Below are 144179 nucleotides of genomic sequence, written 5' to 3'. Positions count from 1 at the left end.
AGGTAAAAATAAGATATTTCTTTGTGCATCCCAAATCAGAATGAGGCCCAATGTATTTAAATAACCCTGACTTTAACTTAAAGGTCAAAGGAAAATGAGTAATGAACTAATTCTTAAACAATGCAAAATTCAGAAATGTTTCTGGTGTGCAATGTATGTGGCTGTTATCCTTCTTGTGCCATTAGAGTTCATAAATACAATGTAAAGGAAATGTCCTTTCATCTAATATTAACAATCAGAATCTGAAAAAAAGACCATTGACCTTACCATGAACAGAATTCGAATGAGTAATAATTTCCTCCTATTTTAAAAAAGCTTTCAATAAATTTATTGTTTTTTAGTTTTCATAGGGCTTGGCTGGTGTGCTGGGAACACTGCTATTTGCTTATCAAGCTTCTGCCCATATATATTCCGAGTTAATGAAAAGCACTCTCGCCTGGTGCTGGCTGTGATAGGGCTGTGCTCATACATGCACTGTTGAAGGGTGGGTGGAATATTCTGTATTTTCTCATGCACTATATTTCATTGTGGATTTTTTCTGTGTGGGTGAGGGGGGAAGTGGATTATAAAATTAGGACTTTATTTTAGTTGCAATGTAATTGCTTCAGCCTCCCTTAGATGTTTTGAATAACTTTGGAAGTAACAATGCACAAAAGCTCAGGAAGCAATATCTGAAGCAAGGCTTTACCCAGCCTAGTCAAAGTACTTTGTCCACAGTTTACAGAGCTGGGTGCATAACATTAGGTACCCAGGCTTTGAATCCACAGAGTACCTCCTTGCACACCCACAGGCCCCTTGCCTTAGTTCTGGCATCAGTTGAACGAAGATAAATCTGGAGGACTGAACACTTAGCAAAAGAGCATTCCCAGACTGTCCCAGACTGTCTGGTGTGGTCTTCTTATATACTCATGTGTCTGGGTCTGGCCACTGGTGCTGTCATGGTTGTGCCCTGGAGTGGTCTCCTCTAGCCGTTCCTGGAGTGATTCTACAGGTGAGCAGGAAATGCCCATGTAAATGGTTTTGGCCTAGCTCACAAATGTACTGCAGCCAAACGAACAGGATTTTTCTCATAGTGAGAGGAAAGCATGGCCTCTAATTTATGTCTTTCCTTCTAGGAAATGATTTCAAGGGCAGAAATTGCATATCCTTGGGCATAAAACAAATCTAAGGCTGTTCTTTCCGGTGCTGTGGGCAAGTCACTGCCTATCCCAGGGACTGAGTTTTGTTCTGGTTTAACCTTATTACTTCAGTCACCGGATTGCTGTGGAGAGACTCTGCATAACTTGTGAATTGAGGTTATTTTCATGAAATTGCTGCATCACTGAATGTTGTGGTTGAGCCTGTTGTAGTCTGGAAGAATCCTTGAAACACTTTCACTCTTCCTTCCTATATCTCTCTGAAACGCTACACAGCAAAGAAAAGTTGTTATTCTGGGTTCTGGTTGAACACCAGAGTTTCTGAGGATGAATCTGGCCTGGGATCTGAATCTCTGCAGTCTGAAGAAAAAGAGAGTACCCTCAGATGGGCAAACAAAGAAACCAGGATGTTCTCATCTTAAACTGGGACACAAGAGAAAAACAGAAAGGAATCCTTTTATAGCAAAGGATTTACTTTCACAACTGAGGATTAGAGAAACTGACTGCATAGGATGGAGAAATTAGATCCCCTGATCTGCACGAGAAGCTAAGAGCTGCAATGAGGGCACTCTCAGAAAATGCTAACCAAAGTCTACCGACTGCTCATGAGTGGTGAACTTGGGCAAGGAGTTCTGTACTGCTCTTTCACCATTTTGTGTAGATCTGTGCATTTCTTGTACTGGTGAAAGTGAAGAACAGTTACTTCTAGCATCCTTCGCAAAGTCTGAAGCATTCTGCACGTTAGTGTTTCTCTGTGAAGGAGTAAGCTGTAACCCACAACACCTGCAAAGTTGGAGGTAGGGAACTGTGTAATCAAGCAACTGGGGGTCTATGAAGTTGTCCACACAGGGAACAGGACAGCTCAACTGTGAAGGCCCATTTCTAGGAAGGGGAGGCAGTCAAAATGTGCAAGTATGAAAGAGGCACCCAGAAAAAAAATAGCTTGGGAACTAGCAGACTCAGCTAATGTGTTGAAACCCCAAAACAGTAGTCTATTCTGAAGGGCTGTGGGACTTTATAAGGGTTGTATGGTGTAACTCCGATGAACTTGGTCCTTTAAACTCATAACTTTAACATGAAAGACAGCCTGTGCAAAAGCTAGGTTTCACACATGGGAAGCCTAAGCTAAAACCAGACCTATTTATTTGTACTGTAGCGGCACCTAAGGGCAGCCAAGAGCCTCAGTCTGTATGTGATAGGTATAGGTACCTGCCTAAGCTAAAAAATCCCTGCCTGAGAGACAGGCAGATGGAAGAAAAAAAGAGGTGGTGACAAAGGGTGGCTGAGCTGAGCAAAGTGCCGTATAGGAAGTGGAAATCTAAGTTTATTGCACTTATTTTAGAAATTAGACTTTCTTCTGCCTCACACTTTCTGCACTCATACTCCTGTCCAACAGCTGCCCATTGGTACCAAACCACTTTTGTCTGTTTTACAGAGCATATGAATCAGATGTTGCTTGGGAACTATCACAGAAGAGAAGCATTTTCCTGTGGCAAAATGATTAACTGGGTTATTCAGTCCTTCAGCGTATGTGACAAGCCAGCATCTCCTCTGGTGTGATCCAAAATTGCCAGTGAAGCAGGGGATATTTACTGTATGCATTGAAAAGATGTTAGAGAGTCAACTCTTTTCTGACATATGAGAAACATTCAACTGGACAATAAAACAGTTCCCCCCCTGCCCATCTTCTACTGCTGTCCCCTTTTCTTTCTACTAGGGGTATGTGAGCTGGGACTAGATTTGATGTCATCGATGCAGTTTCCCTGAAACCCAGTTGAATGACTGATTAGCACCAGCCAAGGATCTGGGCCACTGGCTTTCAGGGGAGCCTTCTTGTCTCAGAGCTATTGTTAACGTTTCCTGTTTATAGCAGTTCAGCACAAAGCCTTACAGGTCCTGTCCACATTACAAAACAGCCAGAGGAGCCGAACCAGTTTTTAATAAAGGTTTCTTGCCAGCTTTTGCATGTTTCCCATATCAGTACAAGAACTGAAACACGCACATTGTGCACAGATCCCCTCTTTCCAGCTATTTAAGTGCAAGTTTGACCACTTCATGGAATGATTTTAAAGTAACCCTACCTTTCTGGATATGGTTTTTGCCATGGAGAATATTATCTCCTAGGACTTATCTATTTCTCTTGCTAAAGGCAGAGGTAAGACAATGGGTAGATATCTAATCAATACATCAAGTAAAGAAATCCAGAGGTAGGAAAGATGCATGTGTGTCTCAAAGGACAGAACCACATCCAGGAGCAGAGTCAGACACAAACCTGAAAAAGGGAAGGAGCCAGCCAAAGCCAGAGAAGTGAGAGGGACACAATACAGGGAGCAGGGCTCTGATGGGCAAGCAGAGTTTGATCATTTAATTAGTGAATTAATGATGCCTCATGGCCCACAAGCTCCTAGGGCCACTGCTCCTTCCCTCTCCCTGTTGCTATTACACAGACATTCTGAAAAGTACAAATGATACCTGGGTGCTGGGCTCCCACTGATTACTGAATCGGAGCTCCCTGCTCTCCCACTGCCTTTAAATGGTGCTATATGTCATCTGGGCCTTAAAATATATGCAATCTAAGCCCTGGTTCCAGCTCACCATGAAAGTTGTTCTGGCCAATGGGCCAAAATCAAAAAAACAAGAACAACCATAAATTAGGGCTGGACAGTTCAGTAGTGCTAGTGGGGATAGGTTTCTACGACGTGGCATGAACTGCACGACAGCTCCCCTTAACCTCTTGGCAAAACTGCACCGTGTCCTGGCTATTGAGCTGCATGAACTGAGCGAGGTGTATGGGGATGTGAATTGCCTGGTCTGTGTATCTCTCTAGCTATAACACCGAACCTGTGACATGGACATGAACATGGACATAGGCAGAGAGTACCTGGACTGAATAAGATATAACAGAAGTCTCTGAACCGTGAGTTACACAAAAAGGGTGAACAGATCCTGCTTGTTCGCTGGCTCTTCCAATCCAAGAACTAGGGATGTCAAATGACGTTCACAGGGAAAGGCTCCAAACAAATGAAAGGCGACAGATCTTTGAGTGTGTAGATAGGCTGTGGAACTTCTTGATGTGGGGTGTTGTGGGTGTGAAAGTCTTAAATGGGTGCAAGATGAAGGTGCACAAGGTCATGCAGGACAAGATCCATTGAAGATTACTGCATACGTAAAAACTATCCCAATTTAGAATACCCTTGAACTGTGAGTGGCTGGGGGCTGAGATACCCAGGGGATATCATATTTACTTGATACATTTCTGTAGTCATCCCTAAGCATTCATTGTTGGTCAGTTTTGGAAACAGTATACTGAACTACACGGACCATGGATCTGTTCCAGGATGGCCATTCTTATGTTTAAGTGCAATTAAATGTTATTACACAACAAAGAAAGATCAGTGGCTCCAGTCTGATGTTAGAAAGCTGCAACCTTTCCAAACACTCTCAAACTCCAGGCAACATCAGCAAAGACAAACTTAGGGAAACTGTAGGTAATTCATTTTAACTTTGTCTTCCAGATGACCAAATAACCAAGGATGCCACAGTACTTTCTCTTAGCATTTGACTTAAAAGTGTATGGAGATTGTCATGGTTTGGTATGATTTGCTTTGTATTTTCTAGCCTCTATTCTTTGGATAGTTAATGTACAGCTAATACATGCAGAGGAGAAGCTCTGCTTTTGGTATAAATCCAGTTTCTGAAAGGGAAGATGCAAGACCACGAGATATCACCCTCTACGCAGTCCCAGAAAACTCTTTCATTGGCTTGTAATAGAGCCATCTACTGACCCACAACTATTACTGCATTGATTTTGACTGTTTCTTATGAGAATTCTTTCAGCCAAGCTCCATCCTGACTATGCTAGTGATCAAAATAAGGGTTCAATATCAAAAGCTGGCTTTTAATAGCAAAATGCCTGTAAGCAACACAGTCATCGGAATGGAAGCAGAGATAATTCCTTGGCCTGGAACAGAAGGTTGGTTTTCATGGAGGCCAGATAGTGTGATAGCTCTGAACACTAAATGAAGAGCACAGCCACGAGAATGGTGTTATTTGATGAGAGCTCGAAGCAGATGGGCAGTGTGGTTAATTAAAGGACGAGGGATAATGTTTCCTAAACTAAAAAAAAAGGAAAGTAGTTGGAAAACATTTTAAGAAACCAAAATCTGCATGTATGAGTTCTCTTGGAAGAGAAGAATCGAGATAGTAGATCTTTTTATATATATATACATATATATTTATACATATATAAAGAAATCCAGATTTCTTTAAAGAACTATTGACATATACTCCCAAATGAGGTAAGTACTTTTAAAATGGATTGTGATAAGCTCCTGCTGGTGACTGGGTGGCAAAGTTACCAACAGTGGCAGGGAAATGGAATAAGTAACCTAGGAGGCCCTTATTATTCCTATGTGCCTAATCTCCATTAACTTGAGGAAAGCTGATCTAGATTACGCCAACTACAGATCTGGTCCAGGAAATTTGTTAGCCCAGAGATCTTTAGAGGATGTTGAAATTCTTCTGTTTAGACTCTGCAGAAAGAGACAAACAGCGCATTTGATCTGGAATCTTTATGGATGCTATTGAGCATTTACACTGCAGTGGTCCTCACGGGTTTCGACTCCTCCGGATTCCGAGGTGCTCAGTGTTGTACTAACATCTCTCTTGTTTGTTACCACTGTTACAGTGTTTCTCAGTCAGATAAAAGGTACAAGCAGAGGTGGAGAGAAGGTTTCTTAAGGGAGCTTCTTTGATGTCATATTTTTATATGCATAACCTACGATTCAGATAACCCATATCTATCTATCTAAAGTGCCATATCTTGAAAAAGAATTTTCCCTCAGATACTTCTCGACTGACTCACTCTTGTGGGCTGTGGCTCACAAATTCCCCAAGTCGTGGTGGAAACTACCTGCTGAAGGAGTCTGGGGTGGGGAACAGGACAGACATAAGCAAAGCTGGGATTACTGGAGTGAAGCAGAAGTTCATGTGAGAATCAGAGGCTTGTGCAATGTGAGGGAGAGGGCTCTAAATTAAACTTCCTTTTATAGTATCCACTATTTAATCCTCACTGTTCCTAAAATCACAGAGTTTTCAGCAGCTAAAACACAGATTATACATGTGAAGATGTGGTAGATTAAAGCAAAGCAAATCAGGCAGCCAGAAATATCAGAGACTTAGTCTATCCATCTGTAAGAAGATGATAATATCTATCCAGTTATGAAGAGGGCTAAAAGTGAATCTTCACCGTTCCACAGAGTCGTTGGCAATGGTTGGGGTGAACTGAATTATACTGACTAACGAAGGGCTCCTTTTGAACAAAACCATTACAAAGAGCATTTAAGAGATCTAAAGGCTAACAATAGCTTAATGGAGTTGTTAGAAGAAATGAAAAGGAAATTGAAGTATGAGGAATGCAAACAATTTTATATGAAATAAAAAATCCTCTTACATCCATTCTTCTTACCCATCTTGGCAGTTAACATGTCAATTATATATTCATGTATAGACAGTCCAACATTTTTAAATGAACACAGAAAAGATTTTATAAGCAAAATTTCATTTTATCAGATCTTTAAAGGACCATGGATAAATGAAGACAATTTGTGATTAAAATGGGAGTTTTGTTATAAGGACTGAAATGTTAGAATTTCTAACTGGAATTCTGTCTGCATTGAAACTTATTGGGGTTTTGCATTTCACTTCTGTGAATTCCAGCCTATGTGCCTAACTAGACTGTCCAACTTAGGCCTTCTAGTGACCTAAAATTTGGAGACTGAGAACTGAGAACTGTGCACACAATATTAATTTGATCTTTGAAATCTAAGTTTTAACAGGTCTTGGAAGAACAATCCATGATAAGCTATACAGTAATATGAGGGTTAATTGAAAATTAGGTAAGTTTTACTTGGCCTAATCTATTGTGAAGTGTTTTATAATGTGCTAATTCATGGGAATTATATGACATTTCTTACCACATTCTCTGTCTCATTAAACCATGGGTTTAACTGTACATCACCGAGCTCTTGGAGAAAATTTATCTTATGCAACACAAAACAAATCTCTTTTCATGATGTCAGCTGCAGCTGCAATAGATAGCAAAGCCATTTGCAGGGTATATTGTCTTGCACCCTTCTTTAGTCTCTAGGGCCAATACTGAAACATGGCATATCTACGCAGAGGAAATAAATTGCAAGGAGTGTAAAGAGCCTTTCCACAAGACACAGAGAAATCAGAACATCCCAACAGTTCTGTCTGCCAAGCCTCTGTGTTGAACTTTGTCACACAGGAGTAAGTACAAAGAATTTTAAAAGCTGCTTTATATATATTTTTTCCCCTAAATGAGTGAATGGAGATGTAGAAAGGATAATCTTCATTTTTAATCCAAAAGACCAATTACTGAAGGAGATTTCTAATAGTGTTTTATGTTCTGGGCTGTTCTAACCTTACTGTCTTCTACAAGTTTTCGCCACTTTGGTTGGAGCAAACTGACTTATCATTCCATATCTCAGAGCAAGAACCTTGAGCAAAGAGATAGAAGATCTATCACTGTGCGGCTCCTCCTGATGTAAACATGAAACAAATATCTGATTCCTCAGTAGTCCTCATTTTGGCTGCTGCCCAGAAGGTGTTGTTCTTTTTAGAGTTTATGACAGATGCTAGGTTGACCGATGGAAGCAATCATACAGTCTGTAGTAAAATCATGAAATGTATTTTGTGTGCACATTGTAAGTAGAGAAGGGTCAAGTGGTCTCCCTGTAATGGGAATGTTGGCAAGCTCGGCCTGTTGCAAGAATGGGAACAATGTGGCATACAGCACCTCACGTCACTCATTTCAGCTGGTAGATCAACTGTGCAATCAACTGAGGCTTTTCGCAGCTCAAAACACCTATGTGCACACAAACACACACCAGCTACAGCTATATTGTATACAGACACAAGTACCTATATTAATGGAAAAATATTCCTCATTGTAAAGACCAGCTCAACACACTCTTACAAGGCGTAAGGAGGGATTACTCAGTCCTATGAGTGACAGAGGAGCATGGACAGCACTCATGCAGATTTCTTCCAATCTTGATATCTATTAAACTAAAAGAAGCAGAGTCCTGCAAACATTGACAAAGCTAGATGAGGCTATCTCTAAAATCTGCTGTCACCACCAGTCAGGGAAGATGGAGTGGCAGTATCCACAGACATCGAGTGAAGTGAACATTTACTGGGATTTTCATTCATACAGTGTCCTTTTGCAAGGAACAGGAAAATCTCTCTAAATATTTTTTCCTATGGAACTGCATTATCACTTATATTTCTTTTCTCTTGGCTCTGTATAAGCCACATCCAGCAAGTCATGTAAATATTTATTTATCTTGAAGCATGTGAGTAGTATAACTGAAGTGAATGAGATTACTCACATGCTTAGAGTTAAACATGTGCCTTGCTGGACCAGAGCCACAGAGCTCAGCAACTTTGTTGGACTGAGCCATGAATATGGGCTGCATAAAGATTCATATTCTCTGTCCAGATATTGCAATAATGGATCCTTTCTGTAATGAAAATATCTAGTTGCCAACGTCTCTGTATTATTTAACCTTGTGATTGAGTTTTATGCCCTGTTATTCATGGTGTTAAGACCCGATTATCTCTTAACACGCGTAATACAATACACCTCAAGACAAAAGGTAATAAAAAAAATGTTAAAGAGTACTTTCACTGTATTCTTAACCTCTTTGGTCTCTCTCTCACAGCCTTAGCAAATGAGTGACAGTCGCTGAACTCAAAATAATGAGAGAGCACTTTATTCACTTGTTACTGGAGATAAGCTTAAGGTTGTCAGAGACAGCAGGGAACTGTTCTCCACAGTTTAGAAGTGTTCTTATCCAGACTCAGCGTTAATGATAAAAAGACCTAATAGACTGACAAGTCCTTTAAGTGCGGAGCATAAACCATCCTACACAGATATTTTTGGAAAATCTCCTGGAAGTTTTGAAATATCCTTTCAAGACATGTTCTTTTTTTCAATCAGCTTGTAGGAAGACATCAAATTTTTTAACTTGTAAAAAAACTGTTTTCACACTAGAGCATTTTAACAAAGAGCAATAGATATCCCTCTTAAAAATATACCTCCATACATAGAATAAGAAACATTAAGCCAGAAAGTAATATCACTATTGATCATAAACAAACAGAAAAGATGAGTCACTCAACACAGTGAAAATGTATTCTCTGCATGATACCACTTTACTTAGACTGACCCATCTGTTACCAGCATTTCCTTTTAAGCACTTATATTATTAGGCAGTGTTAGTGATGTGAATGAATCTTAGTTGTATTCATTCAGGGAATTTAAACTCTTGAGCAGGAATATCAAGCAACAAATATTAAGCAGTGCTCACATATGAAACAGATAGTTATTATACTCCTTTGCATGATATCTTACTGTGATTTATGTAGACTGTACTGCAGGACAGACTTGGCAGGTCTACGTTTACCATGGAACTGGTGAAGGGGATTTTATCCCTTGCTTATTGCCTGGTAACCCTGCTTGAGTGAGGTGCACAAACCCTCAGCTGTATGGAACTATGAAACTACAGTCAATGAAACTATGTAGGTTCTCCACTGAGCAACTAGATTAAGCCCTTCCTAGAGACTGCTTATGTTTCAGTGATTAATTATTCTTTTTTTGACAAAACAGTTTACTCCACTTGATGTAAGGTTACTAAATGCTTCAGTCAATCCAAATTTCTCAAGAAAATTTGCATACCTAAAAGCATGTAAGGTCAAGTGAAGAGCAAAAATCTCAGAAAAAATATTGAAATCAGCACATTCCTCGGAAAAATGGAAATGGAGGATAACCATCTGTTGTACTCAAAGTATGCAGTAATTAATATGAGAAATGGTACTCAGTATAACCACCTCTTTGTTAATGCTGAGCTGAGTCCTACCATGAAGAAACCACCTGTGGCTCAGGAAGTTCCTGAGCTGTAGACAGCTGGAAAGTAAGAGAATCTCCAGGGAAGGGTCACTACCTGCTTGCCCTGCTTTACACCCTTTCCTAACCATTGTCTATTGACTACCATTGGAGGAGCACACCAGGCAAAATAGAGCTCTCACTGGATATGGCAAGACTCTGTTAACGTTAATTAAAATAACCACAGCAAAAATAATCTGTAGGGTGATGTCCTGTAAGGGCCAAGAAGCAAGGAAAAAAAGCTGTAAGTACCCAAATGGATTTGTTTCAGTGAATCCAGCAGGAGTGAACTACAGAAATCTACCTTGGAAAATTAGCGTTTCTGCCTCCCCTTCAGTGGCCACAGCAAAATTGGTCAGTAAAATGTGACTGTTCATATCTATACTGCTGCTGCTGGATACATACTCTACATACTCTGCAATAGTATGGGCCATTGGTGGTATCCATAAGGAAACATACGTTTAGTATCACTCAGTAGGTTCCCTCTACCACAGTCTGTTTCCTTAAGGTCTGGGAAGCTTCCAGTAGACTGAAGTCACAGGAAAGCAGCATGTTACCCTGTGTAGCCATTACTCAGTGTGTATATCCTTCAGGTCAATCAGGAATATAGTAACGCCTGGTGGTTCTAGCTCAGGAACATTGCAGAGAAAAGTACTTTGTGGAATATCTTCAGCTTTGTGTTTGCTGGCCCATTCTCATGGCCAAAGCATAATCCAAGGATCACACATTTTGGTCGTATCTGTCATGACCTATACTGCAGTGGATGAGAAGGTGAGGGAAGAGAAAGCAGATTAGCAGGTAAAGAACTTGAGATAAGAGTTGGAAGAGAGCATGGGGCTGTTGTGGAGGGAAGGACATTAATTGGAATACCTGCTAGGGCATAGAGGATGCTTGGTTGTAAAGTCAGGGTAAGTAGCAGATGGAGAAGAGGGTTTGGAGCTGTGGACGTTCTGAATTCCTCTCCTCTCCATATGTGATGGGATGCACAAGAACCTGTACCTCTTACATGTAACCCAGAAGAACTGAGGTGTGTGGAGCAGTACTGATGTCTTAGAGCTAGATTCATGCCTATGGGATGTCACCTATGAAGTTCCTATGAAAAAGTGCCCCTCACACCCAGACTGTGGGATAACACATGCAAGCATATGAGTCCAGTAAGTGAGAATCAAATCCCTTCTCCTTCTTCAGGCCAGCCAAACTTTAATTTCATCAAGAACCTGGCCTAAACTCAGTATTGACCTGCTTCAAACAAACCTTCCCAAATCATCTCCCTTCCCTCCCTGAGCGGATGGTCTCTATGAGACATTGCTTTCCCTTGAACTTCTGGACACCCTGGAGAGCCCTGCCATGTATGCCCCCATATTATGGGCCATCCCCATGCAACCAGACACCCCAGTGTGGGCATCTGTAAGAACACGATACAGAAATCACAACAGTAATTTGAGGCCTGCTTGACCTTTTAAAGCTCCTGTGTACCTCTCACATCCCCTATACCACAGAAACCCCTCTGCCAGCAACAACAACTCATCCATCCATTAGCAATACTCATACACTGACTCAGGCACTGGAGCAATCAAAAGCCGGGGGAAGTGGCGGGGAAACTGTGGTACAGGAAAAGAACCAAACCCACAGCAATCTCTGAAATTGTCAAGAGCAGATCTTGGTTATGGTGCCTGTGGTGGCTTGTGCCAAGGTGCCAGGAGGTGTTGCCTACGCTGTTCACTTACATATGGCACTGGTTGACACCTTCAGCTGTGTGACTCACAGCCCCCCTGCATCCGGGTGGGAGCAAGAAGCCGAGTGCCATGTAGCACAGTCTGGAAAGGAGCTCCTGGGCAAATCAAACTGCTAGTGCCATCCTGAACAATACTGCTGTGAAGAACAGTGATTAAATCTCAGCAATTTCAGGGACTATTCTAATTGCAGAGAGAGATCTACGTTCAGCAGAAAATATGTTACAAAAGACGCTGGCTTTTTTGCAAATCATTTTTCCCCTTTCCCTTAACTCCACTTACCAAAATCGGAATGAGAACTGCCCAGGGTGGGAGATCAGGATGGAATCCTCTCATGTTGTTTAAACCATCTAAATTTAGGCCTTGGGTCTTCCAGATTCCTTCTATAGCCGGTGGAGAGGCAGAGACCTGCTGCAGGCGATCTGTCCTGTCCTACGGTGGTACGGACCGGCCTTTGGTGGCACTGACCTGCCTCTGTCTGCCTCAGCGCAGCACGGGAGACCTCCAGGCCTCGAGGGCCAGCGCCGGCCAGGGGACCCCCGCCTGCCGCCTGACTGCCAGCGGCTGCTCACAGGGGTCCCGGCGGCGCAGTTTTCCTGCAGCTCTGGTGCTTTGGAGAAAGGCCTCTGCATGTGACTGAAGAGAGAAACCGCTCCTGCTGCTGGCAGCTGGGCCAGGATCCAGCCATGGATTTAACCTGCTCTGCTTTCACCCTATCGCGTTTCTCAAAGCAGCCTTAGGCTCTTTGGAGGAAAACCGAAGTCTCCCTCATCAAAACGCACTCTCTGGCCTCCTGCCGCCTTCAGACCTGTCGCACCAGCCAGCGCCCGGGGCCTGCGGTCACAAATCCCCGCCGCTGTTGGGGACGCCGGCTCGGGTGGCTCCCCAGAGCGTGGTTTGACACCGCAGGTTGCCGCGGGCTCCTGACACCCCCGGGCGAGCGAAGGGCCAAGCCGGGGGGAGGCCGCGCTGTCAGCCCGGGGACCCCTGTGGGCCGCCATGTCGCTGCCGTGGCAGGGCCAGAAAAGCCCAGCTGAGGCCCCACGGGCCCTGCCGCCATCCCATGCTCGCTTCCTCATGGACACGCCAGCCAGCAGCCCTTCACAGTGGTCCAGCTCTCAGCAGGTAACAGACACCAGTGCTATTGCTTCTCCTTCGCATGAAACAGCACAAAATGGAGCCTGGAGGCTTCTGGACTTCAGTTAATCAAGGTTGCTCTCTGCTGGACTCCCCGCGGGGACATTGGCATCTCACCATATATCACTCCAGGGCTGCCTGCACTGCTTGGAGGGCTTTGGTACTGTGGGTGCCACATTATTTGCCCGTTTCCAGGGGGAAGCATCCTTCGGAGGACAAGCTGCAGGATTCGGGGGTCTCTCCTTGCCCTGGTTGCAGCTTGGCCCTCCTGCCTCACACACGGGAGAACCTGCGTATAGGGGCTGGCCGAAAGTCTCCACCGCCTGTTTTCCACATGGTCTGGCACTCACAACGCTTTCCTGGAAAACAGGAGCTGCAGTTTCAACCTTCTCTATGGGCAGAAAAGCATGGCTGTGATCTGAGCACACCTTTACCTGGTGGCCGGTGGAGTCCAGGGCCGCAGGCGGTTCCCGAATCCCCGGCCGGCCGGTGTGGGCGGGCAGTGGGTGCCTGATGCCCTGGCAGTGGCAGCTCTGGGCATGTGCTTATAAGGATCTGTAAAGTCAAAATGAGAGGCACACGGTGGGTTCAGGTGCCTTCAGGGCTAGGCGGCTGCTTCACCGGGTGTTTGTTTTTCACAAAAATTCTGCCTAAGTGCTCATTTAGACATTGAAGCGTTGTTCTGTGTTTGCCCCTGGTGACAAGGGCAGGAAGGGCTGTGGGAGTGAGGAGAAGTAAGGTTAGCATGCAGGGATGGTGGGAAAGCAGGAGTAAAGGCTTGGCCCATGCTCGGGGGAGCGAGAAATGCTAAGCACATTCAAACTGAGCCCTGGCTGTGAATTCGGAGCAAATACTAACAAATACTGTAGCTTCTCTCCTGCAGACCTATAGCAATGCTCATTTGACAACTGTTGTGAGGCCCAGGAGCTCCAGGGTACCATTTGGTGAGAGGTCCCAGATGCCTCTGAACATTTCCTACTGGGTGGCCTCTCACTGGAGAACTTCACCACACCCAGCCTTTTCCTGGCCTGTAGGCTGCTGTGAGCTCTTTAACATCACAGTCCTCCCATGATTTTTGCATGGGGAGAATACATGTTCCCCCATCGCTTCCCTTTGCCCTCAGCAGAGCTGTCAGTAGTGTGGTGTGTGACAGGATTAATTTCTAGTATCCTGGGTCTCAGGGGATTAGTGCTACTCACTTTGCATGTCCCACAAAGCTCTGCTGGGGATAGACACTCTTCACACAGACTTTGCTGCAGTGCTGAGTAAAAATCAGTCATTTATGGGTTTTCTTTCAGAAATGTGTTACTGAGAGACAATTCTCTTATTCTCAGTGTTCCTTTTGATGGAATGGATGATGCAGCATTTAACCCTGAGGAGTGCCAGAGCACTTTGTAAGAAGAAAAGAATATTATAAATATAAGCAAGGAGTATTAAAACTGGATGCTGTGATGGTGGAGCCATCTAGGCTTTAGTGTAATACAGGCTATGACAATATCGAGCAATCACTGCATAGACAACTGAGCAGTTAATAAGCTGGCTGACAACATTGCTGCACATAGTAACAGGCACTGATGCCAACCTGCCTTGCAAAATGCTTGCAAATGCAAAATAGAAAGGTCTGTTTTTTTAACTTGTGGCACAGTTGTGCTTAGCTTAAAATGAACCTTCTAGCTTCTTCTGAGGTGTGCGATTAGAAGCATATGTACCAGAACTGCTTCCTTGGCAGCCCCTCTCCGTTCTGAACAATTAACAGAGAAAACAGGACAGAAAATCAGTATCTTTGAGTACTAACAGGCTGAAACATGTACTTCAAGTGAAAATGTTTGCAGTTTTTCTTTCACATGTCATGCAGCCTCATGTAAGAGCGCAAAGGAAAGGATCAGCAGTGCAAAAATATTCATTCAAGGCACAGCAAGCAGCCATTTGTGTTATCTCCACTATCACAACCAAAGGTAATGCAGTCAAATAATGAGATGGTCTGCTGCAAACCAGCTAACTCAGGAACTGCATATTTTTTAAGTTGATGCTAGAGTCAGGAAGTGAGTTTGCTTTATTCTGCCCCTTGTTCCTAGATTTCTGCCTGTGGATACTGCAGATATTTTGTTATTATTTGTCTTTTCTGTGTTTGGACTATTATTTGGAATATTCCAGTCTGCAGTAGTATTGTTCCATGTATTGTTCCTCTGCTCTTTTTGCATGTATTAGCACGTCTGCCTGGGAGATCTGCACTCCCAGCTGTGATGCCAGGGAAGAGTCAGAACTTGTTACACTGGTTGGATATACAATCTAGCATACACTCGGATTTTTTTTTACTACTTGCATAAGCCCGCCTCCTGCCTCGGGAGATACTTGCAACGCTGTAAACGGACAGACGATGGCACTCCAGCATCGCCTTTCCTCTGCTTCTGCTGCCATGGACATGAAGTTTCAGAGCCAGACCATTCTCAGTTCTGAACTTCTCTTTTCCAGTGTTTTTCTCCAGTGCCATTTCGCACCCATTCACTCTTGAATCAACATTGTGCTCCTCTCTGTCTTTGGTGTTTATTCCCTGCATTGTTTACAGATAGCAGTCCTATTCCTTTCATTGTGTCAGACTTTGCAAGACAAATGCTTAGAGTCTCTCCTTAAAAGACAGACTTTCTTTTCCTTTGACCACTGCACCTTTCCCTGTGCAGTTAATCTGTCTTCAACAGGGCTTGTTGTATACCACATGGATGATGTTTTATGTACCTGACTTTGTACAATAGTAAATATCTTTCTTGACACAACCTAAGACCACATTTTGCTTTTACTCAGCTACATCACATTGGCAGCATATGATCATCCCATAATCACCTTATATGCATAGGTCTTTCTCTGCTTCAGTCAATTCTGGCAGATGAGTTCCCAGCTGATAGCAGAAGTTTTTGTCATTAGTTCCTTACTGCAAGACTCGGAATGCTGTACCACTGAATTTCATTTCATTGCTATCACTCCAGTCCTCAAGGTCACCCAGTTCTTCTGGAACAGCACCCCCCATTCTTGTCTGGATGGGCAATGCCTCCCAACTTTGGGTCATCATTAGATGTCATTAATACATTCCTGATATTTTTTTCAAGTCATTCATGAAAACTTTAATCATTTCGTTGATAAGACAAATCTCCGTTAACAACTGCTTCCTTACATGGTATTTCCCACTTTAACATCAGCCATTGCCCCATCCCTTCAGCCAACTCCTTATCCACCATACCATTTAGAGTCTCTTGTGCCACCTTCTCAAATGAAGTGAAGTCCAAAGAAAGGAGACCTGCCCCCCCACACACACTTTTGACTAGGTCAGTGTCAAGTGAATTGGACAGGACCTACGCTATACACTATATATCCAAACTGCATTTTATTCTATTTATGATTTGCCCCTGTGGTTTTAGTTATCCATTTCTCTGAAATCTCAGAAGGAGCATTTAAAGGAAGGCCCTGGGTCAGGGTTTCTCCAGGGCTGTAGCACTGGAGAATGAAACCAATGAGTGGAACTGCCCCCATGCTGTTCCTGGCAGTGGGAAATGGGCAAACTCCATTATTGCCCAGCATAGAGGAGAGCACACACTGGTCCCCTAAGATGGCCCTCAATCATACCATTAGATTTTTCTGATTTATTTGGAGCTCCCTAAGACAGTAGCTGGAAAACCAGCAGCTCTCCTCCTCTACTTTGGTGCACCTGCAACTTCTCAGCTGCCACAAGGCTGCATGACTCTCCCACCTCTCAGGGCTGGGAGCAGAAGCCTTGGCTGCAGGGAGGTAATTAATACCTGCTGGATGCCCTACAGAGTAACAAGGCTGATGCCAGTGTAAAAGTGACCAGGAAACCATTCCCAGTCCAGGAAACCATTTTGATTTCTGTACAATGTCTCCTGTTAGCACAGTCACCCTTCAGGTACTGCAAGCCTGAGCTCTGAAGGGCCTTGCCAGGGAAATGATGGTGAAGCAGTCGACTAACCCTTCTCTCCCAGCTCCTTCTCTCTGGGAAAGCCAGTGCTCTCTGGAGAACTAGGGAATACAGCAACCACTACTGTAAATGGCCCTACGAAGCCCTCACTGGCAGGGAAATCTCTTTGCTCCTGTACAGCAACTAATAATTGAAGCTTTGGGAGTGATTACAATATTGCACACTGATATTATTCAAGTCCTTCTTTGATCACAAAGAAGGGGAAAGTGAGGCATGGTGACTTGCTCAAGGTCATCAAGCAAAGGCAAAAATCCAAGCTTCAGCTTAAGGCAATGGTCCGTATAGAACGGGTGGGTACAGCATGCTTCCTTCTCCTTCACCTTCTCATTGCAGTGTGAGACCACCCAAGGGCTGCACCACTAAGCATGGTGGTTGGCTGTAGTTGAGTTACTCCAGCTGACACCTGGACTACTGTAACCAAATGTACACACAGCCTAGCATATTATAGGTGTGCAATGAAATAAGTTAGCTTAAACTACCTTTGAATTGTTGCTGGTGTTTTAGACCATGTGCTTGAATCCACCTGACAAGTCTGCATTGGGGTTTTCTAGACAGTAGGGAGCACACTTCCTTTATTTTTCAGAAGCTCTGCTGGATATATCCAATAAAATCCTCTGCATTTCAAAGGAAGCTGTAAATGAAACGTTTGTGATGTGGTTGTTCCAGATAGTCAGGGAACTCACTATGTGAAAAAACTATAGCTGCACTTCTAGTGCTGACTGACTTGTGCGGATATGTGGCAAACTCTGTACCGTGACTCATGGATATGATTCTGATCCCCATGTTCTAGGGCCACCATTTAATTGCATATTGCACAGTTTTAAATCTCTATTGGATTTAATTTTCAGAATATGTAGAAAGTTCTAGCCTAATGTACTTATGATTCAAATATATGCAGTTAATTGATGTTTCCTGTGGCTTCCAGATGGTCTAAAAGGAACATTTTATATCACCCTGATTACTAGCAGAAGAAAGAGATTTAGGAAGGAAATGGAGCACTTCAACCTGAGACAAGTATTTTCAGTAAAGCTTAGGAGTAGACAGGGAGGTCACAGAGCCAAGAAGGGGACTGTCTGGGTCTCCTGCTCTGTCATTTGTTCAGTATGTCATTCTTGCCTTGGTCCCGTTCTTTAAAGCTTTTTAGTACATGGAGAGACCGAGCCAGTTTTAACCATTTTATGTGTTTTTTACTATTTTATATGTTTTCTACCTGATAGAAGAGAAAAACAACAAATTGCTGCAATGATCAAACTGTTTACATGGACATGGACAATATGGATAAGTTGGCAGCTGTCTCTCCACAATGGAAAGAGATTTGGTGGGGCTGACACTGATCCCACTGTTAGTGCCACAGAGGAACCAAGAGTCTGGTCCATGCGTCTTGAAAGTGGTGTGGTCAGGAGGAAATGCAAGACCTGCTCAGGAGCATCTCTGATGTCCAGAAGTTGTGTCCGCTTTTGCTGACATGGGTAGTAGTTTGCTAAGGCCGCTTTGGGAGAGGGGTCCTTCCACAGACTTAGTGTCTCCAGGGTGCGTCTGGCTATGCTGTACTTTCAGGACATTGCAGTAGGCACTGGTAGGTAGATGTATGTGGTGGGAGTTAAAGGGTATCCTTCTTAGCCATCAATGCCCCTGCAGCTGCCCCTAATGTGTTTTAGGATCAGGGAATTTTACTTTACAGTCCTTGTGCCCTCCTTCCTACTGTACATGGCAGGCAATAGATCTAGCTTTGAATCATGTAGGCAATAGCCATGGCTAGTGGAGGAGCTCTCTGCTAAGCAAACTTTTTCTTCACTTCATCACTCCAAAGAATGAAATTGTTGGTGCCACAGGGAGCCCTCGATGGGCAGGCACCGCCCAACCAGCACCTTGTCCCACTTATATCCTGCCTGAAGCACTTTCCTCATCTTGTCTGCTAAGCACTTCCTTCTTCCTGCCTCTTCCCAGCCGGTCTGTGAGCTCATCTGCAGACTCTGTGGCCTCAAGCAGAAAGACGAATCACAGGTCACCTCTTCCCCTTCTCCTCAGAGCCTGGTTGATTCCTTAGAGCCAGCACAAAATGAGAACAGATCCACTGGATCTGATGCACATATCCTACACAGGCCTTGTCTGGCATGGCCAGCTAGAGGACACTCTCCCAGTAACTTCCTTTTCTCCAGCCTTTGACAACCTTGCCCAGATAAGCTTTATGAGAGGCAGGAACTTGGAAAGACCTTCCCTTTCAGGATAACTTTATGTTTTGTCCTCTTTTTCTTCAAACTAACTCTTTTCTGTGACTTTTCCTCTTTCTTTCATCACTGGCAGTTTGTACCCACTCCCATTTCTAAACTGGTGTCAGACATATTTCAGGGCCTGCTTTAAAGTGCACATGGTTCCCTGGAAAGGTTCCCATGACCATGTTCAGAAGTGAACTGAGAAGCTAACTCTGGAATTTAGGCCTTCAAGTTCCAACCCAAATCCTGAAAACCCCTTCTTCCTTCACTCCAGAGGTTAATTAGGCCTGTTTTCCAAAGCCACCATTGTTTTTGCCATTAACATTTCCAAGGTGCGCAAACCTCATTCATACAATATACCCAGGAGCATCTCAGTCTTGACAAGACTCAGCAGGATGCTGTTTGCTCCAAATCTAGTTGTTGTGTTTTTAAAATGAGGTGATGTCAATTGCTCTCCCTTAATACACCTGCTTAATGAGCAAGTAACCAGAACGTGCCTGACTTTTTAAGCAATGAAATGATTGAATTTAGCTCTGCATGTATACAGCAGGTTTGACACAACTTACTTCTCTGGGCAATCTTCAGAGAAGAGATGCTGTCAGTCCGGTTTGTAGTCACTCCTGAAAACACAATAAAGAGAAAAATTTAAATATTCTCAGAAATTTATTTTAAAATTCATTGACATGAATATTTGCCCTGGAAGTACTTGTTTACCTAGCTGAGGAACAGAAATAGCACTACCCAAACTTTGTTCCCTATTGCAATCAAGCAGTTCAGTTTAAATCTTGAACCGTGGGCGTTAGGTAACCTCACTATGCACCCACTTTTAAAAGGTAAGAACATGTTTGGGAAACAGGGTCATGAAGTGTAATTCAAGTAACAAACCCACACAAATGACAGCTGGATCACAGGCCCCCTAAGACGGAGAGAGGCTCAGTTCTTCCCCAGACAAATGATTTGCTGCATGTTTCAGGCTGCACTGTGCACAATGAATCACACAGCTTCTATACTCATACTGTACCCTGGGTCACCCAGTGGGGAGTCCTTCACTGCAGCCATTCAAGGCAAATTGCTATAAAAAACCTTACTAATAATACTTCTCAGCTCCACTGCAACTTTGTCTGCAAGCACTGTGCAGATATCCAGCCACAAGAATGCCTTGAGAAAAAGAAAACCATTCACTCAGTTAAGGATAAATAAACTTTGGACCAAGACAGTTTTCTCAGTTCTGGTATGTCTTTGCTTGCTATCAAAGCACCTTCAGTTTTTTTGTTTTTTTTTAATGCTATGGCCTAATAAGATTCTTTGGAAAAAACACAACAATGTAATCAATGGGCAAGGAAATCCTGTTTCTCCAAGGCATTCCTTATCTTGGCTGGAGTATTTTTTGTAAGGCTTTAAACAGGGAAATGCATCCACTCTCTGAAGCTCATGAACATTTATGTATTTCCTTGATGATGCAAGAGAAGTTAACACCTAAAAGCAGAGGCGTTTTTGCTGTGTTACCCTTCAGGGCTCTGATTGTCTCCTGATATTTCAATTAATTCTGTTAGTAGGGACAGGATCAAATTGGTGTTAGAAAGTGTATCAGGTCAGAGCAAAGGTGTGCCATCTCCCCAGATCTGTTATTAAACCAGTCCTTCATCAGCAGCCTGTTTATTCTGCTTTCATTCTCACTTTTGACCGGAGACCTGCAGGAAACCAGGGTGAAGCCTCCTAACTTGCAATATTGCAGTAAGTTGTATGTGCCCCTTTACTCCTGCCTGACGCAGGGGGAGTTCCTAAGCTGGGCTCCATCAAGATGTTTCTAATTGAATTGATTTGTAAGAGGAAGGCACCTTTTTCACTGAAGCCTTTGGCCTCAGTCTCTTTTGCTGCTTGCTTTCAGTTCTCCCAGTCCCCTTGCTCTGGGAGAGAGGCAGAGTGCCAGGGTCAAGAGCTGCCTACATGTTGTCCTGCCCCTGCTGCCCTGCAGCTCCCTGACCCATGGAAGTACCCAGTAAGCAGAGGGAGAGCAGGGACAGTGTCCTCTGGCTCACCACTCAGAGAGAGAGGAGGAATCTCCCTGACACAGCAGCTAAGGAGGAGAAGGAAGAGGTGACTTTTTTCTCCTTGAGTTTTAGCGCACTGGATGAGATGCCTTTTCTGGGAACAATCAGCCCAGCTGGGCAGAACAGGGAAAAGGAGCCTTGTGTTTTCCCTCGGTGTCACTGAACCTCACCCAGCATGGGATTTTTCACTGGTACTGTCAGGAAAATTGTCTTGTAGAGCATCTTGCAGCGCATTCCCTTTGTTTGTACCCACACGCCTCTTCTACCAATGTAAATCTGTAGTTACTGCATTGACTTCAAAGGAATGGCACACTGGATTGAGACAGCAGGTTTACCAGAGAGCAGAATCAGGCCCCCAGGGTCCAAATGAGTTTCAGGATGAGTCAGGTCTGTGCGCATTTAAAAGCTACATCACAAAGGCTGGGCCAGATTATCTGCTTTTCGGCTCCAAGGAAATGGGGAACAGCTTTATTCTGTTGGGCTGACAAAACCCCTCAGCATGAAGCTCACCACAGAGAGCGAGAAGAAGGTAACACCAGCTATTATGGCAATCCCCAAAATAGAGTTTGTGGGGAGGGCATGTGGCCAGACCCCGCAGAGCCCTGCCTGTGCTAGGCTGAGTGCCGCAGCCGGTTGCTGTAGCCCAGAATAGAGCAGAAGCACTGGGGCTGCTTCAGAGCTGGCTTGGGAGGGAGAAAAGCATGCCTTCACTGCTGTCACCCAGCGATGCCCCAGGGAAAAGGGGAGACAATGGGGGTCTGCCTCTCTATGTGCTAGGCAGTTGGACCACAATGCTTGGAGAGTCTGGTGGAGACTAAACCGACCAAAGTCTGTGAAACAGGAGGCAAGGGGGTCACCTCAAATTTGGAAGCTTGCTCTGATTCATTTTTATAACAAAGCATTAATTTTACTAGATACCAACAGCCTTCCTCGTAAGTCTGCTGTTCCCCCCCACACCAAACTGGACTCTTCACTAAGCAGCAGGGGGACACAAGCTGTGGGCTTGTGTTAGAAAAACATTTGTACTTCTCACCTTCAGACCCTTCACAGGTAGGGGGTATCACTAAGTCATTCAGTTGAGCCATGCCTAGTTTGCCTCCTCGGGTTAATAGCACTTTGCCTGCTCTTTGGAGTTTTGTGACAATAAAAGCACTAAGGGAAAAGGAGAGGTCCCAGACTGCCTAGGTTAGCATATAGCATACTATGGGTTATCTTGAAGAGGCCTATTAGGCTTTTCCTGGCTCTGCACTGCCTGTGCATTTAGCTTTTTTTAGAGTAAGGTTGCTTTATCTGTGAGACTGTTTTAACATTGTTTAAGCTAATTCAATGTTATTCAATGTTACCATGTTAATTTTTCTGCTTGTTCCTTTCTAGTGCAGGAATATGGTGTGACACCGATTCTCTGCATATACACCATTTTTCAAAAACAAATTATTATGGACTTTCTCAGAAGTCGTTCCTCTCTATCACATGTAGTATCCCAGTGAACTGTAGCTCTGATTATAGAATCCTACTGTTTGGTAACTTTTCCAAAGAAGTTCTCTCTGGCTTGAAATGTGTGTGCACTTGGCATAGGTCCAAAGAAGACAACCCCAACTCTGTTGGTTTAGCTACCTTCTTCTCCTCAACTTGTACAAGCAGATTCCAGCTGGAATTGGAATTCTTGCATAACTCAACAACAGCTGCTGCCAGCATCTTGTCCCACTGCCCTTCATGGAGACCATGTTCCTACCTTGCTGCATGGAGACAAGTGTGGCCTCTCCAGTGGGCTGTTGGTAGAGGGAAGGGCAAGAACTTCCACTTCTGTGACTATGGATTCTGGAAGTAGGAGCTGATACATGATGAGGAAAAGAACTGGGAAGGGAACACAGGAATGGTTTGGGATGATGTCCATCTCTTTCTGTCAGTTGGTTGGGTTTCTTTCACTGTTGTTACTTGAGCTGCTCCTGTAACTGAAAGAAGCACCAGCAATGGCATGTGTTTCTTAAGAAATGTAAGCTAACTGGAGTTTTTAAGTCAGCAGCAGCTCACTTTTATTATAGCTAGACACAGTGGGCACCGAACTGACTTTCCGACTGTGCAAGATGGTTCCAGGGTTTATTAGTCTGGATATCAAGCACTGAAACATGGCTGAGGCTAGAAGTTTTTGGTTTTTTTCATTCCAGTTTAAATGAGTTAAGGCTGAGGCAACATCATTTTCATTTAATTCTACTTATTAGTCTTCTAGATTTTCTTTAATTAAAGCCAGATCCTGATGCTATTACTTCTGTTGAATTGACCTAAAGTCAGAGGGACAACCTAGGGAGCAGAGAATGACACAGCTTGAATCTGGCCCGTAGATTATGAATTCCTGGGGGTTGAGAGTCTCATATCATTTGCCTGTGAAGTGCCATGGTGCTGTATAAACAATAAATAAATATAATTTTTCATCTTCCTTTTTAATTTTTTATTGTCTTGCTGACTTGGATAAAGCAACCTTTTCCAGTGTTGTAAGAGCAATAATATTCCAGACTCTCTAGGAGTTATACAGACAACATTATGCACCTGATTTAGCTAATTAACAAAGGAGAAGCCACGTTGTGCATGCAGTGTTTGCTTCCCACTGGCTTCTTACATGCTGTGCCTATCAAAAGAGAACAGCAAACATGTGTAGAGAAATGAAGGAAGCCTCTTTGATTGTGTGGACTTTCTAATAAGTGGCACTTTGCATTTTGTAGATCAAGGTCTGGAAATAACACTGCCAGTAATTATGCACATGTGGCATGTCACCTTGATGCACTGGTATGGAATTGAAGGGGAGAACAAATTTACATAACTAATCACTGACAAACAAGATAAAGTGATTGCTACTAGCAAGTTAACTTTTCTCTACAATTACCACCCTGTGCTCTCTGAGATACCCTACCTAGTATCTCTACAAAGAACAAGGGGGGCCTGCTGTGCTTCAGATATCACCACACTACTTTCTTCATGGCAAATCATTGAATATTCTGTTAATTTACTTTTCATCCTTGGCTGTGAAACTAAGAATCATCCCATGGGAAGAAGCAAAGAGACCAAGGCTCTTTCCCTCTGGCATATGTGTGGGTGGAGATTACGCACAAATATAAATTTCAAAAGTTGGTGGAGAGTCTTAAAAACTAACTTGTTCAGAACACAACACATGGCAACCCAAAATACCAGGTGATCACAGAATCTACATGACTTTTAAATCAGGGATTTGGATGATTTCATTATTTTCAGGTTCCAAGGGGACACATTCTCATGCTTTCCTGTGCAGCTACTAAGCCTGGAAACACTGTCTTAAGCTCTGAGATTTTCCAGTTAGTAACTGAGATTCCTGCTACTGAGGTGTTGGCATTAAATACTGTGAATCTTGTCATTAAACCAGGCATGCCTAGCAGGGCTCTTTGTCAGCTGAAGGGCTCATGTCTTTGGCAAATGTATACTTTGTGATGAGAAGAAAGAGATAAAAGGTGCCGTGTCTAGAAAAGGACATGATATGTGGGACTCCTTAGATCACGGATGGGATTGTTGAGCTCTGTGCTGGTTTTCCATAGATAATGACTTCCTTGTGCTCCTCCTCATACTGCTTTGTATACCTAGCTTTTCACATTTGCACTATGGAGGGTAATGTTTTTTGCCTGCCAACCAGCTTCTTCATTTAAAATGATTCTACTTAGCTTTTGGTATGGTTACTCTCCTTGATTTGAGGGTTGGGAGCCAGAAGTGACTATTCAGCAGACCTAGAGCTTACAAAAGTTTAGTCTGAAGTCACTGACGCCCTCTTCTCAGCTTCACAGAAGGATCAATGAAGCTGTTATCCAAGTACAGCAAACGTGTATCCCACACACATACACACACAGAAAGCAGGGGAAAGTTTTATTCAGTAATGTTCAGGAGTTCAGGATACAACTGAAAACAATGCAAGCTGCTGTCCAAGTCACTTGGCTTCATGGCAAAATCTGAGAGGCACATCTGGTTCAAAGACAGGGAAGGCAAGTGAACCCACGGACTATAACAGATAATTGTAAAAGCAAAAGTAGAGAGAAAGAATAACTAGTGGGGATGTAGAAAAGGTCCTCCTAACCACTTGCAACCACAGAGAGAAAGCAGAGGATATGGCTAGGGCAGCACAGTCCCACTGTGTCTTCTTTTAGTAACATTAGGGCCTGAAAGAGCTCATTTGCCAGGCCTCCTTAGGCACTATTGCCAAGAAGGTGGCTGATGCCTCACTAGTCTTTCCAAAAGTGGGAATTAGCAGAAGCTCTGAAGGAAAATAACCCTGTCTTCTTCCACCTGTCCACACAAACTCTCATTCCTCAGATTTAAAATTATGGTAGCATTGCTTTTAATCAAGCCAAGAATGCAGTTCTACGCAAATACTACACTGGAGAAATTCCAACTGGAGAAACAGCCCTTGCCAGAAAGAGACAAGCATCTGGAAACAGGAGCCATGGAAGGAGCACATCTATGTTCCTTCAGCTGTGATGGTCCCAAGAATCCCTGCTGTAGCATCGCTTCCCAGGCACTGCTGCCATTTCTTCTCAAGCTGCCAAAAGACATCTTTTACAAAATGGGTCTGTCAGAGAAGCCTGGCTCATCTTGCCTTCATATCTGCTCAGACACTTGTTCTTCTCCAAGCTGCAATCATGTTGTTTGGAGTGTGCAAAAAAGTGCCAGAGTAAAAGGCATTACTCTACGATGAGCTAGGAAGTCTGTCTTGTCCTGTATGCAGCAATGTCAGATACTGATTGCAAGAACTTTTCCATGCTTGAGGTGACCTTCCGTGCTGCATGAGAGGCAACCTGCCCAGGGAGCACGGTGGGCCCCCCTTTGAAAGGTTAACTAGAAAAGATGTTGAGACAGTAATGGGAGGCCCCAGCATACTCATATGTAATCCCACAGGGTTAAAGGTTTTCTGTGCTGGTATCTACCATAGGCAAAAGGGCAATTCCCACTGGCACATTTACAACTCCTCAGTTTCAGCACATGCCTCAGAGATGAAGTTCCTCTTTTAACTTGCCCAGCACTGCTGAAAGGAGAGAGATGAGTGTACAGTCTGAAGCAGGCAGGGTTTTGGCAGACCACCAGGGTCATGTAGGTGAGCCTGAGGTGCAGTATTACTCTTGGACATATGTAGCCCTTCTCTGGGGGTCAAAACAAAGGTGCAGTCACTGGGCAATGTCTTTGCTAAGACTAACTCCAGCCTTGCGGTGCTGAAGGAACCATCTAAGAATCCCAGTTTGCCTGGAGATGACTGGAGCTCTGCTGGAGTGTGTGTGGAGAGACTGAGAAGGCTCCAGGGTAGATGAGAGAAGCTGGAGGCCTCTCGTGACCATCTGGCCCTGTTTGTGTCCTAGGGCTCAGAAGGCAATTCGAGTCAGGGAGTGTGTTCTAGCATTTAGAGATGGTGTCCTGATTCTGTCCTGTGTGGTTGAACTGGAGGCAAAGGGGATCCAGCAGCTCATATCCAGATGGTGACTGCAAAGCAGGAGATACTAGGCTGGTTGAAATATCTTAGCCCAGAAGAGGAGCAGAACGGTAAAGTGTTTTCTAATGCTAGGCAGTTCCCCCCACACATGCACACACAGAAAGCAGGGGAAAGTTTTATTCAGTAATGTCAGGATCAGGTTGTGTATGGCGAGAACTGCAAGCACTAACGTAACTGGAGGTTTTCTGAGAGCTGGACTTTGCCTGGACTAGACACAGTGGGTGAAAGAGACAGTGAAAATGAAGAGCTGTCACTGGGATAGCTGTGGTCTTCAGCAAACGTGTAAACCAGGAATGCCCTTTTCAGACATGGGGGAATTCCGGAGAGGCAAGGAAAGATCATTAACTTTTGATATGTCCTGTGGATCACTGTTGTGGGAAGAAGCTATATTTGTCTGTAGTAATAAAGAGGTGACAGGTTTATATCAGGTTTACGTCAGGAAAAATACTGTCTTTATCATAGAGGGAAGAACAAGAATAGAGCCTAAGTAGAAGACATACACTGAGCGTGATTCAAGTGATTCCCTCTGGGAACGACCCCACCCATCCTGGCTTCTCTCATGAGCCACTGCTCAAAGCGGAAAAGAGGGCAGCAACAGAACAGAACAGAAAGTCAGTATGGCATCTGTCTTGCATATATGCTTATGTTTAGCTTTCTGATCTTCTGTGATTTTTTCAGGCACAAAATGACTAAATTTCAACAAGTTCAAATCATGCCTCAGATCATCCTATACAGCAAGTTGTTTACCCACTATATTACAGGCAAGCAATTTCAATATTGACAGATTGGCTAAAGCCCAAATTTGATATGCTGCTATTAGCATATTTTTACTGTTTCTGTGCTTACAAAAGAACCAGAATGTTCCCTGGCAGTCAAGGCTAATAAGCATGCAAATCATGATCTGTGCTTATAGGCACGCTCTTTTGGTACATGAATCAGTATGCCAATTTGGCACTCCCCTTTCTGATCCGAGATAAACAGAGCTGCAGGGATTAGGATGACATATAATTTCTCCTGCAAACCATCTGGGTTTTGAAACATGCACAATTCTGTTTAATCCCCCTTGCTTTGCACAGTGGATATACCAGAGGAGATGCTACCTGCTGAAGGGCTAATCCAGAGGTCTCTGTGCCAGAATACATGAACCCGCAAGGCTTTCTACTCTTTTAAGGTCACTGCTAAGCTTAAATCCTGAAGAGCTAAGAAATTACTTTGTATCTAATGATTTTGGGGACTGAAAGGAGATATTTAGTACTCAGAGATATATATGAATCAAGAGCATTTGAAACAAGACCTTAGCTCAAGCAGTGATCTTGGGTAAAGTGCATATTATACAGCTCACATGTTTCCTGTCTGTGTGCTCTCTTCAGTCACGACTGTCTCATTATGATGTATTGCACTTCTTTAGTAACTCAGATCTCCTGAGTATCGCCTCCAGGTCCTTCTTGTACTGCTGGGCACTGCCACATGGACCTTATGTGGTTGAAGCATTGCTTTCTCATACAAGGGAAATGGCATCCTTCAGTGTCCGTTTTGTGCGCGGGACCAGTACTCCCCTCCTTCACAAGGATTCTGTGAGGGTGGACATCTTAAAACCTGCAAGGTATTTAGACATTACAGCAGTGGAGGTCACTGGAGTGCATAAACAGACAAAATTATATTGGAGGATACTAAAGAAGATCAAAAGGGAAACTTAAGACTCCTTTCATGTTGCAGGCATTTCTTTCTCTCAGCCCCAGCCAGTCCCTCACGTCTCACTATCCCTTTGTTATCTGCACCCGACTTCTCTCTACTTCCAGTGATAGCTGCTGTTTAAGGCCCAAGGTATAACTCTTTTATCTCAACTAACACTCCTTTGAGAGCATCAGCAAAAGGGCTGGTAAGTGTCATCCGTACTGAATGTAAAAGGGATTCTCTCCTGTGTTGGAATATCAATGTATTTGATCTTGAGTCAGGCCACGTAGTGGATGATTTGGGAGCTTATTTTTGTGCAGTTACTGATAATTCCTTTTATAATTCTTGCTATTGTCTTCTCACTTGGAGAGACTGAATGTGCAGCTTGCTTTCTGTTGCCCATTCTTGCCTAGGGAAATGAAAATGAGCTTACTTTATTCTTTTCCCTGCCCTTCTCAGGTTAGATGCAAGCCTTCCTGGCCACCTTTGCAACCCCTCTGAATTCACTGGTAAAACTTACTATATAGAACATCCTGGATATAACATGATAATATATGAAGAAAAGCAAAAATAACCAATGCACAGGAAGCCCTGAAGTTGCCTGCACCCTAAGAAAATGCCAGCTCAGATGATACATCTTTAAAAGCTAGATATTCTCAGCTGTGAGGGTCCTGATGAAAATCTGGCAGGAGCATATATGACATCAGCACCATGTGGGACCTAACAGGACCTAATTGGCATGATTCATTCCATTGCTGGAGGTCTAATCTGGGATTTAGATGTCCTGATCTTAATTTTTTGCTTTGTGACAGATGTAGTGGGGCTAATCATTTAATGTTTCTGGGCCTCATTTTCCTTCTCTAAAATGGGTCTGTTTTGTACTTGCTTTGAGAACAGATACATTAAAAACAGTGAAGCACTGAGATATGACTTGAGGCAAAAAAGGTACCTTATGCTGAAAAATTTTTTAAAGGAAAAATAAAAACTCTTGAAATATGTGAAGGTAGAGTTCTCAGCAAAGAAATAAAAGAGAAGGTGAAATCAAATAAAAAAACAAAAGGGGAACTGAGGGAAAGACAAAACATGTAAGACTGCCCACTGCTGCAGAAAAATTCTGTAAGAATGAATTCCAGTCATGGAATCGTGGGTTAATATTCAGATCTGTCTAATGTCTCTTCTTCAGTCACAGTACTAATAAATGGCATTAAAAAGGACTTTTTCTGCTCACTGTGCTTCTAATGAACATACACAGGAAAACTTACAGCAGACTTCTCTGAACCTTCTCAAGGCAAAACAATCGTGTCTCAGCTGGTCTCAGTATGTTAAGACTTGTTAGAAGGTGGTCAGTGGTGTGGAGCCCAAGTATGTCCTTGCCTGTGTGTCAACTGCACTGAAAAAGCTTGCAAAGAACAGCCTTCAGAGCAGCCCTAAGCTGGGAGGCTTTTGCATTCGTCTCATTTTCCATCCAGCTGCCTGTGTGAGCATGGCTGACTATAACTGTGCTCAGGTGCAGCCTGAGCTTTTTGGATGCTATGCTCTCCTCAGCCCATGGTTACAGGTTTGGCATACAGAAGGCAGGAGAGTCTAGTTTGGGTTCCATTTTACCAGGCAGTATAGACAGTTCCTTGGCTGTAAGTTCTATGAAAACTATTCTAGTGGACTTCAGTAGGCTTTGAATCAAATTGCTAATACCTTCTGTAGAGGGTTGCATTGCAAGCAGCAAAGAGGAGCTCATCTATGTCTATGATTTATTATACTCTATCTTGCAGAGATAATGGGCAAGTGTAGCATCCGCACTACTGGAGGGAAGAAGAAAGAGAGGATTAGACATCTATGCCAGGATTTAAACATGGAGACGATACACTTCCTGAAGAATCTTCGCTTATGAAACATTCACCACACGAGGCCATCAGGTTTACAAGGGATAACTCAAATCCTGAGGTAAGTGCTGAGGCTAGTGATAAGAAATTGTATTCAATATTTAGGTAGGGCATTGACCATAGTCTGAGTAACATTTAGTCAGAGTGGAGCTTTTACTTCTGCCCAAGGTCCAGCCATACTGGATGACATCTGAGCTCAATATCTATAACAGAATAACCCCTGTGCAAACTAAAGGCTGAATTAGAATGTCATACTCTAATGCTTTGGTTTTATGTAGTCTCTCAAATGCAAATTAACATCTGAGGCTCTTGGGCAGAAAACAACAGTACAAGTTCTCATTTTTCCTGCAGGATCTTCCCAAAGAAGGTAGAGAATGGGGAAAGGGACATTATTTTAAATGTTTTATACAGAGTGGGAGTAGAGATATCTGGGAAGAGGCTCTAGATGGCTTCCTTTTAATAAAGATTTACTTGGTGTAGCAGTGAAGCTAAGCTGATCTTCTTTCATGGGGTTGTGGTAAGGAGCTGAAGTTTTACAAGAAAACCATTCTAGATGGATCTTACTTTCACCTTCATTCCTGGGTGGAGGAACACAATAGTCCTGCTTGTTCTTCAGTATCAGCATTCACAGACTCACAAATCAGCATTCAGTATTCACAAATGCAGAAGGTTTCTCACAGTAGATTCTCCAAGACAGACATTTTGTTTGCTCAGATAGGTAGTACCTATTTTGTTTGCTTACACAGTGACCATGGCTTGACCTGACCTGGCTATTAAAATTAATAAATTAGATGGGAAAGGGCACAAAAATATGCTAAGGTGCATATCTTAAGGCATGTTGCTCTTTAAACAATGAATATTCAGTTAACCTCATAGAAAAATAGCTGACTTTGCATCACATATCAGAATCTATATTCCAACTGCTAGTTTAGCCTGTAAAAATAGTAGCATTTTATGAATGACAGGAAGGCTTCATATAACTGCATGACTAGCTTGTGCTAATATGAAAAAAGTCAAGTGTTCTAGAACTCATACCACACTCTTTTAGATCCATTCACTATTACAGCCAAAGGGAGCATTTTGATCACCTAAACTGACTACTGCCCAAAGACAGGCCAAAGAATCTTACTCAGTAACCTCCTTTGAAACTCCATCACTGCTATTGTGTTATCCATTTGAAGCATACAACTTAGGATTAAATATATCGTATAGAAGAAGATATATTGCACCCTAGACAAGGTATTCCAACAGTTAGCCTTACACTTAGTTTGTGTGTCTCATTAGTAGAGTGACCTTGTCCAGTTTCTGTTTCCAACAGTGGGCTCCCAGCATGCTGTTCCCAAGGGCTGTCTGACACTTCTGCAGGCAGACCTTTGTAAACTGTCATCAGGCAACCTTTTAACTTCAGACAAAGTTGGCTAAACCAAATATATCTTAGGTGTCTTGGAGGAATTAAATCTCTTGTATTGAGGGATATTTCTGAGTTTTAAGTACTCTCGGAACTCTTTTCTGAGCCCTTTTCAAATTTTCAGCCTATTTTGTGAAATGTGGACAACAGGATGGACACAAACATTCCAAAAAGGGACTCAGTAGAGCCATTCAAAAAACTCAAGCTATCACCTTGCCCTCCTATGACAGCCTGTTCCTTGCCCATAACAGGAGTGTGCTTAAACTAATGGCTGTAGTATTGCACTTGGGAGTACCCATATCTGTCATTACTTCTAAATTGGTGTGAGGCAATCTACGTTCCATTATATATGACCCACAGCTGATAGAGTGGGTGAAAGGCAGGCAGAAGCATTGTATTAGCTTGATGAAAGTGGGCCCTAGTTATTTTCATGTTATTATTGGGTAGCATATGTTTTTCTAACTTACTGCACAAACATATTTCACAGTTCTGTTCAGCCCTCGGTAAGGAAAACGTTCTTCTCCCCTGAGCTAAATCCTTGTGAGGATCATCATCCTTTCCACCACATTTCTTCCCTGTTTTTGTCTGTCTGTGATGTGGAGGCTCTCATGGAGATTTTTGGGGAAGTTCTGTACTCTTCATCTGAACAAACCTGACATCCTCAGCACTAAGTACTTTTATCTGCCATTCTTATAACCAGGAAATACTGGTATAACTAAGCCATCATTACAACATGCTTTACGTGCTGACTTTGTCATTGCAACTCTCTTTAGTAGCCAGCAAAGTAGTAGCTAAAATAAATAATTAGTTTCTTGCCCAAAAGAAAATGATTAATTTTTCATAGTAGGCCTGTTGCAGTATCAAAAAGTGTTCCCTAAGTTCTTCATTTGTACACACACAGTAGGACATTACTATGCAATGAATTCCTGATTCAGTAAAATATTCCAACACATGCTCAGCTTTGAACATGCTTCATGAAGCTTCATACTTGCTGAAGCAACAGAAAAAGTATTAATTTACTGAAGCAACAGTTAGCAAAAGCAGGACAAAAACGGATGAGATGTGTGAAGAAAAAGGTGAAATGAAACAAACATAAACATTTGCCTGCTTGAATGGGAGCCAAGACTTCTAGTATTGATGTGTAGATACTGGATTGGACATGTGCTCCAGAAGAACCATGTGATGAGAGGTGAGAAGTAACAGGTCTCAGATGTCTTCTGTCACTACCTCCTAAATTTATACAAAGAAAACACCCTGAGGCTCTATTGCTCCTCAGGGTTGCTACTATTGCTGAATGGACAGCACAGGGCAAAGAAAGAGAAAATGTTCCTTAGCAAAGTTATTCCCAAGTATCTATTGCTTTTAAAAGGCATTGCTTTGAGCCATACTGAAAACATGCTTAGGAAAAGCTTTTAGAAAGCATTTTCACAAAGCAAAGAATCTCTGTGTAAATATGTGGTGCAATTTTAAATCTCTGTTAAAGCTGGAAACAATGCAGAAATATAGCATATACATTTAAAATGCAGGGAAATTATGTCTTTTGATAACATTCTTCTCTGTTTGCCTGTAAAAGGATCGTCTTCCTCATCTGTGGTATGAACAGCTGCTACCATTTCATCTTACAGCCTCTCAGATCTTCAAAGTCCTGGAACATATTTTGTCATACATCCATAATGACCCATAGCTTAGACAGAAAAAACACAGCTGCCTTTAGCCCAGTGGCCATAAAATCATTCTCTAGTGATTCTAATCTGTTGTGCCCTTGTTGAATTGCACAGACCAAACCATTTGTCAGACTTACCCAGGAATAAAATTATTTTATGCTCTTGTCAAGTGTCATCCAGATCTGACAGCAGCATTCAGTTTTCTGTGCTTCTCCAAAGCAAAACTACAAAACAAAACCACCATTATCACTAGAGATGGGGAATTAGAGCAATGAACTTTACAAGTGCTAAAATTCACATGCGGTGAATTTAGTGTGTCCACTGTTTCCTTTGAGTCTCCTCTGCATCCAGATATCTAGATGAAGAATTTTTCATGTATTATGTATAGGGGTCAGCTGCAGAAGGCTAACTTGAACTTTTCCTAATTACATCTGCATCTGACTGTAAAAGATTTGAAGCTATGCCATCACTGTTTCTGTTTTCGCTATTTATTTCCTCCTTCACTTTCCACTTACTATCAGAAAGAATGTTAACTACCTAGATACCAGGGCATCTTTCTTCACTGAAATCAGTATGCACTTTAAGGCATGAGAGCAATTGGATCTGAGATAGCTAACCATTGAACTAAGTGGTGTCACTTTGCCTGCTGAGCAATAAAACTTCTCTACTGCCACTGCTCCCTCAGAAACAGCCTCCAGTTCCTAGTACCAGAACAAATCATGATCTGGGAGCACCAGAGATCCCAAATGATTTCACATCAAGTATTGTCTAATACTTCATCTGGAAGCCTACTTCCCTCTTCTTTTCCCTTGTTAAGGGATGTCACACCTTGCAGATTTGTGCACATTCCCAACTTTAAGCAAGTCTCATCTAGAGAAAATGCATCAGGTGAAATGTCTGTGTAAGCCTTCCCAAGATGAAACATTAGTCTTGCTGAAATCCCATTGACTTCATTGGACATAGAACCTCACCTGGGTGTGCAAGTTGCACTTTACAAACTATTTAAAATGGTTTCTCAAAAGTTTCTTTGACTGAAAAAGAAGTCAATGATAGAATGATAGTCAGCCTACGCAAAACCCAAACCCCAGTGCAACTACACATATGCACAAATCTGTGTTCCCCAGCAGCTGGTGCAAATCCGAGTGGCTACGCAGCAAGTCATGGGTAATGGCATCTCTCCATATGCTGGGTTCCACAGCCAGCGCAACTTATACATGCAGCTTTCTAAAAAAAGCACAAGAAGCACAAATGAGTGAAAATAAACGGAGCACATCTCTCTTCAGCTGCTGTGTCATGTCCTCCTGCCTTCAGATAGTTCTACCCTGTATTTACAAAACATCTCCCAGCTGGTGTTCTCCAAGCAGCTCAAAAGCACTCATGCATTCAGGACTGCAGAACTCTTTTGGTGCAGTTAAGTGTAATTACTCCTGCTGCTGTCTTTTCCTGTCTCTTTTCCAACTAGAGAAACAAAGGACACAAATTAATCACCAAGTTCTGCCACCTTTATTTGAGCTGAAGAGCTCTTCTGTCCCTGAATAGTTGTCTGCATTTCTCCTGGCTGAATACAGTACTGCTTAATTTAGGAAAGAGGAGCAGATTCAGGTGCTAAATGATTTGTCTCAAGACTTGATAAAGAAGATAGAGACAAAATCTCATGGCTATCAATTTGTTAATCTAAAATTTTTGTTAAGATAAGCAATCCACCCAACAGGCCTTTTCCGCTGGGTGTAGGCTGTGATAGGCTAGGCAGCATTTTACACTGTCTTTGACAAACCCACCATATTAACCCAATCCAAGAGCAAACTCAGGCTTTTTTGGTTGTCTGATATCTCTTTTTTAAATTCACAATGAGGAAAACAAGCTTGTTTGTAGTGGCTATGTGCTTAAAGAAATAGCACTGTTGAACTCTCTATTTTATCAACTTTTCCAAAGCAGGAACTCACTTTCTCCCATGCCATCTCTACCTTCCTAATCAGTGCTGAAAAATAGTGCAAAGGAAAGCTAGTTTTTGCCTGTGATTTGCTGTTTACATCCACATAGAGGTTAATGATGGTTTGGTGGTTTTGAGAGATTTTGTCTAATCCAGAGGTAACATTTTTCCACTGTGAAAAGTTCCCCCGGAAGAGCTACACTTTTTCATAGATTTTCGTAGATTATGCATTCACCTTGATCAGCTTTCCCATTCCTCCCTCAAAATGCATTACAAAATAGGGGAAAAAATGTTCCCAGATAATTTGCAGAAGTGCATTATACTTGCGCAGTGCTGCCTAACAATTAGTGTCACTTGGCATGTTACTGTCTTTTTCCTTCTACAAGAAAATTCAATAGCTGTTTCAACAGAATGGGGGTGGTTTTGGCAGCTATGTGACCCAGATACAAGCCTCAGTTTGAGTATATTTTCAGCATTACTAGCTTGGCTTATTTCAGGGTTGGGAATCTGAAGCTCTCTGTAAGCATCCAGCTGCAGTGGAGTTAGGCAGCTGGAGTCCTGGCTGCTTGCTTAGGGCAAAACATTAAGGGCCAAGCTGCATAGGAAATGCCCTTGGCAACTGCTCAGTGGAGGGAGGAAAGGAGAGAAGGCAGTAACAGTGGGTAAAAGATCCTGGGAATAAGGAAGAGACCAAAGCTTTGCTACACCTGAGATGAGGAGATGCTTCTATTACAGGGCAGAAGTCTCTGAGTAAAAGGGTTTGAGTTTGGTTTCCAGCTTTGCTTTGGGACCCATCTCAGCATAGCAGAGTGCAGGAGGACAGGCGTAGCATAAAGCTCCTTTCTGCTCTCTCAGTTCTGGACCAGAGAGGAGCTTTTTTCAAAATCTTGGAAGGATTAAGGGGGATGTTACTGGGAGGTTCACACCATCCTGCTTTTGTCACCTCTTAGCCTGGGAAAAGGCAGCGTCCTGTCAGAAGGTGATTTAGAGCAAGGCTGGGTGCTGTCCTGAATGTCTGTGCTCTGCTGTGCCCACAGAGGACTCCAAAGGGACATGAGCCAGCAAGTCAAGTGCCTCTGATGGGGCAGCATGTTCATTTTCCTGCTTCCAACTGCTGCTTCTGCCAAGGATGTGCCAGCGTGCTACACAGCCTGCCTTATCCTTTCTCTGGCTTGCTCATTATATTGAATTTTGTAGGCTGGCAGAAAGGTGGCTGTGCCAGCTTGTTGTCACCTAAGAAAGCTCCCTTGTCATGGGGAGTCCTTGACAGCTTCATTTGGGCAGCTTTGTTTGTTCTCTGTGCTGTATCAGCAGCACAAATGGGTGGAAACTGAACCAACTATCCAGCCTCCAACATATGATCTGGGATAAGCCAGTTATGCTAAAATTTTCCCTGCATTTTATGACCACTGCAGGAGGTGGAGTTGGCATGGCTCAGTACCACCTGCATGTTCCTTATTGTGCTGTGAATCATGTCCAGGAAAGCTGTGGAGAAAACCTAGCAAGTGACTGCAATGCAAACATTGACAGAATGGCTGCAGAGCTTGAAAACATGCTAGATATTCCCAAATCCAGGAGCCTACACCTAAGCACATCAGTTACAATGACTGGACCAATAAAGTCTGTTGGCCATGACTAGTGGTTCTCAAAGGCTGCTCTTACCTTCCCTCTTGGGGTCACTTTAGGCAGACTTTACCATGGAGCAGAGACTTCATAAGGAGGATGTACACAGCTTAAAAGCACAAAGCAAGTATTTAATAACTAACATACACAATTAATACCTAGGAATAAAGAGCTGCTCTTGGTTAAGCATTCATGTGATCACCACCATGTGGCACCTGATAAGTATTTACTGGCCATGTTGCTGTCAGTCAGGCCAGGAAGGGTCAGTCTCCATTGCTCCTTGGAGCAGGCTGATCCTTGATGCTGCTGAATTGTCATCTTCCAATTGTCTTTTTTTTCCCTTTGCATTTTATACCTAGGGTTTCCCTCCCTGAGCTGCAAAATATCACCATTTTGATGATTTCACCTTTGTCTGCATTTTCTTATGTCACATGGCTCTAGACTATGCACTTTCCCACAGCTTCTCTCTCACAGCTGCTTTTCTCAGCAGACCAGAGCCTAGGTCACACCTTTATCAAGCACTGTGCTTCATCAAACTAGACCTGGTGTTACAGACAGCTGAAACACTTGGGTTGAGGCCCACTATGCCTCAGCACTGACCTGTGACAATTCTTCTGGTGCAACCTGGAACTCATGGGATACCTTACTGGGCTACAGCTCTACTCATGCTTCTGCAAAACTAGGGTTCCCGTAAGCAGCTTGAGGTGCAAGGATATTAATTCCTTCTCTCCATCTGTTTCAAGCACACAAGGAGATTTATTCACTTAAAGTGAATCATGCTTAAGATGCTTAAAGTGAAGCATATCCTTAAGGGTTTTTTTGGACAAAGGCCAAAGATGTGCAGTGTTGCTCATGTCTCATCATATATATGAGACACCCACTAATAAGCAAATAAAACAAGTTCTGTCATATGCCAATGGCATTTTTTTTTAATTTGCCAACCAACCTGTTTTCCAGTGCAGATGTTTTTGAGTGTAAACACAGAGAAAACAGCACTAAAGTGGTCAACATTTTGGTGTTTGTTTCTTTACAAAATTACAATTTGAAGATTGTTTTCTCCTTACATCTTGTGTCTGTGTGTGCCTTGGCACCTAAAATGGCACCATTTGTGGAGCCCTGAAAGGAACAGTACATTCAAGAAGTGCTGACACATACAGCTTCACTCCAGCTACAGGAAAGCATCATTATAATTAACTCCAGGGAGTCTCTTCATTCCCATTAAAATCATGATTTATTTTTTCCCTGTAACCTGAAAAGAAGGCTCCAGGGTTGAGTTTTTGTCCCAGCCGTTACTTTTCATTTCACATGCGTTAAAAAATAAATACATTTCTTGAACTTTGATCCTCTGCCAAAACTTGTATAAGCAGCAGTTCATGAAATAATATGTTTCTGTTAATTTATGCAAAGAATGGAAAAGCATTTACACTAACTCTACAGATGGCTATGTCCTGGCTGTAGCAGCCATGTAAATACATTAATGGAGATTTGAAACTTCTGCACCTTTATAACATACAGGTATAACGCCTAACAGCTATATTAGTCTAAAAACTATAGGTCTGCCACCCTGAGAAAACCTGATGGGCAAGCTATTTCTTTCATGTTACAGTTATGTTTTCCAAACTACTTTAGAAGTTAATCAGATGCATGAGTCTTGGCTAACCCTGAGAAAAGCTCCTGAAAATTTAAACTAATAGTATTTTGAACCACACTGTTTTCTGAATGTGCCTCCCAGACTGTCCGTGTCAGGCACATGCTGCAGTACGAAAGGTTCCTAATATCAGCTCCTGTCAGTAATTAAAAATATCAGCTGTGAATCTAGACCAGAAGCTGTGTCCATGTTAGGGAGGAAGGGGATGGTTCTGCAATCAGTGGGAGCCTTTTACTGTCAACAGCAAGCTTTGGGCAAGGTCTTGGGATATCAGGAGTTCCCCATAGCCATCTGTAGTCTCTCTGAGAGCATGCAAGGTTCCCTTGGAGACGGTCCAATGGAGAGGACTTTGGAGTATGACTCAGAGAACCTTTGTCCCATTCAAGTGTAGGTACAAGGGGCTCACAATTTAGGTAGTTAAATGATATGTGATAGCCACAGCACAACAAAAGTCCAAAATGCGTTGTGCTGCATCAGTGGGGCAGGAAGCAGGTCAGACAGCTTCTTTGTGACATGGTATTTATTCCTCTTCAGCAGCAGCTCTGACAGCTTTGCCTCTAGTAGTTAAACAGAAATGTAATAAAAAGAAGATCAACTGAAAATGGCCATTGCAGTTCCAGTGAGCTGAAAAGGCTCCACTAATGTACAGTATTTGAACATACTTCTTCCACATCTCTGGAGCCATTGCGTTGAGTGTAATAGTATCTTGGGAGTGTGTGTGTGTGTGTGTGTGTGTGTGTGTGTGTCTTTAGCAGGCTTAGTATCTAGGCAGTCTCTCTCATGAGCAGATGATCGGCTGCTTGCTTGAGTGTGTCTCACTGAATGACCAAGTACAGGATTGCATAAAACATCTGCAGAATGTCTCTCTGTAAGTTACTGATAACCTGTGTTTCAGCCCATTCCTCCTGCTGTTTGGAGCACATGTCTGCTGTGCACACTGTAAATAAGGAGCCTACTTATGCACAGAGAACAAGGGATCTGATGAATGGCAAAGAGACATAATTTATAGGGAAGTAACCTGAGAAACTGCTCTGGAATCTTTTCTCCCATGAATAATGTGCCTTTTAATGTGACATTGAACATCTAAGTCTTGTGCTGAAGCATATTACAGTAAAATTCCTCACTGTGTTACCTTGGCTATGGACTTAACACAACAGAGGCAATCCAGGCTATGTAATAACTTTGGCTGGTATTGCAGAGCTGAAGTACTGCAGAGCACGTCTTTGTTGAAAGTCGCTATTCAGGAAAGGACTGAAAAAGCCTGGCCTAAAACAGAAGCCCTGTGGGACTTTCTGCCTTGGGCTGGCTTGATCTGTGCATGAACTGCCTAGATCTCACGCCCTCCCAAGCTGTTTCCATTACTATTTGTTAATCTTCTCCTGTAAGACTCCTCCTAGTTTTAAGCTCCAGCTCTGGCTTCCATTAATTGCCACTTAAGAACGTGACTGGTGGTTTGGACAATTAATAGCCTAATAAGTGAAGGAGCCTTTCATCTCTGGGTTGGAAATTCAACTCTCAGAAAGTCATTAGCACCAGATGACTCATCAGCAGCCAGCTGAAATGCTATGGGTGCTTGCATGCCTGTTCTTTCTGCACAAAGCACCATGTCACAAGCTAACATATCCTCCAGCCACAGAGGAGAAGATTAAAACAACTCCTCTGCCCTTCAAGGCTCAATATCAGCACACTGGCTGGCGGGGCTGACACCAGCTTGTTCCAGCCCAGACTGTTTCTGTCCTAAGCTCAAAATGAACCCCATGAGGCCTGCAAGAACCTGCAGGCCAGACTGACTTTGTCCTGGACTTCTGCACAGCATGGACTATAGTGAAGGTGGATGGAAGAGGTCAGAGTTTCAGCTGCCCACTCAGGCCTCTTCAGAAGTAAAAAAACATTTGTCCAGCTCAGTCGTATTCAGACTGAAGTCTTATTTCTTATGCAGGTTAAATTACATTCTGGTTTGAAGTACTTATTCTCTGTGACCCAAATTAATGTCCTCACCTTAATTATTTGTGTCAGTCTGAGTGCAGAGAGAATTCAGCAGTGGCAGAAGTGGTTGATTCACAGCGGTGGAAAAGGAGACCCTCCTGACCCACCCAACAGCTGCTTCAAAGACCATTGCAGAGCCAAGCATCCTTCATTCTGCCCAAAGCCAGGCCCAGAGAGCTGCTCATGCCATTCACATGATCCGGTTCATATATGCACTGTCTATCTGCAGATGCTGCCGACAATGCCTTGCAATTTCATTCTTACACCTATAACGCTGGAGATGTGGCAATACATTGAAAAATTCAATCATCATCTCTAAGTTGAATTTGTATAGAAAACACATTTACATTCTGCACTCTCTACTCTGCACAACTAACTGCAGATGCCTGTGGAAAACCTGCACCTGTATTTCACAGGGAACTGCTCCCCTCAGTACTCGGGTCTATTCACTGCCGTCACAGAAAAAAAACAGAAAGGTTGTGGTAAACAGCGCTTTACTCCTGTTCATTGTGTGGGCAACTCTGCACAGATAGGAATCAAACTGGCAGACTCCCAGCTGCCCTCTGCACTCCTCTGCCTGAATTACTAGCCCAGAAGCAGAAAAAAATGAAAGTCCCTGCCTCAATTCGCAGAGCTGTATTTTAGGACAAACCTGTCATCACTAGTGCCCTGAGCTGATATTGTGGACTGTGAAGAAGATAGAGAGGTTAAGATGAGGACATTTGTTTCATTCTATTCCTGATATAAGGGCAACAACCTCCGGTCAAAGGGGAGGGCAGACAGTTCGGCATGGTAGCATCTCTGGGCACTGCAGCTAAATCTGACAGGGCTCATGAGTCAGATGTCTTTCTAGCATGGCATCAGACAAATATCTGAACTGCAGCCTACAAAGGGTCCTTTCTTTCTATTTTAAGAGCTATGTGAACAGAGCTAGAATACTGCAGCTATTTTCCATTGCAATTTATCTGTCCCCACACTTAGTGTCTGCCCTGATCATGGAACAAAATCCCGAGCTTGGAAGAATCCTCTTCTCAGGGATCAGAGACTTTTGATGAGAAATCCCAAAGCAAGGACAAGGAGTGAGAAGAGAACAAAAGCTGGTGGTGTGGGCAGAGAGAAAGAAAAGAGGAAGCAGGCACAGAAAGCGATGCAGAAGAAGACATGCCCAAATTCATCATGGGAAAGGAAAGAAGATATCTTGAAGTGCAATGGAAGGGTATGTGGGAAGAAAGCAAGACATGGTAAGATCTGCCATTGTCTGGTTGAGAATGCAGAGGATGACAGCCACTACTGACATTTAAAGGAGGGTGGGAACAGATGGCAACAGGACTTCAGAAAAGCTCATGGTGCTCTTTAGATCAACTGGACCTGTCATGGCCCAAGCTAAATAGCAGGGTGCCTCTGGCCTCCAAAGAGAAAGAAGCTCAAGGTTTGACCTAAAATTCTGTTTGCTGAAACCTTCACTCAACTCCCTCAGTGTTAAATGTCTCCTGCCTCCACAGGCAAGCGAACTGGTCTACAAGAAGAGAGGTCTTCTCTGCCAGCAGTGTGTGCCTGACTTTACAGCTGCTCTTCTAATTCTGTTTCAGAAGCAATTTTTTTCCTCAGGCCAGGCTAAAAACCTACAGGTCTCTATTCCTAACCTTTGAATTTTATGAAGTCACCTGAGAAGTTTGGAGTCTCTAGTGAGGCAGGCCATTTAATTCAGTAGTGATTTGAAGAAGATATCATTTGCCAAAAAATGACCTATTTTATTCTAAAGGCAGAAAATAAAACTTAAGATGTCAAATCACAGTACCTTCATTCACTGAAAACAGCGTGTTTCAAGTGATTCACAATAAAGTCACAAATAACTTTTTCTCAGAATTTCCCCATAATTGACTGAATTCCAGCAGAGAAAAACAGAAAAGGAGAGGCTGCTCATCTCTTGGCCCAGGCCAGCAGCAATGCTGTGGGCTGTGTCTAGCTAATATATCACACCTGCTGTGTCCCTCCAGGGCTGGATTTTAACTGTTACACTCATGCAGCTCTGCCACTGCTGGAGAACACCCATGGGACCTTGCTCCAAATCTCTGCGGTGGGTCTTTTGCCCCCAAGAGAGCATTTCTTGTTTTTGTTTCAGAGAAAAAGTTTTTTTCTTCCAATCAATTCACTAGCATAAACGTCTTCAGTGCAGAATTTCTAACATCGACAATACTGTACATCTTTGCCTCTCCAGGGTATTGCGCTCTTCTTTGCAACAAAATAGGTCTGTCGCGGTGGGAAAATTCCCAACTTTAACTTATACACAGCAGCTCTCTTTTTTCTTGGGAAGCAACAGAGAAATACACTAGCAACTGTTCCCATTCTCTGTATTTATTTTATTATTCACACAAATGTGAATCACTAATCAGCATCCATCTTAAATCACCATAAACTTCCTGACTAGCTTGCTTTGTCTTTTTCTCTAGGCAGCCAGCCCAGCTGGTTCCCATAGGTACTAGCAAAATAAATCCCTGAGAGAGATCTAACATTTGATTCTTGCAAGGAAAAGCTTCTAGTATTACAGCCCGATAAAACATCAATCAGCAACTGGCAATGTTCCTTTCTTCTGCTGCATCAGCTTCAGCCCCTCCTTGATCTGCATTCCCTCCAGCTAGTAGAAAACTAATTGAAATATTGACCAAAATAAAAACCATTCCCATAAATATATACTGTTACCATGAGCTATGATTTTGTTCATTTATTATTACTCATACTGACAGCCTAAGCCAAGTATGTGTAAGGGATGTGATTGCAGTATTCAAGGATGGCCTGTCTCTTTTGACAGGATTTCCGTACTCACAAGTGTGTAAAGAGGGGGCCAGATCAGCTAGAACAGATCCACTGACAGTAATGGCACTGCACTGATTTTTACCCACCGAGCTTCTAGTTCCTAATATTTAAAGGGATGATGTTTACCTCTCTATTGCTTATCTGGGGCTTTCTTTGTTTTCCTGTTTAGATTATACTTAGAGACAATATTTGCCCTAAATTCAGAAGATAGTGCACAAGGCTCTTTAATGCATTAACGGGGCTTCTGGTTCTTTGAGGGCAGAGGATAGCTCTAAGGGCAGAAACTGAAAAGTGCCTGGAATCACAGAGCCCACCCCATCACATGCATGCTTTGTATGTGACAGAGAAGCAATCTGATCTGGGATAGTACTTTCTTGCAGAATGAGGCGTTTTGGTTATTAATTGTTCATCTCTAGAACCAAACAGCCTTCAAGAGAAAAGACTAACCATGAGCCAAATTGGACACTGCCTGTTTCTGTTTCACCACCTCTCAGGCTATCTGCTGAGCAGGCCACAATGCAGTGTCCAAGAAATGACTGACATAAAGGCTGGAAGGGAAGCAGAAAATTTGGAGACAGAATAGCCTGCTTCTGTATTTGACAGCCAGAGAGTGCTATGCCATGCTCTGTGTGTTGTGTCAGCTCCACATGAGAAGCTGCATCTTAGTGAAATGGCAATTTTTCACATGCATCCCATGACAAGAGATATGAATATCAATAAATGCAAGAAATAGCAGTCCCTCAGAGTTCTGGCTGGAATCTGACAAGCCACTAAGCACCAAGCCAGGTGGGAAGAATAGAGCTTGTTAAGATGTCAAAGATGGATGTGTCGGGCTCAGTGTCGCACATGTTGGGAAGAGATGGAGGCTTGTCTGAGACTGGACATGGACTCAGAGGTGGTGCAATAAAGAGGAGAGTTACTCCAGGACTGCAGTGGGTTTTATTTATCTGGCCAACAATGCCAGGTAGCTGCAGCCTGAACAACTCAATTGATGGAGCCCCTCTGTGCATGGCAGAGCATATCAAGGCGGCAATTAATAAAAAGTTGGAGGTTATCAGTAATGTGAGTCTTTGGTATAAAAACACCAGAGGAAACAAAGGAGAGGGAGAGATACATGTCTCTATGCAGTTAACACAGAACTGGCAGGCTGACGAATCTAAATGATCCAGAATGGCCCTGGCAGGCTGCTGCATTTCAGTTCAAGCCCTAAAGGACCAGAAAACCTGAAAGATGTAGTTTGGGTGGTCTGAAGAAGGATGTTGGTGTCTGCTGGGAGAGCGGGGTGTGTGTGTGTGTGTGTGTGTGTGTGTGTGTGTGTGTGTGTGTGTGTGTGTGTGTGTGTTTGTGTGTGTGTGTGTGTGTGTGGATATGTGTAGTCTCCCAGGAGATTTAGCTTGCAATGGAGCAGGCACTCCAGCCTGCCTTACCACAGTTCATCCATGGTATGATTTCCACCTTCTATCACTTCAAAGTCAGGAACAGCTGAGAAGTCTAGCCCATCTGGCTTCTGTCCTATTTTCTTTACTTATATTCCAACAATGTTCATATTCTGAATGTTCTGAATGTTTTCTGCAGTCTTTGTTTGTCCAGAATGTGCTATTAGTTATTTTTGCTACTAACTTAATGAAATGGGTTTTGTGATTCATTTTTAACTGTGAAGGACGAATGCAGGAAGAAAAAAATACAAATGGAAGAATAAAAGGGCAATCATATGCTTATGAATAGGAGTTCTGATGTTTTACAAATACTCTTAGAGACGTGTATAATAAGATTTAATTCACCAAATCCAAATAATCGTGCTTTTGCATACAAAACAGGCTAAGTTAAGGCAAGGCTGTGGGTGTAGCAGATGGAGCGCTGGACTAGTAATCAGGAGACTTGTCTTTCCTTTGCAGGGATGCCATGAACTTGCTGCATGAGCCTGGGCATGTCTCTTACAGCCCAGGGCTGCAATTGTATTTAAGCATTGTTGTGCCCTGCAAAGCCAAAATGACTTAGTGCTCTAGCAGGTGAGCCCTGATGATTTTAGCAGTGGTAGATCCTCACTCTCAGCATCTTTCCCCCACCTCTGCCAGTGGTCAGTGTCTCTGTGGCAGGGCTGATGGAGAGATATCTGCTTAAGAAGCTCCAAACAGAGGTAAGCAAGGTGCAGATACATGCTGCATCCCATCATCCTGGCTTTGGGAACAACAGCCAGCAGCCAGGGGATGCGAGTGGCAGGAGCTAGTAGCATCTCAGGTGGCTGCGACTTAATTTGTGAGAGCTAATCCATCAAAACCATAAGCAGGGACATCAAAAGTGATAGACAGAGCCAAGACTCCCTCATCAGCCTACAGGACACAGGCCCCTGAGGACCAGGGTTTGAAAGGTGTTTAAGATCCTAAATAATGGAATTTAGGGACTTCCAAAATGTCTTTCCCTGAGTGTCTAAAATGCTTCTGAAATTGGATAAAGCTGTAAATCACATAAAGTTTAAGCAGCATGTGGTATTACAAGGCCTAAGCACCTTTCAAAAGATGACTGCCATTCATCTTTGCTGTGGCTGCTCTCAGAACGAGTGATATGTTGCCACGAGCAGAGCTGGGCGCAACAGTGCCCTGATCCCATTTGTGTGCTGCTCTAATAGTTTCACAGTATTAGCATGAAAGACCAAGATTACCTCTCCCATGCCTTCTCCCATTCCCAAAGTTTTATCAATAACATTTTAAAAAGAATATGCAGGTTTTTTGGTGCAGAACACTGAAAAAACAGTAAGTTTTTTCAAGCTATATCATGGACAAATATTTTTCTTCTCACAGTTGCTGAGCCATCTGGGAAAACACTTTACTGCTTACCTTCTTCTAGAACGCCAATGTCTGATCATCTATTTAATTTACAAGTCTATTTATCGTATTCAACAAGCAAAGCAGCAAAAACGTTAGATGTTTCAATAATCACTTCACTAGAGGAAAAAAATGTGACACAAAGTCTTTCTCTGTTATTGAAGTAAAAAGATGTAAAAAAAAGTAGGTTGGTAGTTCTTGAAGAGCTGAAGAAATCTCTAGGAGTCTAATTAGCAGAAAAATATGCCCTTTCATTGACTTCTCAGTTAGAAAAAAATGCAAAAACAAAGTCTGTCTATTCAAGATCACAAATGGGACAGAAGTAATTTTATATATATTCCTTGGAGCATTCTGGATTATGCATGGTTCTTCAAGACTTTACCAAATCTGCATATTTTTGGCCTCAAGCAACATAACTTACGAGACAGTGAAAATTGTACATTTTATCCTGAAGTAAAATATCTAATATTCCTTCAAAGAGTGACTTAATTTTAGACCAGAAATGAATACTGCAGGTTCAATCAGCCCAGACAGATTTTGTAGCTGGAACCCAATGCTAAAAGGATATTTATATTTTTCGTCTGATTGTGGAAAATACCTAGAAAGATGCTCTTTGATAGCAATGTAAAGTTCCATCACAAACCATGACACAGTGATAAAAACTCCTGCTTACTAAGTTTTGCTGGCATGCAGAATACAATGAATACTTTATAACCCAGACAAGCTGTGCAGAATTAACATGAAGCTGAAGAAGCCTTATTTGTTAGAGGAACAGGCACAAGATTGAGGGCCCAGAACTGGCAAATTTGACTTATCCCCCACAGTTAATTGTATTATCACTTTGGGTTGTTATAGCAATTTGCAAGCGCTGGCTAATTGGCCCTTGCAACGCTACTGTTATGTAGGCAAATACAGCCTTCTCCGGGACCCGCTTTTGCTCTGTAAGCTGCACATCCACACATAGCTGTTTTCACCCGATCCAAGTTTTGGAGGCCCCTGGAAAGAGCAGCTTCCCCCTCACCATCCCTGGTTACTCGTTCCCAGCCGCTCTCTCGGGCAGGTGCAAACATCGGTGCAGCTGCATGGTGGGACCGGCGCCAGAGGAAAACTCGCTCTCGCTTTCTGTGCGCACTCACTCGCTCACCCTGCCGCCCCCCGGGCGCTCGAGCCGGCAGACCAGGCGGGGTGCCACGTCGCGTGTGTCCTTGGCCCCTCAAGAACACAGAGGCTTATTTCTTTTCTTACTATCATTTGGCTTGTTTTCAAGGTCACTGAAGAGCTCAAGAAAGAAAAGAGAAGCTGAGCTCTGGAAGCAGCCCAGGAGAAGGCTCTGTGCAGGTACATGTCTATGTTCGTGTGCTTTCTTGTCTTCCTGGTGCCCGGCAATACGTGTGCTTGTGCTAGCTCCCAGTAGCAGGCAATATCGACCTCAGCAGACTTCGAAATGAAACGGAAATTACTCTTGGATAAATTATTCAAATATTTGTTTCTATTTAAAGGGACTTTATGGACTTTCGGTTAAATAAAATATGAAAGTGGCATGATAAAGCATCTAAGCATCCCTAACCGAGCTAGGAGGGAGTGAGGTAACGGGGCTGAGTTTAATATCCTCCCTTTGCTTATGATTACAGGCCGGATACCAAATCCCACACTCTTTCCCAAGGCAAAACACTATGGTTTTTTGCCTGAGTAAAAGCTGCATGATGAGAGTCTTAGGAGCAACAGCAGCAGCCTCCTGGTAGCTTTTGATCTGGGGCTTTGTTGTAAAATGGTTCCAGTACTGATGAAGGTATCAATGCACAGCAAGATGAAAATGATGGGGCACTTAACACACGCCTTTCAATAAGGACAGTCCACAATTCAGGCCTGCAAACTGGGAGACACCCCCAGCTCAAATACCACCTGGAACCATGTTTTGGAGAGAAAAAATGCAACTGTATGTCTTTGAGCTGTGCCATTTCCTCAGACCTGGGGGAAGGGACCTCATTCTGCTTCATTTCCTACTGTAGAAACAGCCATCACTCTTTGCCCGTAAATTCTTCACAAGTAAAAGGGGAATAAGAGTGTTTTTCATGCTCAGCAATGAGGAGGAGGGCGGCCTCATCTGGTCTCTTACCATGTGAAGATCCAGCATTTTGTACACCACCCAATTTGGCTTACAACCTGTAGACATTTGTGCAATTTTATCAACAATGTATTTAATGCCATAAAACCCAGTTTTCACAACTGTTGCTGACTTGGCTCTTGTTCACTCTTTGCCCAACAGCATTAGCTAAACTGCTGGTTGTTTTCTTTCACATCCTATTAATTCGTTTATCTAAGTCTCTAAGCAGAATATTTTTTCTTTTGGAGGAATTTATATCAACACCCCACCCTCCCATAAATATTTTTATCTTTGATTAAGAGCATATGTCTCAGTCTGGTACATTCAATGCTATTGCAGAGTTATTGCTTAATTGTTCTTTTTCAGTAGAGCAGAGAATAGAATTTTAAGTGTCAGCTTTGTTTCATTGCTCATGGGGCAAACTTGGTTAGCAAATCTGGGTAAACAAAATTAAGGGTTTTTTTGTTATTCTTTTGAATAAGGCAGATTTATGCTGCTTCTTACTGCCCAGGTGTTTTATCTCCTCAAATGTATGGTTGCTTGGATCAATGCTGTATATTAGCTCTTTTATATAATTAAAGCTGGGCCCTTGCTCCTTAGTCACGTAAGAATCCCAGTTATTTTTATGTTGCATCATGCTGGAGTTTTATGTTCTACAACCTTTCCCCATCCAAACATTTTTAAAGCTGCAGGTTAGATCTTCAATATTACTACTAGAAATCAAAACTGACAAATAGCTAATAAAAATGCAGTGGATGTTAAATCTCTCCCTGGGCAGAAGAAACCACAAAATCTCAGTGGCTGTGGCAACAGGAACTCATATGGGAAAAGGACTTGCCAAGTTCTGAGAGCCACCGCCTGCTATTGCTGAGATAGCCACAAGAGTGAGGAGGGCATCTCCTGGGGCTAAGCCAGAGATCTGTCCCTGGCTACAAGGACGAGCGTGGCAATTTCTGTCCAATTTTGCATTCTGAGGTACCCTCTGACAACTTTAAAATATCCCCAATATCTAAACACCAAATTTCTGGCTATTTCCTCGTTAGAGTGCACTTGTCAATCAAGTTCCTTCCTCTGTAATTGGCTGGGCTCCTCCTGGCTAATTACTTTGCCCTACAGCAGGTTTTACCCTTTGCTATGGATAGTTTCGTGGCATCACATGCCCCAGCTCTGTGCAGAAGGGTGAGAAGGCAGAAGGGGTAAGAGGCCAACTCTAGATGTGAAACTGCCATGTTTGCTTCCCCCTTTGGTTGTTTCCCCTTTTCTCTTGCCATGAAACTGAGCCATAATTCAGCACCTCAGTCTGGAGGCCTAAATCCTTATATGGCTGATGGAGGTGTGCATTTGACAGAAGTCAAGCCATGGCACTGACAGTTGCCTAAAGTTGTGTGTGCCTCCCATAAGACTGTTGTGTATCTCAGCTCTCCAAATGGAGATGACAACCAGGAGCAGAACTATATTCCTGATAGAGGCTCTAAGATGTTGGTAGCTAGGACTGCATGCTCTCTGCAGCTAGAGGGTTAAAGGATGCAAGGAAGGAGGGATGGGTGATAATGAAACACCAACTTCTTTTCTGCAGACAGTGAGAGACAGTAGCTGAGCTGTTTCTTTTGAATTTGTGTGTTATGTTTGTTCCTTAAAAAGGGCTGAGAGGGGCTAGTGAGGTCTCTGGAGGGAGGGAGCAGATTGCTGCTTTGCGAGGGAGCATCTGACCAAGGGGCTGAGGATTCTGGGATGGGAGTCAGGAGACAGGAGTTGGGAAGGGAGACAGAGAGGGACAAGCAGAAAGGGAATAAGCAGATTTCCGCTGCAGGCTCAGGTGAGAGATGTGGGGTAGGCAGCGAGCCACCAGCCAGGCCTTGGAGCGAGGGAAAGCGATTCTTATAGGCCAAAGGGGATTTGGCTGAAAGCAAGCCTGGAAGCAAAGATGTGGTGGGCAGAGAGAGAGACTGGGCTATAAATCCTCCTTATTTCTGTTCTGCTTTACCAAGTCCCTTTGCACTTTCTCTGTTTCAGAAGTCAAGCATTTACTTTGTGTTTAGTAAAACCTGGCTTTCCTGAGATAGAAAGCCTTAGCTCCTCCTGAGGCCCCACAAAAGGGAAGGTCTGGGCACGTCCATCTCAGGATCTTGTCCAGTTTGGGGTGCTGTCACACACACAGGCCTGCCCACTCCAGACTTTGTTTTGGAGAGAGCAAGGCCTTGACTTTGTAGTTACTGTTCCTGCACCAGCCCAAGCCAAATCTCCGAGGTGTCTGGCTGCCGCTCTGCACAGGGGCAAATCTCCCTGCATGCTGGACACCACAGTCGTAATGGCAGTTTTGCTTGTGGGAGGACTCAGGAGCAAACATTAACCCATCAGTGAGGATGCAAAGCAAAGAAAGCCACAGCCATGGTGGCCCTGGGGTGCAAAGACTTTGGACAGCTGTGCTGGGAGTGTGGATGTCCCTTAGCAGGGGAAAAGGTGGGTAACGTCTGGGAAACTGGCAGCTGTCTGAGGGAGTGTCTGAGGTGGGGAAGAAGATGAGCAAGGGCTTCCTGTTCCCTGGAACGTCTCCAGGATGGAGCCACCTTCCCTCTCCTGGGGCTGACAAGAAGGTGACTGGTAACTGAAATAAATTTGAAGGAAGATACTATTTCAGGAGACTTGAGGAAATGGAGAAAATACCCTGCTTGCTGCTGTCACTGAGCAGCTTTGTCTCTCTAAGCAAAGCAGCTGAGCTCCTTGCTGTCTTTGCGTGGAAAGTGAGAGAGCATGATGGAGGGAAGGAACATGGCTATCGCCTTGGTAATTTATCCGTAATGTACCACTTAGAGGTTAGATTATCTGTCCCAGTGCCAAGGAAGAGGAATAACTTACATACTCCTGCCTTAGCTGCAAACATAATGAATCTACCTGTTATTCTTGCAGGGGACATCTAATTAAAGAAGGCAGGGAAGAGAGGAAGCAACACCAAAAATGCAGAGCAGAAACTTGCAAATAACACTGAGCCCATTACATGGCTGTGGAAAGCCCTGCTACTCTGTGCAGGCTCATTAAGCTGTTGCCTCTCTGCTTCTTCCCAAAGTCCTTCTGAATCCCCCCTGCCCAGAGCCCACAATCATCCCGAGCTCTCTAAGGAAATTAGTGAGCTCCACTTGATTACAGCCTGATGCTCGTTAAATCCACTCTGCTCCAGCCACACCCTGTGGGAAGAGGTCATGTGAAATCAGAAAGAGAAAAGCCATCCAAGATGCTGTGAATGAATTTGGCGTCATCTGTCAGCTCCATTTTGATGGGTTTGTGTTTTCTTTTTTCTTCCGTTCAAAAGTGTTTCTGGATGCTGCCAGTCATGCCCCATAGTAACAACGTTTTACTGTTAACCAGGATCATAAAGAAAGGGCTTTGTATCAGGGTCTTTGCTAAAGCCTAAATCCCCCAAAATCTCAGATTAAGGCTTGCAGCGTTTGGCCCTCGGAAGAAAACAACTGCAGCTAAAACACTGTTTATAGACTGCTGTCACTATAAAGGGTAGTTTATGTGTTTCTTAATTTTTTTCCCCCAGACACTCATAACTCAGCAGTGGTAGCTTATTTTTCATAGATCTTGCCTAAGTAAGGTGTCAAGCTTATTTTGTTACATTTTTGAAGACCAGAATGTGTAAATAAAAGAAAGGAGAAAAAATAACATTTTTTAGGTCATTTTGCCTTTTGGTTTTTCAATAACTACCAGAGCAGTGTCTAAAATTTTCTGCTGAGTACATCTTGTACATTATTTTCACCAGGACCCCCAGGAATTCTCATTCCATTCAGTCTTGTCAGGCGGGGAAATACAGGCAGAATCTCTGGTCTGCTATATGTATTTCAGGAAACCTGAATGAGAAATAGAGATAAGAATGGAAATTAACCCAAAAATTAGTGGCTACTGTGGATACTTTTTTCTTGTGGTTCTTGTCAGCAAAATGTGAAATTTTGCGAGCTCATTTAATACATTAAAAAGACCTTTTAAAACTTTTATGTAGCTGAGATACTGTAATAAAGCTAAAAACCTCACACAATAGTAGACAGAAAAATGGATAAGAGCTTTTAATATGGAATCATACAAAGCGAATGGACCGTATAGAAAAAGGCATTTCAGCATGAAGGCACTCCGGCTGCTTTCTCTGATGACAGCTCTGGTGAAATCTAGGCTTTTGGGGAGTCTGGGACTTTTACCATCGACTTCAGCTGAGGCAGGATTTAGCTGCTGAAATGCTAATGTTAATGGGAATCAGAGGTGAGCAGCGAGAGTACGGAAGGTGTCTGGTGGTAGGGCAGATGAAACAAGTGGGAAGGAGGAATTGAAGGCATCTCTCTACAAGTGCCTGAACAGTTCAGGATGGTGAATGCAGAGGGACTGTTCTGGGTGGTGCAGGGTGGGCTGACCAGGCTTAGGAAGAGGAGCTGAGTGTCTGCAACATCTAACAGAGGAGCAGAGAGCCTTTCCTGTGCGTGATGCGGTGTTCTCCAAGACTAAGGAGCTGGCTTCATCTCCTGTCCTTTTAACAAACAGGGGTGAATGTCATGTGAAACAGCCTTACAGGGAGAGTGTGGTGAGACATCTTCACAGGGATTTCTGTGTCCCTGATTTTAACAGGGTATACAAGGTGTACTAGGTCTGGTCTCTTTCCAAGAGTTTAGGCCATTTCAGGCAATTCCATCCAAACCTTGATGGTATCCAATCCCCCTGCTAACACCCAGCATCAGCAGTGAACTTAGCTTGCATGCTTATTCCTCACCTGTGGCTGATCTCACTCATTTCATAGGACACTGCAATGACCTCTGTATTTCTATTGAGACTACATACATGCTTAAATGCTTTGCTAGAAGGGCTGTAGTTGTTTTATCAGAGTGAGATTGTATGAAGCTTTGAAAAGGCCAGAATTTCTCATTGCAGAGCCAGGCTCAGATCAGCTTTACTTATCTCATGTTCTCTTTTATACAGAATGACCAGCTTATTCTGTTCTGAGCTCTGTGAACTTGTCACGAATAGGCACGTGAGCTTGCTTAGCTATGGCAGGAAAGTAAGGCTTTGGGGTTAAGAGACAGTGGCAAGTTCACAGAAGGCAGTGGTCATCAGATTCACATAGTCAATCAAAAGCTGGACTTGGAAAGGCATATGGGAATGATACATTGATAAAAATGGGGGAGGGAGTGGGAGTGCAAGAGGGGAGGAAAGAAGTGATTTACGATGAAGCCAAGGCAGCTGATCTGAAAGAGATAATTATTCTTCTATAACTGGCCAGGGAATGGGGGATCCATTATGTGGATGAATGAAGACAGCAGAAGCAATTTGTCAGCCTGACTTGTTTGAGTGAGTAACTTCAATTCCTCCTTGTCTTCTTCTAAGTGATTTTTCTTTCATTGTCACATAGGAATGTGTTTTACATTTCAAACTCTTCTGATGCTTGCCTGAGTGAGTGGGGAGAGAAAGGAGGACTTTTGCGCTAATAGCAGTCATGGTTTTTTGCAGCAGTGCCCACTAGCACTACTAAAACTATGTGCACATTATGTCAGCAGTTCCCAGTTTCAGGGGATTTCAGTCTTGGCTGGAAAACATTCCTTCCAAATGAAAATTTGGAATTCAAAAGACACAGCCTGAGAGCAGAATATTTTATCTCTCTTTCTGTGTATATTATTTATTCATATTTTTTGGACTGAAGTGAACAAAAGTTGTTTCTAAAGCTTTCGTTTTAGAAAACTAAAGCCGCACAGTGTGTATGTGTTGTGTATTACTCTTATGCATTCCAGAATGGCAGGTTTTTTTGAAGTTTGTTTTTGGGGACAGCTCATGCATATTCTATAGTGCTAAATTCTTCCATTTTCTTTTAAAAAGTCAGTTCCACCTCCAGAATCAGGAATTAATGCCAGAATTGGGATGGAGGTGGAACATAAGAAGAAGTTTCCCCAGCTGTGAACCTGAACACCCCTGTATCTCTGCTGATAGCCCTGGCAACCAAGCCCCAAGGTATCTTTTCTTAAAACAAACAAATGAACAGAAACAAGAACTTCAATGTGGCTGAGGGTCCTGAAAACACTCCTTCAGGGAAGATCTTGACGGAGCTCCTCAGCATGGTCTCTCATGTATGCCGGAGGCGCATGAGAATTGAAAAGCTTGGCAGTTTTTTCCTCAGGGCTCTGGAGCTGGTTGGCATTTGCCGGTCATGCCTAGGACAACCCAGACTTCGCTCAAACTGTAGGGCCTGTGACTACTCCCTTCCTGAAGTAGCCTAGTGGTTAGAGCGCTTTGTAGGTGAGGGACCTCCATTCACCTCCTGTTTCCTCCCAGGCAGGTACAGACCAAAATCTCTGGCTCACAACTGCGCTTTAAATGCAAGGCTGAAGGCTCACCTGGCTGCTCTCTCCTGCTTCCTCAACGACACGGTTTCCTTCTCTTGGGTCTGAGTCTCCAGAGGATATGTCTGCCCCACATGGCTAGGGGTCCTGCCAGGAAGGTGGAAAAGACGGGCTTGAACTGCTGCAGGCAAAGGGCAGAATTGCTCCTGGCTCTCCTATTTTTGAGTTGAATACTTGAAGACTGTTATATAAAAACCTAGACAGTGATACAGAACAAAAGCACTTTTTCCAGTTGTGTTTTAGAAGAAAAGAGGGAACTCTGCCCAGCTTTTTGAATAGAAGAAACCTTCAGGAGACCTTTCTGGCTTCTGGAGCCCAAGTGACCTCCCAGTAGCCCTGAACAAGGGGAAGGGATTTGTTTGTTTAGGATTTGTTTGTCTCGTTGTTTCCTTATTGCCTGCTTCAAGGTTACTCCCTGCTTGGCATCTTGGGTGCTTTGGATCTTACTCTTGGAGGCCTCACCATCCCCAGCGATGCACAGGGAGCTGAGAAAGCAGGCCAGGGCTCTGCAGTCTGGTGTGGACACCAAGCATGTACAAGCTAGTCACTGCAATGCTTAACTTTTCACTGCTTCAGTCTTGTATTGACTATGGGATTAGTGAGGATTTTAAGAACATCTGAAGTAATGGCTGCTTTTGAAAAAATGTCCCCTCTGGTATGAGCCCAGCTTTAAGCAAGGGGAGTTCCTGTCCTGCTCCAGAGACTGCACACGGCCATGCTGCAAAGCTGGGTTCAAATGACCTTGGAGAGGAACCATAAGTGCTTTCTTCTGACCACTTTTAATGCCTACTTCTTGTTACACACTTAAATTAAACTCTGGCTTTAGTGGTTACTCGGAGAGTAATTATTCCACATCAGTCTTGGCAAGGAAGTTCAAGATTGAGGAAACTGTAAGGACCCACATAAGGCTTTAGCCAATCTCATGAGCACTGCCTTCTGTTCCCAGACACCTTCACCAGTCCCTTCAGAGGGGCCTTCTCACTTACCTTACCACTTACAGTGGGGTCACTGCCTCAGAGCCACAGCCCCCAGAGTGAAAAAGGCACTTCTAGGGGTAGAGATTCATCTGACCTACTTTGGGCATCTACCTTATGATTAAATAAATTGCATCCTCAGAATGCCTTTTTCTCTCCATTGGCTATAAAAGGCCCCAGGTGAAAAGCGCAGATGCGTCCAGATTAACTGGACACACCTTGTGTAGCTTCCCTGAGACTGGCATTTTCTCTGCAGGAGTTTGGAGACTGAAATGATTCAGCAGAAGTGATGCAAGAATCTGTCACTTACTTCCTTCTAGGTACTGCACCCACGAGGCAGAGCAGAAAAAAGGCTAAAGGGTGTGTATGATTTACTCGGTCCCCAGGCTGCCATTTAGGTAAGTCACATGTCTTGTATCTCTTGTCTGGATGAGCTCATAAGTGCAAATACTTGCAACTTCAAATGTGCCCATTCGTTATTGAATAGAAAAGCATAGCAGAACACTTCTGTCAGGGACTGGAAACTATTAAAGAAGCCATAAGTGATGCTAGTGAAAAACAAGCTGTTATCAGAGGAAGAGGGAGGGAGAGGCAAAACCCCTTCATTTTTTCCTCTGAGACACAATTAAAACCTTGACTGAAGATTTTTGGAGAGGACCATGTTATCCCCTCCATTTCATGTACCACACTTAAAATGCATTATGAATGTGCAACAGAAGTCTTTTATCCCAGCTTAGCTACTTGATTTAAAGTTAAAGGATAATGAACCCATAGGACCCTGTTCTCCTTTTGCACCAGTACAAACCAGAAACATTGCAGCTGATGTCAGAAGGGTTACTGTGGTGCAAAGCCTGGCATGAGGGGAGGGAAGTCAGATCATCGCAGCAAAATGGGGTATATACGTGCAGATTCAGGCTCCATTCTGGTTCAGAGTGAGATGAGCCATCTGGGGATTAGCTGGTAACGTTCAGAGTTGTTGCTACATGCCCAGAGGGAATGCCCTCTCTTTCAAAGAGAGCTAATTCATTTTCCATGTCATTTTGGACTTGGCCATTTTTTTCCCCTAGAAACTCAGATGTGCAGTGGAACTAAGCTTTTTGAGGTGATTCATGATTTATAAAGAATAAGCAGCTTTCTCAGGTTAGAATATGAAATAAGATATTTGGAAATTAAAAGCCAGCTTTATATGGCAGATTCTTTTCATTCATCTCACTCAAATGTAAAGGAGAAAAATGTAGGCCCAAAGCTTGTAAAGATTCAGATAACTAATAAAAACCGGAAAGTGCCTTTCTTCACTTGAAAGAGTTCCTCTTTGTCAACTTAAATGCACTTTTATTTAATCTCTTTAGCCAGATCAGCACCCAGGGTGGCTTACCAATGAAAAAAACAGCTACGGAACTTATATCTAGAAACCCTAAGACAATCTTTTTTTCCATTTGATAAGGTCGACCCATCCCATACTTGGCTTAAAATAATCATCATTATGTTTCTGAACAGTCAAGGGCTGGAGAGTTTAAAATTCCCTGGATGGAGACGAAGTTTCCTGTTCATTGTGGGAGTTAATCTTTTATTATTAGGGAAGTTAATGTGATATTGATTTTGTGTGGGGGAAAAAATATACTGCCATATTGCAATAGAAGCAAAGGGTGAAAAGGGTTGACAAAAGGAGATTAATATTTTTTTATTCATTTTGAGAACATTCTCAACATCTCTCTAATTGCCCAACACACAGAGCTTTTTCTGTAATGTTAAACATTTTACACTGTTCTTACAGCTACAAGTCTCTTTCTTTCCATTTCTGAACACATACGTAAGAGAAGAGTAATGTTATTCCTTGCTATGAAGTGTTACAGTTAGGTAGCAGCTGTGATGGTATCAGCCAATATGTTGCTTTTAATGATCTCACTCATACATTATGAATGAGGAATTTGAAAGGCAGGAAAACACAGCGTGCATAATCTTTAACTGTTCAGCTGCTAAAGAGCTTTCTACATGAAAGTTACAAATCCCTCTGACTTTCCTGCTTGCAAGAACAACTTGGCATCATGCTTGCGTATAGATCAATCTCAAAAGGAGCTGCGGTCAAACCGCAAGCCATGTTAGTAGGTTTTCATGAGTTCAGAAAGAATCCGTCCTTTAGATTCAATTTGCTTTGTTTCACCAATAAAGTTAACCCATTAATTTCAAAGCAATGATTTTCCTAAGAGATCTCGGTGTGACAGGAAGTGTGCCATGTGTTTTTATACATGCGTGAACCACACAGCAATTCTTAGGAGTGCATTTTTTATTTCAAAGGCTCTTTTTGAGATGGCACCAGAAAAGACCTTGCTGAGGGCTCCTCTTCTTTCATTTCATGACCTTTCTATCAGCCGTCAGCTCTTCATTATTCGCCAGTGGATTAACCACATGGGGGATGTTGACACATCCAGCCTGACCAGCAACACCTCGTCTCCATGATGAGGAGCATGAGGTGGACGCGCGATGGGGCATGAGTGGCTGGGCGCTGGAGGCAGCCTGGCAGGGTCTGCGTGGCCAAGGAGTGTGCTGTAAGGTGCACATCACCATGTTTTCTGCTCACTCAGGAGCATATGATCTCTTTTTTTTGTTGTTTTTTTTTCTCTTCCCTCTTAAACCAAAAAGCCTAATATTCTAGCCCTGATCCTCTGGAGACGGGAAGCTGCAAACTTCTCTAAATCACTGCAGCTTACACCCTTTACCTCCTGCCTTCTCTCTCGTGGATGTGGAAAAGAGATTATTGCCTTCTGGCTTACAACAACCATCCACTTTAATAGTTCACAAAATATATTGAAATATATTTCCTTTCCTTCATAGATGATTGCAACACTCCTTGCTCAATGAATGATTTGGAAATTTGTTTTATTTCCCTTTCATAATAAGGGCACGTGTATGTCCTCTGATTTGGGGGCTGACTGGGTCAGAGAACAGTGGACACAGAACTTGTTCCCATGCACCTCTCACAATGTTCAGCCAAGGACAGTGGAGATGAAAACAACAGAGGATGACAAGAGAAAGAGTGACTCTACTGAGGAAAAGAGACACTTGGAAGATATTTCTGCAGCCTTAGATTTTAAATTTTCTATGTGTGAATTCACCTAAAATCAAAGCAGGAAGCACAGGGAGAAATGATGGAGCTAGTGCTTTGCAGGAAGTGAAACTAGATGATAATTTCTCTCACTAATTTTAGCAATCCATGAATCTAGATGCATTTCTGGATTATATTAGTATGCAAATATTTTAATACGGATGTTATACTGGGAAAGAAGTATTCACTGCCCTATTAAAAGGAGGGGGAAAAAAAAGAATGTTTACATCTGTTGCAGGAGACCATTTGTGTATGTAAGGCAGGCCAGAAGGAGAATCTCAGAAATGTTGATTTTTATTCCTTGTAGGCAGGTATGCTGAGCTCCTCCTGTCTTCACAGCATGGTACAAACTCAAGAAAAAGAAGAGAAAAATAATGCAATCACCTCACTGCAGGGTTTCCTTGTTCTTGGCACCAGGACTACTGAAGACAGGATGGGAAAGAAGGAGGACAGAAAGGCAGCCCACTATTACTCCTGGGCACTGCACACACCTGTAAAGCCTTCTCACGTATGTCAGTATAAGAACCTAACATAATTTACAGTATGGCTGTCTGCTTGCAGATGGCTGAGGAGACTGCTCCATTGCTGAGTTGTGCCAGCTGCTCCAGGGCAGCCATCAGCTCCACTTCCATTTTCCCTCTGGCTTTATCCCCACTGAGAACACCTTTTTTCAGGCCACATTCTCCCACTCTTCCAGCATTTGTCCAGAGCCAGGCAGTGAGCTTGCGGGAATGTCCTTGCAGCTCTTCACTCCTTTTGGCATCTTCAGCGATCTGCTGGTGCCAAACTTCACCAAGGCTGGGCAAGAGTTAGAGCTTCTTTTGCCCCTGCATGGCCCTAGGTGCATGTCTGCCAAGGGGACTGTGTGTGGGGGGGTGCACACTGCAACAGAAGTGGGCGTGCAGGGCCCTGGCCTGCCACCCCTATCTCCTGCCGCCAATATCAGGTGGCTGTGCTGGCCACAGACTCATCCCTAGGAGGCCCCAGTGCCATGTTGGCTGGTTTATGGGGCACTTTAGCTGAGGTTTTCCTTAGAAAAGCGTTTCAGTGCGATGCCAGGAGCTACGGCCATGCAGTGCTGGAGCCTGGCCCATCTAACTGCATGGACAGTCTCTGGAACTGTGAGGAAATCTCTTCATCTGAGCCTCTTTCGGTCTTTCCCTTGGGCTGAGGCTGAAATAATCAGAGCAGGATTCCTACACAGGGAGTATCTGGCATTCAAAGTTGCTTTTGAGGTCGTCTCTGAAAGTCAAAGTGTATAAATTTAGGTCTATGCCTTAGAGAAATGCACTCTTGGCCATGGTACCCGCTCCATCCTCCTTAAGACTCCTTTCAGACATGTCGCCTTCCAGTCAGTGGCTGTGATCCAAGGCTAGACATGATAAACTGTGACCGTCCTTCTTCCTATTTCTCTTCACTCATCCTCCTTACTTTTCTTAATTCCCTCTGCCTCCCACTTGACAGTTTGAGTGATAAAATAACACATTTGTTTATAAATTCATTTGCTCACACTTTGTTTTCTCATTCTCCACTTCTGTATATTTTATGTCTCTGCAATATCCATGACTAAACCCATCTTTAATTAAGAGACTTCTACACCAGACTTCTGGCATCTTAACATGCATTTTTTTGCTCCCATCACTAAATATTATTATAGCTAGATGCCTTCAAAGAGAGGCAGTTGCCTACTTTTAGGCACCATGCTAATATTTATGCATCAAGAATACTGCAGTGTTTAATTCCCCTTGAGAAAAAAAAGCATTTTAAGATCTTTAAAGGAGAGACATAAGACTAGTAAAGAAAACTTTGCCTTTTGCTGCATACCATGCCATGTACTGTCCACCATGAGGCTATGCAGTGCAAATCTCTTCACCCTGCTGTGCAGACTCCTGGTAATGTAATGACATAACAACTTGATAAAGAGGAGAAAAGAAAAAGTGTTTGCTGAAGTTTTCTCATTGCCAATAGATATTTACAGGCTCTTTTGATGGCTACAGCACATTACAATTTGTCTAACAGCACTCACTCTGCCATTTACTTATGGCATTATCTTACGTTAGCTTCTCCTTCACAGGGAAAATAAAATATTTTCTCAAGGCTGACAGAAGAGGATTCATGTTCTGTTCTTTCAGTAATTTGGAAAATGAAAATATACTGCTCATAGTTTTTTTTTTTTTTTTTTTTTTTTTTTTTTTTTTGAACAGATCTATATTTTATCCTTTCATGTCAGAAGAGAGACAGATTAATGGTTTCTGGAATTTATTTCCAATGCTGATTTTGTTTCCAAAGTTTGGAGAGTGAGGAGACGGATATGCAGTCCTCTCTCCACTGGGAAAAGGAGGTGGCATCTGTTCCTGCTTTGTCCTCAGAGCTGCCAGAGATGGTGTCTGGATCCACCATCCATCCTCTGCCAGCACATGTAGTCAGCTGGCAGAACAGGCCAGAGAGCCCTTTTCTTGATGATGTAAATGCGAATTGGCCTGGAAGTGCTCTAATATGTGGTAAGGAACCACAGTTTGCTGAAGGAACAAAAGGGTTTTAAATCATCTTTACCCTGCTTGTCCTTGGGTCTTGTGCTAAGCAAAGCTCAACTGGACCTAAAGACTTGGCTTATTGCTCTGGCTATTATTCTAATTTTTGTTGTGCTGGCCATCCTGATGTAGAAATGCACAGCAGGTACACACGGCTTGTTACTGTCTGTCTTAAACAGTATTGATATTCTAATCTTTACACGTGCCTCTACTTCCTTACAAGTGAACTACTGCTCCTGCCTGGTCCTACTGCTAACCAGATCTGTGCAGCAATTACTCAGTCTTCCTATGAACATTTTGATCTTCTTGCTCACTGGTCCCCAGAAATCTGGATGGCATTTTACATGGCTCTCTGGACAGGATTAGTCTAGAGTGGTGATTTTCCAGTTACAGAGAGCACAAGGTATTTATAAGCCAAGGAGACAGAGATACTGAGGATGCAGGGCAGAGGAGCTTTCCCAGAACCCACAGCCAGCAGAGACCTGAGCACTAGGCTGGGCAGAGGGTTGAAGGCAGGGGCCAAGCCCCGCTGTTGGCTGTGTTGGAGATGCCATTTCACCTCTAGCTCCCTGCTGATTGCAATCTGCCACTGAAGTCAAATCAGATCAGCATGGTGTTTGCTTTAATGTGATTTTCTGTGTGGACTGGAACAGGAAGAATAACAGATCTGAACTCCAGAAGGAACCATTTAGACTGACTTTCTGACATAACAGATGTCAAAGACTCTCTCCTCCCACAGCAATTTCTGCATCTATCCATATACTCTGTAGATGAGCTGGAGTGTATTTTTTAATCCAGACTTGATTTAAACTTTTTAGGTGATGCTGAAATCACAGCCTCCTGAACTAAATTGTTCTAATTTATTATGGTTGAGAATTTATGCCTTATCCTTCACCTGAATTTATTTGTCTTCAGCTTCCAGCTGCAAAATCTTATTATGTAGTTGTCAACGAGATTCAGGTTTTCTCTCCATGCAGTACACACGGTAGCATTAATATGTCCAGTTTTAGACATCTGCAATGCACATCTTTAGCTGCATTAGTTGTTGATGAACTCTGTAGCGTCAAAGGACAGAAATGGAGTCTGGTGTGGTTCCACTATATGAGACATCTCCCTTAAAGCAGATATCTAACATAGATTAGATGAACCACCCTCTGGAATGACTTTTTCTTTCAGACTAGATGACCAGCTCAGCTATAGACACCTAAATTTAAGGGAGGTGAGCCTTCATAGACTAGCATCTAGTCACTTCTTAATCTAGTGAAGCTGTTGGGAACTAGTTATTGCTCATCCTACTGGAAAAAAACCCAAAACATTATGAAATTGATAGAAATGCTAGGCTTTAGGCCTACTTCTCAGGAAGATTCAACCCTATTCTTCATTCTGCATTTGCAAATGGTGGTTGCTGGCTGGAAATTACTTTCATCTCACTGCAGAGAGTCAGCACCATGTCTATTTGTCACTTCATACCCATTTCAGCTCTCAGGGTTTATGCATGTGCAAATTATACCTGTTTCCAGGCTTTCAGTGTTTCAGGGTTACCTGGAATTTATCTTGCTTCCCCTTGAGTAGATTATATGAAAGAGAGTGTTGATTTTTAAAACTGAAGAAACAATTAGGCTAATATTTCCTTTCTTTCATCTGATCTGATTTAGAAATTATTTCTATCTCAGCCATGGATGAGAATATACTATCGGGGTTATATCCAAAGAGAGTTCAAAGTCTGCTTTTTAACTGTATGGAAAAATGGGTTAAAATCAATAAAATTCAACTTTAATTGATTTCCTATAGGGAAGAGTCTGTGCTATAATATCTGAAAGCCATTAGTCAATGTCTCTTTGAAGTATTAAATTTATTATGAAAACCCTGAAGATATTCTATTTTAAATCCATGGAAGCTTATGTGCTTACTGGATTATAGCTGTGTATTAAATATAACACTCACCATCTAATGGACCGCAGCAGCATTTTCACACCACTATCATTATTCTGAATCTCATATTGGTCGTGCACACTCACAAAAAAGGATGCCTATAAAATGCCTATCTGGCATTATGCCCACTTAATTATCATCTCAGGGATTATTATAATGGAAACATGGGACTCTCCTTTGAGAGTACAAGGCCTATATAATAGCATCTCTTTATCCTTTAATGTTTAGAACCTTCCATTGGATGCACCAGGTGTCTGGCAAAGGATTTGTTAGTGGGTTTTTTTGTGCTTGTCCACATTTGTGCCTGGTCATGAGATTTTCCATATCTCTTACATTTATATTTGCTGTGCCTCATGCAACAGCTCTTTCGATAGCTCTTCTTCAAGATGTAGTTAGTTTCTAAGGAGTAGAACAGTGTCACCATGCCCAGACCTTAACAGGTGAAGGCAATGCTCAGACTTCACCTTCCCCAGCTCCACGCAGCAAAGATACTACAACCCAAAAGCCTGGCAAAAGTATTAGTTGGTTAATGTCCCTTACTTACGTTTTGCCATTGTACAAAGCTAGTATCTGAGTTTTTGCAGGCTACATCTAATGATTAAACTCCCTGAGTGCAACTCATCCTGACAGCCCTATCGGTTGGATTTTTATGGGGCTTTAGTCAGCCTAGTATACATGATAACCGCTGTAATTTCTACCTGGTGTTTGTGTACCACTGATGACCTGAGATCCTCATAGTTGACGTGTGCAAGGGCATGTGTCAGATGGTGACATGGAGATGGATGGAGAGGGCAGGCTGGATGACAATGAAGGAACTTGACAGAGGAAGGGTCTGATACTGAAATCATGCTTCAAAGCGGGGGAGAGCACAAGCAGCACATCAATGAGACTTGAATCTCCAGAAAAGGAAAGGGGAAGGAGTCAGGATAGTTCCTTCTCTGGGTGGATGATTATGGCTGTCAACACCATGGGGCCTTGGACAGTTGCAGGCCCTGGCTGTGCACCCTGGCTGCATCCTGACTCTGTGACAAAGCCTAAGCGGGAACTATCCTCCATCGTCCTGTGGCAGAAAACATGGAAGAAATGATCTGGTAGCAACAGGGATCACATTACCTTATTTCAGCAGATCTTCAGTCAGAATGAGTCCAGAAAGTAGAGAAGAAACTTTTGTAGCAAATAACAACACTATACTTCAAAAGCTCCTGCAGGGTAAACCTGAGAATATTTGTTCTACTGCTGATCAAACATGCCCAGTGCCATTAACAGAGAAAATAATTTATTTCCAAGAAATAAAACTACTGAATGTTGAAATATTAATTTAGACCATGGGCTCTGTGTCAAATAGATTGCCTTTATGTTTATGAACTAGAAGCAATGGGGTTCTCTGTTTATCCTTGTAAAACTTTGTTTGCAGTGTTCTGAACTGTTAAACTTAGAACTTTGATAATTATAATTTAAAAACCTGGGAATTAGTTTTTAATTCCTTGTCTCACCTTAATGTCTTTAATAAATCAGAGATTTGTCTCCTATCTAATTTATTTTTTCGGGGGTGGGGAGATGAGTGAAGTTATAGGAAATGTTCATAGCTACGCCAGAGGAACCAGTCTAAGCATGGAATGAGTGGGGCATGCTGAGGCATACAACCAGGGAATAGATTTCCTGTCTTTCTAATAACCTTACAATTTTTGCTCCGTGGAGCATTTGAGCTGGGACGAGCTGGGAGAAGTTTCTGCTAAAGCATTAGAAATAGGGCATTTCCCAGGTGAGTGTAAACTCCTGTGCACAATTCACTCCTCCTAGCCTCCGCGGGAGTGCAGCTTGCTCAGCACCTAGGGGGACTGAGCCCGCCTATGAGTGCATTGCAGCGTTGCACGGAGCAGGGGCTGTAAAGAACGTGATGCTCTCCGATGGAACAGAGTCACGACTATTAAATACAAAGATATTAGCTCTGGACCTGCAAGCCCCAGGCTGCAGAAGGCTGGAAGCTTGCAGTGTGCTCAGAGACACTCGCTCTCTGCTTGCTCCGTCCTTAGGCTTACCTAAGCATACAGTGTTGCCACCAGTGCAAACAGGATACTGGGCTAAATGAGCCCTTGGCATAAGCAGAAGAGTCCCTCTAATGCCCAAGAGCATTGTGGGAGACTTGCTGGTACCCCAGCCTTGGGACCCAAGGAGCCTTTTTTCTTCATGAGCCTGAATATTGCTCATCTCTAGGTTTGCATCTCCTTTGCAGGGGTATTTTCTGCTGGTGATTTCAAACTAAGGTGGAATTGCAGGTATCCCAATGCTATTCCAGTGACTGGAAATGCAGTGTAGCTGCATTAAGGACATAAGTTACGCTGAGTGGCACTGCCTAAAGATGAGGCTGAAAATTTGGATCCTCAGGGTCACATATAGAAAAATGAATCTCAGTAAAAGGATGCACAATTTCACTGGTGGCCTGGAGAGCCAAGCTGTTCAATACTGAAAAATTTTTGACAGCTATTTCCCCCATCCCAAAGGCCTGTTCGGATTGGTTTGAGTTGTGTATTTCATATTTGTTCTTAACGAACAGAGTGCAGAAATGGCTGTTCTTCAGGAATAGAATCTGCCCACAAAGGGCCCAGAAAGCTTGCACATTCTTTTATGAACCATTCCATCCCACCACGAGATCATAAATACCATGTAACGAGGGAATAGGTTCTTGGGGAAGAGCAGGGGAGGGATGAGTAGGAATTTCATCCAAACAAGATGAGTTTGCTGTTCATTACCTGCTCTTTAAAAGGTTGAACTGAATTATCACTTCAAATTGTAAAAGTCAACAGGTTTCATTTTAAACATATAGAAACAAACCATTACATATTTTTTCCCCAAAGTTCTCTTCCTTTGGGCAAGGGGACTCGTTCTTATATGGTAAAATGATTTTTCATATTCCAAACAAATGTACAAACCATTGGAGTGATACAAGAGATATTTTTAGCAATATAGTATTTGCCTGAAAAAATTTCCCCACTGCTTAAATGAAGGCTTTTTATTAGCAAGTAGAAGATAGGGCACTTGTATACAACCTAAATAGTTTTTGCATACAGATGCAGCCAGAGGCTGACTAGGCAAATAACTAGTTTTAATTTATTCTTCAGTTTCTTAGGAAATAGCAACATAGGCTTTTGAAGAAAATCGTATAATGAACTTAACAGGTTTCACCCTCTTATGTTAAGTGTTTCAAAAATTGGTTTGCTGACTTCAGCAATTTTTTACCCTTCTTTGCTAACTGAACTAGAATATTTCCAGTAACTATTCAGACCGTGTAAAGGATATCTAAACATCACTAAGGATTTCTGATTTTACTGTGTGTAAAAGCTGTAGTGGGTAATAATGAAAAGCCAGGGAGTGAAATCTGGAGCTCACAATAGAAACAGAGGAATGGAGATATGTTTGGTAGTGCTCAGCAAAGGGCAGACCTCATTTCTGGATAAGTATTTTTGACTCAAAAACACAGAATTGTGGAAATGCAGATGCAAATCAGGAAAGAAAAGAGGGTCTCGGTGAGGCAGGGGGAAACTGTGAAATCTCTTCCATGAGAAAAATTAGCTTTCTCCGTGCTCGGACGCCTTGTCAAGAAGGCATATATAAATATAATGCAAGAAAATAATGTATTGATTTTGCCATTATATGTTCTGTTGTTCCAGGAAAGGTTAATCATGTTACCCAAAAGACAAACATGCCAGCATGTTCTTAGTTATTCCTGAAAGTAATGAAAGTACATTTAAAAGATATTACCTTAGGCCACAACAGAGCATAGGAGAGGCTTAGCATGCAGCATGACCAAAAACAGGTATCAGTGCTTATTGGAGGGCCAGGCTTTGCTAAACATGGTTTAAATGACTGTTTACTTTTTAATGTACCAAAGGCATCATTAGCCTCCTCACTTTTCACCCCCCTCTGTTTTTCTGCACACAAATGAGTTCTCTTCAGTTCTCAACCTCCTTGTAGTGGTAGTAGCAGTTATTGTGGATTGAAGCAGAGACATGCATGGAAGCAACAGGAATTTTGCAACACACCTTGCCATGGTGAATCAATGTTGCATGGCAATCTGTGCCCTCCATTCAATTAATCTTTCTGAACCATATGTTTGACTGGTGTCACCATCCTACTGGTATCTACTATACAAAGCATCTACTTGAGCCTAGTCAAATTCCCCATTCACATCTCATGGAGAGAGAGAGATGGGCACTTGTAGGATCAGAATGGTTTACTGGTTTATTAATGACGCGTATTTAACCAGCAATCAATGAATTATACATTCAGGATGAATATTAGCAAAACAACAGATAAACCACAATAGGAAACACTTACAGAACGTTAATATAAAACTACAGATTTCTAAACACGCTTCTATAATTGATCCCCAAAGCTCTAATTACATACTCCCACCCCTGCTGAATTATATGCACCACCCAGGCCGTGTGGATTACAAACACAACCCCCACAAGTGTGGGTTCCCTTTCTTTGTTTCAGAAGTCCCTTCATAGCTCCCCAGAAAATACTGAGCCCAGCTGATGGCCATTGTCCTCTTTAACGTGACCAGGATTGGGCAAAGGCCCTCTCAGATAGCTTTGCATGTCCCATTCTCACGTGCTGCTTACACGCACATTCCTACCCTAGAGGCTGCTGTTACCAGGCTGTTTTGCCAACGGTGGACCATGCAAGCTCCCCCAAAGACAAAATGTCCCTTACCTATAGTAAAAGTATAAATGTGTAGCTTACATGAAGATACCTACTTATATACACCTACCTTTAGAGACTTTCATCTTGAGGTGGATCCCGCCCTTAGGCCAGAACACTTAGGAGTCTAGTACCAGTTCACATGCCCTGGGGTATCCAAGACATGCTGGGAAGGTTGGTGGGTATGATGTGGGACCTATGTGAGATCCATACCATTCTGGAATAGCAGTTGGAAGCCAGATAGGATTTCCTAAAACATCTCAAAAAACTTTGGACACCTACATCTAGGCAACTGAATCCACCCCTAAGTATCCATCCAAGCCATTTCTTCTGTTCTCTTCAAAGCTGCATCAGCAACTTCATCCAAACCTGCTATGATCAACAGACCAGAGTCCTAGAGACTAAATTCCACAATCCCATGAAAACATCCAGAATTCATGCCTTATCCCTTGTTCCCTACAGGCTCTCAAGTGGCTTCTCTTGCAGATGTTTATTGGCTTTTGTCTTTTTAGCTAGGGTTCCTTCTTCAGTGAAATAAAGCAATAACTCTAAAGGCTCCATGCTTCTTGCTGTGCTTGACACTTTCTCAGTCACCTTTGCCACTAAGTAAAGTTTTCCTAAAAGCTGAAGAGGGAGGGATGGAGAGAGGGAATACATATCTAAGAGTGCAGGAAGCCTCTGAGTGCTGAGACATGCACTTTTTGTGAAATTGTCAGTATGTGAATTGATTTAGATTTCAAGAAGACCTAAGCTGGCTGGCACTTAACCATTTCCAGGAATTACTGTCTGACCCATGCAGTGTAATGCATGTGGAAGATGTTTTTGTTGCCAAGCCTCTGTTTCATTCGGCATTTTGTGTCAGCAGTTCTTACTAGCTAGAAGGAGTCAAATCCTGGCCTCAGTACGAGCAGTTTTACCATCACCTTCCCCTTTCACTTGGGGTCTCTGTGAGGGAAACGGGGGTACGAGAAGAGGGAGTTACCAGGCTCTGCCTGGGTGGGAAGATGCAGTGCTCTGGGGTGCTCCTGCATGGGCACTTCCACCTCCCCTCCCAGGACCCTCGCATCAGAGATGTCTGCACAGGATTGTGAGAAGGCAGCACATCCAAACCTCTCCAAACCAAAACCCCATGTGTCTTGTTAGCCACTTGCTGAAGTGGGTATTTTTTAAGAGTGTCAAGGCTGCATGTTTATTCTTCATATCCAGAGAACTTCTCTGCCTCCATCCCTTCATCTTTCATTCCTCTGCTGCCTCAGAGCCACCCATTTCTTCCAAATCTTTTCATTCATAATTCTTTAGGAATATTTGCTCAATTACTTGGGGATTAGTGGCTGTCACTCACAGTGGGAATGTGCTCCTTGCAGCTCTGCACAGATATGGCTGGCAGAGGGACATTGCAGGTTTCTCAGCAGCAGACAGGAGGAAGGAAAATCTCCTGTTTAAACTGAGATGATCCAAAAGTGAGAATTTGGCTGTGTTTGAGTCTGATACTGAATATGTGAAATGGCCAGATGAGCCTCTTTCTCCTATCCCATTTTAGACTTTTTTTCTCCTGTAACAATCCCTGTCGAAAACATATTTTAAATCTTTTTAATTAAAACATTTGGTGACATGGAAGTTTTGATGGAACTGTTTCCCTTTCATTACTTCTAAAAAAAGAGCTAAAGCAAACTTCTGGATTTGTGAAAAGAAATTTAAATACACAACAAAAGCACAAATTTTCAATGACATTTTTCTTTCTTTTCATGTAAAACAGATATATAAGTGTGTGTGTGTATTTATATCTTCCCAAAGCTGCTCTGACAAAGAAATACAGAAGAAGCATTCAGAAATGTTGGAGCTGATTTTCCTTTTTCGAAGGTAGAATGAGACAGTGCTCATGGGGAGAGCTGATGGCTGTTCTTCTCTCTCAGGGTCCCAATGTGGAGAGGAAGGATGGCTGTGAAGTTACTGCATTAACCTATAAGCTCCTTATGTCTTACTGCTGGAGTTTCACAGGAATTCAGGTATTCTGGCATGCACTGGTAGTGAATGAAGGTACTTTAGAAAGATGTAAACCCACAAGGCAGTTCAAGAGCTGCAACAACTTGCCTTTCAGTGCCCTGATGCCCAGTGTCCTTCCAGCCCTGAAGCAGATGCCTTCAGCCAGGACTGGGCAGAGGTGGGCACCATCCCAGGAACTGGCCAAGAGGAGAGTCACTGGAGCTCCATGATCTGAAATGCTGAGGATGGGGCAGCACCTGAGCCTGGGGCTTACAGTGTGTTAGCAAATTGTGCACTCACAGTTGTGGTGCTAAGGATGTAGCATGACCTAGCCTGGCTGGAGCAGCTTGTATTTCCTGAACATCCCTCCTTCCCTTCCTCCCTCCCCCAAACCATCTCCAGGGTACAGCCTTGCCTTTCCAGCTGCACAGCTTGGACTTTTGGCCAGGCCACCATTACCCCAGCTAAGCAACTGCAATGTCCGTTTCCGTACTCTTTACATATTAAAACTAGTCTCTTACCTGGGCACTCTGAATGCTGCTGCAAAACATGATTTTCCCAGCCCTCCACTTTGAGTTGGCTCTCTCTTCACCTCCCTCCATGGACTCCAACTATTGCTGTAAACTTTAAAGTTTTCTTGGTTTCATCTGCCACCTCTTATGCATAATTAAAATCAGCCTCTAATTGGTCAGACTCCTTTGCTCACTTGTTACATCTTCAGCTGACTATTTTTGTGGGCTTTTTTTTGCAATTACCTCCTAATTCTGGGTTAACATCTGCTGAGCTGCTGCATCCCCTGCCTCTGAAGTACGTGGATCTTTTCTGAATGCCTACAGATGTTATAGACTCACAAATATTAAGCCCATGGGCAACCACCAAATCCTATTATCTCCATTAATATCTCCGGGCATTATATTTCATCTTTTTAATGCACTCCTCTAGAGACTCACATTTTCTCTCCAAGAGCATGTTTATATACTGCAACCAAGACCCCCACACACACTTCTGTCTGATAATCTGAATGGATCCAGTTCTTTAAGACTCTGAGACAAAGGCATTTTCAGCAGCCTCCCCTTTGCTTCAGAGCTTTGTTCCACACTTTTCTCCAATTTTCAGCAGCTGTATCACCAGAAGTGCATGCCACATTACAGCATTGGACATTGCACTACATCCTGCATTTCAGCATACTGCACAGAGGAAAATCACTTCCCTGCCCCTTCTCACTGCTCTCCTGGTTTTGTAGCTGAAGATTTAATTAGCCCTTATAGCCCTGGCATCTTCTGAAGTACAGGATGTGATTCCACTCATAACAGAGCTGCTTCTTCATTATGAATCCTACATCCTTTCCAGAATTAATGCTTTACATCATGTAGATCCTGCATGCTCTAGGTTCAGTCTGCTTTCTACATTCCCAGATTTTGCAACTGTTTATGTTAAAACTCAGTTTATTAGAGTAGGGTCAGGTTAACAAGCAAAGCAGATTGCTCTGATGACTGATTGATCCTTTAATTTACCCCTTTAACAGTCTTTGTGTCATTCAAGCATTCTTGGTAGTTTTTTTATACTTAAATTCTGGTCAATGATTAGTCCGCTGTATACGGATTGTCCTGGGATGGAAGCACTTCCTCAGGTTTGTGTGATACAGGCACATCTTCCTGCTCCTCCTGCTAACAGAACAGAATTGCTTATGGGACATTTACATCAGCTCTGGATCGTTATTACGCATCCCCAACTTCCTTCTGATAACTGATCTATCGCAGTTCTTGGCTTTCTCTTCTTCCTAACACTTCTTCTTTAAAAACTCTTCACATTGTTCTTAGGGATGGATTTTTTTCTGGTGCCTTTATCTCCATTTATAATTTTCAGTACCTCATTAAGTTCTCATTTATATTGATTGCTTGCTGCTTTCCTCTTTTTCCATTTATTATATAGTGCTATTTTATTTCTAGTTGCTGCCTTCTTTCCATTGCTGAACCAGGATGGCCTTTTGCCAAAGTTCTCAACTTGACATCAGTTAGTCTGCTGATAGGCTGAGACTATTAGCCGCCATCCTAACCAATATTGTCTCCTTGCTTCCTACTTCCTCCCCTTCCTCCTAGGCAGTCTGCCTGTCTCCAGCTACTGTCTCTTGCTTCCTATTTAGATGAAAAGTTCTTTGATCAGAGACTTTTGTCTTGCAGAGTATCTACCAAGGCTTGATCCATAGCAAGAACTCAATAACTCTAAGCTATAGATGGATGTTGAATGGAGGAAAAGCTGTAACTGTTTTGGAAGGTACAGCACATCAGCTGTGACACAGTAAATCACCATGCAAGTGTGCCTAAGCCATTTCAGCATAGAAGAAAGCTGAAACCACTGCTAAAGGTGCTTTAAATAAATCTGTTTCACTTTGCACTGAAATGGATTAGAGATGCTCACAGGATCAGTTGCCTTGTGTCAGTCAAGCAGGGGGGGTGAAGAACATTTTCATGGACCATAATTTCATACAACTTCTTCAACTATTTTGTGAGCAAATGATTGCCTTTGCAAAATACTGCTCCAACTAGTAATAAAATTTGAACCAGGACACTGCTCGCTTTGACCCAGGCTTTCTTTGCTTGCTCTTCCCAAGGAAGGAGTGGGAGAAAGGAGGGTAAGAACTCCCTCATATTCTGGTAGTGTTAGAAGCCACCCTGGTGATGCAAATACCTGTTTCCCTTTCTCCAAATAACACATTGCAGCATGTCATGATCAGTGGCTTTGACTAATGTAATTATTAAATACTGAAAAGTTGTACTTGCGTTTGTCAAAACAGATCAAAGTTATGCTTTTATTAGTCTCCAAGCAAGCAGTGTGGGTCTGATAATACATCAGTTGCTACTTATTATTCAATTGGTGCGAATGGAAGGAAAGTAGAAAAAGAGGGCTTGTGTGTGTGTAATGCTATTTTTCAATCAGTTTGCTTGTGGTTCTCAGCATTAAATTGGATAAGTGAAAGATGGTGGATAGGACCCATCTGCCAGGAAATTGCTAGCATGTGGCCATCTGTTGCTATCCTGCATTTGATCAGTGGTACAGAGTGTGTGTTGATTAATTCATTCAAGTCCCTCTGAGGTACACAGCCTGCCTAAGAATATAGATCCTAATAAATAAAAACTCAGTCAGTGAAAAGCAATTCATGCAAATATTGAGTAATGCTGCTATTGCATAGAACAAACATGAGGAACTCTTCTTCCCGTTCTCCCTCCTCTCCCCTTGCCAGCACAGATGAGATCCTATCTGAAAGAAAAACAGCTTGCCTACCAAGAAGGAAACATTCCCATACATATTGTAAATCTCTGATGTCAAAGATCTAGCTGGGTGCCATGGAGTGGACACACACCAACTTCTTGGCAGTTGTAAACTCAGTAATGGCTGGACACCTTCACCAAGAGCTGGTCCATCAGCTCATCAGAGCTGACCCAGGTCCTGCTCTCCTCCTTTTGTCGGGGGTCATCAGTCTCAGTGCTCTTCGAAGGGCATCTACTGGAAGAAAGCATACCCAGCAAACCAGGGGCAGCCCCAGAGACACAGCTGAGGCTGCCCAGGAGACTGGACACCTGGTGGTCATCTGCGTGGGGAGCCATGCCAGAGTGTGCATATGCCATCTCCAGCTTGTATAAAGGATGGGCAGTTGTTAAACGTCCTGTCTCCAGGACTCATTTTGATATTTTAAAAGTAATGTATAGTAAAAATAATTTTAAAAATTGAAAAGGATAAAATGTTTCAGGTGCCCAAAGTCCACTCCCCCCTCAAGATTAAAATGGAGAAATTTGTTCTTTTACCCTTTTGCAGAATGGTTATAATTTTCAAAAACCTATAAACAGTTTCCCCTCCAGCCCTAATTCTCATCATCTCTATAATTCTCCTCTGTTTCACCCTTATTCTCACCTTCCAGAGCCTTCCCCAGTTCACGTGGACCTTTTCTGCACTAAAGCAATTAGAGAAGTGGATAACCAGGATGCCCTGACCCTGGTCCATAGCCCTTCTAGGGACTCACATAGCTTGGGATTACAACAAGGTGGGCAAGGGTGAGTTTCAAGATGCCACCAGCTGTAGGCAGAGGGAGAGGGTTAACATGTGCAGATGGATGCATTTGCAATGACTAGCAGGCTCACTGAAATTAGTAGCAAGTATTTTGAACTACTTGTGCTTCAGGAATCAGACAAAAATATTAGCAGGGATTCAAAGGCTGGACAGCATTTCTCCATTCTCCAACAGTTTATCATAGCCCAACATCCACTTACAAGATGACCAAGGCCAGACTTCTAAATTCTTCGAGAGAGCAGCTAGAGAATTAAATATATCAGAGTATTTACTCTCTGGAGTGCAGAGAATAAATATTTCCTCATACCAAAGAACTGTTTTAAATCATCTTTCTTATTTTGTGGCTTTGTTAGCACATCACATCTTGCTTCTCTGGGCTCATCATTGCTTTTATGGCCTTGATGAGGCTTATGATTGTTTTAATGTGCCAGATCCTTGGGTAAACCCAGTGGTACTATCTCAGGCTTTCATTAGGGATGTTGTAACTAAAAATAGCAGGCATGCTCAGAAGACAGAGTGATCAAGTGCTTCCCTCTCTGCACTGAATAATCCTGTTACCTTTTTTTAACAACGTTTTAAATGTTTTTTTGTACAGGATTTTACACTAAAAGAAAGTTCCTAGTCTTTGTTCTTCCTTTTGTCATGCTTAAACTTAGAGGAGCAAGCAGAACTGCTGAGCAGCAGTAACAGCTGAATTAAGAATGCCATCTTCTACAAAGCAAAATCACAGATTAAGTTGCTTCCAGGGAGAACTATTTACTATTCAGCCTGCAAATAAAAATGAGAATGAATAGTCTCCCTTAGCAACCCTGACAAAACTCTTGATTTATGGCAAGAAATAAACAGTTAAGTTTTATTAGATACAATCATATAAATCCTCAAATCAGAGGTAATTCAAGGCTGGTAAATTCCAGAATGCTGAATTTGAGCCCTGCCTTCAGCCCGAAGCTTCAGCATATCTGTCTTCACAAAATTACCTTTGTCAAAAATTGTAAAATGTGACTCTATCATTGAAGAAAGAGTGAAATCCACCCAAGGTGACAGCAGTCTTTTTCAGCAATCTGTCCCCTGGAAATTTGCAGGGACCTTCCCCTCCCTCTTCCTCTCCCCAGGCACTTGCAGGAGTTACATTGCTACGGAGGTGAAAAAAAGTCTGGGCCATTTATGAGTGGGGTTTCAGGCACGTGCCTGAAAGAGGCAGGGACTTAGGGGTCTCATCCACGCCTCCGTTCCTATACCATGGCCCTGGTCTAGATCTTGAGAATATTTAGAGGTTCAGGACCATACGTACTGCTTAGTCCGGATGCAGCTCACATTCCAGCATGGGAGAACTGGGAAAAAAATCATGCATGGAAAATCACTGCACATCTGAGTCTCTGGTCCTTTATCCTGCAGATGTATTTCTGCCCCCAGGATATTCTAACCTGACATGCTAAACGGTAGAAAGAAATGGTATTAACAGAAATTACTATTGTTATACATTTGTTTTCACTTTCTCAGCGGTTAACATTCAACTAGACATTTCAAAGGTGGGTAGCTGTCACTACAGAAGGTGCTATGAGAGTTAGTGGGAATACCCCTGTAAACGTATCTTGGTTATCTGCGATCACTGCAAATTTTTTTCTATCAACACCTGCAGTACAAAATATTATGTGGATAAAATGGAATTAATTAATTGGAGTTTATTTTTGGTATTAAATTGGAAATCCTCATGAGTGGAATCTTGAAGAAAAATGTCAAGGTTTAATTGCTTTCTGCATTTCTGCGCATAGTCACACACATACACATATCCACAGAAACATCTTGTCACAGATTTCTTTCACACCCTCAGGATGCAAGTGCTCTTCCCATTCTCCTCCCATTTCTGGAAACCTTAGCCGGTGGCCTGTGGCCTTCACACACATAGCAAGCTCTCAGACAGCATTGCAGGGAGCTGAACGAATGCTGTGCTCCCTTTTAGATACCCAAGAGCAGGGCTTTGTGTTACTAAGCCAAAAGGTTATTTACAGGTATTATTAAACGAGGAGGAATGGTTTGTTTGTATGTGTAGCAGTTACCATGAAATTGCTCTTTAACAAAATATAGGTTAAGTTAAAAGCAAAAGTAACAAGTAGCTAAAAAAATCCAAAATAGATAACATTTCTGCTAAGTGCTTAGAACCTTGGACCAGAAATGGAGAGAACTTAAACAGCTCCAGTCATTGCTCTCACTGCTCCCATCCGGCCAACAAGCCCTTTGCGCCTTCCACTCTCTTTTGCCAGACCGAGAAACTCCATTTAGCCCTGATGTGTCTGGACACACTGATTTTCATATTACCCCTATACTCAATTAACATATGAAATGCTCATGAGTAACAAAATATTTTCCATACCCACGACCCAGGCAGTTTTGGGAGCGTTTAGCCGGGACCGGCTCATGTCTGTATTACAGGACTGTTTGCTTTCAGTGCTGACTTATACGGTTCCCTGAATGCCTGTTTATTACAGGATGTGAGAATGATGGGACATACAGACATCTGTGTTAACCTCACTGTGTTCCCTGTCTGAGTCCTGCCCTAATTAAATTTGGGAGCCTGGTAATTTCTCCACGGACCACTTTGCAACAGACAGCAAGTTCTCTGCTGAGATAATGAAACTGTTATAATCTCTAGGATATGTTTTCCTGGACTGCAGAGTTTATACTTGGGGTTAAAGAAAGAGCAGAAAAAGCCAGAGTTTTTATCATTTTTCAATCTAGACGGTAACTAGTATTTTTTCAGCTCCCTGGGAATTCCCCCCACACCATTGACAGGGTGGTGAATCACAGTGCTCTGCTACATCGTTGATGCTTGAACAGTTGAAGTTCACTTTAATTTGTAACAAACTGTACTGTGAAGCCTTTTAGAAGTCAACATGATGTATTTGTTATCGGTAGCCAGTGCTTTTGTTTTTCTCAGTAAGCAGAAGAAGAAGCCAGCAATCCTGCTGTGCTGAGATGGAGCTGGAGAATAACAAGGCTCAGCCTTCGTCCTCCCAGCCCGACACGCGGAGCAGGCTAGCGCTGCTCTCAGCATTCATCTGATGTTTGCTGGGAGGTGCTAAGGGATGTATTGTCTTTATTTATTGAGGCTTCCACAACGAATTGGATCACTCCTTAACAAGGTCACCATAATCACACTGTAATCAGGCTGCCCTTTCCCTTCCCAGTCCTGTAATTAGTGTTTGCCCTTGTAACTGGAAGATTAACCACATGACCTATTATTAACCTCTCTTCACCTATTATTGTCTCTTATAGTGTTCTTTTTTAATGCATATACTGTTGAAAAAAGGGCTGTTTTAATTATATTGTATTAACATGGGAGAGGTTCTCAAACATGTACGGAATGTGCTGATTATAGATTAAATGATAGCGACAGATAGCAGAAAGTGTAAATGTTGTATAATTACAGAGAAACTGCAGTGTAACAACACACGGTACCTACCACGCACTCACTACAATTCAAAGCAGCTCCACTGTACAAGTTGTTGTAAGTATGTAGCTATACTCCCTGTCCCATAAGGTCCCGTTTCAGGGCAGTCCAGTCCTTTATGATGCTGACAGTCAAGTGCCAGATTTGGGACATACATAACCACATCCTGGGTGATTTTGAGCTCTGAGTGAGTAGGTCCCTCCACTGGAAGCCTTCACACATTGCCCCAGTGCTTTTTCTGCATCTTCACTGAGGCCTAGAGTCACCCAGGGGCCACCTGTCTGGCTGAAGGCAAGATGCAAGAGTAATAAAATGTAAGAGGAAGAACAGTGGTATCAGCAATAACATCACAGTTATTACAATCTATTAATGGCTCTGAACCATGCTATCAAATCACAGCCTCCTGAGATTACTTATCCTCTGAAACTAATTGCACAAACCTGAACAACCATTGCAAACAGAACACTAGCAAACTCGCAACCACATCACTATTTTGGGACTAAAGGCTCAGATCCAGCAGTCCTTTAGTACAACTTTGAGTAGTCCCTTGCTTTCAGGGAGTACTTGTAGAGTAATAAAGAGAAGTGCCTGTATAAATGCTTGTGAGACTCGAGTCTATCTCAAAAAATAATTGAGGATAGAAACTCCATTCAAGTCAAATTGATCTGTTCACAGGAAATTTACTTGCAGGTAAAACAAGCAAAGTAAGTTGAATAAATGAGGCTCTGAATTATTCATCCAGTTTTGGATCATTGGGAATGTGCTCTCATATCCTTCAGTAACCCACCAAAATGCCTATTACCCTCTCTTTATGTTAAGGCCATGCCCTGCACCACTGCAGGTATGTGTGTGTGCACATATATGTCTCTTCTGGTCCTGTGCCGTGTTCATTGGATCCTGCAGTGCCTGGTCATCAGATCAGAACAGTGCTCATGTCCAGAAACAATCTCAGTTTTACTGAAATGGCTAGAAAAGAATGGCTTGGACATGGAGTTTGGTGACAACACTAGCTGCTGGGCAAGTGGAGCAGGAAGCTGGTAGCTGCATCGAATAGCTTATTATTAGCAGCCTGTGTTGGTTCTTCAACACAACCTCTACATTTGAAAACTAGAGAAGTATTTTCTGCTCTTGGATTAACAGTAATCTGAGGCTGTACTTCCCCTTCTCATTCATGGCACCCCAAATAGACTGTATGTGGGACACAAGATGTCTAGCCTATGTTTATGCCTGAACTGGTGGATGGAGAGCTCATCCTAGCCCTGATGTCAGTGAGGAGACTCTGGTTTTGTCCTGCCTTGCCTGTGTGCGCTCCAACCAGGCTGGCAATCGTGTGCCACCCACCTCAGCTTGGATGCAGACCCTGATAAACCCTGGGAGCAAACACACCTGGCTGCTCCTCTGCATTAGTCCAGGAAGCCAGGAAGGGAGTACAACTTTACCCTGTAAAATTAATCAGGGACAACAGAGCTATTGGAGTTTCTTATTTTGCCTCTAAATCAGCAGTGGACGAAGTGACTCATGTATGTGTCAGGTCCCATCTGCCTGTTTTATGTTTACCCTGTGTCTCTATTTGATGATCAGTCCTGAGCCCATCTAGGACTTGATTCAAACCCTACTGAAGTCAGGGAGAGCCTTTCCTTTTGGATCAAGGCCCAAGAGCACAGATGTTCAGTCTCATCATCCATTAATCCCCTGTGAGCGGCAGAGGCACAGACGGCAAAGCCACTTTGCATGTGACAGGATCGTCTGCTGAAACCACGGCCATGGTGAAGCCCGTGGCTGCATGGCTGCTGATGGCAACGAGGCAGAGGCGTCACCACCTGTGGGCAGCCCAGGAGGGACACCAGAGCAGCAGGCACTGGGGTGCTGCAGGCACCACCAGTTTGTGGCATAGCTCTGTCCCACAGAGCGCGATCCCGGTCCCCAGCGTCGTAATTCAACAGCCATCGGCACCCACCGGTTCCCAGTGCTGCCACTCGCTTTGGACTTCGACAGCAAAGGCATCACCTTGGAGGTGTTTGTACCGGACATGTCAGCTGAGGTTGGATTTGGGGGAGATCCCACCCCAAAAAAGCAAAATGAAAAATGAAAATGGCCTACTCAGTGGGATGCCATCTTTTCACTGCTGTTAGCACCAAGAAGTAACAATTTTAAGTGGTGTTTAGTCTAACAGCTTTATAGCAAGTAAAAAAACCCTAAATGACTTTGCATTTATCATCAAAATTATCCCTATAAACTGACCACATAAATCCAGGCCTCTAAAAAAAAGTACCTATGATACTTTACATTTTATCTCTATTACAATGTGCTGTAATCACTAGAGAAAAATTTTAAAGCTGTCTAAAACTCTCAAACAAGTGCAAAGGAAGATTTTTGTGATTTATGGTGTAATCTCCTTTCTTCAGCTTTTTCTGTTATCAAAAGTGATAGTTTAATCACACATCTATCTATGCCAGGAAATAAAGGAAAGACATGTGATATAAAGGGAGAATTTAATCAAAGCAGCTATTCTGTGTAGTCTAGTGATGGGAAGAAAATCACCCCTGTTTGCAGTTAATTCAAATTCACTTACCATAGGATGCTTCTTAAAATATTTCATTTTCTACTTAATTTGTCTTTGGTGAGTCTGAACTGTACTAAGTAATTCTCATTTTTCATCTGCACATAAATGTTCTGATTGCTGTCATTTTCTAATCTTCAATGCGAAGGAAATACCTCCCACGGGGACCTGACACTGTTGTTGAGATCTCTTTGCAGGTGCAGTTTTGCTGTCTAGTAAAATTCTGATGGTACCTTCCCAAATCTCCTGAAGGAGAAGCTGGGAAAACCATGTTGCCTTTTCATATGGATAAAAGCGGTAAAGTTAGATTTTTTCTGTATTCAAAATCATGTACTTTAGGAATTTCCTTTGCGTTGCTGGAGGAATAAAATATCTCAGATTTACAAGTCAATATTGAAATGATTTACCTGGGAATTTCTCAAGCCTGGCCTAGTCACCAAAAAAGACGTGATCATGTGTTCAGTAAGCAAAGAGCTGAGGCTAGAAATACCAGTCTGGGGGCTGAATTAAATAAATATTCATTAACATCCAAGATTCTTTTGTGTGGAGGAGAGAACCCACAATTATATGTGAGATCAGGAAACCGTAGGCCTATACTCTTTGTGAAAGGCAAAAATATAACAGAATGTTTCATAGGGGTTCCATTAACCCTGTCCAAGAGGCAAGACCTCCAAAGAGGTATAATTTGGGGGCCTAAATCATTTCCCTATCAGCTGTAGTGCTATGATTTTCCATGCTGCACATATCTGGTGGGACAGTAAATGACACCTGGTGTCGATCGGAGGGAGGACAAAGTCTTCCTTTTTGCACAAGCTTACGTCTCTGCCAGCTAATAATGGTGCTCCTAAATTATATCTGTGAGGTGATCTAAGGGCAAAATAGGAGTCTGCCTTTTGGAGAAACAGGCCCTCATAGCAAGGACGGGATTCCTCCCACCATCCTTGACTGCCTGGCATCCCTCTGCGGATGGTGGGGGCAGGGCAGCCACTCCAGGGGATGTTCCTTCACACCTTAAGATAGAGGGAGAAGGGACGAAGTGGCCTCCAGAGCTGCCTGTCTCTCTCCATTCATCAAAAAAATCCGGCTGGTCAAGGGACAGAGAATGACAGTTTGGGAACAGCCATTTAAGAAAAACCTATTCCATGGCTCTTAATACAGTAAGATGTCTTGCTTTTTGAAGTCATCAACACACCAGCTTGGCTGTAAGTAAGGCATTATGGTGGTAGCAATTACTAGAGCTCTGCTGGTAGTAGGATGCCATAATTTTTTGCAGGCTTATAGTTGAGACTGTGGACAATTAGTAACCTTCTTAAAGTCCTACAGTGCGCTATTCACATGGAAGGATGCATTGGGCTGTAACTTCACTCGTCCCTGCCAGAACACAGAAAGAAAGGGAAAGTGGAGCTCTGTATTTGTAAGAATATTTACAGGCAAGTTCCCCATGAAGTACAGAACAAAGCATTTTTCTAAAGCCATGGCTCTTTGCCACTGGATATTTTATTTTCCTGGCACTCAGTCTCTTTAAAGGTTGGCCACCCTTAGAGTATAATGATAAAATTATCTTCACACACGTCCCTGCATACTTTTGACACTGCATTTCCAGGGCTGTCCCTTGGCAACCATATGTCCTGGCCCAGAGCCCTTTCTCTGCTGAACATCCAGGCAAACAGTTGTTCTTGCCTCCTTGCTCACCTCCACCGCTTGGATTCCCTCCAGATTCATGGCAGAAAACGTCCCTCCTACCTGCCACTGAGGACAAGCCATGAGCTGTACCCACTTTGAATAGCAAGAGAAAGCCACTGGCTTTGGTCTTGGAGGATCAGAAGTACTAATCTGAGTGTGTTGTCATGCTCTGAGGTGATTTTTATAAAGTTGTTCTGCTTATTCACAAGCCACGTGCTCACATCTTTTGCATGTAGTGGTTTATTTCTTCTGCTTAATGGGAGCTGATGCTTTACACAGAGAAAGGCCTTTTTTTGTGAATCATCCAGAATATTCAAGACACAATTTGCCTGTAAGAAATCCTGGAGTTAATGTGACCTGACAACAGAAAGTTTGGTTCTTCATGACTAGTTCCCAAAGATTTATCAACATGAAAGCTACAATTTATGACTAATGCAGCTGCAATACAGCTTTTGGAAGGAAAAGAAAAATCATTGATTTATGCAGAAAACTCAAATTTATATATTATCAAAGTATGATCTTTCTATGCTGGAAAAAGTTTGGTACTGCACAGAGCACGTTCCAGACCTAAGGCGCTATTTCAATGACAAAGAAGGGAGTTACACAAGCAGGCTGTAATTTCCCTGCAGAACTTTGTGTGGGAGTTGGGGCTGCGTGCGCACATGTGTGCGAGAGAAAGAGAAAGGGACAGAGAGAGAGAGAGGAAGAAACTTGCTGCATTATGCATTAACGTGCCTGTATGTAGGCAGAATACAAGCCAGAATTTTCTCTCTTGGGGGCCCAGAGTTAGGCCCTTGATTTCATATTGAGGTACTTATGTAGAAGTGCTCTAAATGTGCAGAGCTGCCCACTACTTCAATTATGGTCATATTAAAAGCACAGTGTTCACTTGCATTGTTTAGTACACTTACGGCTGTGACTGGCTTAGGATAATAGGAGCTTGTGTTGCAATCTTTCACCCCAAACTCAGCGAGCCCTTTTTATTGACTCCTCCTTTGCAGTGTTACCAGAAAACTTGAGGTCCAGTAAAAACAAACAAACAAACAAACAGTCTCCCCCTCCAATTTAAAAGATATTTTGGTTTAGTTTACACTAGGAGAAATCTTAAGAGAGCATTGATTCTCTTAACATTTCAAGGCTAGCTCCTTAACCATAAGGGACAGGGAGATTTCAGCTCCATCACCACCTTCCCTTAATAAAAGAGCTGGTCCTGGGAAGTGCTGAACACCACCAGGTAGCATGGCAGACAGGAAGCCTGCTTAACCCTCCTTTGCCATTCATCTCTTGCTCTCAAAACCTGGAACAGTGAGAAGAAACCTACAGAGAAATGAGACCCTGTTTTGGTACATGAAAAGTGCTCATGGTGACCTCCGACAAGACTGAGTTCAGCATCCTCCAAAATTAATGGGCTCCCATGTTTACAGTGGTGGTGGGGTTTGCGGGAGAGCTTGGTGCTCCCCATCAAGGAGATGGTGGGGTTTCAAGAGGTGCCAGTACTTTCTGGGATCTGGCTCTGAAAGTGAGAGTGCAGAAATCCTGGGAATTACGCCTCTTCCATTGCAAAGCCCACATGTTGATTTGGAAATCAAACTTTGGAGCCTGGGGGCCGCAGTCGTTAGCCAAGCTCCCTGCTCCGAGAGCAGCCCTTCCGCCGGGCAGTTCGCACTTTCATGTGCCCCACAGCCAGCAGCTAGGGCTCCAGCTCTCCTGTGTTGCCCAGACATGCTAATCACTTCCAAATCCTCATGCCAAGCTGCATTAAATTGTACAGGGGGCTTGACTTTTATGAAAATTGTCATAATTATATCCACAAGCTCTGAACTAAAAAAAAAAAAAAAAAGCCCCATCCAAAACTTTCAGCCTAACAGACAGCTTCTCTGGAAATGACAAATCCTCTATGTGCCATGTATCTAACACCCCAGTTGTATCTTTATACATCTCTGTCACCTCTTGTCAGGCTCACAGGATCCAGAGCCTGGTATTTTCAGGGCTATCGTGTTGCCACCTCCCGTCGTTGAGGCTAGGTCTCTAGCACAGGACCACACTGACTGTATTTCTTTCATTCTGCAGCATGCTCAAAAACATTTGCTCTTTTCTTTCTTGCTATGTCTGGCATGGGAGAACTAGTTTCGAGAAGAGTGCTTAAAGCGTGTGCTTAAGACCAATCCCTGTGTGGTATGAAGATTTTCTGGATCTGGGTCATCATCATCAAGGCTGCTCTCAAATAGCCCAGTGTTTTGGAAGGACTAGGACACTTAAATGTTTATTCCTCTTCCTAAATGTTTCTCCAGGCCACATTAAGATGGCTCAGTGTCTTGCACCGTGGAGTTGAGACCTTGGACATACTGAACGAGGGAACGTCCCTCCTGAGAGATGGGTGTTCCTGTACTGCTCTGCTGCTGGGGGCTTCCTCAGCCCTGGGGTTATGGCCTTCCCCAAGGGAGGCAACAGCCCAGCTTGTCCTTTTTGCCAGACAGCATGAAACAGCTGCAAAGACCTGGACACACATGGAGCTCTATGCTGTCCAGGAGGTTTATTCACCAGTGCCTCCAGAAAAGACAATCAATGCTACATCTTTTATTCCAGCTACATCTTTTATTCCAGCTATTTTTAGTGCTCTATTCCTGCTATTTATGGAGAGGGGAAAGCCAAATGGAGCCAGAGATGAGTTTTTTTATCCCTCAGAAATGCACTTGCCATCATAGCTTTGCTTCATGTATATCAAGCAGCCCTGTCCCCTAGCCTGCACATCTTTTATTCCGGTTCATCCACCTCTGAGCCACCTCAAAATATTTTGCCTACATACATGTGTATCTATGTGCATGGGTCTGTACACACGTGAAGGAGTTAAGCAATGCAACATCTCAATTCTAGTCTCCTGTACAAAGGAAAAAGTGAGGCAATGATCATGAAGTAAATCTACAACAGACCCCAAACCGGAGGATTATCCTCAACCTGCCCCTTTACAATTACCCCGCTAGTCCACCCCTTGCAGCTCTCTATAGGAATACTGAATGTTTCATGATATCAACAAAAATCTTTCATAGCACATTTTCTGCCTTTATTGCATGTTTACCATATCCTGGTAAAGATACAGTAAACTGGTAAACATTCTCTTTCTTCTGTATCTTCTCCACAGACATTGCTTTTTAAAAGGTGCCAGATGTTTCGTCACCCTTAAAAGTCACCCCAAATGCAATCAAACCACAGCCCCAGACCACTGGCAATTCTCAATCATCTCTCTAACGTCCCTGTATAACACAGGGCTGGGAAGGAAGATGGAGTACTTCAGGTTTTTTTCAAGAACTAGTGTCAAAACAATTCTATCAGCCCATGGCACTAAATACTTTAATTATAATTTCTTAATTTCAAGAGACAAAACTTCAATTGTAATAACAGAAACATCCGTCAGAGAAGGCATCTTTGGTTGTGTGTACCAGCTTTCCTGACAAAGCTCAGAGTTTAACATATTTGCAGGACTATATTTTAAAAATATCGTCAGAGGGAAATGAGCTTGAGTGAAGAGAGAGAGGAATAATTAGTAACTTCCCCGTTGCTTAAGGGCCAGTATGGAAATTAGGGACTCTTTCTGTCATGATAGCCGACGCTGTTTATGGGATTACATCGACTGATTACCCAGTATGATTCTTACAAGATTCTTACAAATTCTGCCTCTAAAGTCACCATTTTATTCACTTCAAAATAATTATGGAAGCAGGCAGTGCTGATATAGGTCTGCTATTTGCTGACTAACTGAACAAAGTGTTGTAAATGACAACACAAAGTCAGAGCTAATTTTGTACTGGGAGGGTTTCTAAGATCTGCATACATAGGAACAGAGATTTTTACAAGATTATTTTCTCCCAGAAAAATTCTGTACACGGTCCTTGACCACTTTGTTCCAAAGTTAGTTTGGGGCAAAAATATCCCAGGAGGTTGAAGACAGACTCGGTTCCTACTATGCTCCAAATTCTCCTTTTTTTGATCCTATTGCGAGAGATCAGGGTTCAGTTCTTCATTAAAATGAAGTTATCATACTGTTCTCCTTCACAAAGACATTTTCAGTAAATGTTACTAACTGTTTGTAAAACATCCCTCTACAACATTGATGGGGATGTTTCAGATTGCTATCGCAACTTTGGAAATGAATATCATTCATTCCAGTGCCATACTGAGTGGGGAGCTGAACAATTATTCAATCCTCTTGATAAATTTCCAGGCAAAAAAATTAGTGATCATCAGTTACAGGCATATATATGAAACCTAAGCGCTTCAATCGTTGCAGGAATTTGTAGTTAATATGCTCAGGCTGATTAAATGCAGCAAAGAAGGCCCAGACTAAACTGTCTGCAGCCAGGAAAGGCAATTGGAGGGACGTGAAAGATGGGAGTTTGTAATAGCATGAGCAAAAATTTTAATCAAAATCCTGTCTGAGTAGAAACCTACAACAACTTACATAGTGTTCTAACACAGCACTGTTTAATATGGGAGAAGATTTCTGGACCAGTGTTGCAAACCATACTGTTGGTACAGCCAGGTCCTAAGGCAAGGAGTGAACCAGGGCTCCCATCTGCTCAGCTGACAGGGCTCTCGCCCATCTCCTCCTCTTGGCCCATGGGCCTTGTTTCGGTTATGCTTCCCAGACATGACAGTTTTGGACTTTCTCACAGCTGGACAATAACTCATTGTTGCAAGCAAAACCTTAGCAGTCCTTGTCTCTGTGCAGGATATAGGGTTCATGGAGCATGCCAGCAAGCCACCGAGACTCGCTTGCAATGTGATGAAGGGGATATGAGAAGGGTCCAGGAATGGAGCCCCGGTTTGAACACACTATGTCATGAGGTCTATCCATATCTTGTCAGCAAGACACCATCTTTGCGAGCAGGTGAATAAAACTCCCCAGCACTGCTCTTTGAAATCAGCTGTGGGGCAGTTCTGGTGACAGCTCAGATGTTTGGGGTCAAGGGAGTAGCTGTAATAGCTCTACGAGAGGAACAAAAAGCTTTTACCAGCATGAAGGTGTCAGGGGGAATCCATGCATAAAACGTCCATAGTCTGACTAGACACAGGAGGGACCAGGCCGTGAAAACCAAGGGTGGTTGTCCCCACCAAAGAGATGGGAATGTGAGGCACTGGCATTACGTCCGCACTGCACCATCCAAGGCATCTGCTCCCCTCGGAGTCCAGCTGAAGGACCTAACTGAGCTGCATTGCGGCTCCATATAGCCCATGGCCTTGAGTTTCCTCCTGGCACCAGCCAGGGTGAAGAAAGCAAGAGTGCTGAGCCGGTCCTGGCCATGGCAGGGAGCCGGGGTGCAGCTGGGCAGGCCCGGCTGGGAAGAGTCCTGAATCTTGCAGTTCGGACCTGACTGGGGAGAGCAGATAGCTGCTGGCAGCCTGTGCGAGTGCTAGGGACCAAACACAGCTCTTCATTTCCATCAAGACAAGTTCTATTTCTGGAAAATAAGCTGCAGATGTAACTGAAGCTATAGCCTTGCTAAAGAGGGAGGGGAGAGTTTCTTTGGTCTCTACCATGCAGGAAGTTAGATAGTGTGATTAGAAAGATCATTTCAAGCATTAAATATCTACAAACCTCCAGTGTCTCAGCAAAATGGCTGAACCTTAGGACCTTGCTCCCTCTCTGGAAGCTACAGAGCTAAGTGTGTGCTGATCATTTGTGGCTGTAAAAATCCTTTCCTTGCTGAAAGCTGGAAGCCTTTACTCCCTCACAGTTTCATTAGAGTTTAAAAATCAAACAACCAGCTGTAAAGGCGGCTGTTGAGAAACACAAATTTGTAAGCCTCCTATTTACCCCCCTCTTTGGGCCTCTGTTGTTACATAAGGATAGAATAAGTCTTTTTTTCCAAGAGTGACAAGATTTTTAGTCCCCGCAGGCTGCTGTTTCAGAGCAGGCGTATTTCATACAGGTCCTCACACAGCTTTTCCCATCACACTCTCAGCTCAGGATCAGCATCCTAGGAGGAAACTGGGCAATAACTTTGATATGTCATATATAGCTGCAGCCCTGGATTTTTTTGTCAGGGGAGCTGGAGATGTGAAACAAACAGAGGAAACTCCAGGATAATACAAGGTTCCCCGCTCCAGGCAGAGTCTTGAACCCACTGCAGTACATGGCAACTCCTGACTGAATCCAGTGAAAAGAAACATGTTTTTCCAGTGTCTACAGTGATCAATGAGGAATCAGTGCACAGCACCGGCGGCTCCTGTAGCAGAAAGCAGAGCAGACGCTGGCGAAGTGGATTGCCTTGGACGCAGTTCTCTAATGAACTGCTGGCTACATGGGCTTGTGGGAGGTTGTTCATCACTGCAGCAGATGCTGAGTGCTCTCAGCAGCATGGAAAAGAAATTAAAAGCAGGTAAAAAAGACCTTTTTGTTCAGATGAAGGATAAGTAATAGATCAAAATGTTTAAAATATTAGCATGTTGCTGCAGCTAAAACATACAAGTGCGCTCCTGCAGTTTAGTACATTACAGTGCTGTCACCTGAGCTGTGCAAACTGAGCGTATTTGTGGACAGTTGCCAAAAGAAAAGCGTGGTCCCAAGGTTAATTACTGTGGCTGATCTGCAGTAGCTTGTTCCCTTCCCCATGTGTCAGACTCTTGGCTGAGCTCGAGAGCTGACTGGGAAGTGTTTAAAGTGTTCGAGTGCACAGCAGCCACCCCAGCCGCGCAATAGCGTGACGTGGCTGGACGCAACAGGACAGAGCGTTGCCAAATTGCCTGTCTCCGTCAGCCTCGGTCAGAAGTCTGGCCTTGGAGAGGTGGAGCTGTTTCCCAGGACTAGTAGGTCTGGATTTTTTTAAGCTGATTACAGTATAGACATTGTTTCTCTGGCTTATTAATATTAAAATTTCTTCTCAGTGTTGAGGCATTGCAGAGGGTACCTGTGTATTGAAGAGGATCACAACATGCCTACTGCTGTATAGAAAAAGAAAAGGGAGTAAAAAACAATCCTTGTCTACTATAACTAATTGCTATTCATTGTCCTTGAAATCTTAGCTACTTAAGTTATTTTCCTTACAAGCAAACAGCTTTATGTTGGGTCAACAACTGCAGAGATGAAGGTCAGGTCAGAAAAAACGATGGAGACAAATCAATTGCCAGATGCTCTCTCCAGCCAAGATACACTTGCACGCTGAGTGGCAAGTCCTTGGTGTCACCTCAGACAGTTTCCTGGCTTTCCAGAAGAGGTTGCTGCCAATACCCTTGACTTTAGGGACAGGGGTGCTGAGGGAACTGCCAGTGGCAAATGCAGGTCTCCCTAGCTGGACTTTCCCCAACGTTCTCCAGCTTCTTCTCTTACTGGGATAGAGCAGACCAAGCTGGCTTCTCCTTGAAAAATCACACAGTTTTCTCATTTTTTTAAATTAAAGGTTTTAAAATATGAGCAGCTCCATGCCAGTAGCTGGAGCTGCTAAGAAGAAAAGGGTAGTGCTTGGGTGACATTTTCTCTGACAGGACCATCTGTGTTAGTGCAGCAGCCAGAGGCCTCCTTGCGCCAGGCGCTGCACAGGGACACACCAAGGGGAGACCTTCCCCAGCAGACAAGGCAGACCCACTGTACCTATTTCCCTATTATAAAAGGGATAAGTGCCCCAGAGGGAGCATGAACTCTGTTACCTGGAGCCACAGTCTATTACCCTCAGAAGAAGATCTTTCTCCCCCTCCGAAGAAAAATATCCCTGTTCACATGCTACTGGGTGGTCACAGACCTCAAGGCTGAACTATTTCCATCTAAAAGGCCATCTAGCTGAAAGTTTTGTTGGCAAAACCATGAACTACCCTCACCCAGCACTTCATATCTGTGTGCACCTTTTCTGTGTGCACATAGCTGCATGCGTAAAGGCCCACGAGACACCAGATAGCCAAAGTTTTCAAATGCAGATCACCCCTGTAAGTCTGTTTCTTGCAGACCAGGAACACAAGTGGGTCTCTGACTCCTAGCCACGCATTCGAGCTAATTCTGACCCTCTGCTGCAACAGCCCATAGCTGAGCACGGGTTAATTGCTGACACATTTCCCCAGCTTTCTGGGTACATCTTCACTGTGCTCCATCTGCCACAGTCCTGCTGCCAGGTGTATTTGAGTTCACTCCCTAGAGCTTGGATGTATTCACATGAATAGCAGTCACAGCGGTAACTGTCTTGCAGACCTGTCCTATGTCAGCTGAACACTAACCAGCAAAATTTTCCCAAATAAATAATATTTATACATAATATGTATATCTATGAGGAAAAGAAGCTGTCTGGGGAGTGCACGTTTTGGAGTTTACCTGGGAGTAGAGTCATGACTCAGAAAGCACGTACAAACCTTGCAAAATTTCATATCCAATAAGCACATCAAAGTGGTCAGAGAATGAAAAAACAGCTGTGCATGTTTTTTTTCTCTTCGCCTATCGCTTTGGGACTAAGCCTATAAAATAACAATGTGGCTTTATAGTATTATTGTTTGTCTTTGATTTTCTGTATAGAATTGCATAACAGCAACAGTCCCATTAGCATTCAGCACTCAGGTTTTGCTTTGTGTTTTGTCCCTTATTCCTTTCACTTAATAAAAGAATGAATTTTGCATTTGTTAGATGACTGACAGCACAGGAGACCAGGCTCTCCTCTGTTTAGCCATTAACTAGCAAAACAAGGATATGACATATGAAGTACTCCCTTCACAATTTGTCTGTGCCGTCCATACATTTGGAAGCAGGGAAATTCAAATCACATGAACCCAGTGATCCTGGTAGGAACCTAACAGAGCAACAGGGACTGAAAGTTGCCACTACCAGCATGCAGTTGGTGTGTGTTCACATTTGCAAGTCCTATGATGTGAACAGAAGACCTCTCTGCGCAAGGACTGCTTTTCTAGCATGTGTTTGCTTAGAGCCCTGTACAAGGGAGCTGTACCTGGAGTTGCAACATATCCCTATGGTTAAAGTAAATGATAATATTTCCTTGCCTGCTTCTCAGATCATCTCACTCTTGTTCCCCGAGGGTGGGTAGTCCCGTGGCGGGGTCTGGAAGGTGCCTGCGCAGAGAACAGCGTGGGCATCCTCAGCGAGCACGGAAGGTGGAGCTGCTGCAATGCCTGGCTCTTCTCCCGTTTCGTGAGGCTTCAGGCTGAGCGGGTAAAGCAGGGCAGATGGAGCCAGAAGAGCAAAACACACTTTAGCCCTTGCTTTGCCTCCCTGTCCCGGACCCGCAGGGGTGTGGAGTCCACCTCCGGCAGGCTGGCTCTGCCCCAGGCTCCAGCTAAGGGCTGCACATGGCTGATGATCAGTAAATGCGACACGTGGTTAGTGCTGGCTATGGGGAGCTCAGGCTGCGTGCTGAAATCATGCGTGGTGACAGCCCTTGTGGTGCACAGGTACCGCAGAAGGTCCAAAGACTGTGAGCCGCCAGCCTTGAAAATCTCTGCTAATATCTGCTCCATTCAAACGCTGACTGAGATGCCTCAGTCAGCAAGGAGAGGTTTAACATTTACCCAGTGATTAATCTGCACCGGGTTTTGGTCCCAGTGCTGCAGGTCCAGTTCTCCAGGCCACCAGCAGCAGCTGAAATCAGCGCCAGCTTCACTTAATCTGGTTAACCCAATGCAGAGCTTCATTCAGAAATGATGCTCCTGAGAGCTTGAAAATGTAGTAAGGATTTGTGATTCTCCCTCCCCTTTTGTGTTATTACGTAATAATTTTTTTTTCTAGAGCTGAGAAAGGAATTAGGCAAATTCTCCCAGATTTTCAAGGGAACAGTGACATTTATTGGAATATCGGATCCAGTCGCTAGATGTCCCTGTTTTCTGAGCAGCGTTTCAGAGTGAAGCATGTGCAGGAGCGGGGAGCCAGGGCATGAAGTTGGGAATGAAACTATGCAGAAATCCTGATTGCTCGAACCTCTTCCTTCCTAATGGCCTTCTAATTAGGTGGGGCTGTCATTCCACACGTCGTAGCCATTAGGAGAGATGGCGCTGCTCAGAAATGGGAACAGTTTTGATCGCAATGTTGTCCAGTGGGCAGCCAGCAGAACAGTCTCCTCTGCCTGCCTTCTCTGCCCTGGTTTCATTATGGCTCTGGAGAAGGGGATGTAAAGCTCAGTCACCGGTGGCCTTGCATCTGGGTACAGCTGCTGAGACCTACAAGCCCCTGTTGCGGTGGCACAGCCCATCACAGTGTCCCAACCCTCAGGCCCAGCTGCCCCCGGGAATGAATCTATCTGCACCAGAAAAGTCAGTCTCTGAGCAAAGTCATTAGCCCCAGCAGAAAGAATTTTCCTAATTAATGCTGAAGTGTTTCCTTGCAAATGTTTTGTGTAGGTCCAGAAAGGAGACTGACGCCTTTCAAATGAGAATCTGGCACTTGGTCAGCACGAGGGAGCTTTCGTGGTCGCTGGAGTAGCTGTGCCTCAAAAAGATGTCCTTCCAGCCCTGAGAAAGTAGTCAGCAATGAGCAGTGTCAGGACAGAAGATCACATACAAAATTTGCTTCTCCTGAACTGATCCCTCCCCCAAAATTTATTCTGGCCTAAATAAGGATTTATTTGAGGGTCTCTTCATTTACAGAAAGTAAATGTTGTTGTTCTGGTGGAGTCAGTTCCCTGGTCAGGTTTGGTAGGGTTTGCACCAACACTTCTTATCTTACGAAAGCCCACACTAGGCCCTAAGTTAACTGTGCACAGTAAATATTACAGTCAGATTCCCAGCTCAGAAATCTTGTAAGACACAGAGCAGCTATTATTGATGTGGTGCAAAAAGCCCTTGTTTGTACCTAGGTACTCAGTCTCCCGAGGGAAATGACAGAACTCTCATTGCCTGAGCCTTTTTCTTTACAAGCCAAGTAAAGTGCTGGGAAACGTTTGGAAGCAAACAAAAGTGGGCTCTCAGGACAAGAACACCTATAAAGGTCTGCTGCTGCCTAACTTTCTCTGATTTCAGGAGCAATGTGCCTAATTAGCACTAGTGAGCGGGGGCGCAGAGCTCTGAGTCATCTAGCCAGATGTATTTTTTTTCAGTTGACACTGCTGGAGGAACTATGAGCAGCTCAGAGGAAGAGCCATTAAGTATTTCTAGTGACCTTGTATCACAAAAAATACTAGGATCCAAAATACCTTTACAGATGCTTATAAACGAATAGTTACTGCACTCATCAGCCTCTGCAGTTAAAAGGATCCCTTCTCTTCTCTTCAGAAACTCTGGATTAGGATGAAAAGCTCTAGACGCTCCTCCTTTCAGCATCCTACTGCTAGTAACTGCGTTTTGTTTAGGACAATCCACAGGTTTTCAGCCATGAAACATGAAAGCTTAGTAACCACCATTAAGATCATCATGTTACCACCATAACTGTGTTTCAGGCAGGCTTGTGCAGATGAATAACATGCACGTGGTACAGGCAGCCATACGTCTGGTCTTCCCTTAGACTTACACTGTGTAGCCAAGCCATTTCTATGGAAGCCACACATTGCTTGCCATTTTTCTGAACTAAAAATAAGCTTGAATGTACAATAGCAAATGAAGCCTGGATTAGCTGATATCTCTCTTCTCTCAGTGATTTCCTTGTGTTTTCCCTCGGGCCTGTGCTGTTCTGTAGGATTATGGCATTCCAGAGTCATTGGCATAATGATAATACGACTAAGAAATATGGAGACTCCCCTCTCTAAGCTAATCCATGCCAAGAGAATACTGAATGCAGTAGATAAAGGAGTCACTAACACTGAGCTACATTTTGCTTCTAAGAATTGCCTCCCAGAGGCCATAGCCATTTTGCAACCTTTTTAATTTTCATAGAAAATGCCTCCTGTGCCCATAATTAAGAGTTTAATATGCTACGGGGTCCTGTTCATCAGAATAACTTATTTTGCAAGAGAACAGACTGGTAGACTCTACTTTGCAGGTCTTTTGAATATCTTTCAGCCAGTCCATTAGATGGGGCTGTGATACTGGGGATTTTAATCACTGGTATTTATTATTCATCTATTATTCATTTATTTGAATAAAGAAGCTGCATATTTCTTTTCTTTCATAGACAGCAGGATTTGGTGAGGGATTTCACCTCACTGACTAGTTTGCTTCTCTTCACCATTGACTAACTACCTTCACAAGTTTGCAGGGTGAACATCAGGCTTTGAGCTTTCTCTTCTCCTCCCAGCAGCTGTCAGAAGGTATGTGGATTCAAGGCAGAGACACCTGTAAATGCAGCAAGCATCATAAGACATATGGAAGCAGTCTTTTGTCTTCTGTGGTGGTTAATCGCACATTCCCAGCTGGAATATAGTTTGTGAGATATGTGCAGTTCTTCGGTAGGAAAAAAAGATCTGTGCAATCATTCTAACAACTGTGTGCAGAGGCCCTGGAAGCAGAACATGGCATCGATGCACTGTCCGATTAAGAGTGCACATGCGAGTTTATGGCAATAAGTCAGATTGCTTTAGTTTCTCATTGATGTGACACAAAGGGCAAAAGTAAAGTATCTGCAAACTGCTTTATCCCAACCAAGAGCAATTGCTGTAAGCGTGCCGATTGTCCAGAGGTTTAAGCGAGTTATCATGTATGCCCATGTACATATAGGTAATGTAGCCAGGTATGCAAGTATGTATGTTTGTGAATATATGCTGAAATATAAAGATGGTTTCTGTGACAAATACAATACATAAACCACACTGTCTCACCATTCATTTCCTTGCTGTTCCACCTCAGTTCCAGGAGGCAGCCTGATTTCCAGCTGACTCCTCTCCAACCTCCCCCGTTTGCATATGCTGGTGAGTGGACTATATGCCCTTGTTTAGTTTCTTTTTTTTTCACTATGTGGAGGACATAGGGAAACTGAAAGCCAGACAGATGCACACCAAGGTGGACGGAGGGGGAATACCAGGGGTACATTAGCCATTGGGAATCAGTACAAAGAAAAGCTTTTAGGATGCCAGTTCCACATGGTTTGGGCCAATTGCTAGTAAAAATGTTAACAGCCTTGAGCTTTGCCTATTGGATTTATTACCTGTTTTCACCTATTATCAATAGTTTTGATTGGTGAGCAGTGCAAAAAAAATCTACAGTCCACTAGGTCTGGGTTTTTTTCCTTTTCTTTGGTTTTGAGGCAGACCTCAAACACCTAGCCTATTTTCTATTTACTGCTTGACTGCAAACATCCCTCATCACAGGGGAAGACTGATGATGCTGGCTTGGAAGAGTGAGGAGGAAGAGGTGAGGGGCTCCCCACTGCTCCCTGGCTGATCTCCTGAATGGTATGCACAGGCCATCAGCCCACATTGCAGCTGTACTCATGCACACCACATCTGGATCCTGTCCTGACCCTTGATCGTGTGGAGGTAGCACATGGATGCCTACTGTCCCTTATTCTAGAGAGGGAAATTACCACTGATCTTATTTGCAGGAGCTGAGGGAGGTGCCTGTCTATATTGCCTCTGAATGATGACCCCAAGGCAAGACTACGCTTGCCTGCTATGCAGACCTCAAGCTCTGCCTTAGCAAATGTGTTTTTAAGCCAGTAATTTTCCATACTACCTCAGGCTGTAGACAAGGCATATTGGAGGGTGTAAAATAGCGAGTGCCTAACATGCACAAAATCTATAATTATACCTATTTCAGCACAGGCCTTCACTTTCTTCTCTTGCATTTTGCTACCACTTAGGTGGTAGAGAACAGCTGCTTTTGTTTCAGGTCAGTTAAGTGCTGTGTCAGGATGAAAGAGTTCTTTTAGGCTGTTGTAAAATATATCAGTTAAACCTGAGAAATGAATTGTTTCTCCAGTCCTGTACTTTCAGGATGCTTGCTATAATAGGGGTGTTACTGGAGGAAATGCCTTGAGTTCCAGTGATCCTGCCAGACCGATAATGGTCACTGTCACCAGTAAGACTTAGAGTAATAGTTTGGACTGTTTCACTTTAGGAAGGGATATCATCGGAAAGGCTTTCCTGTACATTTACCTTTTTTATTGGTTACACCCAGGGTCTAGGACAAGATTTAATCTTCTGATTCAAAAGTAAAGAGGAAATCAAGTGTTGTAAATTTAGCACGCTGCACACCATGAGCTGCCATTTATTGTAATGCATGCAAGCACAGTGTTGAGGCCACACTCCCAAGCAGATCATTCCTGGCTGTCCAGAACTGCCCCAAATACAGGGATCTATCAATCCAGCTAATCTTTAATAACATGTATTTGCTTTCATTTATGGGTCCTAATTATTTCCTGAATTACATTGTTATAGGAACTTGGCTACAGGCGATTTTAACATGCTGTTTGCAGAGAAAACACAACATCTTTAATAACAGTAAAATGCGGCTGTGAGGAGTCATTGGTTGGCACCATCCGATCCTAACCATTTGTTTCTTTGGGCTGTCAGATAAAGGCTTATAATCTTTTGATGTACAACGACATCAGAAGTCTATGTCAACCTGCACTGCCAATAACCACCCACCTCCTGTGACATCCAAGCTAAGCTGCACATTTGCATAGACTGGCATTGTTTCAGGCATAAATCATCCAAAACATACCTTTCTATTTGAAAATGATGTGATGACCAATCCTCCCATGCAGGAGCTAGCTGCCTACAGTATCAAGGAGCCTAAAGCATTTGACAAGAGCCATATGCGACAGAGAGAGAATACTAAAACGCCTGTATCATTCTTGCCAATGTAGTTCCTAATGCCTTGCCTGATGTCAAGCCATCAGGACATGGAAGAGGAGAAACATATACATTATTTTGGAACCTCAAAAGCATGCAGGAAGGTGACTTCCATGAAGAAAGCCAAACTTGCTGGAGGGTTGGCAATATTCCAGTTTAGGGGGAAAAAAGAGATCTCTTGGAGGTTTTTTTCATACGACAACATTTATTCTGAGTACACAATCTGCCTTGCCAATATCAGCTCTGTTAATAAGCCATTTCTTGATTCAGATCTATCGAACCAGCCCATAGGTGTATCTGGAAATATTTGGCTCCTGTCTGGGCCCAGTCTTTCTGGAAGTGTCCTCTATTCTCTCTAGGAAGATTTTACATGTTTGTCCAAGATTTCTAGGCATCTCATGGGTGGGTAGAGTGGTAGCTCCCAGAAATTTTACTGTGTCTACCGCATGTGTATGTATCAAATATACCACCTGTGCTCAATGATTCTGATGCTTCTGGGAATATTTAGACCTGCTATGCATTTGATGTGCAGCTGATCTGGGTATGGAGAGAATGTCTGATGCAGCCTTTTAGTGTTAGACTCACCATGGTAGACATAGCTGGGCTTGGGAAATCCATGACAAATGTAGTACCTTTAGAAAATGTCTTGCCGTGCGTTCAGGCTTCACAGTGCAGGGACTGTTAACTTTTGGTATGTAACACAAGGTTCAAGTATCCAAAATTAGTTATGTGAAAACACAGTTAAACTCGATTAGTGTCTGAAAAAAACAAAAATGTGCTGGGTGTGAAGGATAGTGATGCATTTTATTATATTTTGTCCCCTCCACATCTAACTATAAAGAATTTGAGACAGAGTATCTGAGATTTCCTAGAGGTGGAGTCAGTCTTTAAGACTGGAGGCTACCATGGTTTTAAAGATACTAAAGCCAAAGTAATGTGAAAAAGAAAATGAAGTAACAACTTCCAGGGAGAGGGGAAAAATAATAAATAAAATAGGAAGAGGAAGCAATAGAAAGTGTAGGGGAAAAGAATAAAACCAGAAAAAGCCCATCAACCTTCCTCCCTCCAAAGATGCACACTCGCATTTACATACACAGAACTCAGCAGAGGCCAATTTAACTCAAGGAATTTGCATTGCTTTCAGCGGTTGTTTTGTGTCTTCTGATTTAAGGGACCAATTCACCACTAATGAGGAAACCAGTTAAGCACCTGATTATCTCCCATCATGTCTCTAAGTCCTACTGACTTCACCAAGTTGAAGTCATTGGCCAAAAGTCAATGTAAGTACACAGTCACTCACCCCTCTACATGTGCTCAGAGTGCTTCGGGTAGAGATTATGGACATAATAGGAATGTGAAACTGGTCATCAACTTCAGACCCTCCCAGCTTCAGGAACTATGGAGCAGATGTTAAGACCAGAGGGATCTTCAGAACATCTGTTCTGCACCCTCTGCCTCCTCCCCAACAAGCTGCCAAATACTTCTTAAGACACTCTAACGTAGTCTGGGCCTTTAATTTGCTTGTGGAGCATTGAAAACAGCTTTGGGTTCATTCATGTACTAAACTGTGCAGCTAGGCTCGATCCCTGCTCACTAGGGACACAATTTGTTATCATACAAATTCTGGCAAAAGGAAACTGTGCCCCCTCTTCTTGTCTTACTATCTGCACTAAATCCCTGAGCTATTATGCTCTTTATAATTTCTGCATCTCTGTTAATACATCAGGGAAAGAATGACTCTTTTTTTATTGTACTTTTAATAAGAATTTTTACAGTTTTTTTTTTTTTTTTTACTTTTAGTTATAACAGGTCTTTTTTTTTACTGTGCATAGTTTATGGTCACATTTTATGACAAAGCCCATTAAAATTGTAAATGGTCGTTTGAGTTTTTAAGTTTCACTAGCATATTGAACTCGCTCATTCAATGAGGAATTGTTAAAAGCTGGCTGTAAATACTCTGAAAGAAGAAAGAACAGGGGCTGGATGCAGTGCTATTAAGTGTCTTGGGGTGTGACCACAGCAGGGAGAAAAGAAGGTATAGCTTACACCAGATTTCAGAGAGCCAGGAGCAAGCTGATAGACATCCACTGGCCAGGCCAGGACTGGCTCCTGAATCCTGTCCAGAACTGTTATAAACACAGGGACATCAAATGGAGCTGAGCAGACCAGAGGTATGATACAGCCGGGGAAGTCTTCAAGGCTCAGTCCAGTGCCCATCAAAACCAGGAGTCTTATTGTGCTCACCAGGCCAGAAATGATACTTTAAAAAGGAAATGAGAAGAAAAACTAACACAGAGAAGAAGATATGAATTTGATATAACAAGAACTCTGACTACTTGGATTTGTGTTTGGGTGGCCAGTTTAGCAAACATCCTGATTAGAGTCAAGAAAAGAAAGAAACATTTTGTCTCAGCTCCCCTCCCCATTGCACATTTTTGACTAAGTGGCATTTCTTACCAAGCAAGAACAAGTAAATCTGGAGATCAGCAGGTATAACTGCTTGGGAATCTAGTAGAAGGAGGCAGAATAAGAACCTAATGAGTTTTTAGAGGAGCTTGATAAATAGATAATAATACAGATTATTTGATGTGATCACTATCCAGAGAATAAATGCCATAACCTGGGAGGCTAGGTGCAGGATTAGGTTCCTAGCATAGCTGTCAATGTGAGCTGGAGGCTCTGAACTCCAGGACTTAGATTCAGCACCAATAAGAAATGCATTGTCCACTGCTGGTCCAGTGCATGTGCATGATGCTGCTGGAAGAACAAGGGAACTGTAAGTAGACCGATACCACTCTTAAAAAATCATTAATCCTGTCCCACATTCTCCTTGAAAATCATTCTGACCAACCTTTTCTTGCTCTTCCACCTCTGCTCCCGATGCATCCGGTGTTTCCTAGCTCTGCCCTTTAAAGGCTCCCTCGTTGTCTGGCTCTGCCCAGCTTTGCTTATTACCACCCCCAGATCGAGTACGTTATCGCTGAGTCGGTAGGGCCAGCAGCTTGGGTAGAACAAAGAACTGTGTCCCACAGGTGGATAACCAAGGGACACCCATCCAAACTGAACCCTGACCAACTAGTCCAACCCTGAAGATGTTTTTACTGCTTGAGGGGGGGACTGAATTTGAGTATTTATTGTTGTGGCTATGCTCCTTGTCTCTCCATTACAGACATTGAGCACTCACTGTAATTTATATTTTAAGTTGGTTTCCCACACTTCTGGCTGGAAACCAAGCTGGAGACATTAAAATATTTTGGTGAGAACCTGTAGAGATTTCATTCAAGCCTTGCCACTGCCAAGCAATGCCAAGAAGGAACAATATTTTTACGGCAGATGAGGAAAATCAGACATCCCCCTTTCTATAAGCTTAAAAATGACTACCGATCTGTGCTTAGAGGAAACAAATAGGGACATCCAAGCTAAACAAGACAAAGTTACCCTTAAGCGATGGCATAAAAGTTCAATGAGATAATCACATTAACATTACTGAGCTAGTCATGCATGTGAAGCACAATACAGCTTCTGTTTCCTATTTGTCTGTATTATGAACCTCAAATATTCGTATTTTATTGTCCTGTGTTGACATAAAACTGTTAGAATGGAGAAATGTCTGGCATTCTGTCTAGAGTTTCATATTTTATTTAGTACAAGCTTGAATGGCAAGCAGAATTAGCTGGATTCTCACTTTCACTTTAACCAAGGTTGTTTGTGCTAACAGTCGTTAAATAGTGCTGTGAATGGTAGTCTGATGTCCTTTTCATTGGCCTTGATATATATGTTCAACCTGGGATGCTCAAAAGATCCTAAGAGAATTGAGCACTCAACTCTTGTGCAATTTCAGTGGGATTTTAAGATTTAAGCTATTTTAAAACCTCTCTGAAAAGCCTGGATACAAGCCATGATGGGCACTGGGCTGAAGCCTGCTCTGATCTGACAGTACTCCTCGGCCTCGTGTCTGTGCTGCTGGAACCTGCTGTTCTTATTCAGCATTGCTGAAAGGCAGACATCGGTGAATACCAGTTTGTAACAAAATCTCAGGCCTATCTGAAGCACCATTCGTACTTTAACAACCTCTGGTGCTTTTGTCTGTGTTTGCAAACGATGGCCAGTCGAAGACTGGAAATTCAAAATGTTCTTTGTGCAGTCTGAAGGCCTGATGGAAAAGCCATGGAAACATCTGCACTGCTTTCATGGGCTCTGAATCAGGCAGCAGGAGTTTCTGTTGCCATCGCTCCACCAAGCAGTAACTGCTGTAGTTTCCAAGTCAGCTCCCCGCTGGCAGAAGGAGGGGGAGAAGCATGGAGTGTCCTTCATGGAACGGTTTCTCTGATGCTGTGTACACCAGCCCTTGAACAGGGGTGGTCACAAGCAGCATGGAGGCAGTCTCTGGTTTATGCAGTTTCAGACAGCAGCTTTGCCTCAAGAGTTCAGCGTGGTTGGAGGCCCGGAGCAAACACCAGTGCCGCTCGTCACACCTGCCTCAGAAGGAAGCTGTGATGGAAACAGGCTTTCAACAAAACCTGTGCGTTCGCTTGGAAATAATGAAAGCAAGCACAAAGCAGCCGACGAACCCTTCTCAGACTGCAAGTCGCTGCTCCCTTTACTCATGCTGTCACCACTCTCCCCTAGAGCAGAGTCCATTTGACCACAGCCGTCTGCCACAAGATGTTGGGTCCCTGAAGGTTTTAACCTCTTTTCATACAAGTTTGATAGCCTTTGCATGGGCTCTGTGACAGCCCTGGGAGGATGGACTACTGCAATAGTATGTTTTAATGAAAACATAAAATCTTTAATTTTTTTAGAGTACACTTCACAAGCTCGGCTCCCATACTACAGCCCAGCAAATCCATGCATCAAAAGTCTTCTCCTCTGCCTTGTGTTTGCTGCTCAGCTTCCATACGCCTCTTAAAATATATAGTTGGATCCCCACATGACTTGGTTGACAAGTTATGTGTTAAATTAGTGCTTAAAGAGATTACTTAGAGTCTACTGCTCTTGTCTTTATCACTCACCGGGTGCGCCTGTACCTTACTCCTTTTTGCCTGCTATGTCTGCTGAATGAAGCTGTCTGAAATATAGTTTTACAGCTGCATAGCATTTGCAACAGCAACATAGGAATAAAAGAAGCAAGTTTTCCTACTCTGTCTCTGCAGTTTATCATCTTCCATCAATGCAAGCCTACCAAATCTGAAGTTTAAAATTACTTCCAATAACAACTTCTTCCTACAGCACAAACCCAAACTATTAAGGCAAACTAGCAATTATTCTTCCACACTAACATCAACATAAAGCAGATTAGAAGAATTAAATGCACAAGAGTGTAGTTCTTTTATGATTATGCACCCTTAATCTTCAGAAGATGGTTAATTACATTTTAAGCAGCATAAGAGCCCTAACATATTTGTATGTTAATAAAAATTCTCACCAGGGGTTTAAATCTAACATGTATTCACAGGTATAACTAATGGCATTTTTCAGTAATGCTGTGAAAAAAATATGCCTGTAAGTTAGTAGCTTTGCAGAGGAAACTGCTGGGAGTTTTTAATTTACTCCCTAACTATTCTCCTAATCATTCTCTTATCATGCTGGGATGGCTAAATGCATACAGATTAAAATGATGCTGCGCACCCACCATAGCTGTGTCAGCAATGACATTTGTTAGTGTTTGAAGTCAGGCTGGTGGAATCAGAGCTCAGCAGCCGAGGGAATGAGAAGAGGAAGGGGACGACGCTGCAGACCTGAAGTTTCAGAAGAACTCCTGTGTGCTCGGTTAAGGTTTACTCCAGTTCAGAAAGAGATTAGACTCTACCAAGCACAGGCCCAAAACGTAAGCCTGTGATACTGAGCTTTTAGGACTATTTGCTAACTGTGTCCAATGGATGCTCAGAGAGGCTGAAGGTCTAAAGAGACATCTTTCCTAGGAAATCACCATTAATGAAGACAGCACCTGTCTTTTATCTCTGCTTCCAACCTCCAGGAAGCTGGAGTGCTGGAATTTGAAGTGGAACCTGTAGTCGTTATCCTGAACTGCTCTTTGGCAATTTCAGCTCCAGACAGTCCAGGATTTTGGCTAGAGTTACACCTAGCCTACTTTGGGGTCAAAACCTGCTTTGCTTCCAAAGCAAGGCAGCTCCAGCCAAAGCAGAAGGGACTGGTTTCGAGTGGTACCACTTCTGGTAAAACAGCTAGCACACTAAACTAAAAGGCACATGTCTGTGCGTCCTGGGTTCCCCCACTGCCTGTGCTACTGACGAGAGAAAGGGACTCATTTTATTCACTGAATGGCACCAGAACAGAGCAAGGTCAGGGCAGTGAGTATCATGGGGAGAGGGAAAAGAGTGAGAGGTACTGATGTTTCCTGCAAATGCTGAAGTCAGTGACCACAGGCTTTATTCTTCCCTTGAATATGTTTATTCTGTTTGTTGGCCAACATCATGCCAGTTGCCTCTGCAAGAGCTACCTGAGTTTCAGGGAAAAGAAGTTTTACAGCTGAATTTTAATTTTCTATACTATTTGGTCATTTTTTCCCCACAGTGGATTTTCTTCACATCTACCTCCTAATGCAGACATTGTCATTCTGAAATATCCCCAGGGCATCAGAGATAATTTGGGAAAGAAAGAAAGAACTGAACTTTTGAAATATGTTGCCTAATTATTAGTATTCCTCATTCTGAGCCTTATTTGTGGCAAGAATGACTCATTGCCCTTGAACACCCACTGCCTATCTATTTCCTGTAATGTTGCTTTCCTTTTTTGATTTTCCAGATACAGATAGCTGGCTGCTTATCTATTCCTACCATTAAAATGATGCATAACTACTTCATTTTGTGGATGGAAACATTATGGCCACTGAAATGTCATCACAATCCCATTTGCTCCTGTGCTGTTATTTACTTTCCAGCACACAATATTCAGTACACAGGCATACACAATGCCTAAGTCAGCACCACATTCGTCAGGTTGATATCAGGACACACAATGCACGTTGCCACTAATCAACTGGAACAGTCCAGGCTGGAGAATTTAGCAACCCCCCCAGTCTCCCTTGAGGCTCTGTACAAATTTCCAGCAGCTGAAACTTGGTAGCTCTGAAAAGGAGCTGAGACATAACTACCTGCCAAGGTGGAGGAGTTTCCAAGCCAAGAAGAAGTAGAGGCCCACCATTAGCGCAACCTTCCTTTCTGATGAATACAGCTATAAACGAATTTCTTCCAAAGCCTACTAGTGTCACCATTGCACTCACCATTCCCTGCGGGTGTACACACCGCTCCATGAGGAACCAGGTGGAGTCATGACCTTGGGCTCTTTTCACTGGTGAAGCATTTTCTTTTTCTTTTGATGCCCTTTCAAACAAGCAGCTTTATCTAATGGAAATTCACAATTGCCCCAGCCTCATATCTGCCACATAAAACAAAGCCAGTCCATCTCAACATCTGGAGGCAGCTGGCTATAGAGATCGAATCTAGCTTCAGAGTGGTTATGTTTGTTGGGCTTGTCCTCCAACCTTAGTTCACACAATTGTTTTTGACACAATCAGAATCCTGCCAGGACAGTAAGTGTGTAAGTCTTACAAGCACAAGAACAAAGAATGGCTTTGCCAGGTCAGATCAAAGGCTGGCCTTCCCCCGTAGCCTACCTCCAACGTGATCCAGAGCAGATGGACACAGAGTGAAGAGGATATGGACATGGCAAGCAGATGGCCATACTTCTTCAGAGCACTTTTCAGCATCTAGTATTTGAGGTCAAATAATTCACAGACAAGAGATATATGTTCATTTCTTGCAGTGAAAGGGAAGACATGATCCAGAGGTGATAGTGCAAATTTCTGATACTATATGCATTCAGAAACACCATTCAGAAAGCTTCTGTCTCAAATCAGTAGCTACTGCCCCATGCTCAAGTCAGAGCCACATTGGGCATATTGCTATCTATGATGAGAGGTGAAAAAGAAGGTTTTCATCCTTACAGCTGAGAGCAAAGAGGTGGAAATATTCACAAATATAGAAGGGATGTTCACACTGTCACATGACTCACCAAGCTGCCTACTGCCCCTATTGCTTCAGTCCTTAGCAGGGTTCAAGCTCTTACCCACGCTGGTGGAAAGTGGGGGAGGCTAAGGGTATCAATGGAAATCCTGATTCAGCTTTTCCTCTGCACGGCGTGGGTGCTTTGAACCACCGCTGAGATAACAGCCAGGAACATGGCTGTAAAGAGCATAGGCCATGGACTGGGAGTGCTTGGGCTGGCTCTTACACCTGATTGTCATCTCCTGCTGTAGGGACTGAACCTGTATCTCCTGATGACAGATGACTTAGCTTTGGGAGCATCCCTGTATGGAGCCTTTGTGGGTATGTGTAGAGGACTGGGAATAAAATGATGTAAACATAAGATTTTTTGCAAAATCTTGCAAATTGCCTATTAGTTTTATTAATCTTAAGGTTGGGTTCTGGATTGCAGGTGTTCAGGGTGGCCTGCCACCTATTTGTCCACATTTGTTTTAAGAAGACATGATGGGAGAATTTTCAGTTATGCAGAAACTTTATCTGAGTTTAAGTTGTGATCCTCTGCTCACACGAGGAAAAGATTTTATTGAGACACTTACAGGGCAAGAGGTTTCACATTTCCTGTTTGAATCCCCCCACCCCGATCCAGCTGGGTGTAGATAATTCCTTCCTTCTCCTGGGGGTCGTTCCATCCTCACGTTCCATTTATGACCCTTTGGCTGAGATGAAGCCAAAAGCTGTTACCTGGAAATTCTTCCTATGAAATCACAGAGAATCAGGAAATGTAGGTTCAGATCCAGACTTGGCTGGAGATTTGTCATGAGCAGGTCACTTAATCTTACATCAGTACCACAAGTGACGAATACCTCATTAGTATTGTAGTAATCTTTAATAAAAGCTTCAAATACTGATTACAGGAATAAACTACTGCAGCAACAGAATAATTCATCTGGATGATGCTTTTGTTCCAGGAGCACACATGTATTATTGCCATTTTCACATCTGTTTGTCACTTTGAACAAATTTCTTTTGTTCCTAAGTGTCCCTTCATAAGATCAAGCATCTATTTTTCCCTGCCATGCTCCCCCACACCATTATTTTTAAATCTAAATATATGAGCAATTTGTATTTCTAAAGGTTATGACATACTGCATAAATAAAATCAGGCTGGTAGTAAAGAACTGTCTATTTCGTTCAGTACAGTTCTTTGCACCTTACAACCCTCCTGTTGGAGTGCGGGTGGGGAGCTTGAAGCTTACTGGCAACAGCAAGGCCGAGTTCACAGACCTGAGTAGTGACACTCGATGTTCATTACGAGACATCTTATGGGAACCTAAATTTCAGAAGTTGTATTCAATGTTATCTGAAAATGAGGTCCCATAAGGCATTCCAAAATCACAAATTGCTTCTGCAAGTCTCGACTTCTGCACTCACACTGGAGATAGCACCGTGCACAAAAAGAATAGAGAGACAGTTCAACACTTCCATTATCCCTTTATTTTTTTTCTGTTTTTTGCTTTCTCTCTGTTATACATAAAGTAGCTCGATTCTCCTTGCAGACTCCTTCCCAATATCTTGCAAAAGTAGATGAACTTTTAAAATTGGAGGTGGTTCTCTAGAGTAGTTCAGCAATAATTCAGCCTACAGAAGTTCCCAAGTCTGTAATGTATTGATTTAGCTAACAGTTTGTGCTCACTAGATAACAGTTTCCTATCTTATTACCCTGTGTTTTCATTATACCCAACCTGTCTGGTAGAAGGAATATCAATCTTTGGCAGCTTACAAATGCTAACGGTAGGTGTTAAGCATCTCTAAACTTGCCTTTACTTAATTTTGGAGTCTCTCAAAGTTTCCTGATTTGAAGGGTTGGCAGAGAGTTAAAAACATTTACTTTTCTTCCCAGGGAAAACAAAGTAAAGAAAATATTTTGATCTTCACTTGTGTCTCCAAAATAGAGACATACGGTTCTGCACTTTTAGTGTTTGAACAAAATCCTCAGCTGCACTTCCCATCCAGCCTGCAGAAAGAATTCATGAGCTTTTTGTCACGTCATCTCTCCCTCTTCATAGCAATAAATGCAGACGATGTGTGGTTGCCTGGAAAAAGGAATAACAAAAAGCATCAATGCACTTTATGATGCTTGGCACGGAAGACAGGCTAGATCTTACTGTGTTTTTCAGATGGACTTGATTGCTGACACTTGTGGCTGAGAAAAGGTTCTCCAGGTCAGAGCTGCTAAAACTGGACCTGTAAAGAGGAATGTGTAAGGAGAGTGGGAATAATACAAAGCAAATGTTGGCTACATTTGGATTTGTGAAACAACTTTGTTTCAACAATAGTCACTAGCATTTTTGCTTTTGGAGAATATTTAACTGATTAGGCAGCTAAAAGGCTTGCAGACAGTGACTGTCTAAATTGCAAAGGAAAAAAATACGAAGGTAGTGAATTCTAAGTTCGCATACATTGCGCATTACTGACACGCACACCAAAAGTGTTCTCCTGAGATACTTGTCCTACAATAGACACAGCAACCAGAAAAAAAAATCATGACTCAGCTGACCAGTCACACCAAAACAAATGCTGAATGCTCTCAGTCTGTTCAAAGACAATAACATTCAAACACATTTTTAATCAAGAGAAGCAAATATGCCCTTGTTCAATTAGTCAGTTGCCACAAACTAGTTACTTAGTTCCATTTATCAGCTTGGATGTGGCTTATCTGATGAAGCACTGCAAGAAGTTAATGACAAAATATTGGGCATGTGTTTAGGGACCACTTGTTCCATATGGTTAATGTAAACATTAACAAGGAGCTCTGCACAGGCCAGGAAAAATGCAGGGCCCATAAGTCCCATGAGAAAGAAAGTTTACAAGTTTTTCATCAAGCTGATGGAGAAGTGGTTGTTTATCTGGTTTTGGATGAAACCGATAGCTATTTCTTCTTCATTATGGGCAATAGCACTATTGCATAAGAAATAGGCCATAGCAGACTATGATGAACCTGCCAACCTGGGTTGGCCTGGTTTGTCTGAAGAAAATTCTACATATTCTGCTACTCCTAAGCAGATGACATTACTAGAGCAGGGGCTTTGTACTCATGAAGGGTCTGGCTCTACCACTGCTAACATCTTACCCTGAGAGCAGTCCCACTGTTTTTCCTATTATTGGGATAGTCTACATGAGCAAGAAGGCTGGAAATGGCCCTGCACAGAAGCCCTACGTTCATGTATAGTAACTATCCCCTCATCAGACCCAAAATATCTTCATATCACCTCCGCTGGCCTGTCTTCTGTATTCCCCCCAGGCTAAAAGCTGAAGTTCCTTCACATCTCCAGTGTACCAAAAGAATGGAAATAGACTCCTTTGTCTCCTCCTCCATTTCCTGAGCTGTGTGATGACCAAGTGACCATTCTGCTCCTTCTACTGAGGAGCCTGAGGACCACATGAGTCTAGACACATAAATATTTCTGATGTAGAACTTACAGACTATATCAATTAATGGGCAAGTTTCAGTTTACATATCCCAGGAGGTGAGAGCTATCTTATGCTAGACTGTGGCACTGACAAGCTTGAAGAGCTGGCAGAGACTTCTCCCCCAGGAGACTGGCTAATGTGCGCTATCCCTGTCCCTCTTTGCAGGACTGAACCTCAACTTCTTATCTCCCTTCTTTCTGAGATACTCTGCTTTTGTGGAGTCAGTAGGGTCTTAGTGGGGCTTCTGATGCAGCTCATACTTTTCTTTTTCTGAAAAGAAAGATGTTGCTCCAAAGTAGGGTCAAACTGATACCCTCTGTAAGGCAAAGCAAATGCTCAGCCCTTAAACAATACACTTCTTCTCTGAGCATCATCCCACTCATAAACCAACCGTTGAGAGCCTCTACATCTGCTTCCTTTCCTTCTGAAGCAAGCAAAGAGGAAAAGCATCCATAATCCCTCCACCTTTCAATCCAGCAGCACAGGAATGCCAGCTCTGGCTGACGGCCTGTGTGAGCCAGGACCTCCCGCTGCAAATTTTGTTAGGAGGAAAACATAGGTGTCTCACACCAAAAAAACCCTCAGCCTTCAGGTGGCCGAATTGGCCTGATATTATGAGACAGGCTTCATAGTGTGATTCCAACTCTCCTCTCCCATCCTTTTACTTAACCATCTTGTTCAACATTGCCAAAAATCTTCTAGGCCAGTATATTCCCGGGTATGAGTAAAGAAGTCTGATCTGTGCTTTATCTTTTTCTGCTAACAAATGCCCCAGTGTGAACTTTCAGGCAGTTATTCCAAGCTGTGGTAGCATTAATCAAACTAATGATATCTGGTTATCTGGAGGGAAATCAATATTATATGGCAAAAAATAGAAACCCACAATTAACAGTGTATTGTACAGTAGCTGTGTTCCTCTGCCCAGTTTGGACATAATATAAATGACTTCTCTTTTTTTTTGTCAACTCTCTGGAGGGAAATGTGGTGTCATAAGGGTTATTGGAACCCTGCAGCTGTTCAAGGATAAGATAGTTTGGCTGTTGACTTTACTACGTTACTCATGCGAGGTTATTATGGCCATGGATGGCAATGACAGCCTGGAGTCCTTGTTCTGCCCAGACACTTTGTGTAAAATGCTTGCACTGAAGTAACAACTCCTAGAACAAAGCCCTGGACAAAAGAGATTGCAAATCTAAATGGAACCACAGTGACCTGTGGTTTGGGGGACACCAAATCAGCTATATTGGGAGAGGGAACATCCATCACCTGTCTGTTCAGTTCCTTTAGAAAAGAAAAAGAAAGCATGGCCCTTTTCTCCAAACAATGCTGTGGTCAGGAACTGATTTATCTTAAATCTGTCTGCAGTAGTCATTGCTGGGTTTTATGACTGTGGCACATCAGCCATCCAAGAGCAATAATAATAATTCAGTGACCAAAAATGCTTTTCATGTCCATCAGGGCTCTTAGCTCTGAGCTTTGAGCCTATTGCTGAAGTACCAGTTTAACCCTTTTAGTATGCTACCAAGAAGTGGTGTTTGCTATGAGAAGTGATTTCCCAGTCACTGCCCAGCTTTTCCAGCAAGGGCATTGTTCACCAGCCAGAGATGTAAGAAAGCTGCTAAAACCTTGCAGCTGAGAGCAGGATCCTGGATAAACGGACCCTGAATGTCTCAGCTGTTCTTAACCAGACATTTTCATTCAAGATGCAGCGTAAAGGAAGCTCATGGTGGAAACATGGGCTCTGCAGTGACTTCAGGGACACACACAGACCCTGGGAGGCCACCAGCCAGACTCCTGTCCCTTTCTTATCATCTAGTTTTACTGGCACCTCGGAAACAAGAGGGTAGCATGATGCCCTTCTCCTCTGCATTGACATCTTTCTCAACGTTTGTCTGTTTATCTGCTCCAGGCTCTCTGTCTGGACTCCCCCACTCAAAGGGACACCCTCAGCCTTTCTGTTCAAATCAATTGGACCCACTTGGCACTGTGATTCGTGAGAGCTCACCCTGACTCAACGCGAAGGAGGCGGTGGGGACTCGGCGTGGGAGGCTCCGAGTGCTCAGAGCAAGCGTAGAAACCCACCCCACTGCAGCACGTTTGGTGTCAGAAAAACCCTTTGCCTTTCCCCTTACTGCTAGGAAAAGCCTTTGGTGAGGATCGGGTGGCAGCTGGAGGAAGCACCCCCACGAACATGTGGATCAGGAGTCCAGCAGGCCACATCTGGACCCAGGCCACAGCATGCCACGGGGAGAGGCAGGAAGGCTGGGGAGAAGCAGCCTCCTGCAGAGTTCATTAGGAGGCTGCCCTGTTTCCCCATCTGACATCCTCTGTCTCCCCAGTCATGTGGTTTGCATTCGTGTCTTTTTCACGTGGAAATGTTGCTTTAAAAGTCGTCAGCAGGGCCGAATATAGCAGCCGTGACGTCATTGCCAGCATGCTTCTCCCACCTGCAATTTGACAGCTTTTGACAAAGTGGAAAATCCTGAGGGGACTCTAGCGGCTCCGGCAGGTTTATTTTTCTCATGCATGCAAATAGTTTCAATAAACAGCAGGAGAAGGTGTCAGGGAAGAGGAAACGGGAGAAGGAGCTAGAAAAAGGTAAGTTAATTAGAAGGAGACAGGATCGATTACTGTGACATTTAATATCAGTCCTTCTCTTTTAATAGAGCACGCTCCGGTTCCTCTGGGACATTTTGCTATCAGCTGTGGGCCAAATGCCCAACAAATAGAAACTAGCATAGCTCTCTCTGAGATCATGGAGCCACATGAAATTCGCCCTGCCGAGGACCTGGCCTTTCCTGCGTTATGCAGCCCTGTGGGTCTCTCAGCACACCACTTCTGAAGCACAACCCGAGCACTTACAGACAACTTTGAACTTCGTTAGACAGATTTATTGTTTACTATAAGATTGTTTGGTTTTATTGAAATCTCCATTAGGACTTGACACAGAAAGGCCGTGAGATAAAAAATCCAAACAGAAACAAGGACAAAGCTTTCCTGCTGCCGAGTCCAAATCCACACTAATGAGATCTAAGCAGATAAATACGAGACAAAGAAGGGCACATGACTCAGGATATATCTGCACTGCAGTGCAGTCAGGAGCTGTGATTGGAGCACAAATATTCCCACTAGCCGCCTTCTGGCTATGCCAAAATGTGATGAAGGTGCATTAATGACCCCTGAATACCTCCAGGCCCACAGGGACTTCAGCAGCTACTTCACATTACAATCCAGGCTGTTCTTTCCCTGCTGCTTAGTCCCTGACCTAAAACTAATATGGTTGCACACACTGTAACCTCTCTGCTGCGTGCAGGGCCCTCAGGTGACTATGATTAACTTCAGATGATACAAGCCCCAGAAGGGTGGTCCCACAATCTTGCTTTTGCAGTCTGGCTGTCCATCCTGCCCCTTTGAGAGTGCTCAGCTGGATTAGTTTTGAAAGATATGTTTTAGTTGAGTTAGTTGCAAATGATTCATTTTCAGTCAGACCAGCTTCCTGGTCCACCTGCCTGCCCCATCACATGCTAGTACTGGCATAAAGCAAGACAAGTCTTGGGACAGGGAGGAGCAAGGAACTGCTCCTTTCTGCACCACTGTGGACTGGCAAAAGGCAGATAGCAAATTTGCAGCCAAAGACACCTGGAGATGGGAACCTAGTAGATGTGGATACATTTCTAGTCGAGCTCCAAACCTTTTGTATGATCTTATGCATCTGTTCCCAATCCTCTTACACTGTGAAATAGCCTCCCAAGGCTTCTGGTGTGATTCAGTGAAAAGGATGCCCAGGGCAACTAAGAGAAGAATAGAAGAAAGAAGGAAAGTGAGAAGTGAAGAGAAAGCCTGGGGGGAAGAACCCCTAGTGCAAAGAGTGGTCCTGAAAACCCAAGCTAAAAGGGCATTTTTAAGGTGAGCAGAAACAAAAAGCCTTGTTTTGAAACTTTGACCTGAAATAAAAATGTTTATTTCCAGAGATCATTTCAAAAAAATAAAGAAAACATCCCCCACCATCTGTGTCAACTTTCTTAGAAAAAAAATAGCACTGACTGAGGGATTTACAATGTGTCTCTGTGCTTACAAGAGTAAGTCGGGACTGTATTTTAGAAACCAGTAATACCAGGGCTCCCCGTTTGATGCTGATTATACCAACATTCCTCCAAGCCCTACTTTCACCTTCTCCCAGCTCTGGGACCATGTTACCTTCCCATGGTCAATGTATGGAAGATCTCTCACAGTTTTTTCTTCCTCACCAGGGCGGGAAAGGGAAGAAGCAATGACAGGGATTTCTATCTGTTGGTGGACATCAGTGAAATGGCCCTGAGGCTTTAGCAAGCTTGGGAGAAATAAGGTACAAGCTGTTCAGGACAGACTTTGGGTCTCCTTGAAGCTCTTGGTTCTCTGCACCAGAGCACAGTCTCTTTGATTCAAAGTTCCTCCTGCCCAGTCAGCCACAAAATCATTCTGTAGGGATGGTAGAATCGCAGATGATCTCATGGGCATTTTTTAATTCTGCATTTGCACTTCTAAATAGCCTAAGGAGCATTTCCTCCTCTTCATTTTCCACCTCCATGCTTCAGCTGCTCAGATGAGAGGTCAAACTGGAAATGTTCACACCTCAGCTGTGGGCAGCTCTCTCCGCCCACATGCTGTCTCTGTCAGCCCAGGAGACGGATGTTGTGTGGCATCCTTGTCCATTAGCAACACCTTGCCAAGGAGATTTCTCGTGGAGAAACAACAAATTCAGCTGTCATTTCTCACAGCATTCACAGTGAGAACTCCAGTTAAGAAAGGGTGTTTTAGACTGGAGGTACCCAGCCAACTGGCCCTGTTGCTTGAAAATAGCAAATGAAAGGGGAGGTACCAGAGGTCCCTGCACTGTCTCTATTTTGGGAATTCTTTCTGCAGATGATCTCCTGTGCAAGGAAGGGGGTCTTCCCTTCACTGTGAACCAGTAACACACTTCAATCAAAACTGCACATTTTGAAAATTCACACATGGTCTCTGGTGAGTGAAACTCAGCTGTGCCCTCAGCCATTCTAAGGGGTAAAATATACATCAAAGAACATATCACAGTACCCCAGGAAAAAGGAAGGGAATGGAGTTGCCCTGATACACATTATATTAAGTGTGCCTGGCATGCATAATTGCGCTACAGAGACAGTCCTTGAGTTCCTCTTTGCCTTTTGCTGCTTACTATTAACTTGAAGGAGAAACGCTCTAAGTGGTGCAGGGAGTCAGGGACAGTTACTGCAATAGTCATCAACTCCCAATCAATAATGGATACCATCCAGAGATCCTTCAGGATAAGAGGCATTTCACTTTCAAAAGACCAATCCTTGAAGTGAAGCAGCTGGTATTGTTAAAGACACAATGAAATAGCTGAATAGCATAAAAAGTGTTAAGGAAGGAGTGTTCATCAAAAAGTTATTTTACTTTTGATTAAAAAAAGAACAGCCGGGTTCTTAGCTGTTTTAAATCGTCATGGTCCATTGAGACTATTGAGTCAAACTTGCACATTAACATTGGGCCTATGCAAAACATTTGCAGCCAAAAAGGTCTACTCTTCTCCAGGTTCAAGGCCCAGTTTAGCAAGTGAATCTTTGGTGATACCACAGGAGACAGCCCCAGTGCTTGCTCATGTGCGCACACACACACACACACACACACACCCTTGAAACCGGAAAATGGTCTAAGAACGAACCTTCTTCCCCTTTTTGCTAAGGCATTTTTAAGCCACAGCAGCTCCTGACCCTGGTTTTGCACATGGTTGCACAGAGAGAAGTTGGCACAGGAGCAGAGTGGACTAGGCAGAAAAAAGGTGAAGAGCCAGGACTGGTTGAGCCAGTCTAAGCTGTGCTGTTCCTCAAAGGGAGAGCCTAGCTTGCCTTCTTGCACCATACAATCCCTAGCAATGTCACCCGTAATTCCTTCTGAAAACTCAATAATCTGTAGTTAGGCTACAGTATATCTGTTAGACACACATACATACTTGAGTTAAGCTTTCAGTTGAATTCAGTGATGCGCCAGTTAATTGCAAAATGTGGAATATATATACATACACGCATCAGGACAACTGATTCGGAAGTCATTGATTACCCTTTGCATTTTGCTCTCCTGATGATGTGGAAGTTTTGTACCATGTCACTAGGAATTATTGCTCGCTCGCTCTCAACACCACCATGGCATGATCAGGCTTTCTGTGACAAGGAATAATGCTGTCTCCTTTGAATAGGAGAAAATCCTGACCACACTTAGCGCTGCCTGGATCATCTGCTCCTGCTCTCAGGAACCTATGGAGAAATTACTGTATACAAATACTTCCAATAACTGCTTTTGTAGATTCAGTAAACAGAGTGGTTAAAAATTATACCCTGGGTGAGTATCCAACCGTGTAACCTTTTAAGGGTGGAAATGAGTTCTGGATTGTCTGAGTAAAAACAGCTTTTAACTAACAGGATGGAGTCTAATGAGAGATCAATATCTATTGTGGGAGAATTATCCCCCTCCCCAGGAAGCTGAAAGAGACATTTGCCACGGTGGGGAGTGCTGAGATGTGGAAAAGCAGCCAGGATAAAGAAACAGACTTGATTTTCGGTCAGCAGAGCCATGAGAGCAAGCCATGGTCACACTGGGCTCCAAGAAGACGCTGCCTACAAGACCAAACCTGCTTAGCATTCTGATTTTAACACTCAGCCATCCTGCAAGATATTTAATTAAATGCGCAGCACATACTGACGTACAAGCTAATAAAACAGAATGAAACCCAAATAAAAATCATCCTTTCAATATCCTCCTTTGGCAAGCCAGAGCCAGAGCAATCAGGTCACTGTGAGATGTGCCCTGAAGGTGAAGAGCCCCTGCATATGAGTCAGAGCAGCCAAAAAGAGAAGAGAAGGAGAACTCCAGACCTGAGGACCTTATAAACCCGGTGCGGCACTACAAGCTCCAGATATCTAAAGCTAGATGTTAGGTTGCCAAAAAGGCCGCCTTTTCTAATCCCATTCATTAAAGCAAGAAAGGTGGGATTTGGGGGACCTGAATCTAATCACAGAGGCTTTATAAATGAAAGAACTAAAGCTTTGTAAGTGGAAAGTGTATAAGTGCACCATGTCTTCTATCAATGTTTGGAAAGGATTCTGAGAAGAATCAGTTGCCAACTAGGAAGGCAGCTGTAAATTACAACCAAAAGCCAAACTACAGAACTGATCTAATGAGATGGAAAGATGCTATTGATTTAACTGGACATTGGGTGAGGTCACCAATTCCACTGATGAGTTATTGTGGACAACTCCTCAGATTATGGCATAGTTTCATCTTCCTGGGCACCTAGAAAGGAATAAGCAACATCTTTGTCATGTTCGGCTAGCCAGCCGAAGAACAGGAAAGATACCTGTGGAATAAACATACTGAAATGAATTCACTGCTGCTGGGAGGATCAAGGCAGTGCCTGGTCTCATGTATGCAGTGAGTGGATGATACTCAGAGAAACAGGTGCTCCTCTTCAAACCTTCTTGGATAACATATTTCAGAGAAGCAGACACCAACACTTTGCCACTGGGCTTGGAATAAATTCTGAACGTGATTATCCATCCAGTGCACATTGCAGCAATATAAAGGTAAAAGATTAAAATTTTTCTACAGCATTAGGCTTGTCTTCCTCAAAACTGGCTTCTTTGCACCATCTTGGCTTATAGGCTCACCAGGGCAGCAAGGTTAGTTGTCTTAAGAATCAGTTTTGAGGGAGTCAAGAAGCTTGAGTCTACTCTAACCAGAAAATACATGTTTTACAATAAGAGCGGAACAGGGAAGTGGACTCAGTGACTTCTTAAAATGTCTTCCAGCTCTGTCTTCAGAGATTAGTGATCTCTCTTTGACCAGCAAGTGTGCCATCTTTGCATCATTTTAGGCATTTGGCCTCACACTTTCAAATATACCTGTGCGTTTTGGGGATCAGAGCACATGAAACTTGGTACCTTCAGAAGATGTACTACAAAGGAAGCAGGGCCTGATCCAAGGTATAATCAAGGCAATGGGATTTAACCGACTGCAATGGGATTTTGATGTGAATCTTCTCTCCTTACTTGGTCTGCAGGATGCCATTAGCTCTCTAGTAATGGAGAAAAGGCTTTGCCTATAATGTTCCTTTTGAGGAAGCTGCAGTGGGAGGGTGCTATGGCTGTTAAGAGTGGAAAGGCTTATTGGCAGCTAATGCTCTCCTTGTGGGGTCATCTTTGTATTCTGATTATCTGGCTAAGTGCTTACATGACTCTCAGCACAGTAGTAGCCCAGGCATTTCTAACTGGGTGAGTGATAAAGGAATCCATCACCATTACCTGTATTACATGTTCATGTTCCCTAAGTAGTTCTGCTCTATGAAGTGTTGATAATGCTGCACTCGCCTCCCTAACACATTTATATCCTGCTCCCTGCATTAAGTGTATATTCGATTATGTTGGAAGAAAATCTCGTTCTGAAACTGGAAACCTCCCTGTGCACAGCCCTTCTACTGCTGACCTTTTTCAAAGTCACAAAGACATCCTGTGTCCTTTAGGGATTTCTGCTCATCTGGAATGAATATTTTTCTTCACAGGACAGTCACATCTCTGTGCAACTCATCACATATTTCCTGAAAAAGCCAGTCTAACCAGATTTGGAGCCCTGTCCTAGCTTTGGGGCACTCTCCATCTTCTTAGTTATACACAGATGAGAATTTTTTGATCTCATAGCTGGCCCTGCTTCGAGAAGGAGGTTGGACTAGAGGCCTCCTGAGATCCCTTCCAACATGAATTATTCTCTAATCTGTGATTCTGTGATTTACCTGGAAAAGCTAAATGGTATATGGTCCTAAACGGGAAACAGTTTTGATCCTACCTCCCATATCATGTGTCATGGTACTCTCCACAGATCCCTTTTGCTCCTTACAAGCACCCTGCTGTGAGTTAGCTCTGATATGGTGGGAACAAACACCAGTCTGGAAACCAGCCTAACACATGAATAAGGGGCTGTGCCCAAGTGAATAAACCTGGCAAGGAAGCAGAATTAACAAACTCAGCTAGAGCACAGCACTGTGTCCCTTTCCTGACCTGCGCTGCCTTTCTGCACGGTGTGAGTTGCGTGCCACTTTCCCCAGAGCAAATACGTGGCTCTCTAAGACTGTGCCACGCTCAAGGTGTGGATGCGTCCCATGCACCCAGGTGACGTCTGGGAGCCCAATGCCTAATGACTGGGCAAGACACTGGGCAAGGCGACTTCCCCAAGACCACAGCAAGGAATCAGGAATTGGCTGCTGACCCCAGAGGGACAAGGCCCTGGTCGCACTGCTCCTGAGCAACCCTGAAGGGCAGGAAGCAGTCTGGGTACTCAAGGGCAATCCAAAGCTAGAATGGCCTGTGGTTTCTGTGACAAATGGGAGCATCTCACACCTTCCCTCCTACCTCTGTGCATTCACACACATGGCATTTATAGCACTATTTCTTTCCTAGGGCTATGCACAAAACAGAAACATCAGATTTCAATTCTGATGATAGGGGGGTTCAGCATCCTATTTTGGAATTACACCTATGTTACCATCTCAGACTTACACCTTTGGCAACTGATTTGACATGGCTGAGCTTCTTATGTCCTGACAAGGTCCCATCTGGGACTCCAGGAAGAATCTACACTGTTAGTTTGCCCACATAGTGGGCTAGAGTCACCTTGTTCCCCTGGAGTCACCTTGTACCTTCTTTGCATGAGGCACAGGTAACTGTTTTCAGCTGAGTTCCTGAGATGCCTTCCAGACAAATCATTATGGAGACATTATTTTGGCACTACAAAATTGTATATTTTTTACCTGGAGGTTTCCCTGTAAGATTTAACTCGAAAACTGCAGATGAACACAGAAGATCAAAATCTGGTGTTTCTCACAAAATGGGAGAACGGAAAGAAAAATGCAATAAAATCATAATTTAGCCTCCTGTAAACAACTTTGTAGATAAATGCAATGAGAGATATGTCCTGCACGTGAATACTGTCAGGCAGGCCTTTATAGATCTTAAGCCTGTATTGATCTGTATATCCATAAAAGCTCTTATTACTCAGGCGTAAGAGAACAGACTCAGTATGCATGACCACACATGCCAATGTCAATGGAGCTATAAAGCTGCACCCTCAGAAAAATGAATTGTAAGTCAGATTTTAGTTCAAAAGAATAGAAATCTGTGACATTAAGAATTAAAAAATCAAAGTCTTCTGACTCAGATTAACTTTCTTTGCTCAATCGCCCCTACATAACGTACTCTAAATCAACTCCTGGAGATGTCCTTTTGCATGTTTTTCATGATTAATTGAATTAGTTGATTTGTATAATATGACTCACTTAGAAATAAAGACACACCAAACTGACAACATGCACACAATTCAGGTAGCAACATATCACAGGTCCTACAGTTAATCTCACCCCAACCCTCCTGAGCAATGCAGATTTGCTATTTATCATCCAGAGCATAGACTATCAGGGAAAGATAAGACTGCCTGTGCATGCTCTGTGTGTGTTTATATTAAACAAATATGCATACACATGCACTATAAATACACAAAGAAATTTAGGCATTGCAATGTCAATTCTTTTTATAGCTGATTTATAGATGCTCTGCTGATTAGCAGTGTCCACAGCCCTGAGTTAGGCCCTATAGTCCCAGTACAGAACTTGTAGAAAAAGCTAAAAATGGGTTCCCTTGAGGTTGGGGGTGGGATAAAGGAAGGCAGATAAATTATTTAAGGTTAGGTATGGGTGCTTTAGTGATGCCTGCCCCAGTGTTAGTAGGAGATCATATATTCTGGGCTTGGATTGCGTTTTGGGCCCCACTGGCTACACTTAGGGTCAAGACAGGACAGAGCTGGAACAGAGGATGTGCTGGGCTAGAGACCCTGTCAGGGCACATGGGGTCCTGCAGGATCAGATCAAGTTGGGTCAAGGTTGGGACAAACAAAGGGGGATGAAGCAGAGTGAGGAGTTAGAGGAGCCCACACACCTCCTGTGCTTGGAACTGGTGCAAAATCTGCAGAGTTCCCAGGCCAGCATCAGGGGCTGCATGTGATTTGCTCTTCGGGCTGTGAATATGGATTTGGCTTATAGTGTAAAACTGAAAATTTGATGGTTCCCTGGGCTAAGATTTAAGTATATCAGAATTAGAGGCTGACACTAGTTTCTAACAGAAATGACTGAGCCTTGCTGGTTACTCAAAAGCCCAGCACCACTTACAGGGCTGGGTGGCTTATAGTGGAGTGCACAGAGTTACTAGTGCCCCCATCAACAGCGGGCCATAATACTGACCTTTGTGATCCAGTTGATGTCCCTGTGTCCTGGTGGCTGCCGTTCACGTGGGAGCCACGTAGCACCATGATTTTAACCACCACGGTAAGGCTGCCCCAGTTTTTATTTGCACCCCTGGCTGGGTCCCAAGAAACGATGCATTACCCTATGTTGTGCAACGGTGCATTGCGTGCCTTACTTCCTTCTCTCAGCCGTGGCAGAGGCACGCTTGTACAAGAGGTGGTGTTTTGCAGAGGACCAGGGTGGTTGGGGCCACGAGGTGGGTGCAGAGTGGGAGCAAGGGCTGTTGGTCAGAGTGGAGGAGCTGGAGGCAGTGCTCCGTGGGGACATGGTCAGAAGTGGATGAATCAAATTTGTAGCTCCAAGACCAGACGTTCAGCAGCACACAGCAGCCTGCTTTAGCCAAAACTTCCAGCAGGTCCTGCAGACTCACAGCCTCCTTCCTTGGACAACCCTGGTCTTTCTGGCTGCATGAAGACTTACAAGGTGCTAAAAGCTTTCGCAGGAGCCCAGGGGGCTGCCGGGAAGGAGAGTGGTTAACAGCAATGGGAAGAGATGACCTTTTCTCATCCCAATTATTTTGATATTTAAATGTGGATACAGAAATAAGAGTTCATCATTTCCTTTGCTGGAGATCATTATGCAGTGAAAAATGGGCAATACTGTGAATTATTATAAACTGGCACCAGACCGAGACTCCTCTTTTCTTTCCCCCTTTCTTTTTCTTTGCCAAGAAGCATCCCCATTTGTGTAGCGAAGCAGAAGCTTTTCATGAGAAAATAACATTTTTATGCCTGTCAAAATTTCCTTTCATTTATGCCAAGAAGTCATGACTGATGCCGTGTCTCCTTTCCTCCGGGGTGCAAATCTCCCACAGCACCAGTTAAGTGCAGGGGAGAGTGAACTTTATCTTTCCTGTCAGCTTGGCTAGACACTACTGGGAAGGGGAGCGTACAGTAAGGATCACATTTTCTTCTCCCACCCCAGTTTAACCTTGCAAAATCTGATACACTATAATGCTTGAACGGGTATTGTTTAATCCCAGGCAAAGCTACGGCCATTTCCAGGGGACTTTGGGGTGGTTTCCCCCTACCTCCCAGTTATGGAAAGCAGTTCTGACTTGTTAAAAATAGTATTCCTGTGTGTGAGAAGTATGGGGCACTTATTCCTACTTGCCACTGAAATATTTTCAAATGCACTGAAAAACTATCCCTTCCCCAACTTCTGCAGCTGCCTCACTGGAGCAGGAATTCATTTTTTAAGAGGTTCATGGGCAGGCAGAGCTACGCTGACGTAGAGACCTCAGGATTTGGCTCGCTGGTCATTAATCTGCATAAACATGCAGCAGCTATGTGGTCATTACCATAGTAATTCTCCCCTTTCATGATTTCTCTGCTATACGTACACACGCCAGGGAAAGAGAATCATTTTGTTCTCTCCAACTACATCATTACATTAAAGCAGCATCTCTGCTGGCCCCTGATCCTGCTCTGAATAGAGCTGCTCAGGAAAGTTGTGTAGTGCCTTGTTTTGTTAGAAAATGCTGATTCGTAGAAAAGAAAACTGGTTTTGTGGGAAATGGTCAGTTTTGATGCATTTATCAACTTTATTATTCTCCTTTTTCTCTTTAGAGAGAGCGGTTTGGAAACTGAATTAGCTGGGTGCTTTTTCTGCTTAGAAAATTAATTACACTGGTGAGAGTAAAGTTATTTTGATACTGAAGATGCTTTGAATCAAAACGAAATATTTCCAAGACTTCAACTGACTTTTTTGGATTTTTGTTTCTCAGATGTGTTTTGCATTTGAAGGCTTTACTCTCCTTAGGTCTAGATTTTTTTAAAAAAATCCAAAAAAATATTTGCAGGATGGGAAAATCATCTCCTCAGCAAGACCCCTCAGTGGATGTTTCAGTCCACATGACAAAGGTTACAAAGCACGTCACTGTTCTCATCTGCTCCTAGGGGACCTGGTACTGGCTCTTTTTTCCCCAGTAGCGATAGTGTAGAATGAGGACAAAAGAGATCAAAAGAAGCAGCAATAAACTTTGGGATTTCAGTTAAAGTTCAAGGCCACTTGAAGCTTCTCTGCACTTCTCAAACTGAGAAATGCTGCAACGTTTCCAGCAAAGCGTTTTCTTGCAGTTTCCCAACATGCACACACACACACACACTCTCTTCACCAGCGAGAGCTTGCTATGGGACAGTCCATGCTGGCAAAACTTCCAGACAAAAAATACTTCAGTTCACATCTTTGCTACAGGCTCCCCAAACAGCAGGTGAAAACATCGCTATACTACAAAGATCTCTGTACCAGCTGGCAGACACATCACAAAGAGATTAACTCTTTAGGGCTCATCAGTGATTTTATTTTCCTCATTTTTTTTAAGTTTTCAGGGGTAGTCTGAGGTAAAGACTAAGAAAAATAGCATTGGTTGGGTGTTTTAAGCAGGCACAGTGTATTCAAAGAGAATGAAGAGTGTGTATACAGTTAGGCTAAAAACCCTCCTCAGAAAACACCAAGAGATCTTCATCTGGACATAGGTGGCCAGCATAATTGCCTCGCTAACTTGTACCAGTATGACTTTACTGGAGCAACTGGTTCCAGCCCTTATGGGACTTTGATTTTTGGCCAGACACAGGAAGAAGCAGGAGACCCAGTTATCAAGTAGGCTTCGTTCGAACACTCTGTTGTATTACAGAAATGTCCTGCCCCATCCTATCTTGGATCAAATACGCATAGTTTAGGAGGCCTACCAGGATCACAGCGAAAGGTAGCTGGACTACAGGCTAAGGCAAGGAGACAAGGTCTACTCTTCTCGTAGGACTGTGAGAAGAGGGAAAGAGGAACATGATCAGAGAAGCTGCTGAGAAATTCACCCATCTTGCCAAGAAATCTGCCCACTGTTTTGATCCTCTGGCTAGTCCACAGTTTCTGGGATTTTCTTTGTTTTAAATTAACCTTTGTTGATAGCAGCAAGACCCCAGTAATTATGTAGGGGTAAGCCATGCTTAGTTTTGCTGGTGACCCTCCTTCCTTTTCCTGCCCACTCTGCCTTACAAGCCAACTTCACACAAATCACTTCATGCAGAAGTCGATTTAATGTGCCAAATATTACCTGCCTTGCCCTCCTCCTTTCGAAGTTTAGGCTCAGGTTTTGAAACTGCCTTTCGTCTGTTTGAAAGTAGGTTTTCGTCTGCTTAAGCCCTGAGCCGTTAATAGAGTCAGCAACAACAGCAAAGAGCTAAAATATTGTAATGGGAATCTGAAAGCAGCTTGGCCATTAGAGTCAAGAGTGAAGGTTATATTTATTTTGCCTGCTTAGCATCAAGGGAAGTATGTGGAGAATACTATAAAGGTATCTTTATCTTTCTCTCTCTCTCTCTCTCTCTCTCTCTTTTTTTTTTTTTTTTTTTTTTTTTTTTGGAAGGTTGTCTCCCAGGCATCATGTATGGGGAGATTAATGCACATTCAATGCAAGCATCCTGGGGTGCATGTCAGAGCAGGGCAGGTCTATGGTGGCACTCAGAGCTCGTTAAAGCCCAGCAGTGTCTTCCCAGTTCACACCGACTCTAGAAACAGTAGCTGATAGGGAAATTCAGGAACAGCAGCTGCTCTTTTCACAGCAGTACAATAACTATCTCTTTAATGGGAAGGGGTGTGGGGGAGGGATGCAGCCCAAATAACAGCACCTGCCTTCTTATGCCACACCGCCACGCTGAAAATCACAACAGCTAATCCTCCTTGCCTGTCACGTTAATTGTTACGAAGCTCCTTTTGATATCCAACTATTTGTCCTTTGACTAAAATAAATCAGGCCTTAAGCACCGCATTTATCTCACTATGATACAGGAACAGAGGTGAGCACTGTGGGGAGATTTATACAATGGGAGCAATATACAGCGCGCCGGGGTGATATTTATGGGCTCGGGATCTTTTCATCAGGAAAAGCAGTCTGTTGACACTGCTCACTACAAAAGGAAAGTTCAAATGCTGTCTATTGCACTAGAGCCCTAACACCCCATTTGACATATGCAGGAGGTAAATAACACAAGGGAGTGTGGAAAATGCCGGGCCAGCTTTCACACGCAGAACTGTTTTCAGCTGATTCAGCAAGGTATTTAAGACATGTACACAAATAGGAGGCCCATTAGCTTCATTCAGACTGTTTGCGCATTTGCTGCTGGTGGTGTATTTAATGGCATTTGCTGAAGCTGGTTGCCATGATTGAAAACGCTCTTCCACAGAGCACGTTGTGCGCGCAGTGCTCGGGAAGGGCCCAGCATCCATGGCCCTCCTGAGAGATACTGGCACAGCAGTGATTTGCAAGGGACAAAGAAAGGCAAATGCCAAAAGGTTTGAAGCCACCCTGTTCCCCTGCCCTTCCCACCCATTAGCCCGGATCCCTGCAGCAAACCCTTTGTCCAATGCCAAAATACCAAGACCTTAGACCAATGCCAATGTGAGAAGATGCTCAGAGGAAGGCGAATAGCCTTGCTGGTCTGTGCTTTCCATCAGCATCAGGACAGCATGATCTGGCCTTCATATACGGCTCATCTGGGTATTCACGCAGCCAGGGCTCTGTTTCAAGGTCACAGGTAGATTCACCTGTTATCAACATGGGGCATGCTCCAGACCCACCACTGCAACACAAAGACCATCCACTGATATTTTGCTGTCTTCCAGACTGCCTGGTCTGAAGGATGGGAGTTGGGGGGAATGTATCTAAGATTTAATTGTTCCTGGTGGCATGTTTTGTCTCACAGAACATCACCTTTTTTCAAGAATGACTAAAGACCCTTAGGGGGCCGCCAGCAGAAGGGCTGAACTGACCTCACATAGCGATTTGGGTCTTTGCTTATTTGTTCTACCAGTGCTCAGACTCTCCTGCTGGTATCTTCTATCTCCCATGCAATTCCCTCGAGAGAGGTCCTGGGCTAATTGCTCCAGCAGGTTGGCAAGGATATCACTGAAAAGAGAACCTGGATCAGCATAGGCAAACGAAGGGGTTATTTGCTGCAATCTGTCTTTGCCCGCAGGGACAGCAGGCACAAACCTGCCTGAATTCCACTAAGCACCAGCGAATGTTATTGAAAAGCTTCCTATATTCTTTGTAGGGGAAAAAAAATGTAGATACCCTACAGTGACAGCATCATCTACAATCCCAGAAAATCCTGTTAATCTTTCACACCTCCTAAGAAACACCTGTCCTCTATTTTTACTGCTCATGTTACTAATGGAAACCAAGCAGTTTAACTTCGTTTGTGCAAATGTGCCACTCTGGCAATGTGTTGCCACAAAAAATTCTGCACATGAGAGAGAAAAAAAAGAAGCAACTCTCTTTCAAGATACTTTGGCATCATAAGGAGAAAGGACTTGGGGCGCTTTGACAGAGAAAGTCATAGAGTAACATAGAGAAAGCATTTTACACCATCTCCTCTACCAGGGGTGAAAGGCAATTTTTATTAATTAAATGAAGCTCCCTGGTCTCTCGGTGTGCAGTGCTCTCTCCCTCATTTCAGGCAAGTGCTTACGAGCTTCAGCAGGCCCCTCCATGAGCTCCCCAGATGTGTAAGCAGCGGGGAGCCACTGCCGGCTCTGGAGCAGTGGCCATATTCCCTATCTCCTGTGCTGCTCTGCAGAGCAATGCAAAGGACATGTTTGTGCCCAGGAAGAAGCAAGGACTGCATCTTCCTACGTGCTTCAGGCAGGTTCCCGGGCACGAGAGTCCCTTTCCCCTCTTTGCCAATGCAGAGGGTGGTCCCAAAGAATCAGGCCAAGTGCTTTGTACAACGCTCCACACACCCTGTCTCTCCTCCGTGAGCTCTTCCATGGCTCCTTGGCCAAGAAGACCGTCTCTTGGCAAAGCTGGAAAAAGTTACCCCACCTGCCTCAGTTTACAAGGCACCCTAGAAATGACCTGATTAGATGGGGAATCCACACTGTGGGGAATTAATTGAAAAAAAGCAGTTCATTATGCTGCAGGCCATTCCAGAGCAAGGCAGTAAACAAGACAGCTATGATTTGGGATGATCTCATCCCATTTAAAATCAAGGCCTTGTTTCTGCTCACTGAGGTAGTTGCATATAGACATATCTTAATGGATTGACTGCAGTTGCCCTTTTGGGGGAAAGTCAGTTTAGCTGCGCCTGTGCTTGTTGGCTCCCGCTCTTCTCCAGAGCACACAGTCAGCAGGGCTGCACCAGGGTCTTCTCAGCCTGGTTTCCACCGGGAACAAGGCCAAGGCTGGCAGCCAGCCGAAGGCTTTCTCACACGTCTGCCAGCCAATCCCCTCTTCCCAATAAATCCTGAAGCCCATTGATTCATTTTAATCAGATCTCCCAGAGAGGCAGAGGTCTCGGCGATATTACACACCGTTTCTCACGAAAACAAGCAGCCACTGCAGGGGAGAGAACCTGTTAGCGCTGCCACTGAAGGGGAGGCTGAGTCATGAGCTTAATTAGACACTAGGGAATCTGTAGAGATGAACAAGTCCCAACAGCTGGAAAAGCTTCAGTCATGGCTTGCACCTTATTAAACACCAGAGAGTCCACTCAGGAGGCAGACATGCATAAGGATGCAGGATGCAGTTGTTCCCTACTCATGTAACTGCTTGTTGTACAGTCTAGCCTGGATGCTTTCAGAGTCATATAAAGTTAAGGTTTTGCATTAAAAAAAATATTTTTTTTTTACTTCATCCTCTACCAAAATGTCAATCATTGCAATGTGCCATTAAAACATGAGCTAATCCATCAGTGAGTGCGATTATATCATGTGTGTGGCACAAGGTAATATACACTTTGGTATAGGTGCTATGATGCTGCTGACATTGTGCATCATTCATTATTGCAAATGCTAGACAGAGTTAACACAGGGGTATTGCGCCTTCCTTGAGAAGTCCTTGATCTGCCCTTTTTTGGAGATAGGGAAATAATTCTGAGGAATTCTGGGATTCACTGCCCTGATCTTATACCTTTCGTAGACATCAGGGTGAGATGAAGTTTTAGCCTGATCCGATGCAGCCCGTCATACGTTCTTGAATGCTGCTGAAGTGTCTTCAAAACAGGGCTGCAACATAAATAACAGAGCACATCCCATTCCCAGCTCTGCTTCTCACCTCTGTGGAGCACATTAAAATTCTGGAGAAAGTTGTGCTTTATGTTTGCTTTTAATTGGCTTTTTTATGATTACAGCCTGCATGAGGTTGGGGGATTGCTGTTTTTGCTTTTCTGACTTTAACGCCATTTTACAGTGAAGGACATTTTTTTGCGAAAAGTGCTGTTTACAAGTGGTAAGGCTGTGTTCACAGGCTGCTGGGAATTTGAATTTCCTAATGACGTTCTTTCTGGCTCTGAAACTTTCTGGCTCTATTGCAAGCATTTTATTGTTGTTTCTGTTGAAATTTCCAATTAACAGTTTCACTAAGTGAAAAGAAAGCTGTGAAACTGGTAAAGTACCTGAGGCTTGGGTCACTGTGGAGTACGTCTGTCTGTCTCTGCCTGTCAGCATTTTTCTAGGACAGAACTGCTTGCTTGATTTGCTTTTACTCCTTCCTTTTTGAAGTCATCTTCCTGCTCTCTCATCAGTTCACTCTTAGTGACACAAGCAGGTCTAATCTCTCATCAATATGTAGAAATTCACCCCCTTTCCCGCTCGACTCCCTGCAGCACTCGTGGGAGCTGTACCTGCAGCCCACACACGTCTCCCCTTGCTGCTGACAGGAGAGCAGGCTGCTTTGCCTTGCATGTGTCTGTAAAGGTTTAATCGCTGTTTACAAACATGTTAGATTTGCCCGATGGTCCCTGCTCTGCTTTTCATGTTTTGTGCATGGCAAATAGCGCTGATCTGTGCCTTGATCTGTAGTCAGCAAAATCACTCTCTTGCATTTCCTACATCAAAGCAGGGAGAGGAGGGGGAAAGCCATCTGGTGAATTAGCTCTAATAAAAAATAAAAGGGGTCTCTTTGCATAATATAGTAGTAGGGGATGATACTGTGGGGTTGCTGGGACAAATGGCTTTAAAGGGTTTTGACAGCTCACAGGCATCCTGGCTTATGTTGCAATATAAACATCACAAAACCAGAGCTCCATTAGAGGCAGTGGCAACATGTCAACTGATTGCAATGAGGCCATGATTCCTTTCCCATATAAATTTCTCCTGATCAGCTGAATCCTGTTTCGGCAACGTGCAAAGTATTTATTCAATATGATGGTGCATCACAGGTTGTCCCTTTCTTCTGCTGTCCCTGTAAAGGTGCTTTGACATTTCTAATATTCATTAGTCATTCAAGTTGTTTCACAACTTGGGATCTTTCTGTGGCACATACGGGCTTTTCAAGATGCATAAAGGTTGGCCCTTATTTGATACTTCTTGTTTGATTCCTCTTTACAGGACTGCAGCCTTCCCGGGGAAGAAGGAGGGTTCTTTTCTTAAAGGCAGCAGGACCTGAAGGGACCGTAGTCCTTTTCTCGTCAGTGGTTAGCATTAGTTGTGTTCAGTTCGCAATGGTGATTTTTAATACCCCCATCTTAGGGCAAAATAAATGGCTACTTGCTTGTTTCTCGCTCTAGTTCTGGCTGAAAGGAGATTGCATTTGAGACAACATAGATGAGGATGACTTGCAGGCAGTGAGATTTTATTTTTAAAATGGGTAAACTTTGCAGGCAGCTGGCATCATCTCAGATTTCATTTGGAAACTATCTGTTCCAATTTACTTTGCAAAGAAAAGAGATTAGGCTTCTATTTTTTGTTTGATTCTGGTCAGACCTCTCCCTTCCCTTCTCTCACGCACACATCCAGACAAAGATGCACACACCTGCCCATATTAGCTGGCCTGTAATTTCAAATGTGTTTGAAGCTCCGGGTGTGCTAAAGAATCAACATGGAGTCATTATTTGGTGAATAAATAGAAGACTGATTGGCTGGAAAAGACTTTTACTGATGGGGAAATGGCTGCAGGTGCCCTGCTCCAGGGAAGCCACACCTAAAAACAGCTGATGGACAGTTGTAGCAGATCTTTTTGGAGGTAAAGCTCCAGTTCTGTTTTCTGCTTAGTTACTCATGTGCTGGAAAGTAACTGAAGACATGCTCCTTTGCAGGATTTCTTTATCTTTCAGTTACACACAGAAATCCCAACACTTGGATCCCCACTTGTGCTACAGCTCATGGTAGAAACAGAGGAAAAGACAACCCTTGTTCCAGAGATCTCCTCACGCACATGGATGTAGCTGGACGAGAAAAATAGACGCTAAGGAATTGGCAAGAGGGAGACAGAGAAGCAAAACAAAGCTATTCTGCTTCAGATTGGCTGAGTGTTATCAGACAATTTAAAAAGTCTATTCAGAATTAGTCCTGGTATAAAAACTAATTAGGGATGAATACTAATAAGCCCACATTTTCAGTTCCTAACATGCCTCTTTGCCAGAAGCTGTAAATATTTTTCTTGCTAGCTGCCGATGACAAGCCGGGGAAAGCACCACCAACTTGGCAAGGTTGTGGTGGTACCTGGTGTGGGTTCACAGGAGTGGTGGCCAGAAAGGACCTTGGGAGGTCTCTAGCCCAACCTCCCACTTGAAGCAGGACTGTTGCCAGCACTAGGTCAGGTCATGGCTTTGCCTCACTGAGCTGTGAAAACCTCCAAGGATGGAGGCTGCAGCTTCTCCCTGAGCTGCCTGCTCCAGGCGTGCAACACCCTCCTGGTGAATTTTCTCCATCTGTCAAACCTGGACATCTCAAGCCATAGTCTGAGGCCACTTCCCCATGTTATACCAAGAACAGCTTGGTTCCATTGTCTCCATAACTGCCCTTGAAGTGGCTGTTGACTGCTATCAGATCAGTCCTTAGCCTCCCCTTTGCCAGAATAAACAAGCCCACCTGCCTCAGTGACTCCTCATGGGAACTGCAGCCCTCTGACCATCTTGGTCTTCTTCTGAACAGCACGGCCCAAAACTGGGCATAATAATCCAGCTGTTGTCTCACCCATGCAAAGTAGAGAAGGATAATAACTTCTGCTGACCCAGTGGCCATGCTCTGCCTAATGTAGTCCAATATGCAGTTTGCCTGATTTGAGATGAGAGTACATGACTGGGTCAAATTTGACTTAGCATCCACTGTCACCCTCAGCCCTTTTTGAGAGAGCTGTTAGACAGGAGGTCACTTCCCAGCCTGTGCCCACGAATGGCGTTTTTCCAACCCTTGTGCAGAACTTTGCATTCCTCCTTGTGGACTCCTTGGCTTTCTTCTTTTAAAAGAAAGCTATCTTACATGTACATATATATCTGTGTGTGTATATATATATTTATGTGTGTGTATACCTATATATATATTTATATACACAGGGGAATACAGCTATATGGGGAGTGGAAAGCTGTTGGGATCCAGGAAGTAAAATCTGAGAGGATACATGAAAGAAAAGGCTGCTGTGGCAACAGCTATTGTGCAACTTAAATTGTCATTATGAGTGAGAGGACACACAGTAATTAAATGATCCAAAGCCCAAGCCTGCACCTACAAAAGAGCTGAGCTGTAAAAGCACTAGTGTTTCCTATACAGAAAAACCTGGAACGTCTCAACAGCTGCAATTAGGTTTGTGTCGACGTCCTTTCCCTTAACTCCGCCTTGCGCAAGAGCAGACCTGACTCCTTTGCTCAGCCAAATTTTAAACATCGGCATAGTCAACAAGCTCTCAGGCTCCCCGAGGCAGCGCAGTTGGTTTCTTGCCCAACGCCACAGCTGGGCTACTTCCAGCGTTTGCATTTTGCAGCGGAGGAAAACAATGAAAGGCTGCCAGGACACTGCAGATCAAACAGCACATGAAGAAAGCCCCTCCTTCTCCTCCCCACTCCTTCAGGGCTGGGTGCGACTGTTTACTGACAGAGCCTGGCAAGCAGGTGTTTGAGGGGCAGTAAAACACCCCACTCTTCTGGGCTTCCCCCAAGCACCATGACGTTTGGTGACCTGAGCTCACCGAGTCATTTTGGACTCCCATCTCAGCAGTCGGACTCCAAAGTCACATCACGCCCATGGGCACGCAATGCAGAAGCTGTAAGGATGAAGTGTGCCGGAAGGCCACAAGCCCTCCCTCCTATTGCTTCCCTGCGGAGGTTTATCTCCTTCCGGTTGTTCCTCTCCGCAGTAAGAGTTTGCAACCAAGGTGGTGGTCAGTTCTAGCTGTGCCTCCCTTTTAAGCAGTAGGCAGGTCAAACATCTGCTTGGGCAGCTGAGTTGCATTACAGTGACTTTTTTTAGCTATGCTGCAAACTTTGTCAGGTTTCCAGACGTCTCCCTGCCCCAATAATGTTGCTGCTGCTGTTTACCAGTGCTTCCACAAAGGGAAGGGGTTGATAATGGTTCGTGCTGCTTGTCTGGCTCAGTTTTACACTAATATTCACTAAACAGAGTCAGACCCTATGCGAGGAAACAGATTTTGGAATTAATAGTCCTCTTGGTAACAAGAGTCAGCACGAGAACACTGAAGGAGGAAAAATGGGGCAAGAAGCACAAAACAAGCACGGGGCTCTTTTCCTTACAATATTGTCTGGGTTTCAAGACCTTTCCAGTTTATGTACTGTTAAAGCATCCCCACCCAACAGCTTTTCAACAGCAGAAAGATCTACAGAAATGATCTACTTCAACAGCACTATTTCTAGAAACACTGAGTATGGGGGGCATTGGTGGGGGGGAGCACAAATAGAGCTTCCTCACAGTGGAGCCATCAATGGAGCAGCCATCTGTAACATCATAGTTTGGCAAACCTCCCTCTGTTTAACTGCTTTCCCTTCTGACTTTGCTCTGGACTTCCCAGCTCTGGCTGGCCAGAATAAAAGCTTCAGGCTGCAGGAGTGCTGCTTTGAATGGGGATTGAAGGAGCAAATGCTGCAGCAGAGCATCGAGGACATACCAGCCGGAAACGGGGTGGATAGACCTGGCTGCAAAAGCCAGCACGGCAGCAGAAACAACGAAAGCTGGAGAAGGCAAAGGGGTGATAGTCAGAGGTGCTGATGCCCTGAGGAACCCCACAGTACTATATAACAGTCATGAGAGCGTGTGCTCAGTAAGCTGTAAAATACGCGTGAATGTCTGCATTCTCTTAGTGAAAACTGCTCGGGACTCTTGGAGTTCATGGCCAGAAAGGAGCGTGAGGGGAGCTGCACACAGAGTGGCTTCTTTAAAGACTGACAGCATGAAGTTGCAATGTATGCAGTTATGCATACATTGTATTACATGATGCTGATCCATTAGAAACTCAGACAGTAAAGGAAGCAGTTCTCAGCCAGACTCTCCAGCTTTGAGAGGTTCCTGAACATCGCCTTGCTGAGAGAGCAATCTTAGTGTGCTTATCCCATACTTCAGCTTACCAAAATAAAATTTTTTAAAGTCTTGGGCATTCAAAAGATTCTTGCAAGCTTCCCCCAGCCCTCCTCTCTACACATACACGCATGGTCTGCTGCCTCTTCGTTTGCAGCTGTCGTGCGGCTGCCACCTCCCGCAGAAGCCCCCTCCTGCCCGGCCACCAGCGGCTGCGAGAGGCAGGCGTGCACAGACACAGCGGCTGGCCAGCAGCGGGATGCACGTTCTGCCTGGCCAGTTTGGGATTCGCCTCACCTACCGCGGAGCTAGTCAGCCTTCGCACCCCTCACAGTTAGCGGAGAGAGACGGGCACCAGTAGGTCATGATCCGTCTCACTCCAGAGCAGATGTCAGAAGCATATCAGCTGAATCGTGCCTCGGACGTGCCTGGTTTTCACATGCGGTCAAGGAACCTGACAGCTCATCTTGGCGAGGGGCTTGCATCCAGGCGGGTCAGCCCGGCTCAGACGCTCCCGCTGGCCTCACAGGCAGCCCAAGCCTCTGTCTATGGAAAAAGCAATACCGTGGTGGCGGTTCCCATCGGCCTGTGCTTGCTGCTGCTGCTGGCGGCCACTTCCCTCGGGAGACAGGGAGGTCTTCCCACGGGGGCTGAGATTGTCATCAGGACACAGGGACTTGGCCAATGGATGGAGCTCATGGGATCCGGTTGGGGCAAAAGCACATGGTGACCACCCAGCCCTGCAAGTGACATCGCGGGGGACCATGGTTCCTATGGCAGAGACCACCCTGCACCTTGTGAGAGGGCTCATGGGGTGCGGGGTGGCAGGACAGCAGCCACCGGCGCAATGCTAATGAAGTCATCCTGCCACGAAGCCATCTGGGAATTTTATCACCACTGACATTGTTCTGGGTCAGCAGCCTGCTAACACCATCAGAGGGACGTCACCTTTATAGGGAAATGCTTCACAGTATGGCAAAAGCCAACATGTCAATGGGTTTTTTTTTTTCAGAAAACAATGAAGAAACAGGACTCACCTCACTTCCAGCTGAACCATGAGCCCAAGGCTCTCCTGCCTGCCCCTAACCTCACCGGGCAGATCTGCAGGGACTGCATGAGCTGACGCTTGCCTGGGAAGCCACCCCAGGGCTGTGACTCTATATATTGAGCTTTCACTCACAACAGGCCTGGGATTCACCAGGCCGCACAGCAGGCTTTCACCAGTGTTTCAGGGCAAGACTGTTGCAGAAGATTGTGCTTGGTGTGGACTGATTTGAAGCCCAAGTGAACACTCCAGGTCTTAAAATGAGGCAACTTTTCGTAATTATCACTGGACCATTTGTAAGTCCTCAAGCCAAGATCACGCTGAAGCTAATTGAATCAGACTCATCTGTGGAAGCCAGTCACCACTACTGTCCAGCAGAAGATGCTCTCCTGAGTGCACAGGCAGCACTGTCTGCTTGCAAGACGTGTCCGGCTCCAGGACCAGAGGTGTCCTCACTTTCTCAGCTGTTTCAAACTGTGGCCACTTTGGATTAGAGAGAGTGGCCTGAAAGTACATTTTCTCCATTCCTTCTGGAGATGGCTATGGATACCATGGCTTTCCACCATGAGCTGTACAGCTGTCTTGAATCCGTGGCCCTTCTCCCAAACTCCCTGCCTGGCTCAGGAGGGGCTGGCAGAGTCCCTTACCGACACTCGCTTACCTCCGGGATGCTGCCTGGCTGCAGGTGAGCGTTCAGCTCAGCAAAGCTTCCTGGCCTTAATAATGGTTTTAATAACTTCTGCGAAAAAGACTTGCACAGCGTAAAAACAAACAAGTGAACTGTCTATTGAGAAACAAACAAATAAACTATCTCTGCAAAAACAAACAAGTAAACTACCTGTTGAAGAACACAAACATTTTTAAAATCACTGATGCCACTAGTTCTTTATTTTTCACTACTTGTGTTTAAGCATGAACACATGCAGCAAAAATCAGCTTGCCAGGCTTGGTTTCTGGCAGCGTTTATAACTGCCAGTTAATTGTACTGAATGATACATCTAGCTGATTTATCTGATATTCAAATAAAAAAACAGAACATAAGACAATCATCATGAAAATGTCTTCAGTGCGTCACAGGAGTGTGAGAGGGATTAATTCATTAATATTTAATCAGTGATTTGAAAAGGTGAAGTGTCTAAAAATGAAAAGCGTTATGAGAACTCCGTTAATGATGAAGGATGCAGCAGATATTTTATTTATGCAGTTTGACTGTATAACAGCCAGAACAACGAGGCTCCAAACAAGCACGAAGAGACAGTCCCTGCAATAGAGAGCTTGTCTCAGGAGGCAAATTCTGGGTCCATTAAATTAACAGCTTTTCTCTCTGAGAGCTTTCTGTGCATTAGACAGGTTTAAGCATGACCAGGTCAGCAGCAGCATGTTGCTGGTGGTGGGGGCAGGTCCCAGCAGCAGCGACAGCGCAGTGATAGCTCTTAGCTTTGCACTGTGCTGCGAAGGGTCTCCTCTTCCCCTCTGCTCCATCCCCAGCCTCGACCTTGCACAATTCCTGCTTCTTTCCGCTGATTCAGAGGTAACTCAGCTGGAGGCACTGGTGGGAGTACCTATGTACAAACATTTGCTGCTCAGAAATAAGCGCTTGCATGGAGAAACTTATACAATGACTTGGGTCAGGACCTCCACACGGCTTCTGCTGCCAGGCACAGCTTTGAGCTGGTTTGTGTACCGTAGGCTGAAAATCTCTGCTTTGCATGCCTTGATATGAAACATATATATATTTTTGTGTATACATATATATATATATAAATAGATTTGCGTGCACCTCATGTACCACAAACATTTGAACATAAATCAAATTGCCCTAAGGCAATATGCTTAGCAAATGCACACCCATCTGAGGTGTGAGCAAGAAACAACTTTCAAAGCTATCAAAGATTGCTATTTACTTGGTTTGAGATGCCAGATGAAGGCCAAACCTTCCCTTTAACTACCTTGTAGTGTCTTTGCTTTGATATAATCTCTGCTATTCTCATATCATCTTTTGCACATGCAAATACCTTCCTCACCTTGGTCTCTTTCAATTTCTAGCTGGTTTCTCTATGAGAAAGTATGGGACAAGGCTTGTTAAGTTTTCTTCCATCTATAAACTCTCCTGACTAGTTTTCACAAGGGAAAGGCAAAGGACTACACTGGGAAATAATAATCCTTGAGAAGAGAATCCAGAGCATAGATAAACAGTTGCAATCACCGCAAACATTCGGGTTGTCACTGGATTCATTGCCTTGTCTCTTGGAGACCTACAGGTAGGTTACAGATCTCCTCTCATTGATATACTGATGATGAGGGTGAAGCGTCCACCACCTACATCAGCTTTGTGGAGAGGGCAGCTAAAACTTCAGCCTTTGCTTCCCACTGGGGTAAAGTAAAGCATCCCCTAATGTGACATGTCTTGCCCCATTTCCTGAAAGTGGCTTCCTATTTCCCCAAAGAGCCAGGCAGGTTATATTGCTTTTCTCCAGGGGAAAAGCACCATGACCAGTCACGAAGAGTCAGAAATCTCCATGAAATCCCATCAGTGGGGAGAACTGGGGTTTGTATGACAGTGAGCACTATGCCAAAAGAGATGCACTCTGCTTTCTGCCCTCCCACACTCACCTCCCTGCCACAACCCACTGCGAAAGCTTGTCCTGGGCTAGGGGTCAGCCGTGGCAGAGCGAAGCTGTTTATTTTCCTGGGAAGCTGAGAAGTAGCTGTTATTTAACACCATACTCATGCTTTCAAAGGAAGGAGCATGGAGCATGGAGCTTTCAAAGGAGCATGCACTGTTAAGACAGAGGCTCTGGGTTCATGGGTTCAAGGCTCGGTTTTGCTGTAGCCTTTCTGGATGAGCTGGGACAAGATGTTTGCTCCCTCTAAGCACTGAGAGAGCACTCTGCAGGCTGCCACCTGTAGTATCCAGGAGAAGAGGGTTCCGTTTTTCTCATTCTGGTTTATTTAGATCGTAAGAATCATAAGGTATGAAATATGAGAAGAAAGGGTCTGACATAGGGCCTTTCAGTATTAGTATCATCACTGTGAAAGAACCAGCTTGCATAAGCGTGCACACACACACACACGCACACGCACGTGTTTTAGTGTGGTTTTCTGAGGGAAAACCAGTCCCTACTAAGCATCCTCACTGAAGGGAAGGCTGTGACCTGAGCCCAGTACAGGCTGACAAAAAGAAAAAATGACTTCTGGGAGGACAGACCATGGGCTCTGCTGATCCCAGAGGTACCCCCTACCTCTGAGGAGCAGCCTACACCCTCACTCGTGTGTCCTGAACAGAAGGTCATGCCACCAATGTGCAGCATCATGTTCTCAAAATACAGCAGGACGGATTGGAAGAACTCAGTCTTTCTCCAGTACCCTTGAAATTCAGCTGAAAGCAGGTTTTCTCATAGCAGCAACTGTGGAGCTCAGCTTCTGAATCATATTTTTGTTGGTTTTGGACTATAACAATTATATTTGTCTTATATTCATCAATGCCGCATGTCATTTGAAGTCCCTTTTAGCAGCCAGGGGTTCATTCCCTTTCCTCTGAACTCAGATCTGAACTATTACTCGTATACTTGCTAAATGATATCACTTAATAGGTTCTCTTTGCCACTACCACATTTCCATAACTTGTTCTTTAATCTTCCTTTGATCCTGAATACCAGAGAGATTTATGTGTAATTTATTCTTACGTTGTTGTACTTGTTTAATCTTTCATTTTCAGCTGGATTCATTTTCAAACAAGAGTGCTTGTTATAGGTTTAGATTATTGTTGACAGTCGGGACCTAGCTGCTCTTTCTGAGACAAGTTTCCATTATTGTTTTTTTATCTTTATCGGTTGCTCTCAACATGTATTTGACTCAAGGACTCCAAGAGATTCAGCAAACTCCTTTCTGCCTTCAAATGGAAAATGGGGTTTTCCCTTCCATTGGCACATGCTCAATTAGACTTTCCTGCTCAGTTAAAAATAGATAAAAACCTCCAAGGCAAAAAATGTGGTATTCCTTTTTCCATCACAAGCAGACAGTTTTCTGGTGATCTGTAACATCAGCTCTATTCCTTTTCCTTTCCCTTTGATCATTGAATAAAGTTCTTTCTACATTTTTCTTCCAAATGGTGCAGGTTATCAACAAAGTTGGTGCTTTAGGAGCTTGCTTTTAGGTCTAACACATGATAAAGGGTCTCTGAAGCCATCCATTGCGGAGGTACCCGAATTAAAGTCTCCAGCTGCCCTCACTGTTGAGGGGATTAACAAAGGAACTGATTTGTTCCCCAGGAAGATCGTTTCCATCTGTCCATCTGATTCTTCAAAACAGAAGACGGAAGAGCAAGCAGCTGGCCTGCCCTTGTGTGATGCTGGCCAGATAGCTCACCGAGGACATCGCAGAAGGTAATCCACGAGTGAGCAGTTTCCCAGAGTTTATTTTGGATCAAAGGAAGAAGGTTGCCTTTGGGAAGAAGCTGCGGTAACTGAAGCACAGAGAAAAACTCCCCAGCTGAGATGAAGACAGCCCACGCCTTTCCAAACTATATCAGTTCCTAAAGAGCCTTAGGTTCACTTTGAAATCTGAGATCAGCCTAGATTTTGCGATCAAAATAAGAAAAAAAAAAAAAAAAAAGAACTCTCTCCAAAACAACCCAACATCCAGCATGAGCACAAAGAATTAATTTGTCACTGTTATGCAGCCCAAGCCCTGCTGAGCACTTTCAAGGCTCTCTAAGGATGGCCTTATGCTGGCACTAACCCTGAAATGGTGCCACTCTCTCGAGTCACACGCTGGATCCTGGGAAACTGAGGCAGGGAGGGTGGGGAAGCCCCTAAGCGGTGAGCTTTTGGGAGCCGCAGATGGCCCCATTCCTGGACACACTTCACAGAGAGCTCCTCACCCTGACACAGCCCTCTAAACCACAAGTGAGGAGCCAGCATTGCCAGTTCCCTTGGCTGCTCTGTGTTGCCTGCATGACGCAAAGGTGCTATAAATATAGCCTGGCAAGCTGGTGCTCTCTGGCAGCTTCAGGGTCGTGGTGAATCTGCCTTTAACAGCCCTGCCTATGTTGGAAATCTGAAATATCTTTTTTGCAAAAACAAAGGAAATTCTAAGGGAAAAGAAATCACCAAAGTGGAGCTAAGATGGAGGGAATGTATCAGTAATTTAAGGACAAAAGCAAATGCTGCAAATGAAGAAACTTATCAGTTTAGTTCACCCACATGGAATGTAGATTTATTGTAAAGGAAGACTCAGAAAGTGAGGCAACTAAAAAAAAAAAAATTCTGCACTGTAATGGCGCCATGAAGAAAAAATGTGGGAGAAAAAAGCCCATCTAATGTCTCGTTAAAATAGATTTAATCTCATCTCAGACCACAGATGCTAAAATGATTTCATCATAATTGTATTGTTGTGGAATGACTGTTCAGTGTAATCTTGGCTCTGAATTTCTCAGTGTTATAATGTTTGATTATGAGGGGAAGGAGGTTCAGCATTAATTTTTCCATTCAGCTTTGAAGAGGTGTAAGTAGGTAACAGAAAAAGGGGTGTCTAATGGTGATACGTGCAACTTTTGTAGAGTTGGAGACATTTTAAAAAGCAATTTGGTGTTGACTTGATGTTTCACAGCCTTTTGTTCCCCTATTTTGTTTTCCAAAGTTGAGGGAAAGAAAAACAATCTTTCATTTCAAATCTGCACTCCACTGCCAGCTTATCTGCTGCAAAACCTTCTGGGATGTCCTTGAAGGACTGGAGTGGGCTGATGGGTGAAGCCTGGCATGGCTCTTGTCCATACTGAATAGAGGGCTTCACAGTCTGTTCACAGTCTAGACATGGTCTCCTGAAAGGCCGATGCAGATATATTCATTAAAAAGAAATTTTAAAAAGCACCCTAGGCCATTGCACCTCCAGCAGGGAGTGGGAAGTGGGGTATCACCTTCATCTTCTTCTGCCTCCCTCCCTCCTCACCACCCACAGCCCGAGACCCTGTTGAAAAGGCAGGCAGGGGACAGGAGGGAGCAACTGCAACGTCCCCGTGTGCCTCTGCCCCTCTCCAAGCTGTGCCTTTGGGCCTGTGACGATCACAGGGTTGCAGGTCTACCTTCCTCCCCAAAACTCACTTCCATTCAGTTTTATCTTGATACCTCTGCTTCAAAATTAGGAGGCAACTTTGCAGGCAGACATTTCTGCAGACCTTCTGCTTCCCAACGCTCGATTTTCCGCTGGCATGCTTGGGGCCGGTGTACACCATCCAGGATGGTGCCAAGGGCTGGATTTACCATGTGTGCACCAGTGAGACTGCCTGGGGCTGAGGTCTCTGCCATGGCCCAGCCTGTGCGCAGCAGCCCACCACAGCCTGCAAGGTCTGCACAGGCTGTGCCTAATCCAGGCAAAGTGGGGACCAGCTTAGTCTACCAGGGGATGCCCAGTGCAGCTCATACCTCTCTTCATGCGGAAGAGAGAGTAAAGCACTCTTCATATCCAAGCCTGAGCACTTGGATCATAACTTAGAGACACATTATGCCAGCAATGTAGGTGGGCAATACAAGGGGCTCAAAACACTTCGCTGCAGTCAACATTACCTGGATGTCATGTAGACCTCCATCTTTCCTAAGGCTACGCTAGGTTACCCTGAACAGGAATAACAGCTCCTCTCCCCCAGTCCTGTATCAGAACATCAGAGTGAAATCTGTCTGGAGATAACCAAGGAGCTAAAGGGCATTCAGCTGCACTCCTAGTTATCTGGGCTTACAGAAAAGAGAAGCACAAGGAGGCTAAACAAAATGAGACCCTTGGTGAATAATTAAGTTGTTCCTCCTGCACAGTTCCTCCTTAGGGGATCTCCTGATCACCTCATAGTTTTGCCTGCCTTCCTTCCACTAGGTCATTGATTCAGTTCTCGCTCCTCAATCCAACTGCCTACTTTTACAAAACTTGCAGGAACTTGATATCTTGAAAACTTTTAGCGCTCTGTCAGATTTTGTTGACATTGGCCAACAGGTTGAGAAGTTATTGGGAGAGGAAGGGGGCACAGACAGACAGACAATTGCATAAGCTTCACCGTCTTCAGGAATCAGGCCTATAACCAAATTATCAAAGAGAAAAAGCAACCATTTCCCTAGGACATTCAGCCTGTGTGACTTGGACAGCAGTCAGGTGGGCTTAATAACGCCAAGAATGAAGGAAAGGGAAGGAACGCAGCTCCAACACAGAGAAGTCGGAGTGATTCATACCTTCTTACAGAGGCTTTTCACTGCCCTTTATCCCTTCTTGCTAGCAATGCCCTGTAACCAGCAGCAGTTTGGAGCGTTACGCAATAAACACTCAAAATGGTGACAGAAGGAGAACAGCTTGATCAGAGCCTGCTGCTGCCACTAATCTGCCTGCTGAAACTTCTGTTGTTGCTATTTTGGCTGCTGCTGCTTCCATATTGTCTTTTGCAGTGTGTTAAAGAAAGCTAGGCTATTGATCCTAAACTCAGATGTATTAAACTCAAGCAAAGACCTAGCAGGAAGGTGCCAGCACAACATTCAACTGGAAAAAAAAGTCTATGGCCAGAGATACTACTTCAGTTGTTATTATCATTCAGGATAGACCAGATCTGCAGTGTCATAATTTAACATAAATCGTGCATGACTAAACCAAAGAAGACATGCAAAGGATACAGGGCACTATGTCGTTGTGCAACCCCCCAAGTCAGGAGAGCAAAGGCAACTGGACTTTAAAGTGGCTTAATGCTTAAACCATCTAGCACAGACTCAGTGTTGCTTCAGGGCTGCTGTTGGGAGCTAGCTGGTGCTTGAATGGTAAATATTTGCTCTCTCCATAAGGAGCTCTTTCCTTTTGTATGTTAACTATATTAAGTCACCACAAGCCCCAAAGGACTCAGCAGGGACAAGTTCCCACCTGGGAACGGTGACAGGAGGGTGCAGGATGCACAGCAGCGGGGAGATGGGGTGTGCTGCCAAACAGGGAGGAGAGCAGAGATGCGTGGGCAGGGCCTTGGCCAGGCTTTGGCTCAATGCAAAGGACAGACAGCTTGAACCTGACGAAGCAAAGAGGAGACACCAGGAAGCTGTGAAAAGGGGAGGGAGAAAAGCAGAGGAGAAGGAGAGAGAGAATATTTTGCAGAATAGATGTCTAGATTTGTAAGAACGAGGGCAGACATCCAAGGGTTTATTGACAGTTAAATATTCTCCCCAGTTAATTAGTTTCATAGCTACTGTTAACAATATATCAAACAAGCTGAAAACCTCACCAGTAACGCTAGGAAATGCAGCAAAAAGGTTATGACCAAGCGCTCTCTTTTATTGAAAAGCCCTGTGCTGTCGATGCCTGTGTGCTAAATCTCAGTCATGCATCAAGTGAGCAGCACAGATACAATCCATAGGACCTGTTTTGCATCATTTGGAAAGCATGGTAACATTTTTGGTGTTGGAAGAAAATATAGCTTGGATCGTAGGCTTCCCATCTAGATGCTCACAGAATTTCTTTCCAAGCCATGCCCCCTTCTCTTCCGGATTCTTTCAGGCTGATCCTCATCGCTTATAAGTGAAGGTATTGTCTGCCACCTATCCCAGCTGTGTGACTTTGGAAACTACGTGGTCTGATCTTCAAATTATGGCTAAGGCCCTTCAAAAGTGTGAGACATCTGAAAAGATCTGAACAGTATGTCCTGAACAACTCGCTCTCACAAGACTCCCAAAAAGGTGCCATCCCAAATCATTAGACTTTTCAAAATCTTGGCTTGGGCATGTTAGAATGTCATGGGTGGTTCTGTCAAAGCTTTTTCATTTAAAAAATATAGTAGCTAGAGGACAGTAAAAATGTATTTCAGGAATAGCTTGCAGACACCCACGTTAGTCCTTAGTAAGACTGATTAGGTACTGCCAGCAGTCCAGTGGTGGGAGAAAGCATCTCTGACTGGGCTAATTTATTCTGCTTCTCAGAGCTTAACCAGGCTGGGACTCAGTGCTCCGCAATCCTGTGGGTGGCTCTAATGGCATCAGTCAGCTTTGGAGAAGGCCTTCTATCGCCAAAAAGCGTGCAGATATTTTCACCTCAACCTGTATCCCTTGCATGCTTCTAAAATCTGTTCATCATTTAAGAGTATCCAGCCCCCCTGGCTGAGTCAGATGCTCCTTCTTCTGAAGAAGCATCAGACAAGTTGCTACGGAGAAAACGAAAGGTGGAGGATAAATTCCCAAGATCAGGTATAACCAGAACTTCTGTAAGTGATTAGAATATTTCACTCAGGACAAGCAGCGGAGAACTGTTCTGTAAACACCGTTTTCCTTTCTTAACTACCTTTCTGACTGCCAGTTCGAGGACACCTGCAGTGGGGAAATGCATGGCAGTGGCATGCCATATGGCAATCACCATTCCTTACTGTTGCACATCAGCTCCGCAATTAAGCAAACCTCAGGTTTTTTCCAGCAGTAGCTCTGCTTGCTTCTTTTGTAACCCCAGAGCATGTCTTGGGTTTAATCACCGTCGTCTGCCTCAGGATCTGTAAGGGAACTGGCCACCGCAAGAGATGAGCGACAGCTATTGAGACCCAACAGATAATCCGCCGTGATTGCTGTGATTTGTGGCAGACGGCTTTGCCTGGCAGTTTCAATTCTTCCATCCGTCCATTTTCGGCCTGACGACCACCGTTACCCACACACACCGTGGAGGTCGGCGCTGGCTTGGGATGGGAGCACCACCTCACTCCCGGCAGCTCCAGTGACGCTCCGGCCCTTCAGCTGGGAAGAAATTCACTGTTTCACACATTTATCACTCAGGGAATGAGAGCAGCTCAAAGCCGTGTGACAGGCAATTATTTGTCATCTTTTTGATGCTAGGATTCAGGAAAGTCTTTTTTCTTTTTCTCCTCTCCCCCTCTGTCTACACAAGGGGAGAGAAGAGCCAGCAGTGAACTCCCTGCCCAAAACCCTCCTCTCTCAAGCAGGCAGCAGGATCTCAGGGTGGTGAAATGGGCTGGCGGCTACCAGGAGAGCACGGGGGTACAGTTCAGCTTTCGATCCAGCAGTGCCTGTGACACTTCCGATGCAGAGCAGTGGAGGGAGGGTTCCTGCTGCTAATTATCACTCCATCCTTAGCCGAGGCGGCTCCCGCTGCCACAGGATTAGGGAAGCATTGTTTCTCAGTCAATAAATCTCGACAACAAAAAGCCTAATTCTACCAGGCACTGCGTACAAAAATTAATCCTGATCTCCCCCCCTCCCTTTTTTAGCATCTCCCAGTGGCCCCAGCTCAGATACTGGTGGTGCTCCTGGACACCACCAGGAAGGGATGTCCGGAGAGGGGATGCGGTGCTTCTGGGAACCGGATGGGACATGGCCCCGGAGCTGCAGCTCCCTGGCGAGCTCTCACGTTCTCGTAGCGGGGCCATCAGTGGGAAACACCATCCCAGGCAGAGCCCAGGACCCCCAGCTGCCCCCAGGCACAGCGAGGAGATGGCCAGGCCAGTGGCGTCATTGGCAGGTCTTTGCTAATTAACTGGCGAGCGTGTTGCAGCGGCTCGGGAACGCTCTCCTGCTGAATGTGAGGGCCTCGATGGGATTGACACCGATGCTCTGAAAGGAGGGATTACCGGCCATCGGCTCAAAGGAGCCTGAAAAGGAGCTGAAAGCCTCAATACCAGGGTGAGGGGCTCTCATTTGCCAAGTAGAGATTTCCTTCAGACCAGGCTTTTAGCAGGAGCTGTGAGCTGTGTGTGAGGACAGAGCCAAATGCCATCGTGCGGCAGGGCCTCGGGAGGCTCCTCCGTCCCTGCAGCTCGTCAGCCCCTGGCAGGAATGAGGAAAGTGGAGATGTGTGTGCTTTCTCCCTGTTCCTCCTTGAGGAGGAGGAGGCCTGAGCACAGACTGTTTGGGCTGGCCTTTAACCAAGATGGAGGAGCAGGCCCACAGGGTTTTCCTGTTAAATAACTATATTCTCCATCCAATCAAGCCTCTCCATCCAATCACGCTGCTGTCTCAGGCGAGGTGGGACACAGGGGCATCAGGGCATTACTACTCCTATGAGAACTGCTTAATTAATAAAGCTATAGTCCTTGCACAGCTTTTACAGTGTTGTACAGTGGAAGGCGCTTCCATCCAATGGTTAAATAAACACCAAAAGAGGTGCATGGCCCTTCCGCTCGCCCATGGGCAACCACGTGGGATTTCACACCCTTCTCCCACCAGGACACATCTCTCTGCAATGCAGAAAGCTCCCTGGCTCCCAGCGATTGCACTCACTGCTGCGGTGACCTGATGGCCGCTGGCCCGTTGTCCCACAGCTGCTGTAGAGCACATGCCATGCACATTGCTTGCTCGCAGGAAACTTGCAGCCTCTACTGCATCCAGCTGGCTCCAGGACCAGTATTTCCCTTTCCTGCACCCTCGCAAAGACCGGTGGCAAGCCTTACTGAGCCGCTGGAAGTCACGTGCATGCTTTTCTGCACAGCGACACTCTCATGTTAGTGCACACAATCCTCCCTCGGCGGTGCTGGGGCTGTCAATCTTCTCACACCTGCTAAGTGGTAGAGTGCTTCTCCCAATTTACTTATCCATCATTTTTATTGAGAAATCTGCTCTAGTCCCACACAGTTATATGAGTTAATGGAACGTTGATTAGGGGATTCTGGGCGAATGAAGTGTGATTCCAGGCACATTGGTGTAAAGCGGCTGTTACATTATGCCGTTTCCAGCACTGCTGCTGAGAGCAGAATTTGTTCCCTTTCCTGTGAGTTTCTAATGTGCATATTCCTTTGCTTGTTTTTATTTTATATTTTATATATATAT

This window comes from Dromaius novaehollandiae, chromosome 5 (genome assembly GCF_036370855.1).
Source record: "Dromaius novaehollandiae isolate bDroNov1 chromosome 5, bDroNov1.hap1, whole genome shotgun sequence".
Classification (NCBI taxonomy): domain Eukaryota; kingdom Metazoa; phylum Chordata; class Aves; order Casuariiformes; family Dromaiidae; genus Dromaius; species Dromaius novaehollandiae.
Note: the sequence above shows the minus strand (reverse complement) of the source record.